Source organism: Arvicola amphibius, chromosome 8 (assembly GCF_903992535.2).
Source record: "Arvicola amphibius chromosome 8, mArvAmp1.2, whole genome shotgun sequence".
NCBI classification, from domain to species: domain Eukaryota; kingdom Metazoa; phylum Chordata; class Mammalia; order Rodentia; family Cricetidae; genus Arvicola; species Arvicola amphibius.
Window position 1 is genome coordinate 128,684,134 of NC_052054.1, and position 144,179 is coordinate 128,828,312.

At 46.8% G+C, this 144,179-nt stretch overlaps 1 protein-coding gene across 6 annotated transcripts; it reads right to left on the bottom strand.

Moving 5' to 3' along the window:
• Nucleotides 1-2,109: 2,109 nt before the first annotated feature.
• Nucleotides 2,110-119,674, bottom strand: Nrp2 (neuropilin 2). Of its 6 annotated transcripts, XM_038339353.1 has the most exons (18): nt 118,807-119,674; nt 104,167-104,344; nt 84,143-84,324; nt 77,652-77,882; nt 76,533-76,688; nt 74,736-74,905; nt 72,383-72,538; nt 60,290-60,434; nt 57,699-58,048; nt 55,115-55,259; nt 51,142-51,258; nt 49,922-49,932; nt 48,275-48,407; nt 37,090-37,352; nt 35,447-35,543; nt 34,327-34,347; nt 8,011-8,061; nt 2,110-5,352 (listed from the first exon to the last, which is right to left on the bottom strand). In XM_038339353.1, exons 1-18 carry the CDS (start codon nt 118,877-118,879, stop codon nt 5,048-5,050), a joined length of 2,784 nt encoding a protein of 927 aa, XP_038195281.1. In that variant the 5' UTR covers nt 118,880-119,674; the 3' UTR covers nt 2,110-5,047. The 6 variants fall into 6 exon arrangements, 5 of the variants coding, with proteins under 5 accessions (XP_038195281.1, XP_038195283.1, XP_038195282.1 ...); XM_038339355.1 differs by lacking the exon at nt 8,011-8,061; XM_038339354.1 differs by lacking the exon at nt 8,011-8,061 and having other exon boundaries at nt 34,312-34,347.
• Nucleotides 119,675-144,179: the final 24,505 nt, after the last annotated feature.

Sequence of the window (144,179 nt, forward strand, 5' to 3'; positions counted from 1 at the left end):
GCCATGGTCCTGGACGGTAGCAGGCCACCCACATCAGCCTGTTCCTCCCTACCCTTGCTTCTTCAGCTCTGCCTCTCTCCACAGCACAGGGACCACTCTGCTGCTTTTTCCCTTCCATTTCTCCACCACACATTTGCTGATCATAATGGTGTCTCCCTGCCTGGAGCTACAGGGCACCAAGCAGGCCTGTAGATGTCCTCATCCATGTAGATGTCCTCATCCATGTAGACATCCTCATCCAGCCTGGACTTGAGGACTCAGGTGGGCCTGTGGCTGTCTTTACCCCTCTTGGACCGTGAGTTTCATTGTATGAATATTTCTATTTATTCAATTGAACATCAGGTTTTTATTAGCTTTTAAAGATTTGTTTTTATTATTTTATGTGTATGGGGATATGTCTCTATATGCTCATACGTGCAGGTGTCTGTGTATGCCCGAAGAGGAAGTGTAAACGCTTCATCAAAGAAACATCGCTTTGTAACTGACGGACACCATTATAGAAAACCACAATCAGAGTTGTTGTAAGTCGGGGGCTGAGAAAACACTCCTGCTCCTAAAGGTCAAGAACACTAAGCAAAAGTTGGCAGGAAGACTGTTCGAGCCAGAGGGGCAAGGGTTTGCTGTGAGACTGGGCTCCTAGTCATGTCAGAAGCTACATCCATAGAGCCTCACCAGCGTGGCTGCCTAAAAATGACCTCAGCCAGGACAACACCAATAGACATGCTAAAGAGGACAGGGTAAAGAATACAAGGCCTAAACTCTACGCAGAGAGCTACAGGCAACCAAGGAATGTTGAGAGCAGAAGAAAAAAATCTTCACCAGGGAAGAGCACACCAACTGGTTATCCAGTACCAAATAGTCAGCACTGAAAACATATATACAAGTCACAGTATACAGACAGGCAATTATATTTGGTAACATATATGTACATACATATACACATATGCATATAACAACAATTAATGAAAAAAGAGACCGTAAATTTGAAAGTGAGCTAGAGGGGTATATGGGAGAGTTTGGGGGGGAGGAAAGGGAAGGAGGAAATGATGTAGCTATAATCTCAAAAATAAAAGAAGCAATTGGAAAGATAAAAAATTAAATGAAAACATAACTGGAATAATGGAAGAAAACATCTGGAAATCACACATCAACTTAGGGACTAATACTGAGACTATAGACTCTGGTGGTTCTTAGAACAGAAAGAACAACAGGATTCTCTCGTGGGTCTTTTTGAAACAGAGAACCCTCTGCCCTGTCCCCAGAGCTTCTGATTTAGTAGATCTGGGATGGAACCCAAAATATGCATCTCCAGCAAGCTCCCAGCCGATGCCAGTGCTCCTGGCCTGGGGCCATGCCTGGAGAGCTCTCCCAGGCCTTGAAGCCCCTGGAGAGGTGGAGAAGCAAGAGTCAGAGAAAAAAGGAAACAGCAAGGAATCTGAAGTGGTAGAGTCAAGAGAGGAGAGACAGTGAGAAGGGTCCCAGCTTCTGAGGATTGTCAGGTAAGGTCTACAGGTAGTCAGGTATTCCACCCAGCCAGATCAGCCATTACCGACTTCAGGATATAAATGCCATAAAATGCCAACAAGTTGTACAGGCTGTTAAATCCATGCGGTCTCAAGAGAATGACAAACCACCTCAGTTGATCAGAATGAAGGGTATTTGGTATCCTCTCCAAATTCATATGTTGAAAGTTTATACCTCTGAGATGGTATAGAGGCCGTGGGGTCTTTGGGCAGTAGCTAGGTTTATGTTAGGTTGCAAGGATTAGGTTAATACTCTCACAGGAAGAGACAGTCAAAGAAACTCACCCAGGAAAGGAGAGACAGTGCATGGAGGGAAAGAAGTTGTCTACAAACTAAAACGTCGTCAAATGTGCTGGTTCCTTGATGTTGGACTTCTCAGCTTCCAGAATGAAGAGCATTAAATGTCGCCTGACCAATGGCATCCTCTTGTAGCAGTCCAAGATGGCTAACGTGGAGTATTTGCCAGGACACACAAGTGTGAGTGGCAAAGTCCGGAAAAGTTCCCAACACACGGAACAATCTGGTTACTCAAATCCCAGTTTTGTTTTTGTTTTTTTTTTTTTTGTCTCCAATAAAGACAATGCAGTTCTGGCATAATGTTTATTTAAATAGTAATCTTAAAAAGGCTTTATACAAATAATATAAACACAGTTTGACATTGTTTTTTACATTGTAGAATCACAGTAAAATCTCTCGAGTTTCCGTGATCTGGCTCAGCCAGCAAATGGTCAAAAACTGCACATCCTGGAAAAAGCTTAACGTCCCCCCCTGCCCGTTTTCTTGTCATTCATACTCATTCCTTGGACCCTCATCCCTGTGAACTCCCCATCCCCACCAAAGAGAGAAAGCAACCCTGTGGTCCCATGGACCGCCTAGCCCGGGAGAGCGTGGAGGTAATGTGTCATTCAGTACAAGGCAAAAAGGACACCAACACTGTGAGTTAGGTTTCCCAAAGGGAACAATTCAAGGAGATGGGCCAGTTAGCCTATCTGCAGATAAAGATAACCAATGCACCAAGGGGTCCCCTGGTCAAGTCAGAATCAGACCCAACCATCTTTCTTTACATCTCACGACAGACCAGCCTCCAGCCTGAGTGAGGTATCTACTTATAGCCCTGAGGACCCTGTTTCTGTTTAGCCCTCAGGGACCACTCAGAGCCTCAAATCAGCCAAAGTGAAACGGATGCGGGACTTGTAGAGGGATGCAGGTTAAGTTGCACATAACTTAGACCTGCAGGCTTTAAACAGGGCCGGTCTTTGGGGAATCAGAGTAAAATGGTCATGAGAGGACCAGGGGTCCCAGAGTGGGCCTGTGAACTTCTCTTCTCCCCACAAGCTCTCAATGTTCTGAATTCTAGCTGCATTGGGGGCAGGCGGGGTAAAGAGGAGAATGAGCTAATACAGACTTTCTTCTACTGTGTGCCCAGCTCAGAGGGCATCTAACACTAAGCCCCCAGGGCTTAAAAGCTTAACTTTTCACCTCTACCACTGTGCCAATGAGTGCCAAGATCAGCAGTGACACTCGGGCTCTGGGTCAAAGTCACAACACCACCACTGAGTTCCACGTGACCATTCACATACACAGTAGATACAGAGAACCCAAAGGCGCGCAAAGACACACACATGTGGATAAATAGCTGTCGCTATGACCGTTCCCTCTCTGCGTACAAAACACTGTGACATCACCATCTGAACTAGCATTTTCATAAGTTAACATTTAAAGGAACCAGCCAGTCCCATTCACCCTACTTCATTTGCCTGGGTTCGAGACAAATGAAATTGTGGGTGACCACAGCAGCAAAAATAGTGAGACAGTTTCCCACTCATATGCAACAGTCTGGGCAGACTGGCAGGGCCTGTAATGTATTTCTAGGGCACAGACACCCTTTAGGCATTTTAACACAAAGTCAAGATTGGGATCTTGAGGACAATCTTCATTCTGTTCTTCATACCTCCCTTTCAGGAGTCATCTAGGGTCTGATTTTCCCCAGGTAGCAGGATTCATCCCGCTGTGGGTCAGCCGTGGGTAGGGGAGCTGGGAATGGAGTCACCGGGGTGAGAGAGAGGAGGAAGGCCTTAACTTGTGAGACAGTCGTCATTCCTACCCAGAGGGAAAATAGGTTTGTCTTCATTGTTTTTCAAGGCACTTAATAAAAAACATATAAACTGCTGTGTGTATGTGTGTGTGTGTGTGTGTGTGTGTGTGGAGTGCGTGCACGTGTGCATGTATGTCTGTATTCATGGCACATCACGTGTACAAATAAGAACTGGTCTTCCCGAGGTTGAAGCAGTGTGGTGACGACTTTGTGCACAGCACTTGTGGACTTGTGGGTAGCAGTGACTCATGATGGAGTCTCCCCACAAGAAATCAGTGTCATCAACCTAGCAAGGAGACCGAGTCGACAAAATGTCTCCGTCCACGTTGCTCAGTCTTCCCAACACAACTGGGGTTCTCGTTCCTTCTCCTTTGCTCTTCTTCCCATCTAGGGGCCAGGAGGAAACACACTGACAGCTTGATTTCCCACCCCGCTCTGAGACCAGAGAATAGAGAAAAATCTCTCTCCTTCTCTCACTCTGTATGTGTGCGTGCGTGCATGTGTGCGTGTGTGTGTGTGTGTGTGCGTGTGTGTGCTGTGTGCATATGTGAATATACGTAATAGGAAAAAGAAAAGGCAAAGCCACCAGCAGAGGCCCCACAAAGGGACACCCCACAGTCACAAACTCTGGGTCTAGATTAAGGAATGGCCCCCAGTCATCAAAGCATTTTAAGGCTTGTCTGTGTCTAACCATAGAGGTGTGTCTATGGATTCTGGCGTGTGAAGTTTCTGTTCTGGTTTATTTTAAATTGTATATAAGAAAGAATTGTTCAGGCTGACCCTAAAATGGCAATCTTCCCCTGGATTAAAAAAAAGCTAAAGGCAATAACATCCTACTTCAATACGCTAGGACTGGAAATGGCAGCTCCTTGGGCGGCTGGCAGAATCTGAACACAGCCCAAGTCTCTTCAACTGTGAGACCATCTGAGGACGAGCTAAGCTGGATGGCTTTTGTTTAAGTTTTCTTTATCCAGATGGGAGGGCTGCAAAGACCTTTCGCTTTTCAAGTGTTGATAGAGAGAGGAGGGGATCCCACCCCTCTCTCCACTTCCCCACTGGATAAGTCATTCGCTTCTGCCTCTTTGAGTTGCTCACAGACCAAAAAGATAAAATGTAACAATGCAATCATAATCATAACGAACCCACAAATGAATAGAACTGTGACTTCACAGAGATACGTTCCTGTCCGTTCCCACAGAGGACGCAGCCCGATTCCTGCATTAACTCGGCCACCACAGTCCCTGGTGGGCGACAGTCTCCCTCCTGGCTGCATCTCACTCTCTCCCTAGACTGTTCTGTCCATACCTTCAGTACTCTGGATCAGTTTGATTGAGATTATGGCATTCAGTTTCCAAAGGGGAAAAACACGTACTCTTCCCTAGCTCCTCTCACCGGGACGAAGCGTCAGACGCAGTTCAGCTGCAGTCCCTCAAGCCTCTGAGCAGCACTTCTGCTGGTTCATCTTGACCTTGTGCTTGAGGCCGTCGTAGAGCTCGAAGTTGTAATTCTCCAGGGTGGTGCAGCTGCGCGAGCTCAGGCCCGAGTAGGAGCAGGTGCAGTACAGGAGGAGCCCCGCGCAGGTGGCCCCTAGCAGGACGCCCAGCGAGCTCATGGCGATGATGGTGATGAGGATGGGATCCAGTGTGTACAGCCAGCTCTTTTCTTTGCCGGATGAAGGGCCACCAGCCCCTGAGGTAGGGGAAGAGGAGTTGTTCCAGTCTCCCTCGTACTCGCCTATGGCACAAAATATACAAGATTATAGGCATGGGGACGTCGTAACTGAGGTTCCCCAACCCCGAGTCTCTTTGGGGCTTAGCAGTAAGCAGCAGGCACTGGGGAAGCTTCTGTGTCCTAGCTGTATCTTTTGGGACCTGGGACCTAGCCTCTTCCCTGGCTCCATTCTCTCATCTATAAAATGGAGACATTAGTAAAACAATCTTCTGGATTGTTAGGAGGATTTAGTGAACCAATAATTGCCAAGTGCTTGCAGCCCGGCGTATGGTAAGTACAGCCTCACCCTATCTGTCTGCCCGCCCGCCCGCCCGCCCGCCCGCCCGCCCGTCCGTCCGTCCGTCCGTCCATCCATCCATCCATCCATCCATCCATCCATCCATCCATCCATCCATCCATCTATCTATCTATCTATCTATCTATCTATCTATCTATCTATCTATCTATCTATCTATCTGTGTGTGTATGTATTTATGTATGTGTGTATCTACATATATGTATTATCTATCTGTCTATGTATATGCATGTATGTATATATGTATCTATCTGTCTATGTGTATGTATGTATGTATGTATGTATGTATCTGTCTATGTGTATGTATGTATCTATCTATCTGTAATTGGTGATAGAGCACTTGCCTCAGATGCCTGAGGTCCTAAATTCAATCCCTAATACTACAGAAGAAAGAAATGGATACATAGTGGATGTTTAAGTAAACTATCTTCCATTACTTAGTTCAGGTTTTGTTGTCTTGTTTGTTTTGCTGGTGACAATCAAACCCAGGGCGCCATGCACACTAGGCAGGTGTGCCACCCCTCTGATGTGTCTCTAGCACTCAGGGTTTAGCAGACTCCTCGGGGGCCAGTGCAGTGCCCATGATGGATCATGTGCTGTGGGCTCATTTCTTTGTGCTGTCTCATGCCTCACTTCCAACTGCCTCAAGTTAAATCAAAGCACAGCCTGAGACTGTTTTTATATCATGAGTTTCTCCACTTAGCATTCCTGGCCATATAAGTAGCACATTTCCTTTCCAGCCCTCAGCCCTCCCTTGACAGCTGTATTAGATTGGTACAGGTTAAACTGGCTCACTGTTCGTGTCTAAGTTCAAACCCTTAGCCCTTTATTAGGGGGCGATCTTACTGGGAGTCAAGGCCTTTGCTGAGGCAACAAGAAGAGGCCATTAGGTTGAGCCCTAACCCAATCTGACTCGTACTTCACAGAAAGGAGGAATGTAGACATGAGCAAATTCAGAAATGGTCATGTGAGAGAGAGAGAGAGAGAGAGAGAGAGAGAGAGAGAGAGAGAGAGAGAGAGAGAGAGAGAGAGAGAGAGAGAGAGAGAGAGAGAGAGATGGGGGCGATGAAGTGGGGAGAGAACCTCACAGCTTTCAGTAAGAACCAGCCTTGTCCATACCTTCACCTAAGACAAGCCTCCAAAGTGGGAAGAAAATAAATTTCTGTGGATGAAATACCCAGTTTGTGGCCTTGCCATCAGCTCAGGAAAAGACATCCTTTTATGTCTAGTGTAGGAACAATGCATGTCTGTATGCAGGACCCAGCTCCTCAGGGTCCTTTAAAAAGGACTACATTTTTGTTAGTAGGTGCTGCAACCGAGGTTTAAAGGACCGGAGTGACCAGGTAACTCACTCCAGTTTGCCACAGAGAAGTTAACCGGCCAGAAGACAGCTCCCTGCACACCCCTCCTCTCGCTTGGCACGTTAGCGCTTCTCCTTGATCTACTGCAGACTCCCATGTTGGCCACTTGTGCTCTTTTGCCCATAAAAGGAGAGTTGGAGAGGTTTGTGCAGGGAGCCCCTGAAGCCAGCTGACAAGGTGCTGTTTGGGCTTGTCACTCCAGTTTCTATAACTACGCTTGACGTTTCTGACTAAGGTCAGGTTAAAAGCAACTGCTCTAGAAGCTTCTAAATGTTTAGTCTTGACCTGAAGTTGTTCTGTGAGTGTAGGGCTCCCAGTCATCAGACTTGGCGCTCACAAAAGTCCCGGAGGACCTCACTACTGAGTTCAAGGTAGAAACTACATCTACGTGTTTGCCTCCCCTTTCCCAGGACTCTTGAATTAGCCTCTAGAAGTGTGTGCATTTGAAATGCCAAAATAGAGCTTGGAATAAGTGTGAAGAAAATGAGGTGACCAGCGTGAACCAAACCCTTAAGTCTTCAATACGCAAGACCTGGCGTCTTGGACAGTGGGACAAAGATTCCCTGTAAGTGGTGGAGAACGCTGCCCATGCTAGCTGGAGGTGGTTCACGGTCAGACAACTCACTCAGGCCTCTCTGTGGAGGATGTCATTGGGGTCAGGCAGTGACAGCAGAGAGCTCACTTTACACCTCTAACGGGTTTATCCAGATTTGAAGTCTACCGATAAAGGGAGTTGCCTGAAATCTGATAAACTTTCTAAACCTGGAGATTTGACCTTGACAAAGTCATTAGTGGTTTCTTTGTTCTCCTCTGGGCTCTTTTTGCTTATATTTCTGACTGATAGTTCTAAATTCTGGTCTTCCAATAGCCAGAACATTATTTTTTGTTGATGTTTCTAATGAAAGTTGAGCTTCATGATTATCTGTTAAATCACAGTGATACCCACCATCAATTTTAACAAAAGTTGAATTTCATGATTATCTGTTAAATCACAGTGATACCCACCATCAATTTCATCTTCATAGCCCTCTCCCCCATGGATTTCTGGAATGTCCACTATTAAAATAAAGACAAAAGGAAAACAAGCACACCAAATTATCAGAAGTTCTGTCATTGCAACCAAAAGGCAAAGACTCAACCATTTTTGAGCCTGGTTCCCCATTGTGGTGGGCTTCTAGAGAATCCCACACTTTTAGGTCATTTAGCATGCACATTGCTAGAGTATTTCTCCTGCAAAAGAGCTTTATTCCTACAATAACGAGAAAAACAAACTAAGAAAGGCCACATCTTCAGTAATAAGTAACCTCTGTCCCTTGTGTTTTCATAACTGTCCTTCATTACTAGTTGAGGTGTGGGTTTCAGTGAGGCCCCTTGACCTCTATGTGTATCCCCAGCCACCATTACAATGACAAATACTTAACGTAGCAAACTAAATCTCCCCATGTGCAGGAATCTCAGTAGACACAAAGTGCTAGAGTCATGGGTTCGGTAACCACAGGGCAGCTGAAGGAGGCCTTGCTTCATCATCAGATGCCTTAATGTGAAAGAATTGGAAAGACTGTCTTGATGTCGTCTTCCCTTCTACCTGTGCTGCTGTTTCTTACCTTCCCCATCCCAGGCTATTTTTATGTTGTGTTTGTTTGTTTACAGCTTAGACTAGATCAAACATGGGCACCCAACCTAACTTGTTCAGGCTTGAGTAGAGCTACTAACTTCATTTACTCTGAAATTTTCCAGTATTATCAATGCCTATCTTTTTCTTTTATATGATAATTTGAGGGTGTTTTATGCTCAACACTGTCCAATTTACAGAAATCTGAACCAAAGAAAATTACCTGTCTAAAATGTTAAACCATTTAAAAAGAGACTCAAATGTGTGATAGTAAACAGAGTTTTCTCATTTCTGCCCATGTCTCAAGCTAATTAGGACACTCAAGACCTCAAACAGCTGAAGTAACAAGGAGAAGAAAGAACTTTAGACCACACACAAAGTCTTGCTCATCAGCATTTGTGTATCGGCGACCATCACCTTGACCACAAATTGAACTGAGAGATCTATCACTGTCATTCTTTTAAAAAAATCTACTCATTTCCAATCACATTAAAAGTCTCCTTCCCTCCTGGCCGAGTGCTAAAGCGTGTCCACATCCCCACAGCCTCTAGAAAAGGCCGCACGGAACAGCCTGCCAAAATCCACTCAAAGGATCACTGCCATGTGGCACTGGTCCTCCACAACTCCAGCCCAGTCCCGGCATGCTTTAGCGTAGCAACTGGCATCTGCAGGCCATGCCAGCTTTCCTACCTCGATGCCCATCTCCTAAATTACCCTCCAGGCCCCCACAAAGCAGGCTGTTTCTTTGAAATGAAGATGTGAACATGATTCTACAAGAGGCAGGTGGTGTCTGTCACAGGGATCACACTGAGCTTGTGAAAGTCAACTCAGACTTTTTTAAAAATAGGATTATATGTATTTTTAAAAATAAGAACCTGCAAAAAGCTTACATTTCTGACAATTAATTAGTTTGATGGGATGCTCAAATGTCTTAGCATCTACAAGGCTAGAAGATACGGGCTACTGTACATTTGTAGTATATGAGTCAGACTAGGGCAAGAACCATGGGCTCTTAACAGTGACCTCTGGGTAAAACCCTGCACTTGCTTTAGGTATTTGGTCTCTATCAAAGACAAGAAAATTTCTCAGAGGCTGGAGTGTTCCCTTGCTCCATCTCACAGCCCAGAGGAGAAGACCGAGGTCACCACTGATCACAGACTAGAGAGGGAAGGCTGTGGCATTGACCTTGAAAGAAAAGGGATAAATGAATGGCAATGACTGTGGGGACATTTTTTTCCTAGGCCTGCTGGCTCTAGAAGCAGTGGACTGGACAAGATGGCTTCCTAAGAATTGGCCCGTTGCTAAGTTTCAGTGGAATTGATTGCTCAGGCCCAGCTGAGGTTCTGCACCTGGACAATCAAAGGCCACTTAAGGTAAGGAACACTTCAGCAGCTCCGGTCCGCTCTTGGAATAAACACTGATCTCAGGAATTTGTGTGAGTGGGAAGGGGTCAAGAAAAGAATAAGTTAATCAACCTTTTCAAAAGCGCATCTGCTCGCCAAGCCTAAAGAGAGAATAGCACACTGGGGAAAACCCAAATAAAAGGAACATTTGTACAAAAAGCAATTCACTTTGATAGCAATTTCTCTAGTCCCTTTGCTCGTGTTCTTAATGTCTGTATTTGATTAAGAGATTTTTCTCTTGGAAGCTCCTTTGCTTTTCACTGGCCTCTTGTGTTTTCAATTGAGCCCACAGATAAACCTAAGGATGCTTTTATTTGTTTGTTTGTTTCTTTCTTTTCAGGATGCAGGCAAGAAGGTGGTTGATACATGGCGGGGGTGTTCTGGAGTTCTGGCAAAGACAAGTAAGAAAGGGAGGGGCAGTTGCCACCACAAAGTCCAGAAGGAGGGGTCCTGGCTCCCACATGAGACAGGAAGAAGGATGATTTGGAGCTGCAGGCAGGAGTGAGGTGGCAGCTGTGTGGGAGGGGGAAATGTCAGCCTGAAGATGCTGTGCCAGCTGGGGAACTGAGGACAGGTTGGAGATGACAAGTATTTAGAATTCACCCACAGCAGGAGCAACACTTGCAGAGGATGACTCAAAATTGTGTTAGTGGTAAGGTGTGTTGTGTGAGCGAGGCTGGGGAGTGAAATGAGCTAACCTCACAGCAGTGCAGGTCAGGAAGAGACCTCAACACCCACAGGACTTCCCCTTGAACCTTTGTGCTCCCATGACCCCGTTTTCTTCTTGGTCCCTGTGTGAATTCAGTCTCAGGCCAGTCTGACTACACAGCCTGATTACTGACCCTTAGGGCCTAATGCAATGGCTCCCCTGCCCCCTTGGTTACTCAGACTGTACTGGACTCAGTCGGCTGCTGAGATTTGTTCACTTTCATTGGGAATGCAGGACACTGTACTGGAGCCACATCTCAATTACACCATCCTTACATGTGTGGTGTATGTATGTGTGATGTGTGTGTGTGTGTGTGTGTGTGTGTGTGAGAGAGAGAGAGAGAGAGAGAAGTGTGTGTGTGTGTGTGTATGTGGTGTGTGTGGTGTGTGTGTGGTGTGCGTAGTGTGTGATGTAGGGTTTGTATGTGTGTGATGTGTGTGGTGTGCGATGTTTGTGGTGTGTGGCGTGTGTGGTGTGTGTGGTGTGTGTGTGGTGTGTGGTGTGTGTGATGTGTGTGTGGTGTGTGTGATGTGTGTGTGGTGTGTGGTGTGTGGTGTGTGGTGTGTGTGATGTGTGTGTGTGGTATGTGATGTGTGTGGTGTGTGTGCATGTGGTGTGTGTGGTGTGTGATGTGTGTGATGTGTGTGTGGTGTGTGTATGTGTGGTATGTGTGTGTGTGTGGTGTGTGTATGTGGTGTGGTGTGTGTGTGTGGTGTTTGGTGAGTGTGTGTTGTGTGATGTGTGTGCATGTGTGTGGTTGTGTGTAGTGTGTGTGTGTGGTGTGATGTGTGTGGTGTGTGGTATGTGTGTGTGTGTATGTGTGTGTGTATGCACAGGGAAGCAAAAGGACAACCTCAAATATTGTCCTCAGATGTTATCTATCCACCTTATTTTTTTTTTTTTTTGTTTCTGTTTTTCCAGACAATTGGCCTAGAACTTGCCAATTCAGCAAGCCTGGCTGGCCAGTGAGCCCTTTGTATGGTTGGCCAGTGAGCCCTACGTATGGTTGGCCAGTGAGCCCTACGTATGGTTGGCCAGTGACCCCAGAGATCTGCCACACCCCATCCAGGTGGCAGGAAGGGCATCCTCTACCATTTGACTGGCTCACTGACTCAGCACTTTGCTGGTAGCTTCTAAAGACTTCTTATTTGTTTTTTTTTTTTAAGATTTATTTATTTATTATGTATACAACATTCTACTTCCATGTATACCCACATACCAGAAGAGGGCACCAGATCTCATTACAGATGGTTGTAAGCCATCATGTGGTTGCTGGGAATTGAACTCATGACCTCTGGAAGAGCAGTCAGTGCTCTTAACCACTGAGCCATCTCTCCAGTCCAAGACTTCTTATTTGTGACCTGAAGTTTGGAGTTACAAGATTTCCCTGGTAGGCATCACCTAGAAAGGGGAGGCTGCATCACATCATGCTTCAAAGCAGTCTTGACTAACCAGTTAAGCAAACATCATTTACAAAAAGGGTGTACTTGGTGTCCAGAGAACAAACTGGAATTTGGGTGATACAGGTGCATAGAATTGGGTGTCTACCATGGAGACTCCTCAGTATAGCTGGGAAACCAAGACTCAGACCCAGAAGAGCATAGGGGAAAATAAAGCATTTATAAAGGGGACTCCACAGTGCAGCGGGAGTCCAGGGAGGGAATTCGGCAAAATATAGCTGGGCAACTGTCAGCAAGGAAGATGCAGGTATAGGAGAGGGGATGCTTGAGCATCCCAGCTACTGCGAGCTGGGCTTGGGGACATTCTATGCTGGGCTTGGGGACATGTTTCTATTCCCCATCTGTTTGACTGTCAGGATCAGCAGCTGAGCCTTTTCTCCATACCCTCATCTCTTGGCTTTTTGGCCTGTATCCCCCGTGATTCACAAATACCCTACTGTGCCTTCCTCTACCAGTGAGGCAGACACCTGCCTGCTATCAGCTTCTGAGCACCAGGGCAGTGAGCGGCTGAGATGAGCTCAGATGCCTCAGATGCCGGAAAGGGGTTAGCCATAGCTCAAACAACCACGCCAGCAGAGTTGCCACCATCCCAAAATGAAAACCAGTAACAAACAAAACCCTGGCCACTTTCATGTGGAAATGGTAACCTGAGGCCCAAGAGTCACCTTGTTCTCTCAGGTGTCCCTTTCTTTTTGCAGGATCAAGAGACAATAGGCACAAGAAGTGTCCCAAGTTGTTGCCTGTCTCCTGCTATGCTGTGTTTTCAGAATGAGAGACACAGAAGCTAGTTATCAAAACATCTCTGGACGTCTCCAAAACTCCCTCACCCTAGAAGCGTCAACATGGTGGTGTCCTGGCCAGCAGATCATAACACTGTAGCACAAACGGTGAGTATCCACACCTACTCACTAGTGGAAAGTGCTTCTCCCCTAAAGGGCCTGGAATACTGCCTGGGACTGTCAGACCACACATGCTAGTCAGGGGAAACACCCCTTGACACGCCAACCTGCAGCTGGGAAGCCCCACCAACCTTGATTTTCAGCTCTCCGGATAGAATGCTTGCTCTTGCTTTCTTCCTATCCCTGGCCCCTCCCCTTTCTGCAGTTTCTGTCAGGAGATTCTCAGCCTTCACTCTCACCACTTGGTATGCTGTGGTCTACTGTGAGTGTGTCGGCCTTGACAGTGTGCTGTGTACTCTCTGCATCGTAAGAGAACTTCACAAGCTTGCCAGGGGAATGGGCAGTCTGCTTCAAACCACTGGCTGCCTTTAAATAATTTAAGACAGCCCATCCCTGGGTCACTTGCGTGTGATCATTTCAGAACATTGATACGCACTGATTTTCTCCGATGAGCCCCTCCCATGACAACACTGAGCAGGGGTGTAAGAGACCAAGCTTGCCACCCAGAGCGTGGGGAAAGACACTCAGAGGAACACTTGGCATAGCGTTGCTCTGATCCTGAGCAGAGGCAGCCCGGGGCATAGAGGAGCGCAGGCCCATGAGCAGGCGTCCACTTCTCAGTTTGGTCCTAGGCGTCGGAGCCCTGCCTGCCCTGGGTCCACTCTGAGCTCCTCTGCTCTGGAATCCATCATTAGCATTTACTGCTCCTTCCTTACAAAACACTGATTCTATTTTGTTCTAAGGTGTGTTTGTGTGAGTGTGCATGTCATGTGTGAGTGCCCACGGAAGCCAGAAGAGGGTGCTAGAGTCCCTGGAGCTGGAGTTACAGGTGGCTGTGAGCTGGTTGTCGTATACAATCTCAACAGCTGAGCTGTCTCTCCATGCTCCACCAATCTGCTCTTCTGATGAGGGCTGACATCATACACAAGGAGACTTCTAAGCACAAGAGCCCTGCCATCCCATAGCACTCAGCGACCATCCCTCACCCTAGCCCTGTCCTGAAGTCAGTAAGAAGAACATGAAAAGCATGGAGCGCTGAGAGTCACAGAGTTCCACTTTTTCAACACCTGCGTGTTTGCCTTAGAAACCAGTGCTGTTGACTATAGACTCGGTGACAAAAAGTCTACTGTGTGGCCCTCGCCTCACAACTTGACTGGAACTGGGCTAATGACATCTCAGAGAAAGCTAGTCTCCACACCTACAGAAACCACTAAAATTTAACTTCCTTTGAAAGAATTCAAGAGCGTATCACAGGGAACCTCTGACCACATTCGTTTCTGCAGGGCCAAGGGTCGTCACTTCTCTTGTGGAGAGGAAGTGGACAGAGGAAGGACGAACGCAGGAAGGCACTGAACAAAACAGCGAGAGACTGAACGCAAGCAACAGATTTTCAGCACCTTGCTCACAGCCTGTGACTTATTTGGGATATGCTCTTGGCTGCTTAGAACCGTTATTGGATTTGGTTCCAAGTGCCTGGAGCCCCCAAGCCAGCTGAATCTGTGGGTCATCCAGGTGGAAGCCGCCTTCTGAAAATTCTCTCAGCCATTCTGTTTTTTATTTTCCCAGCAGGAGACGCGACACTGAGATCTCAATAAACCAGAAATAACGGAGGGCTAAGGAGATATTTCTTGGCACTTCAAAATGTTTAATTTGGTTTAGTGTTTAGTACTGGCTGAGGATTCTTCCTCCCAACCACACTTAATTTCCCTAATTCAGCTTGTTCATCCCCAGTTACAGAGAGGAGCCAGCAGTTCAGATGTTGATATAGACCCTGCCAAATCTGCATTTGAGAGTCAGGCTACTTGAGAGCTGTTCTCCCTTGCTGGGTTTGGCCTGAGTTTAGCAGCCCCCCAGAAGATCCTTTAGCATGGATTTCTACCTTTCAGGGTACAATCAAATGGATGGAGGGTCATGGAAAAAACAATTTTTGGAATTTTTCCATGTGGTTTCCATTAGGAAAAGACAAAGAAGGTTGGTATGAGATTACTGGGGGGAGTCTGATCTTGCATACAGTCATTATTTTCTATTGTTTTTAGTTAAAAACTAGGAAGAACCCCTAAAAGCATTTGGAAATATTAGCGGCAAACAAGAAGGAGGCCGTGAGATGACCTAGGAATACATTCAAGCATGGAGGGAGAGGAGCCGCTGGGGCCAGGAATTCTCCACTGAGCCTCAACTATTGCATGAAAGGAAAAATGCATCCAGAGACATGTTTAGCTACAATATAGATGAGCTTACAAGGCAGGGCAGAAAGTTGTGGAATCTCTCCATCTCCCAAAGTAGGTGTGTCAACAAGCAATTGGCGCTGTGTCCTCTCTGTTGGCTAGTTTTTATTAAGGAATGATGGAGGGGAAGACACAGAGACTCTCAGGGGAAAGGCTCTCTACCGCTCTCCCTGCATTCCCAGAGATGTAAAGAAAAAAAGGAATTCTTCTAAATGTATATGCCAGAGATTCTTCTTTTCCTGGTGGGACTTTTGCCATTTCTTACATCCTAACGTCCCAGTAATCAAGCGGGATGTGCCAGTCAGTTTGTCATCACAGGGACCAAAATGTCTGAGGGGACAAACAAAGCGGGGGGTGTTCGCTTTGCCAGAGGTTTCATAGTCAGCGGTCACATGGTCCCCTTACTGCGGGCTCTCAAGGAGGAAGAGCAAGAAGGGAAGGGCAGAGCAAAACTGTTCCCTTCAAGGTGAGCTTTGGGAAGGAGGGAGAGAAAAGGGGGAGATGACAAGGCGCACCCTCAGTGGCACGCTTTCTCCAGCCACATCCCACATTCTGCTAGCCTGTTTCATATTTATCTATCCATGTCTTGACCCACGGATTAAGCCAGTGCCCTTGGGACACAGTCAGGTCTCCACCAACTCTGGATTAAGTCTTTGGGGGACATTTTATTACCCAAGCCATAAAAGTTACAAGAAACATCACTCCAAAGTGGGATTTGGTACAACCTTGATCAACAAGAGGGAAGACAGACCTGAAGACTCAAACGGACACTAACTTCTAGTGTGAAAGTGGGCATTTTCTAGAAGGCTGACAAACTCCACCACTCTGTTCACATTAATGTCACCAAGAAAATTCACAATACTTAGGAGTGGGCTCTGCTTATACATTCTTATAAGTAAGAACGAGTTTCTAATAATATAATTTTACAGAGGCCAAAATGGTATCATTCTCAATCCATTCACAAGATAAATTTCTCCAGCTCCTTGCTGGTGGTTGGGGATTATAATCCCAACAGGAAGGTTCTGTTAGCTTTATATTTGTCTTCTCACAAGAACTTTCTTTTTGGAGGAAATATCAATTAAGCACTTGAGTGAAGGACCCTTCCCTATGCTTTTTTCCAAGAGAAGGCATTGGCAAAGGATGGTAGAGAGAATGTAAAGACACCAAAAAAGAAAAGGGACTATCAAGAGGGAGAGGGTGGACTCTGAAGGTGAACTGTACCTGACACAGGGTAGAGGTGGTGATTGGGTCTTCCTTGAGTGAGTGCAGGAAGATAGGTGCAGTGGCCCTATCTGGAATCTCAGACCCTGGAAATGATGCTGGGCCCAATGCTTCCCATGAACATTATTGATTGGATACACTTTTGGTCCACATTTGGCTCGGGCTATGGTGACCCCTCTGAGCTCTTAGGATATACCCATGTTTGCTTTGGTCTAGGTCACAATAACTATCTTCTTGTTCTCAATTCCATATGATGAGCTATTCCTAGAGAAGCAATTGAGAGGCACAATAGCCTCTCCAAATCATTATGCTCCTTCTACTAGCCTTTGATAGTGTAAGGAAATACAAAAGACAAAAAGGTTCTTGGGGCTAAAATGTGTTTCCATGGTTAGCAGACACTCAGCAAATAGGACTTTGGTCAGGGACACATGAGTTCAAAGTGCACACTCCTGTCATGACTGGAGCTGGTAGATACCCGCAAGCTGCAGAAGGTACTTAAGTCGGACTGGAGTCTTTGTCTTGGGCAGTGACAGTGCTACTAAACGGGATCAAGTGTGTAACACTGAACAGAGAAGACAAGAGAAGATACTGTGTGCAAGGCTTGGCATGTTGGCATTTGGAACCTGCCAGGTATCACTCCGGGCGAGTCATGTGCACAGTTCGAAGGCCCGAGAGGAAGGGACCCTAGTTCCTCTGCAGATTAAGAGAAAGGCCACAAGGCACACACATGGCCCTAGACACTCTTCCCTGTGCTCACAGCTAATGTGCTAATACTGTGACCCTCTTGTCTCACATACAATGGAACTCGAGGCAGTGTTCTTCTTAGAACTAGTGTATTGGACTCAGGTCTTATTGCTTCTCCGCCTGCCGCCATTCCTTGCTTGAGTTCTGTGGGATAAATAGATTTGCCTACATTTTGAGAAATCCCATCAAACAACAGCCCTCCTGCCAACGTCTTTCCTTTATTGCCAAAGCCCCAAGCCTCCTTGGAAGAAAGATCGGTGCCCCCTCTCAGCCCACAAACAGTGTTCCTCTCCAGGTCCTCCTTTTGGGGGCCTCTAGGATTTCAGACTTCCTCCTGGCGCGTAGGTCTACCTGAAGTTGCTGGAATCCTCTGGTCTGCAGTACAACGCTGTACAATGACCTTAAAGGATTTTTTACATAAATTTTTTAGTAGAAAACATAAATAAATAACAACTAGGCACAGCACAGTCGCTCTTTGCAGAAACCAAGCGGAACTCATTAATCATGGACAACAGGACTCTTTGCTGAACCCAGGGACAGAATCAACCTGGGCCACAGCTGCCACTTTCAGACAGGACTGTATTCTCTACAAACCTGGCAGTTAAAAAATATTTTCAAGTTCTAGAGAAGGACTGCCCAAGTTTTAAATTTTCTAAAACTGTCCAGTCTTCTGTGGCAAGGACTGTGCCTACTTTAGAGAGTGGCACAGAGATTGTTTTCTGCAAATGCATGAAGGGATCCATATCCATGGGGTCCCCTAGTTTCTTCAATTCTCCCACATGAAAACAAGTTCCTTCATGGCAAACCTTTGCTGTTTATTTGCATTGTTTATTAAAAATGCAAAGAGAAGAAGAAGCAAACTTCAACAGTGTTCATTGTAGTATCAACTACAACAGTGGAACAAAACAAAACAAACCACAAAGGAAAACTAGATGTAATCCAAACAGCCACAAATGGGGGGATGATCAATAAACTATGACACAACCACACAATAGGGTCGAAACAGGGGGAGGGGTAAAACCTGACCATGGGTACTGAAGAATCATCAAGATGTCACATGAAAAGAAGTTGATTGTCCAGGCAAGAGAAGAAGTACCATGATATCACAGTGAAAAACGAAATGAACTCCAGCTAAACCAAACTACATAATCTGACATGAACTTGTGTGCTTATAAAAATAGAAAGAGACGGCTTCAAGTCATCTTTGTGGTCACTTCTGGGGAGGAGATGGGGTGGCTCAAGCCAAAAGGAAATAATTGATTTTTCTGTAGTATTGTACTTTTGGAAATGTAATCATATACACTTGCAAACTGAGAGAGAGAGAGAGAGAGAGAGAGAGAGAGAGAGAGAGAGAGAGAGAGAGAGAGAGAGAGAGAGAAAGGTGTTTTCCCACCCAACACCCAGCCCTGCCTCCAGACCTTCTGTTCCTAGTCCGTCTGGAGATGTTTCTCATTTCGCGGTCCAATGCCCATGGGAATTTACATTAGATTATCATTAACTATTTATAATTACTTCTTGTGGCTCTTTAAGGTCATGGCAGGCAATTCCCGAGAGCAATGACATTACCCAGAAGAGAGATATTTGTGGGCCTTTTGTCCATAGGATTTGGGGCACAAATGGCTTCTGCTGGTTATCCCCCCAATCTTGCTAACTAGGGCTCTGCTCTGTGGAGAGTTCTGAAATCTGTAGCATTCCAGTTAGCAGGGCTCCAGGGGTCAGCGCACACATATTCCAGCTGCAGCGATGGCCTATGACTCCTGAGGGAGCAGTTTCTGGTTCCAGTTGACCTCAGCAAACTCCTGTGCACCTGACCTAGGTGAAGCTTAATTAAATCCTCCACCACTTCCAGCTTCTAACTTCTTTGTATAGGACAATCCCCACCCCACCCCCTTTTCCTCCTTTTTCTCTGGCTGGACTTGTTTTGTGTTGTCTTTGGGCCATCACCGAAGTGGATGAAAGGCAAATTACAGCTGCTCGAGAGCCCCAGCGCTCTGCACAATTAAAGAGAGAAACAACAGCAGCAACCAAACCAAGCCCACACCTATGGGTCTGCAGTTTGCCTCAGATGTGCGGCCACAATGCAGACAAATCAAAACTTCAAAATGAGCTTCTTTTCATCACAGATTTCAAAAGACCGCAATGTCTGTGCGGAACAACCACACAGTCGGTGAAGAGCAGGGGGGGAAACAAACTCCATGCCACGCTGGCTTGGCTGGGCAGTGTTGAAGCAAGAATGTGCGCTTAAGCCATAGTGAAGGCCAGGTAGGAGCAAGCACAGAGTGTACTGGGCTTTGACATCTGCACTCTGTGATTCATGGAAACATAATTTCTGTAGCGTTTACACTTGGGTTAAGTCTGAAATACATGCAGGAATGTTTACTGGTCAAAGTGTTGTGAATGGCGGGTAAAATTGATTCCTGATGGCTGTTATCCTCTTGGAGAGAAAGAGTACCCCCTAAATGTCTTGGCCCCCGTGTCAAGGTAGAATATTCCCCAAAAGTGGCCCCAAAACTGTGATCAATGCCAACAAAGCATGTGGTCTGACTAATTCAATTCATCCTGGCGTTTGCGGTTCTAGGTCATGACAAGTGACTGTAGACCGAGACCGGGTCTTTGCTAGAAATAAACACGCTGAGATGCTTCCATTTTGCCCTTTGTTAGCGGGAACAAACAGTTCTAGGCCAGCCAAGTGTTACTTAGACAGAATGGGTAATTGTTCTTGGCACGGGAAAAACAGGCCCTGCTCTAATCATGAACGTTCAACTTTGCGCTCCTGCAGAGGATAGATAATGACATCTGCCCTGAGCCATCTGTACTAACAGTTTCCCGTGTGATCTGAAAAGCCAGGCTCCCTTGTGCAGTGTTAGGAAGCCTTTATATTTGAGAAGTCCTGAATCCTGGGTCTAGGTTTCCATAGTACCTAGGAAAAATCAGGACCCTGGCGGACAAAGGGTCCTCTGGGCAGGTCTCTCTCTGCAAGACCATCTAGGATGAACATTCAGCCTCTTAGAGCGGACTCTGGGGTGATGTGAATCCTCCTGTGACCAATTCTTGCCTCCTGATGAGGGACTCAAAGCCACTAGGAAGTTACCTTTCCTATGTATTTTTTCCCTCGAGAATCACCTCAGATTCAGCTTTCTCCCACAACCATATCACTAACTATTCACAGAGATGGACCAAACCAAACCAAACCATGCAAAAACCACTTGTTGAAGAAGATCAGACTCTCAAGTAAGTCTCTTTCAGCTTACACCATTTATGGACAGCTCCTTTTATGAATGTCCACTCGGACAACCTCAGGTACACAACGTCTATCCCATAATCTTCATTATCTTTCCAAAAATCTTGACCATCTCTGAGCCCTCAACATGCTAGAAGTTCCTGTTTTCCTTGCTCCAGGGAAATCATTCATAAATTGGAGATCAATGTCCCCCAGAAAGTAATAATTTGATAGGCGTGGGACAAGAGGCCATCGTTTCTTTTCCAGAAGAAGGTCTATATATCTTCGGAGCTGAGTGCAGCATGCACAAGAGCTGCACCCACTCCCCTGGGGCAGTTTGAAAGGAGATGCCAGTCTCCATGGATTTGCCATCGAGACAAATTTTGTGGAATTACACTGAGCAATTTAGCACTTAGCAACTTTCACAAAAATCCCACACCAATCATAAAAGTTGGCTCAGCTGCACAAATTGGATAAAACTCCTAACAAGCAGCGATGAAAATTGAAAGAAAGGAGCGCTGGCCTTCAGCTTCAAGGAGAGTACATCTCTCCCTCCCACACGAATGCCCCATAGCTCAGAAGGCGAAGTGTAAACTTTGGAGACATCAATTTTTTTCAAGGCTTAAACTTCAAACTTTGTTCTTACAGGCAAAGGGGGGGGAAAGAAACCCAGATTTTTGTATAAAAATATCATCATTTTATTACATTCCACACAATACATTTTCAAATAGTTTTCAACATCCACAAGTTATTTGACACACAGGCAACTGAGCAATGCAAGGGACATCACAGTTATAGGGAGAGGGGATAAGAACAGGAAGTAAAAATCTTTAGGTTTTCTTGTTTTGTTATTCTTTGGTAATTTTTGACCTTTTAGGTGTTTGCTTGCCTGCTCGTTTTTATTTTAAAGATGGGGTCTTTTAAAAGATGGGATATCAACCTCAAAAATATCACTGGATTGCCTATTCTGGTTTTAATCAAGAGGAGTGGGACAAGGGAAAGGAGGAGTTTATTTTCGGGATCGTGTTTTGTCAATGGCAATGCTACATTTGTTTTGTTTTTCCTTTTCTGCTTTTGCCAGCAGTAGGCATGGTGGCTGCTAGCGTGCTCTCAAGGAAGGATTCTTGTGAGACCTTTCGTAAGGCAAATGTTTTCCAGCCCCAGCTGGCCCTTCACCTCATTTATGCCCTCTTTCACATTTTAACAGTTGGTATCACCACTTTGTCTTCTGGGAAGCAATGCTACACTGGGGTATGCGTTCATCTGTCCAGTCCAGTTTCCTTAGAAGAGAGTGACACTTTCCTCCCTAACCGGATAGGGAATTTTGCTTTTTAAAGCACTGCACGGCATTTTACATGAGCTACCCTTTTAGAAAATACTATCAAAGATGCTGGAGTGGAGGAGCAGGAAAGAGAGAGAGAGAAAGAGTGAGAGAACGAGAAAGCAAAGGAGACAAGAGAGAGAGAGAACACGTAAGCACGAATCACAGCTGACGGGTATCATGGGATTCACCATCTGTAACAGGTACATGAAGATGGTGCTGCCTGCCTAGAGCATTGAATGAGCATAGAGCAAGCTCACAAAGTGTCTGCCATCTTGCTTTTGCTACACCGGATGGATTTTCTAGCTGCGGTTTTCTGATGCCTCCACAGGATACCTGTAGGAATGTCAATCATTTGCAAGGAATGCCTGTCCCTAAGTACTCAGCTAGAGGTGAACAATCTTAAAAAAAAAAAAAAAAAAAAAAAAAAAAAAAACTTTGGTGACTGGCATAATTTTCTTAGCGCCCAGGGCTGCTGCCCACCTCCTGCTCATGCTCCCTTCCCTCTCTATCTTCAGTTGAGGTAGGACAACTCAAAGTAGCCACACTGTAGCCTTTCATCTTTTCTTTTCTTGGCAGGGCTGATGCAGTTGAGACAGAATAGGTCTTTGAAACAAAGTAAGAGTCGGAGACCACATCCTTTAAGGAAGATGAAAGGAACCAGATACAAAAGCTGAGAATCTGCTAGAGGGACCTCTCTGGCTACTCTGGAAGAATGTCTTGTGGCTCTCGCCCAAGCAATTAAAAAAAATCATTAGTATTTTGTTCTTAGAGGGTGTCTGGAGATGTATCTGACCAGTAAAGCATCCTGAGAGAACTTTACACTTCCCAAGAGACTTTCTAGGTGAGGAGCAGAAAACAAACGCCTCCAAACTGAGCCCTGGTATATCCGAAATTTCCACACACTTTCTTACAATGAAGCTGACTTTGTCATTTAATCCATCCTTTGCACAGTATCATTGGGCACAGCTCACTAACATCCCTCCCTGTGCATTGTTGGGGAGGAAGAGCAGGCAGTGATGGGTGTGCCTTTTCCATGCGCCTTCTCTTTGCCCATGCTGTGGCATCTGCAGATGTCAGCCAGTCCACCAGCCTAGATGCCATAAATGCTTTAAGAGGCAGCACACTGGTACATTTCAGCGAATGATTCCTTTCTGTGTTCTCACAGTATCTGAATAAGTCAGGTGGACAGCCTTATGCTTCACACATTAACACCACAAAAAGAAAGCAATAACACCCTCTCCCTCGTTGTTTACAAATGCTGTTACAGTGACCAAAATAACACCAAAGAATACCCTTTTAATCAACCCCATCCCAGGCTAGGCTCAATGCAGTGATGCCCCAGGTTGAGGAGACTTTGCAAAGACAACATTTGAATCCTTCCATCTGCTCCCTCTCTTCCCCTCTCGCTCTCAGTTTAAACAGACGACTGCACTGCCATCACCCCAGGTGTGTTTGTTAGTCTTTAGGACCTAGTCCATGGCTGAACCACCAGAACTAAACATTCAATATAAACTTTCTTCTTCTTCTTTTCCTTTTATAAGGCAACATGAGACACATTTGCTTCAGGACTGGAAGTGAGGATGGCTCCATGGACCCAATGGCTGTTATCTTGTGATTTCAAAGACACAGAAGACATAACAAAAGGGATCACATCTGAGTGCCCCAGAGGAACCATCCTCTTGGGTCAGGTGGGTTGGGGATGGGGGATACTGATGGGTGCAGCCACATTGTATTCCATGTGGCCTCTAGTTTTCTAGGTACCTAGAGATGACAATGACAGCCAACAAAAACCCAGCCAGACAGAGCTAGATAAGGCAACAAAAAAAGCTTCAGTTTCTTCTCCAAGTAAACAAAATGTGTACAGTATATTATTTTCTTGTAAAATGTACCCCAGGAGAAGTAACGCAAGAGTGAAGGGCCCTCTCTACACACACCCACACTCCCCCCCACAGTGAGTCAGTCTCTCCCTCGCACACCCACCACACACACACACACACACACACACACACACACACACACACACCTCTTCACATGGGAGTGTACTGTGTACATACATACAGAACCAGGCTCCCTTCAAGACACCTGGCAGCCTGCCCAGGAGAGGAGGGATGAGATAAGGCAAGGAGAGGGGAAAACAAGAGGGCCTGTCTCTGGAACAAAACCAACTGAGCCTTGGGTTATGGAGTGCTTAGGGGTGATTTCTTCTGGGATTCCAGATGCAGCATTAGAGTTGGGTTTTGTTGGTTTAGAATCATGAAAAAAAGAAAGAACAAAAGAAGGGAGAAGGAAAGAAATAGAGAAGAAAGGAAGGAAGAAAGGAAGAAGGAAGGAAGGTAAGAAAAGAGGGAAGGAAGAAAGGGAAGAAAAGAGGAAAGGAAGAAAGGAAAGAAAAGCGTGAAGATTAAAAGGAAAGAAGAAAAGGAAAAATGATAAGGAAAACAAAAATATCAGAGCAAAGAAACAAGAACCAAGGACCACAGAGAACGGTTGGGGCAGATAAGAGCGCTCAGGGTTGGGGACCCTGGAGGGAGCTGTCTGCGGGTTCACGCAGAGACTAGGCAAGGAGAAAAAAGTGCAAAATCGAGGCAACGTGTTTGCAGTCTTTCTTGTTTGTTTGGGCGCTGTTCCTGCTTCGGCCCTCAGCAGTGTGAGCCCCGCTCTTGCTCTAGCTTAATGGTTAGGGTGGGCTCCACCGCCAGAGGGGCCCCGTTGGAGTAGTGGGAGGTTTTGTAGGTGATGGAGTGATCGGTCTTCTTGGCCGCATAGCGGAACCGGTGGTAGTGGAGCACCAAGGCCAGCACGACGGAGACTAGCACCAGCACTGCGCCCCCGGCTGCCATAACGTAATACCAGTAGGCTGGGATGGGCTGCACGGGCACCGTGTCCACTGTGGGCTCGGTCCCTGGCAGGAGGGTGCCCCCTGGGGGAAAGACACAGAGAGTGTTGCTAGGGCTGAGAGCATGCGGACTCATAAAAAAAAAATCAATTTAAAAAAGAAATAACGAAAAATAAAAGAAAGATATTGAGAAACACACATGCTTTGGAATATACAGCAGGGGACCCGGGGTTCGGTGGTACTCCACCTTCATATATACCAAGCAGTTTATAATGCTGCAGTCTCTCCATCGATCCCTTTATACGTCAGGTACTTTATTTAACCCGTTCTACAGATGAGGAAACCGGCTCAGAGACGGTCAATCAGTAAATAAGCTTCAGCCAAGAGTGTTACCCTTACAAATCTTTCTTTGCTATTTAACCAGAATTATTTTATCATGTGTAAAAGTGTTAATTCTCTCTCTTTCTGTCTCTCTCTCTCTCTCTCTCTCTCTCTCTCTCTCTCTCTCCTCTCTGTCACGCATGTGCATGTGTGCACATACCCACATGCATGCACGTGCGCGTGCGCGCGCGCGCACACACACACACACACACACACACACACACACACACACGGAAAATGGTGCTGCAGTGACTGCTGGGATTTAGCTAGGTGAATTCTCCAAGTGAGTGGAAATGCCATATTTGGTGTGGCTGGCCAGAATTCCCAAACAATGTATTAATTAGGCTGGCTAGACTTGAAGGTAAATTCCACTTAGGTTTGCCAAAGCTTCTGTGCCCATTGAAATCAGCTTGGTCTTGTCTAAACAGGTCAATTACTACTGTCAAGCAATGACTAACCCGTCTCATTTTTTTTTAATTGGATGGAGGATTTTAAAAGCAGGTTGGATGAGTACTTGTAAGAAAAAAATCTGAGTAGAAAACACTAAAGGAATGTGAGAGGGAGGGACGCTGAGCGAGTGAGTGAGGGCAAAACAGGCTCCTTCTTAACCATGGAAAAAAGGAGGGAGGAGAAGCTGGGGGTGGGAGATTTAGAAGGCATCTCAGTTTACTGGCCAGCCTCTGGTTGCCATGGAGACACTGTAGTAGAGTTAAGCTTAGGGTAACTCAGGGGAAAGACTGGCTTGACTCCCACTCCATGCAAAACAGTGCTACAACTTGATTCTCCCAAAAATTTACATCAGATGAGAGTCTGGCCCAGAAAGGGACTAAGGCGCTTTAGAGCTTGCCAAAGGCAGACGTGATCTTTACTTCTGAAAGATGATGTATGCTTAACCTGTGAGAAAAGCTTCCCAGGCTGCTTGTGTCACGTGCTGGTGACCACAAAGAAGCTTCCTTTACTTACAGGGTGGGGGGAGGGGTGCTGCCTATGCCCTGCTTCCGCTCTGCAGCCACACCTCTGCAGCGGCTCAGGCTGGATCTGGCTACCCTTCTTGTTTTCCCCGTGATACTTCAAGCTGCCTGACTCGGTCCCCACCGGAGAGGGTGCAGAGAGGTGTCCCAAATGCCTTAAAAAGCAACTGCTGACCCGACCCCAGTTCTCAGTGTTTGCCAGTTCCCACAGCCTGATCCCCAGAGTGCCCTTTTCCATTTGGGGAATAGCCCAGAGGTGGTTAGACCTTCTTGCATATCCTCAGAAATGAGAGAAAAACTGGAGAATTTTTCTTGGAAAACCTAATGGAGCCTGCCCAAATTGGTAGCTGGGAGTCATTGCTTCCTTCAGTTTGGGGGTCCCCTTCTATCGGGGTGCAGTTTCACAGGTCCTTGTAGACCTCCAGAAGTCTCACAGTGTTGGAAGGGCTTTGACAAAGACAGCCCCTTAGCTTACAGCTTGATGGCTGCATCTATATCCTTGGGGTGAAAATCATCCCAGGACCCCTCAAGGCTGCTTCCTGTATCCTTTCCCACATGACTACCTTTTTTTCCTTTTCCGTAAACTATTCCCATCTCCTTTTGGTTTGTTATCTTGAGACAGGTTTTCACTTTGCTGAAGAGGCTAACCTGAAATTCATCATGTAGCCAAGGCTAGACTTGAGCATCGCCCCCCCCCCATCCCACCTTAGCAAGTGGTCGGATTACAGGTGTGAGCCACCACATCTTTAATACCTTCATTCTTATGACTTGAGAGAAAAATATTTGTCTCCTCCCCCTTTCTCTTTCTCTCTCAGTAGTCGAATTGAGAATTTTGCATAGAAACCAAGATACAAAGAATGCAAAGTACTCAAAGAGGCCAGCTTGCAAGCCACGGCCAGTTGATGTCAGCTCGTGATTGAAGTCCAAGAGCATCTGCTGCTTGGCAACCACTCCGATCCTGGATTTTCATGTGAGCTCACGGCGATGCTGAGAAATGGCTAAGTGTACCGGTGGGCCCAGAGTTCACCACAGCCACCTTTCTTTCTCCTCCCATTCCGTGGCTGCGCCTTAGATTCTGTCTGCTGCATTAGGAGGGCCATCCTCAAATGAGGTTGCAGCTCACCCATCAGAGAAAAGGCAGGTGGCAAATTTAGTGATTAAGCCCTCCCCGAAGTGCCAGAGCACTGTGGCAGCCGTTCCTGTTCCCTCTACCACCTCCTGGCCTCAGTACAGAAGTTCACTGCTCAGGGAGCTAGGAGTGGGGAGGGAGGAAGCCTTAAGGCTACCCTGAAAGTGTTTCTGATGATAACTTGGGGAACAGCAGGAAGATCATTCTTCCTGCCAGAAGAGATTAACTGTAACGTGGGGTTAGTATTCAGTATCTTATATGTGAGCCATTACCTCAGAGTTAGCCTTTGGAAGACAGACTGCACTGTATATTAAAAACTGACCCGTCCCACTAAAGCCCTCCTGGTTGAAATTATCAACATGTAGAACATGTGACAATGTGAGTGACAAGAGTCATTTGGAGACATTGTCTTGACCTCTTAAACATTTTTTCTTGGAAAAATGAGAAAACATACTACATAAATGTATGCATTTAATGATAAAGGAATTAGGAAAAAGAAGATATGACTAACAATACCTTCCTTATGCCCCACCAAGCAATTTAGGGGTGGCTTGTAAGAACCAGAAGTTTCTCAGAACATCTTCCAGCTTGAGGCTTGATTCCAAAGAGCAGTGGTTGTGCAGGTTTGGAATCTACCTCTGCCACAGCCTTGAAGGGCTGTGTGCTCATTAGACTGTGGTTTACAAGGTACAGAAAAGGAAGGCAGTAAATCAGCCAGGGTTAAATCTCTACTCAAAAAGTTTTCCTAGCAAAGCAGAAATCCAATAAATACTAGATGGATGGGTGGATGGGTAGGTGGATGGGTGGATGGACGGATAGATGGATAGATGGATGGGTAGGTGGATGGGTGGGTGGATGGATGGATGGATGGGTAGGTGGATGGATGGATGGATGGGTAGGTGGATGGGTGGATGGATGGATGGATGGATGGATGGGTAGGTGGATGGATGGATGGATGGGTGGATGGATGGATGGGTGGGTGGGTGGGTGGATAGGTGGATAGGTGGGTGAATGGGTAGATGGGTAGGTGAATGGGTAGATGGGTAGGTGAATGGGTGGATGGATGGATGGATGGATGGATGGATGGATTGACAGACAGAAACAATAGAGTGGTAGAGGAATGCATTCTGGATCAATGTTCAGGCTTTCTGGGGAAATGCTGATTTCCCACTGGGCCTCACAGAACTGCTCTGAGAAAGTTACTAGAACCACTTCCCACTCACAATGTTTCTACAGGAAGAGGAAAAGAGCCTTGGAACACAAGCAGCTGGATAACAACCTTATTCAGCATCCTTTTCTGATGGGTGACTGAGCTATTGATTCACAAATAAAATGTCCTGGGCCAGCTACATCAACGTGGGAACGAAACTGGAGGTGAGACATCAGCCTTGCCCAGAGCTGGCGATGTCTGTCCCTATTTCCCTTCGACTATTCTTTTACCACTCAGTCACAGATCTCTTCTCCTTCTCAGTTGGAAAAATGTTTTCAATTCCTCAACCTTTTTTTTTTATTAATTTCTACCCCCAATTCTCCACAAAGTTTTCTCATTGTTCAAGATAATGAGAAACAGATACTTAAAAAGTCAATAACTCCAAAGTGTATTTCCAAGGTTGAGCAGGCTCCCATCTGCAAAAGTTCTGAACTCCCTGGAGAAGAGATATGTGGATGCAAAGAATTCAGATTTCGAGAAACCAGTTCTGAGAAGTCACATATGGGAAAAATGAAAAGAAATTACCTGTTAGGTAGTGAGCCTTCCATTCCTGTTAATAGTGTCACTGATTTAACAAATTAGGTTTTAATGATTTAGGAAGTGTGGCTGTAAGAACAGGGATAGAGTGGCTGTGTTCAGTGTGTTAGCCCTTGATCCGTGGCTTCACCTGAACTGCCTGACATGGGGAATGTGAGGGCCTCAGAGGACGAGCAGTCAGAAGACAAAGCAAGAGGGCAAAGTAGCAAACACATAGGGAAGCCCAAGGGATGGCTCAGCGCTCTGAAGAATTGCTTACTGCTGCTTAGTGATGAAGTCAGACGTGAAACCAGGTATACAGAATTCTCAGCTAACTGCAGCACATTGTCTGTTTAAGTAAAGTTTTATTTGAACACTGACATCCTCATTGTTTACACACTACTTGTGGATGCCTCTTTGGTTCAGCAGCAGGGCAGAGAGCTTTCCAAAAGGCTATGTGTCCTCCAAAGCCTGGGATATTTGTTATCTGGTCTTTCGTAGCACAATTTTGCAGATTTTGCTCTTAAAAAAGTAAGGCAGGAACAGGAAGCAGCCCTCTCTCCCTTCCTCCCTTCCACTCTGTCTGAACCTGTCAGAGAATTGGCATGGCACCGTCTCACCGCGAAAACAGCAAGCATCTTTCACAGTCCCATTTATAAAATGCCACTAGGACCTGGAATGTCTCTCTTTGTACCTAAAGGTTGTTTTAGGTGCTGGCATGGGGCCTTTCTATCCAGCTCAGAATGAGCACGGCTGAAGGGACAATGGAGGTCAATGGTTTGTTTCATCTGCGGGATTAAGCAAACAAAAGAAAAGGCTTGGATCCACTAGAAAAATTTATGGAAGGTAGTGGAAGGATGTGGCCAGGTCTCCTGTGCTGTTTAAAGGCTGCTGAAATCCAAAGCACCCCGAGAATAACTTTCCACTTGTTGGATGAGTAAGTACATAGAGGTAGATTCATCAGAGGTTTTCAGTGAATGGGCAGAAACCTGGGGGACACCCACTCTTCCCCTTTCCCATGTCTATCTGAAGTACCTCTAAATTCAGCCCCTCCTCTGACTGAAGCAGGCATTTCTCATCTCTTTCTGGAGCTTGGGCTACATTATAAAACTGAGGCCTGCCACTTTCTGCTGTTGGAGAGAGGGGCTGGGGAGGAGCATTTTCTCCTGCCCTTTCTCAGGTTGTCCTGGCAGCTAGCTGCCTTAGATGCAGGTGTGGGGAGGGGAATGCATCTAGCTTTTGTGACAGGAGAGGCTGAGTAAGCACATAAACTTTATAATCAACGTCTCAGGGTCCTGTGGACAGAGATGGCAGTGGAGCATCACATGGTCATTTCACACATTTCTCTGCATCCTCTCTGCTTGCAATACCTAGCCTCTACTTGGCAGCTGGAGATGGGGGCGGGGCATCGAGGGGGGTTCTCACAGTACAACTGCCTGTCTGGAGCCTGGCAGGGCTTAGTGTACTTCTCTAAGGATGCGGTGCAAGAACTCGATTTAACCCTCTCTGCTCCTCCAGAAGAGCTCCAAGGAGGCAGCGCTACCGAGGCAAGGAAGTCCAATGAGAAAGGCACTCCGATGGGGCTGTCCTGTGTCATGCCCACGGACTGGGGTGCTGTATTGACAGAGCTTCTGGGTGGGGTGCAGGTCATGGGAGTGAGGGTGGGAATGGAAAAAGAGATGTGGCTATAAATTGGCAGACTGTCCTGTAAGGGCCCAAATAAATTGGCTCCAAATCTGAGGCATGGAGTCAGGTGCCAGTCACCTCAGATTTCACCCTTAAAACGGTTCCCAGCCATGCGCAGGGGACAGCCTTGATCATCATTTTCTCCTGGTTATACCCAGATGGAAATTGTGGGGGGGGGGGAAGCAGGAAGGCAAAAGATGGAGTACGACACCCTTAGAAATGGTTGGAGACACAGTCACAACCATCAGACTCTCAGGACATACATAGACTTCTTTTAGGGTGCTTAGTAAGAAGGCAGTTCAGGGTACCCCAGCTCAAGACCACATTCACAGTGCGACCCGACCCTGCCTGGATCTCCATCTCTAGCCAGGTATAGCCTGCTCCTTCTTGGGTCTCCAGATCTCTCGCCAGGTACAACCTGCTCCTTCTGGGTCTCCATCTCTAGCCAGGTACAGCCTGCTCCTTCCTGGGTCTCCATCTCTAGCCAGGTACAGCCTGCTCCTGCCTGAGTCTCTGTCTCTAGCCAGGTACAGCCTGCTCCTGCCTAGGTCTCCATCTCTAGCCAGGTACAGCCTGCTCCTGCCTAGGTCTCCATCTCTAGCCAGGTACAGCCTGCTCCTTCCTGGGTCTCCAGATCTCTAGCTAGGTACAGCCTGCTCCTTCCTGGGTCTCCATCTCTAGCCAGGTACAGCCTGCTCCTGCCTGGGTCTCTGTCTCTCGCCAGGTACAGCCTGCTCCTTCCTGGGTCTCTGTCTCTCGCCAGGTACAGCCTGCTCCTTCCTGGGTCTCCAGATCTCTCGCCAGGTACAGCCTGCTCCTGCCTGGGTCTCCAGATCTCTCGCCAGGTACAGCCTGCTCCTGCTGCAGGAGCAGCAACAGTTCTCGCCTCCACTACAAGCTGCTCAAAATATCCAGCTGGTCAACAGGCACAGGACTCTGATTATGGGCATTATATATTTTTACTGGCTCCTGGCTTGATTTGTTTTCTCTTATTGAGCATTGATTTTGAGGAAAAAACCCATCACCTTAATTATACCACTTTTCAGTCTCCCCCCTTCCCTTTATACACAGGTTTTCATTTGTTAAAGCTCAAACCTTAAGAACAAAGATACACGACCATACCATGTTTATAGCCACTGCTTATGCAAGCAAGAGAGCACACCCATGTTACATTGTTTAAAATACGACTTGCGTCAACAACAAAAGAATCTTTTTAAGAATGGCATGCCGATACAGTGTTTCCCCTCTCCTTGTTTCTTCTTTCTCTAAACAGTTCATCTTCAACACTAACTCACAGGCAGGTACACAACCCACGTGCAGGTAATGAGGCAGAAAGCACAATGCAATTAGAATAAAAAGACAGAGGTTCGTGGCAAGAAACCAGCTAACAGCAGAAAATAAAAAAACCCTTCAAACTGAGAAAGATCAAGAGCAGCCACCAGCACAGGTCCAAAGACCACTTTTTATTGCACTTCCCTAAAGATCCACCAAGAGCATGCTGATCTCCCTGAATGAATGGGATTACTTCTGCTGCATGGTTAGTTTATAATGGAAAAGAAAACAGCCTAATTCTACAGGCCCAGAAGCAATGCGAATGGCAGCTGTAAGCAGTGTTCCCACATCACCTCTCTGCACTTTGCTTGCCCAAATCCCATTTCATTCTGCTTTTCTGCTTTGAGAAAAATGACTGATTTTCAGTCTTAAGCAAGAGGCCCCTACTTTCCTGCTCAGGAAGAGAACAAAAGGCATGTCTTCCAAATGGAGAGGCATTTATTTGAGTAAAGACAGAGGCCTGAGGGAAGGTCCTAACGCCTGGTTCCAGGTTCATCACATCCAGGAGCATCAAGGAACATGTCAATGTGGTTGGAACTTCCAAGTCCCATTCTGTTCTCGACTCTATGTTCTTAAGCCAAGTCTCGACCCACTAAGACTTGGTGGCCTCTTTGCCATTGTCAACACTTGTAACTTGAGACCTGTCTGCACAGCCCCAAAGTATCATAAGCTACTGGAAAGTCTTACCTTCAAGCCACTGAGCCCTGTGTTTATTTAGCCTAAGTGCACATTTGCCACTCAAACGAGACTTTATTTATATATCTTTGTGCAGGCGAACAGGCCTAGGGTGTGCAGTCTTGTGCTTGCACATGACTTCAAGGAAAGTGCATGTGCTTGGTTTGTTTATTCTCTTACAGAAGTGAAGCCCTCAGCCACTCTACTTGTCAGTCATGACCAGACAGGGTACGTGCACAGCTGTTAGGCAGTTATTGACCAGTCTTGAACTGGCCTTTCTGAGAGCTTTGAGGCTCAACAAGCCACTGAGAGTCAGGAATGGGCTTCCCTTCCCCAGCACAAAAATTACCCTGCATGCTGAAGGTTAGAACCCAACTGTGATCCAAGCTGTTCAGTCTGGACCTCGGTTTTCCTTACAGTGCCTTGCATTTGCAGCCCTGTCCCCAGAGAGCAGTAAGAGGTGCACAAGGATATTCAATACTTTCAAATGCGGGGAACGGGCAGAGAGGGTAAGAAAGAAAACATATACTGGCCCTCTGTTCTACTACTTCCCCCGCGCTGCCCGTCCTAGAGCTAGGGACAAATGGCAAATTAGGCAAGATGACTTGTATTCAGCAAGACTGTCTAGGTGTCAAGTCAAGAATTAATCTCTTTCTAGTCGGGAGCTGGACAGATTAATGGGAGCGAGGATAGCAAGTGGAGACGTGGGGTATGAAGTGGTGACACTTATCTCTAAAATGCTGTCACCTAGAAGGGTATGTCTAGCCAGCACAAACAGGGCATGACAGCCCTCACATGGCTGGCACCAAGCAGGCCCCAGAGACACCACATCAGGTGAGGGTCTGTGAACATGCTGCAGTCGACTGGCTGCAGGGGGGCACTTAGCCTTTGCAGCACCACAGAGTGCTCAGTATTGGAAACCTGGGTGGAAACGTAGGTGGCCGCATTAGCAGCCAGGATGGAGAGAGAGAGAGAGAGTAAACCGGCTGCATCTGAGCAGCACAAGCAGAACCTTTGCTCTGGGAGGGCAGTCCTTTCTTCTTTCCTAGGATGAGACAAGCATCCCAATCTCCCTCTGCTCTGCTTTGTTCTCCACTTGCTTTCTTAGGAAGAAAATGCCCCTTTCTGCTCCCAGCCTTCTAATGCAAGGGCTCTGCTGCCTCTAGTCAGGGAAGACACTCCCTTGTTTCTATTCCTAGCTTCTGAATCCAGCAACACTCCCTACCATCAGAGCTGCCCTCCCTAGAATGCCTGCCTCCACACCTCACTGGGGGATAACTGGCACCTCGGCCTTGCTTCCCTGGAGCAGGAAAAGCACCATCTTCAGCCTAAAACCAAGCATTGACACTTTGTTTCATTTTTAATTTACTATGGATATTTTTTCCCTCACATGGTGTGGTTGTGTGTGTGTGGTGTGTGTGTGGGGGGGGGGTGCTGATCTTCCCACAGCCTCTCCTTTCTCACCACTCCTGAATTTTCAACCTTATTGCTCCTGGTTGGACAATGCAAGGCTCAAAGGTTTATCTGTAACCTATTTGTCTCTATTATAGGTTTCTAAACTTTAATTAAGTGAGAGACATTGACAATCTCAATCCCCCAGTAACTATGGGTGTCGCTGGCGCCACCTAGTGGTGAGAAAGTGGAGCATCCTTTTTCTCCTGCAAGCTTTGTCAAACTGGGCATTGCTCCCTTCACCAAATTCACATCACGTGGAAAGAGAAAAAGCCATGCAAAACGAGCATTTTTTTTTTACCTTTAAAATCCTCACCTGCAAAAGCTGAGATGGGTTCTGAAAGAAAAAGAAACACTGAGTTAGAGAAAGGGAAGATGGCGTCTGCAAGGTCCCTTGGTAACACACTGCAGAAAGTGGCTCACTTCTTGCATGTTTTCTAGACTGTGCCGAATATCACTGGGCAAGGGCGACTAGAGAGGATTCTCAAGTTGCTTTGAATCAAAAAAAGTCCTCACAGAGTAACGGGTCCCGAAGGCATTGTAATCAGTAACTTAGTACTGATTACTTTCTCAGACCTGGGGTTACTTTTAGATACCCAAGCCCTGAGAGTTGCCTGGAGGACTGGGGAAGTCTCGGTTGCTTCTTACATCACTAGGAACAGACACCCAGGACCTAAGGTCCAAGAAAAGCGCTTGGTAATTTACTACAGCAACTCTGCTGGCTGGAGTCAAGCCTTTTCCTTCTCAGGATCCTTTTCTGTTTGGGGAAAAATCCATGGCTCTGATGGGAGGTACCCCTGCTTCAGAATGAAGCCTTGAGCAGAACTATGTGCATTTCAGAAGCGCTGGTTCGTAGGACTTCTGACCAGAAAGCTAGTTAGGGGTGTCCTTTCTAAACTGGTCCTGTGGTATGCCACGCTTAACCCTACAACTCCAGACTCTTGGGCCTTAGAAGTATTAGCTTGAAAACAAAATGTAACATTTTATTTCTTATGCCATAATTTTCCCTGCAGTTCATTCATATGAAAGAACGGCGTGGGTAATTGTGTTATCATTCTTATATAGCATGGGTACCGTTTGTGTCCACCACTGAAGGCTTCCATTAAGTCCATCAACCCTTTCCAGCATGTAATTCTGACTGGCAGGTGCTCTTGGCCTGTGGCGTTTTCTTCGCTAAAAACTGGAGTCTGATGATGGGGTCTTGGCACTCTGAGTTTTCATGTATTTAATGCACATCTATTTCTGATTGGGAGACGGATATAAACCTTCACTTCATATCATACCCCTCCCAGCTCAGCCTGAGACACAACCATGCCCACATGTCACCTCCTCTACAGACAGGCGCAGCCCTGCCTACTACTGTTTTAAGCCCTACCTACTGTGTTTTAAGAAAGCAGTTGCTGCCTTTTGCCACAAAGAGAGAGGTAGTCACATACCCATGCAGTTCTCCAATGGGACATCAGTGCTTATCCGAATGTCATCGATGGCAATCTCTCCCGATCGTCCTTTCCCTATCACTCCCTCGAACACAATCTACAGCCAGAAGGACAAGAGCCATGGTTAGTGTAAAGACTCCCAGTTTCTGCTAACAGCCGTGTGTGTGTGTGTGTGTGTGTGTGGTGTGTGTGTGTGTGTGTATGTGTGTGTGTTTGTGCGTGTGACTCATTGCACCTGGTACACATCTGTGGACCACATGGCTACATCTCTTTGAGATCTTAATTTAAAAAGAGTTGGTTCAAATCAAGTGCATATTTGAGAGGATAAGAAAATATAGCAAGTTGATGGATATTGCTGTCCAGTAACAAGAATATACTGATTAAAAGGACCACAATTGGAGCACACATAACAGGGGGGTGGTGTTAAAATTTCCCTAGTTATTTCTGAGGTTCCTTTCTCATAAATCCTTCAAATTCTCAAACTAGGTTATTTGAAAATTCAGAGACCATGAGCAGGTGAGGGTAAAGAGGAACACGTGGCGCCTAGGTTTGCTTTGCCTTCTAGGTGCCCACTCCCAGCACGCTGACTTAGAGATCCATTAATACAACAACAAGGAAACTGCTTTCTGAGCGTCTGCTATGTTTTAGGCACACAGGTGAGAGAGCAACAAAATCTATTAAGACAAGAGCTCTGCCTGGAGAAGCCCACCCTACAGGGGGTGAGACAAAAACTCCAATAGGGTCTTCTAATCCCAGCACTAACGTTAGCAACTGGGGACCCAGGTTGCAAACCGAGGGTCTCAGGATGCTTCAACCTGCGCACAGAAGCCCCTCAGCTCTGTGGTCTTTAATCATTCCTCATTCTCACCCTCCCCAGGTTCTCTCTGCAAACGAGCACATGTCCTCTGGCAAGCTGAAGGAGCAGTTGGCTGCCTGTCCAGCCATCTGTTGCTGCACTTCATCTGGGGAGGAGCAGGTTAATGCTTTGGCTGCTTCTCAGTCACCTCGTCCACAGTGTGTCTGTCTGCCCCAGCCCAAGATGCAGCTACAGATGTGTGTGCTCATCCGTGCCACAGTCTCCTGTTCCATGGGATAGAGATAACAGAAAGTAATTCCTGGAGCTGAGACAGACAGAGAGTGAGGAAGCCACTTGTTTGGGGCTCTCCCGGGTCCACTGGCTACAGAGTTTAATGTCTATCCATCTGCGGCCCTTCCTGGATTCCTGCTCTCTGGAGCAGGTATGGGGGGGCACGGCCCAGCCTCCCCCATTCTGAGAGCCCCACTGCCTTGGATGTGGAGGGGCTGTTTGTGTTTATTTCCCTGGCCTGTGAGTCCCTTTGTCAGCCCACTTGATAGCAGTCTAAAATAAAATGAAGAGAAGAAACATTTGTCGGAGAAAATTCCAGCAATATAAAAGGCAATAGGAGGAACAAAGAACCAAGTCTGGGTGTCGAGATAGGCTCATTCTGAATAACAAATAAGAGTGTCATTTAGTTACCATAGCAACAAAAGAAACACAATGAAAACAGTGGAGCTTAACCGTGTCCCTTAATGATGAATGGGCAAGGCTCTTTGAAATACTGAAAGAGGAATCACAATGATTCCCTTGCGTCTTGAGCCCCTTTCGCCCCCCCCCCACTCACCTGATACTCCATGTCATAGCTGGGCAGGATAATGCGGCCATGTTTCCACTCACTCCCCTGGTCCTCACGGATGACCCAGAGGAGTTTGCTTTCCTGGCTGGCTTCCCGAACTACCTGCAGTGCCACCCCGTGGCCGCCTGTAGCTTGGTACTGGAACTCCAAGCACACAGGGTTTCTGGGCAAGTGCACTGGTGGGCTGATGAGCCGCCCATACTGGCCCTCTCGCCGGCTGTCACTCTGTAGTCTCAAGAAGTTCTTGTCATCTGGGAAGACAAATCCAAATACAGGTGGTAAGTGCTTGGGTAATACACCACTTTGTAACTGTGGCCCCTCCATCAGAAAGGTCGGGCTGGAGTTGGGGGTGTTTTCGGTGTTTTGAAACGTGTTGGGTCTTGCTATGTAAGTGGACTTGAACTTACAACCTTCCTGCCTTCTGCCTTTTAAGTCTCATACTACAGGTGTGTGTCGCCATGTTGGGCCTGCTGAGCTCTTTTCTAAGGCTCCCTCAGAGTCTGATTCAAATGTTGCATCTCCTTGAAGCTCTTTCTTCCATCTGCAAGTCACAATGGGTCCCTCTTCCCGTCTCTGGATCATTTGGGTCACGTCTCTTTCATGTATAGCCCCTGCCATGGTCAACTTGAAATCTTGCCTGTGTACAAGCTTGTTTCTTCTCTCTAAGAGCTTCATCTCTGGCTTTACCCAAAGGGTCAATGCTGTCTAATGAACTGAATTATAAGGGAACCGTTTATAGGGGTGAAGTGGCTGCTGGATTAGAGGGTGACTCTGGCCAGTGGTTTATGCTTCCAGTCTTTGTTGTCTGGCTGGGCACTGTCCAATGGAGACATTTAAAAACCTTCTGTCCTGCCAGATGATGCCAGGGCTTCAGTAACTGTTCACCCAGACACTCAGGTCAACTTAAAGCAGATCAGGGGTGGGGGGGGGGCTGGACATCCACTTTCTTCCTGGGCTTGGCTTTTCCCAAGCACACACAGCTCCAGCGGTTTAAAAGGTATGGCCATTTTCAATAACAAAGGCTGTGCGTTTAGCAAGAATACACATGTCCTGGGAAATTAAGGGTTCGTGTCCAAATGCTTCAAGAATGGCCTTTGGCAGATTGGCTTTAAACCCATCTGACTTATGCAGAAGGCTGAGCTCTCGTTATGGTTGGCAGCCCCTAGGCCTTACAGACACGGTTTGCTGAGATGGGTAACCTCCAGCCTGCGAGCAGAGAGCAAATGCGCAGAGGAGAGAGGGGAGAGGTCTCACAATCTGCCCTTGGGCCACTGAGACATGGGTCATGGTCTGCTAAACTCCTCTGCCAGGCGGGCAAGGGGGGGCAGGGACATATTTTCAGTATGTATCCAGCTTGGGATGTGAGCGGGGCCAGACACTTCTGGTTCTTAACATGATGCCACGTTAGCCTGAGACACGGGCACAGAGCTTTTCCAGTCAATATGGATGGTGAAACCTTGGGTTTGCAGGGGAAGTACAGGCTCGCATTCCAGAAGCCCTGGGCGAGCACCCTCTCTGGGATGGGGATGTCTGGTTTGCGGCTTGTCAACATCTGTGGGCATCATCTTGCTAGGCGAGGGCTAAGCCTATAGCAGACCTTCCAGCCAGCAGCAGGCCTGTTCCAGGTACAGATAAGGGAGAGGAGGCCGCCTCCAAAGCGCGACGTTAATGATGGGGTCTGTCGAGGGAAGTGTTGCTGATAGCATCACCAGACACTCAGTTGGTCCTCCCAACCCTCTGTTTCCCCATCAGATCTTTCTGCTACCAGTATCAATGATAATAATTACAACTCAAGACTGTACACTGCTTTGCAGGTTACAAAGCACACGAGTGTATATTATCCCATCTCACCGCTCGCTCTATGCTTGCAAGCTAAGACATCTAAATTTTACTTGCACACAGTGGAGAAACCAAGAAAGGTTACAGGACCTGGCCAAGGAGGGAATGACTGTTCAGAACTAGAGCCCGGACTTAACTGAGGGATACCCCGCTTCCTGCAGTAAACTCTATTTCAGCTGTCCTGCAAGGGGTCTTGTCCCAAATCCTTTCAGTCATTCTCTGTTTGAGGAAAAACCCGCTTCCCCCCTAGGTCTGCTGCCTTGCTGTCTCAGCCTGCCTACACCTCTTGGTTCCGTCCTCTTCTCCACATGGCCCAGCTCTTGGCACAGGTAATATTCACCCCCACTTTCTCAGCAACTCAGGTATTTGTTAGCTATACCACTGATCCTGCACCTTTAAAGGAGTCGAGGCCACTTTCCATGGTAACTACCCACCAACTTACTCTTAACTGGGTCATATGTATCTTTTGTAAGATTTTTTTTAAAATATTTTTTATTTACTTGATGTATATGTATGCGCCTATGTTCACACGTGTGCATGTGTTTGTGCATATGAGTGTACCTCAGTGCTGGCTGCGGGAGTTGGTTCCTTCTTTTTACCATGTGGGGTCAGGGACTGGAGTCCAGCATCGGTGTTGGGGCAAGCACATTCGCCTGCTGGGTCACTGCACACTCCACACACACCCGTTTCAGACTGTCTTGTGCATATAAGGTTTAATACTGCGTGCTTCTCCTTTGCTTCATGCATGTATATCACACTACTCAGGGAAATTTGATTTCATGAATGAATAACATAATGAATGACAAACACACAGAGGAAGAAAGAATGAGGACAGAGGGAGAATCTGCTAGACTCTGCCAAGCCTTCAGATTCACGCAGTCCTTTTGCCATTGCCTCTGTTTTCTTGAGCCAACAGCCCCCTTTTAAAGGTGAGGCAACCTCACACCAGGGTAACCTGCGGAGGGGCCCAGTAGACTGGCAGGCCAGTGAGGGTCCCCCATCCTCTGTGCTCCAGCAACTTCTAAGACCTTCCCTTTCCTACCCCATCTACAGAGGAAAGCACGTTTGAGAGACTTCTTATTCAGCCCTCTCCCTTCATAGTTTCACAAATAAGACCCGCTTGCTGCCTGAGGATTGCTTGGCGGAAATTCTGTCGCTTGTGTGAATTTGCATTCTTAAGTAAAGGAATCATCTCAGAATGCTTACAACTGGGGAAGCCAAAAGCGTGCGGGGTGTGAAATGGCTGGCTGCAAGGATTTTATCCGGGTCTATCTTAGCTAGCCACCCTGTCATTAGAACTGAGCCAGGCCAAAGGCTTCCATCCCAGTCAGCTGGTCCGGAGCCTCCAAGCCCCCTCCTTTCTTCTCCCCCCTCCCCTCACAGTAGGCTGATAATCAGTATGCGTGATTTACGGGACCACAGCAAGAACCGAGTTAATGCTAGTGGCGTGCTAAGCACAAGCAGCCGAAGGATCATAATTCAGCGCTGACGTCTGAGCTAATCCATGCGTTTGCAGAGTCTCCAGACAAGCAGGCCTCTGGATTTCACTCGGTTAAATCATTTGTGCCCCACTTGTCTGTTAAGTGCTATGAGCTCCGGGGAAGAAAGACGATATGTAAATTTAAGGAATTAACAGGCGACATCAGTCAGAGGGACGCTGAGCTGCAAAACATCTCTGCCCATCACGAAGAGAGGCCTGATTAGAACCAGGGACATCGTGAAGGGAGAGGCTCCGACCAGGAAAAGCTCAAGGAACGGGAGAGGAAAAGGTCGAGGCTGGGGATGATGGACTGAATAGATATTGTGTGAGACTGGAGTTTCTCCTTTAGGTTCCATCCCCACAACAGAAGCCAGTATGCCCAGCTCCTGCTGGGGTCCTGCAAAGCAGCTCGGGCTGGCTCCGGACTCCAGATCCTCCCACCTGCTCCTCCCAAACGCTGGCATTGGAAACGTGCCTCACTCCACAGCAAGCTTATCTCCTCCATTTCTAGGAGGAAACTGAGGCTCAGAGGTGTGAGGTCGTATTTCCAGGACTGACTGATGAAAGCAGGAACTGAACTGAGAAGGGCCTGAGGAAACTCACCAGCTCATTGTCAGCTGGGGTGGAATCCTTGCCTGAGGCTCTAAACCTTTGTCTTCCCATCTGTATAATGGATATAATAGTGGCATTGCTGCACAGGGTTGAAAGAATGGAGCCCGTAAATCACTTGAATGGTAACAGGGCTGTAGCAAGAGATTAGCGGAGCTACTGATGCCTCTTCATACACTGTTGCCCGCAGGCCAAAAACCAGCAACCTGGGGAAGCCAGTGCAAGATGCAAAGGTATGGGTTATCTCAATGAGGGTTTTGACTTTCTTCTTCCTTCCTTCCTTCCTTCCTTCCTTCCTTCCTTCCTTCCTTCCTTCCTTTCCTTCTTTCTTTCTTTTTGGTTTTTTGAGACAGGGTTTCTCTGCAGCTTTAGAGCCTGTCGTGGAGCTAGCTCTTGTAGACCAGGCTGGTCTCGAACTCACAGAGATCCGCCTGTCTCTGCCTTTCAAGTGCTGGGATTAAAGGCGTGCGCCACCACCGCCCGCTTGTCTTTCTTTGAAATAAGATGATTTCCCAGACCCGTCTCAACTATAGGAACCAGCCAGCTCCCTCCTGTGAGCATCTATAGAAGATGAGACAAAATGTGATAGTGTCTTAGATCTTGGGTGGGACACACACACACACACACACACACACACACACACACACACGACTACTAGCATAGGCCACAGGAAGCATGCAGGGACATCCTGACACCACACCATCCATCCTTCCCTTCAGAAAGGTCTTTCCAGGCCATAGCCCCAACTGTCAGGAACATCTCAAATTCAGTTTTACACTTCCTGCTGTCCTGTGGACACATTTCCTCCATCCAGTGGAGGATGCAGCCAGTTTCTCTTTTCTGACTTAGAAATAGTTTCACTCATAAAGTATTAAGAAGTCCAGGGGACTGGGAATGTGGCTAAGTAAATAAGGTGTTTGCCTCACAAGCTCGATGGAACCACATCCACGTGCCCAGAACTGAGGCAAAATCACAAGTCTGTAAACCTCTCTATAATGTACCTCTACGTGGAAATGGGCGGAAGATATAGGGAAAGCAATGGAAGTTTCTGGGCTAGCCTGAGGTATACAAGTGAACAAACACACACTGTTCAGACAAGACGCAAGATAAAGACTGACACCAGAGGACACACACACACAAACACTCGTGGGGGAAGGGGAAGAGAGGGAGGGAGAGAGAGAATTAAGACCTTTAGTCTGTGCTTCTCCAGGAAATACAACCCTAAGCCCCTTTTAACGTCCCCTCTCTGGGTCTTCATGGGTCTCCACTGACCCCTCTTTGGAGTTAAATGCTTCATCTCTCATTCAATTCTGACACTCATGCATTCTCAAAGTGAAGACCGTTCTGAAATATTCCAATTTTGTGGCCTACCACTGCTAGATACTAAGAAAGTTCCCAGAGGCTGGCAGTTACCTGGTAGAAAGAAGGGTTGGCATGGCACGGGGACAGGGGACAGGTTGCTTTGTGACTTGCCTTGGTCATTAGGGAGAAACCCTTTGAACTGTCAAGAATTTGCTCTAATATGAAAAGTGGCTAACTAAGACTCAACCCTGCCTGCCGGAAGTTCCCTTCTTGCTCTGTGTTTGATGGTTAGGAAACTGGCAATGGATAGCATCCAACAAAAAGACAATGGAAAGGAAGTACACTCAGTTATTAAAAGAGAAGGAAGAAATCATGTCCCCACCATACAGTTCCTGTCCTCCTGAAGGACATATTTGGGAGGCATTTGCTGCATTCTTGACTCAGTTGTCACTAATGATACAGAGCAAGCGACCACATGGGAATGAACAACACAAGTTCCAAAGGGCAGCGAGAAAGGGCAGAGGTCAGTCATTCAGGCATCTCTCCCGATGCTGTCTCAAGAAGGGTCACTTGATATTTCACCTGGCGATTTATGACCCCATCTGGCTTCAGCCGCTCAAGTGTGCTATGGCCATGTGACTGAGGCTGCGCCAATCGCAATGAATTCAATTGTGTCTACTCCCCTTTAACAAACCCCGGAATAAATCACCAGCCTGATCCTCCTGGCTACTGCAAAGCCAAACACGCCATCTGTCCCTCACACACATCTCCTGGCTAGCATCTTGCCCTCCTACTAGAACAGCCATCTGAAAGAATATTTGGCGAAGCAGGAGATGGAGCCTCTTAGTATAGGTCATACTTAAAACATGAGTCAGCCCCTCAGCTGGCCTCCCAAGGTCAGTCTATCTCTGCTAAGGTCCTCAAATTAACAAGCAGTTAAGGGAAACATTGACTTTGGATGACCTCGGCAGGATGTTTTCAAGGTTTACATAGAACACTCCATGCACATTTAAGTCTTCAGCCTGGCCAGTCCTTGCAGGCAGCTACCTGGAGATACTTGTTGGATGTGTCAGCTCCCACAGAAAGTTCTGCCGTGTAGATAGCTCTGTTCTCATTCTGACGCTTGCTTATCAACTCAGTCCTTCGTGATTTTCAGGAGACAGGGATAGCAGCGTCTCTCTCTTGTCATCTTTTCCACACAGGGGATGTTTTTCTCCCATCTTACAAGAGGCCTCTATTCTTTCCTTGTCTAGCTGAAATTATCCCTTGACTAGTGTTTATTTTTAGCTCATTTCTCCCTGTCCTTTTGTAATCTATCATGGGTCCACAGCCCCAGTTTTCTGTCCTCCAGCAACCCCCTTTGAAGGTGATTCAATCGGACGTAGTGGTTCTCAACTTGTGGATCTTGACCTGTTTGTGTGTTGGGGGGGGGGGGGTCGAATGATCCTTTCACAGGGTGGCAAATCAGACATTTACATTGCGATTCACAACAGAAGCAAAATTACAGTTATGAAGTAACAACGAAATAATTTTATGATTGGGGCTCATCACAACATGAGAAACTGTATCAAAGGGTCACAGCTTTGGAAGGTTGAGAACCACTGTACTGAGGCCATTCAAGTGTCTGGATTGCCAGCTGATACCTGATTTTTTTGAGCTCAGAGAGAGATTTTTAGATTCAGAATTTCAAATGCATGGCTAGCTTACTGTCAAAACTCAAGCTTACTATGAGCTCATCTTTTCCGCTCTTTCCTTTGATTTCTGCATGAACTTGTACCAGCCATACTCAGGCACAGTTCCCTTTATCCTTTCCTTTGCACACACATGGTGCATCAGAGCTCTGGTTCCCCACTCTGCTGGAGTTTATCAGCAACCAAATCTGCATCCAAACAACCCCAGTGAGAAATCAACAGGGTCTACTACTGATATTTGAAGGGACAGCCAACATGTGTAAACCCAAATGTTGGATTCTTGGTTTACTCTCACTTGAGCTTCCTTTGAACCCAAGTAAAGACACAGTTGTCTCAGCTCCTTCCCTGAGCTGGGCACAGCTTCATAATGGTGTCCTAGTCCAAGCAGGCTTTGCCTGTTTTCTTTAGATGCTTTCACGGCTCTTGGTCAGTGAAGCAAAGTAACATTGTAATCGCACTTCACAAGGTCAAACAATGTTTAAAAGAGCATACATTGCAGATCCCAGTGGATCACCCAGGAAGCTGTGGGGGAGAATTCTGTAATCTATGGTCTGACCTCCTCCTCTCTCGCTCCCCTTCCCCCCCAGTGGAGCTGGGAATCGAACCCAGGCATTCCCAGACACGAGGCAAACACTCTGGCCACTGAGCTACAACCTCAATTCTCCTTTTTCTTCTCCTTTTCAGACAGGGTCTTGCAAAACTGCCTAAGCTGGTTTTGAACTCTGCAGCCCAGGCAGACCTTCAACTTTCAAGTCCCCCTGCCTCAGTTCCTTCAAGTAGCTGAGATTACATGAAAACACGTCTTACCTCATTCTTGACAGTAATAATGATCATAGAAACAACTATCAATGCTATTGGTATTACTGTTTACTTAGGGTACTATTTCTGTGTGACCCCCCAAATAGTGCTTAATGCTATGTCCCTTGGTTATTTCCCATGGATGTGGAGGGAGACAGGAGTAGCATACATAGGAAGATCAGAATAGTGGCCACCATGTACAACACTTTGAGAACCAGCTCAGGCAAATTCATCCCCCTACTCATTGCTTCTTGGTTTTCACTAAACCCAACTTATAGAAGCAACATCAAGGATGGGAGCTTGTTCCCCTGCTAATGCCCAAGGTGCTATAGCAGTACTGTTTAATACAGTATTGATGATGACGTGGTCCACGTATGGACAGTGTGGCCCCAGCATCCCTGAAAAAGGACCAGTGCCACGGCAGAACTGAAGAGTCAGCTGAAACCATTTTAAAATTATGAAACTCTTTAAAATTATGATAGAATAGCCACAAGCAGTCGGGGACGCCTTAACCCAAACACTGGAGAACTGGATACCAGGCCCAACCCTATCACCTCAAGGAGTGGTTTGTATCCTTTCTTAGAGACCCACCTCTCATCATTCTCGGAACTGTTTTATATCAAAGCGTCAGAGCATGTCTGTAGAGAATACGTCTGTTCTACTAATCACACGCTGCTGCTGTTGTAGCTTCAGAGGGAAGGCAAGTGACTTGTCAGAGAGGTTGGATAGGCTCCTCGGCTACCACCAGGGGGTCACTGAGTTTGGAAACACATCCCCCCCCCCCAGCGGGAGGGGCATTGGAGATGAACACTCTAGGCAGCTCAGCCACAAGAGCTAAAAAAAGAAATTCTGAGTGGCTTGAAAGACTGATGTTGGAAAACAAAAACAGTGGAATGAAACCCGTGAGTGTCTTGTCAGCCTGGAGCAACCGTTACCACCAGGCAAAGGGACGGAGCTAACTGCGGACTTAAAAGGGAGCAGAAAAAGGAAAGAGAGCGAGAAAACAACTCAATCAGAAAACATCTAAGCAATGAATGTAAGTAGTTTCCATGGACACTTGTGTTGTGTTTCAACATGGCCACCTCGCCCCGCCCCGTTTCCCTTCATCCTTCCTTCTCTCGGCCGTCGGCTGTGATGCTTCCTTTCTAAAATGTAATGGCGTCTGTTTACCTACTCATGAAGAGGTGAAGTGTGTTGTGCGCTTCCACAGAACAATGGCTCTGGCCTCTCTTTGTGGAAGAGCACGGGTCGGGGTGACACACTGGCTCTCAGGTTTGGGGACAGGCGCCAGGCCTTCTGCGCCCATCAGCGTGGTCCCCGCCCTGAGCCCAGCACAGCTGTTTCCTTTCTCACTGCTAGAAAGGGTTCTATCGTCTGCTTACAGTGTGATTTGGAGTTTTGTAAGCAGGACAGTCGGAAACGGAGAAGATGGGTTGTTCTAATCTATCCTAGGATAAAGGGGAAGGATTCCCAAAACAAAATTGTGACTTTGTTCCCTGGGGTCAGGTCACCGGTTGCTCTCCTAAACTCCAGTGGCTCCTCTGGAACAGGAGAACAAGCGTTTTTTTCCCTCTTAGCATTAGATCCAGCACTTCCGTATGACCCTACTTTTCTTTCTGTCCCCATCTATCCTATCCTATCCTATTCATCAAAGGTTGGAACTGTGCCCATTCCTTAGCCTGCTCCCAGAAGCCCTGTCTAACTGCAGTGTGGAATGAATAAGCTGAAACGAAGACAAAGACTACAATTTCCCAACCAGTAGCGAAGCAAGGGTCAAGGGACCAGGTATTGAGGTGAGGGTGGGGTCTGAAAAAAGTGGGTAGAGGCGCAGGGCAACAGGCTAGGGCAGAGGGAGGCGAAGAGAGAAAGAATGCTGCCTGCTTGCTGGCGTCCTCGTAGTCTAGGGCTAGCCTCAGGCACCCCCAGAGGAAACCTTTTTAGAAGTATGGGGGGGGGCAGAGGATTAGCAAGGACTAAAAGCAGGTCATAAGAAATGATCACTCCTCCTACCACACAGAGTCCATGTGTACAACCTTATTCAGAGTGCCCCAGCCAAGCTGCACCTTAGAAACCCTCCCCTCCTCAATCCCTATCTCGCCTTCAGACAAAATATAACATATGCACACATATACCTCATTCACCTTCCTTACATTCAGATAAAGATGGGAGCTGGGAAAAAAAACCACCAATTAATTGGACCCAGTCTCAAAGGAGAGGAAATGAAACGAAAAATCCTGGCTGGGTTATAAAATAAGTATTTTTCTTCCCGACGTGCAGGGAGGCCTCATTATATTAATTAAACATTATTGCAGAGAGCAGGACCGGGAGGGGATTAGAGCTGGGACTGGGGTAAGTGCTCTCTTCTCCTGTGCCTGAGGCTGTGGTGATCCTCAGATACAATCTCTCTGAGCCAGCACTCAAAGGCTGAAGAGATAAACACTTGAAATATGAAAATGTTTTCTTCAGAGCAGATGCTGTGGACCCTCTGGGAAAGCAACTGTGGGCTATGGTGGAAGACCGGCCCCAAGTCTTCTTCTAAGCCTTCCTCCCTCCTTGAACTCCTAGGGACTGGGGGGGGGGGTGGTACCAGAAGCCAGGAAGAGGAGAGCCCCTCCCCTTCTCATTTTCTTGTCTTTTCCCAGTGCAGCTCATCAACATTTAGCCTGCTAAGTTTCCAGAATTAACCCTCTTTTCTCCCAAAGGCTTGTTTATGGGCATCTGAGAGCCAGGCAGGAGGTGGATGGAAATTGAAAGCTAATCAGAGTGTTTTGGACCAATGCATACTGGCTTGTGAACGCCACTTGTTAAATTTTCTGAAACTTTACTAGCCGATTAAATATAATCCTTATTAAAAATTACATAAGCTATATTAAATTATATTAAAAAGGAGAATAATAAATACCCTCAACTCCAACATCTCCCGATCATTTTCAGTATATTCGTCTCTGGAGGTAACTTGGGTAGAGTAAAAATACCACTCCCTGAGTCCCGCCATTGCATGTCCCAGCCCACCCCTGTGTTTGTGACCCACTGAACTGTGGGGAGAGTATTTTTACCACTGAATGTGTGTGCACCTTATGATACAAGTTTGGGGGTTTTATTTCAATCCCTGGAAAGCTTATTGTTAAAAACATTTCCAGAAGGCACCTGTTAATGAGACAGAAGTAGCCGAGCTGGCTGAGGGGAACAAGAAGACGCCCTACCATCTCCTAAGGACCTCCCAAGGCTTCTCTTTCTCAATTATCCTGGTTCCTCTTTCTCCCTAGCAACTTCAGGCTGGCCTGAAATCCTGAGTAGGCTAGGAGCCACCGACCAGCCAGGCTGTGTGCAGATGGATGTCTGTGGCAGAAAACTGCCCTGTGGTAGGAAGCTAAGAAGCTTGCAAGGGAGTCAGGATGAAAAACCACGTGCAGGCTGGCCTTCCCATCTTCCATAGGATGTCTCAGCTGCCTACCTGGAAATGTTCGGTCATTGGGGCTGGCACTTCCGATTCCAGGGTGCTTCTGAGCCACTTGGCAATGATCGTACATCCAACCACAGGGCTCCTCGGGGAAATCAAAGTTGCAGTTGAATCCGGAAGGGAGTTGCTAAATCTTTGTCTAAAAGAGAAGAAAGGTAACCAAAAGGCTAGCAAGCAAAAGGGGCCCAGCCTGCAGCTGCAAGCCACAGCGGAAGCCCTTCAATAGCTGGCAAGGCCTGAGCACGAAGCACACAAAGAAGGGATTCCCTTTGCTCATTTATTTCACCCGTCTTGGCGATTGCTGACTTTTGGGTCAGGCTTTGGTCTCATCCTTCCCAGCATGAAAAACCAAGTCGGCCCAGTGGTTCCCATAGTAAGCAATATAAGAGACCCCCAAAAGGCTTCAGGTCTAATCAGCCCCCTCTGTCTATCTCACACAGCAGACAAGTGGAAAATTGCCTACTCCCTACGATGCCAGAGAGAGAACGTCTTCCTTCAGTGGACTGCTGACTGCTGGAGAGGATCATCTCAAGTCCTGCCAGTCTGGCTCTCAGAGTGATGGGGAGACCTCAATGCAGGGGAACTTCTGGCTGGAGACAAGACAGTGACCTCAGAAGCAAGGGATGGCTTGTGTGCCATCCCTTACACTCGGTGACACGGCCCTTATCCCGGAGGGATGGCATAGTTTGGCATTGTCAGGAAGGACATCTAACATGTTAAGAGTGATAACGAGGGGCTGGGCACCCTTGGAGCTGCAAGAACGTGTTCTCTGCAGCTCTACAAAGTGACCACAGTGGCTCACCCTGGCTGCTTTAGAGAGTTACCTAGTTGAGTCCAAAGGCAGAACCAAGTGGGTTTTCTCTGGGGTTCCACCCAGATCTAAAAACCCAGTATGAGTTAATGCTAGTCTTGGAATTAATAAGGGGTGGTACAAACGTGGGGAAAGAGAAAATGGGAACCCAAACCTGGATACTTGCCAGGACAGAGGAAAAGAGTTAGCAATGCTAGTAGCTCAGGGGACGTGGGGTCTTTGGCCTTCTCACTTCCCTTCCCAAGTTCCCAAAGAAGAATTTCCACAGGGAAGGTTAAGAACAGTCTAAAGGCGACAGCAGCCCACCGTGGGGTGGAGGATGCTTAGCATTAGAGGCAAGGGTACTGCTGATCTCAGCAGCAGGACGCAGATTGCCGGCAGGCCCTACTGTGTCCCGCCTGCCCACGAGGGAACATTTAATGTTGGCCCACCCTTAGCCAAAGTCAGCTGGAGTGGAAAGGAAACACATGGAACCCATCACAGAAACATCAACCTGTGGCTTGGGAAAGTCGGGCTCTAGCCCTTACCACTCCTTCTCTCCAAACTTCTCCACATGTCTATTTTTCCATTCAAAAATACAGGGTAATTCAATATACCATAATTCCTCTGCAATGTTTATATGCATACTATATCTCAGGAACTAAATTCCACAAAAAGATCTTTTACTAAAAAGAAGGGAGGGACCATCAAAGAAACCTCAAATCAAACAAACCACTGTAAACGGTAAAATTATATTAAAAATAAACTTCTGAAATTTTGCAGCAGACCCTTAAATTTTTCCTTTGGATTGCCGTTCAGCTAGACTCCCCATTCCCATGCTCCTGACACGCTAACTCTGAATCTAATACCATGCATTAACTGTGTGTGTTTCTTTTTCAGCTCTCTGTCTTGGACATGTCTTGGAAGAGTCTCCATTTCTCATTATGAAACTAAAACAAGTTCATTAAAATGTCAAGGTTTTGTATTCAACTAACCCTGACCAACAGTGTCCCCTACCAACACAATATACCAGAGTACACTCCCTAAAACACATGCATTCGATTCTCATTTTTCAGCTCCACAGTTTCAGCATTAATTTTTGGCTTTCACACCACTCTTCTTACTGAATAATTTCTGGAGCCCTCCATGCCATCCGGGTAGATTCCCATGCTGCCCTCTGGCTGGGAGCAGGTTCCCTGGCTCCATCAGCTAACGACATCTTTAAGTCCCTTCGCAAGGTTCTTTGCTAATCTTTCCCTCATTTTGTTTAATGAACATTTAATAATAATCAGCAATTTAATGTAAACTGAGTTTGTCAAACTTAAAAGTCCAACCCCAAATGCCAGGTGCTATAATAAGCTGTGACTTATTAGGAATGCCCTAATACTTGGTGAGGTCACCACCATGTTTATTCCTGAACAGCAGGAATAAAAACAGCACTTGGTTTTCAGATCTTCCAATCACTGGCTTTATCTACCTTGGATGTTTTTCAAAGACAAAGGCAAAAAGGGGAATAAAGATTTCCCATGTGAAGAGCTGATCCAAACACTAGCACCTTGGGTTTTTGAGAACTGGCTGAGGGTCTCTCACATCCTGCCTTTGTCCCAGGCCTGTGAGATGTGACACACAGTCTGGCAGAATCACCCGCTACAGTTTCGTAAATCAAGGCTATCGCAAGACACAGGGAAGTGCATTGGTTCTGCTTAATTGGTGGACTAACTTGGCTATCACAGACAATGACCCTCCGCCTACGAAGGACACCAGGTCCTCATATGGCTGAGACACCAGGAGACGCTCTTCCTGCTCTTAATTCTTGGGCTGGGGCTGCTTTTACTTTAACTAATCAAGGCAGCGAGGACGCGAGCCTACCCCTTAGCAGCGGGTTTGTATCTATAGTGCTATATTAGTTGGTACAATATCTGAGTATTCCTAGCAGCCATGGCCTCAGGCCTCTGAGTATTTGCCCCTCCCTGAACCCTCCTGTGAGTTCCTCTCGCCCGATCCCGGGCCATCTGCCTGATCCATACCCAGGCCACCCCAGGTGAACTATGAGGAGCATCCCCGTGCTTACCGTCCTCAAAGCTGCAGTTCTCCCCACACTCTGTGACATCCTCGTCCATGGGATATGGGGTGGTAGTCTCTTCAGTCTTAATGGTGGGGCCCAGTGTCTCCACCGTGGGCTTTGAGTCTGTGCGAAGGGGAAGGGAGAAAAGAAAAATGCTTCAGCAGGATGTTCTGTGACCCGGTAGGGGAAGAAGCCAAAAACTAAAATCTGCTTTCTAGGTGTGAACTTGTGAGCAGGAAAGGGAAGACACACAGAAGTGCACAACAACCTGAGCTCACCCTTGGGAACTGTCAGTGGAGCCATGACGGTCACTGCAGTTGATAACAGTCCAGAACTCCCGGAGAGAAGCTACAACAGGCATGGGCACAAAGCCGTGCTCCTGACCCCACCCTGGAGGCTCTAAGGGTGGCACAATAGTAGCAGCCATGGGGGCGGATGACACTGACCCCAAAGTGGCGTAGGGCACACGATCAAAATGCTGCCCACTAAAATGGATTGGAAAATCTCCATGCTTATTGAGATTACATAGGAAATGGGCCCCAAGCACTCTGCTGTTTCATGACTGCTGGTGGGCCTCGCTGCTTGGCCCTGCTTTCTCAAAAAACACATTTTCGCTATGCTAGGCAGGATTTATTTGGACTCAAAACTAACTCCATAAAACAATTTGGCCCTGTGGGGCCCACCTACAATAAATAATCAGAAGCACTGTCACCAAAGTTGTAAGCTAAATAGCAGCTTAGGAAGCCCCAAATCCAGACTCTGTTGGTGTTCCGTGGCCATGGGACAGATGGGAAAATAGATTTAAAGAGACTCGGGCTAGGTGAAGTAATTTGGCTACACACTTCTAGTCAAGGTTATGGCAAGTTAAAACACCCCACTGGATACAGTAACTGTTCTGCAGGGGAGCTGACTGGGGTGGGAAGAGTCGGGTGTGGTGCAGAGAGTGGCCGCAGGCCAAGGGACAGTGAGGCACCACAACTTGATTCAAAAACAGAGGCCCAAAGAAGAGATAACCAAGTCTTGCTAGTTCTTCTAAAATCCCCCACCCCCAACCGCCAGAGAAGCCTACCCATCCCTTAGTACAAACTCCAGGCTCCCAAATGTTGGCAACTTATAACAAATGTTATAATAAGGAGCACACAAAAACCTGACTAGGTCCAAGCTCGCTGTAGGCCCCCGGTTTTCACCTGGGCCAGAGGTGACTCCCACACCCATTGTTCACTGTTTATCTGCTCACCCGGTCGCTCATTCATCAACTATTGGGGAATGAATGAGGTTGTGAGTCAGGTCCTGGGTGGGGTGGGAGGGTCTGGAAAACCTGTGTGTTGTGCCGCGGTGGTGAGTATACCTGAGAGTTCCTCCAAGAAGTGAGGCAATGTTCCTCCTGCCTTTTGTACAAGCTCCTTAGTGCTCGTGCGTGTGACTAGGTGCCTTAGTGGGGTACCCTTCAGGGTTACTATTTAATAAAGTCAGGAGCTGAGGGAATGGGTAAAATGCTGAACAGACTTTCACGGTCGACTTCCCACCTTTTCTGCTATTAATATACTACGCACATAACCTTTCGTGTTTCCACTACCGTGTCTGCCTTTTGCTCAAGTAAATAGCAAATAACCTCGAAGCGTCCTAATTCGTGAGTTCAAAATTTGTCACCGTGTCACCGATCTCAGACTCCAATTGTAAAGCAAACTATGGGTGGCAGGGCGAGACGTGATCATTGGAAACCCAACGCTCTGGCTAACAGGTGAAGCAGCCCTGTCAGATCTTTACCAAACCCGCTTCAGCCAAGCCCTTCAGTTTTTCTGTTTTCCTTTGGGGCGATAAAAGAAAACAAGAAATGAGCCAAGGGCGAGTTGCAGGCAGCGATGGAAATGTTAAAAACAAGAAGAATATGTATTAAGAACTATTTTCAGGAGAAACGGGTCAGCTGGTGGGGAGAGATAGAGTGGAACCCAGGGGCGGTGAGGGGCCGGTGAGGTGACCAGAGGGCAGCGTGTGAGAGAGAAAAAGTGAAGAAACGGGACAGCTTCTGTGCCCACTGTCTGTACTGGGTGCTCTGAGGTAACTGCCCACCAAACAGCAGCGTTCCTCCGAAATTAAAACCAGATGTCAGAGACTTCAAAGCCTGGGCAGAAGCTAACACGCCTCGACTCTGATCTGCCGAGAGCAGGGCTGGACTTTGAAATGGGAAACCTGTGGTTGTCACCAGGGCAATATGGGGCAGGTTGGGGCTGAAGGGACAATGAGGTGAAGAGGACATTAGCAAATGTCCAGCTGGCCATAAAGCAAGGCCAGTCTGGGAGGGGCATGGGACAGAAGAGAAAAGGCAGAGAGAAGTGCGACTTAGTTCCCAATAGCTGGGTGACCTTCCTGGACTGTTTCCCAGTTCTGAAAGGGCGGGGTTAGGTCACGGAATGGGTTTAATGGGTCAACAACGCCTTTAAGAAGTCTGAGCTGTAATCTATCAGGGTGTCTCGCCTGGTAAGGTTGAGTACTGCCTGCTGGTGTGAGAGAAACTCCTTCCGTTACGTTTGCCAGTGTTGGGCAGCAATCTAAATGCTCCATGCCACCCTCGCGACAGCTATGGGGCTTCGAGACAGACTGGTGCTATCCCTGCTTTCCAGGCAAGAGAGGAAGTTAATTTGTCCTAGGTTCTGCCCCTACTGCCAGGGAAGAAGTTGAGCTTAGTAATCTCGTTCCTGGCATCCAAGAACTTCCCATGTGTGCACATGTATGTGCGTGCTTGCCAATGAAGTGGCTTTTCAGTGGAAAATTCAGCTTAACTTGAGGCACTTGGTCAAGCATGTTTGGAAGCTACGAGCCTAGACGTTTCTGGATCCTCTGTAGCTTTAATCCTGGAGTCTCAGCTGGGTAAAGGAAACTAGTTTGTGTCTGAGGTAGGTTTTTAGTATCTATGAGGCAAAGGTGATAAGCATTCATGCTTTGGGGGGCCTAGCCTTACCCTTACAAGTCGTGTGTGTGTATGCGGTGTTGGGGGACGGTGACTCTTCCTACTAGTACGGATTTCACGGGACTGTCTTCACCTCCAAGCCTAGAGGTGAACTGGGGCCCCACTCCTGGCTTGTGCATCTGCACAGGATTCCTCTGTCTGCTTTGCAGCCTGCACACAGGCAGCACTTTTCTCCCTGGGAGCCCAAAAGCACTTCCCTGACATGCCCTTATTAATCCTTCATGCCTTCCTGTTGCCTGAGCCAGTGACAGGTACAGCAGACAGGAAAATGGGAATACCTGGGGGCCCTGGTGAGGAGAAGCAGGAGAGCCATGCCTGCTAGGAGTTCCTGCTGGTACTGGGTGGGGCCCTGAGCTCCAGGTGGCTCCCCAAAAGCTCATTTTGCCAGGCTGTGCCAGCTCTGTGCCCGAGGCAGGGTAGGGCCTGACTCAGAAGGGTAGGTAGGGTCTTCCATCCTTCAGCAACGAGCAGGGCTAAGGGTGAGCTCTGGGGCCTCACCCTCACAGGGAGAATTCATGGAGGCATTTGCCCCAGACTGTGCTACCTAGTAGGGTTACATACTGGGAAGATGCACCCTGTACCAGTGTCCCTCCTGAGCAAACAAATGTCTTTTACAGATGTAGCTTCGAAAGGAAAATACAGTCTGAGTCTCTGACATCTGGAGGCCAGATTCAGACATAAACCGATTACTTTATTGTTATGAGAGGGTTTTTCTTTCCTAAATCAACAGCCACTGTCCCTGTCCTGAAGAGCTGGGGTCTAATTGAATTTGGGTAGGCGGTGGGTAGTTAAGACTTGTCTTTCTAGAGACTTTTGTTGAGGAACTGAAGTGATCCTTGACAAAGGGCAAAACGCTTCCCTTGAGGGATTTCTCTAAACTCAGAGGTGGCCCGAGAATGCAGCAGGGACCAGACAGTAGGTATGCAGAGAAGACTGACTGCCCTGTGCCCTGCCAGGATGCCAAGACCACAAGACCAAGTGAGCAAGATATGAAGAAGAAATCCCCCTTACCTGTCCAGTCACAGCCCAGGACTTCCAGCCTCATCCCAATGCCTGCTGGCGACCATCTCTCTGGGTACACCCGCACATACTGTGCCGGAACTGGATCGAACCTTCGGATGTCGGGAGTGTCATAGTGCATGTTCCCTTCAAACAGCTGTAGGGAGACAGGTTGCTCAGCCCTCCTCCTGTGGGTTTCCTCTCCACTCACCTCTCCCCACCACCACAGCTAACCCAGAAGTCAGCTTTGTGGCTGATTCATGGAGCATTACCATGTGACTTATTTCAAACCAAGGTCTTGTTCATTTGGAAAGTCCAGGAGGGACCTTGCAATATGGAAATTGGGGAGCATTAGAGTGGCCATAGTCAGGGGAGGTCTAAGCTCCAAATGTGATTTAAGCTGACCTTGGCCAGGAAGAACAGAAGGCAGGGATGGCTGTGTCTAACAGTCCAGATTCCTTGCCTTATTTTTAAAAGAAGTATTTTATTTTTCTAATGCTTTGATGAATGAGATGGGAATATAGCTGTACATGGAGACTGAGCTTTTGTTTCCCCACTGGCCCAGACCCAAATAATCACACAGAAACTATATTAATGACAACACTATTTGGCCTATTAGCTCAGGCTTATTAGTAACGAGCTCTTACAATTGAAATTAAACCATAATTTTTAATCTATGCTTAGCCATGTGGCTTGGTACCTTTCCCCAGTAAGGCATTCTCATCTTGCTTCCTCTGTTTCTGGCTGGTGACTATGTCTTTCCTCTTCCCAGAATTCTCCTAGTCTGGTTGCCCTGCCTATACTTCCTGCCTGGCTATTGGCCAATCAGTGTTTTATTAAACCAGTACAAGTGACAAATCTATCCCAAAACACGACTCTGAATCTAATCTCCTTTGTTTAGCTTTTTCTTCTGACCATTGTCCATATCAACTTGTAACCACTGAACAAAGACAACATCCATAATCCACTTTTTGGGATTGTGTACATATTTTTCTAGGCTACTTCCTGATGATTTGGGGGCAATGATAATCTTATGGGGACCCAAAGAAAATTTAGGATTATAGTCAAGTCCTGACTGGAATATTCTGTGAGGCTGGATCATCTCAGCCAGCAGTCTTGAGGCTGTTCTGGATGTAGAACTCAGAGGAAACTCTAACATGTAGCTCAACTGCTGGTGTGCTTGCCTGCATGAATGAGACCCTACAGGTTATTTAATCCCCAGAAGCATGGGGACAAAAGGATCCCAGTGACCAGTAGTTCCCAACTCACTGATAGTCTGAAAGATAAATGACCATTGCCTCTTTAGGGTAATAGCACCATCCTCTTGGTTACAAATTGATGGCCCAAGATTGTCTTCTAGACCTTGGTTTATCAAAAGCAGTTTTACCAAAAGAAACCCCTCCTAGATTGCCAATGCATAAAATTGCTGGTAGAAGTTGCAACTGTGTGGGAACTCCACCCAGAACCACCCCAGAGTCCTTCACATAGGAAGAGCACAGGTGTTGAGGTGGCTATGTCCAGGAATGCCTGGGGTACCAGCCGTCTGCAGGTACTCAGGATGCATCGTCTGCCTTAGGCAGGACGTGCTCTGAAACTGGACCAAATCATTTCTTTCCCCCAAACAGCCACAATTAGCTGTCACCAGGGAACTTGGGGTCCAGTTCCTGCTCTATTGGTTGAAGGTTCTGGTTTCCAAACCCCTAAGTCTTTCCAAGTCCCTGGAATTGAGAGCTGGAAGTACACATCAGTACTGTAAAACCTCCAACCAAGCCCTGGCCTCCGCATTCAGAAGGCAAAGCCTTGCTTATCACAGGGACGACTCCTTCCCTTGTTAAAGATACTGTACTTCTACAGAAATGAGGACCAGATAGCCTGGCCTACCAGGAGATGAATCTGAAAAGGGAAGAAACAGGAAGTGCTCTTCCTTCTGGGACTCCTAGTATGCTAAGGTGAAGGCCACCCTTCCCTTCTCTCATGGCAGGGGTGGGCTGCACTGGCCTGGTTCTTCTGGCCCAGCATCATTCTCTTCCTTTCTTTTATACTCAGGGTGAGCGGCACGAAAGATCTGAGCAATCAAGACTAAGGAAATTCAAAGGAGTGTAACATTCAGAAAAAAAAAAAACAGTTATTTTTGGAAGTAACTCCCAGTTTCTATAGCTTGGCCTCCAAGAACCACATCCCCTTGGGACGTCTGGCCCATTTCAAAGAAACTCTATGCCGAAGAGGTTGAGAAGGGGCACCAGACTTCATAAGCAGGCAGTGTTGAGCACTGGTTAAGTGTCTGGGTTTTGAAGTCTGACTTTTTGGGTTCAGTCACTCGTAAACAGTATGGACCTGGATATAACATAAGCCTCGGTTCTGTCATCTCCAAAATGCGAATGACCAAATAATAAACTCTGTAGAAAGACTGTGGCTACTAAGAAGGAGTTCAACTTAAGGACCAGGTCTGGCACAACATAGTCTCTTGGTTGATGCTTGTTTTATTGGGCTGATGGGGTTTGATGATGACTGCTAGATAGGAAATCAGCCCCTAACTCCCTGCACCCTACTTAACCTCCCTTTAGAATGGCATTAGAGGTCTCTGAGAATGGCCTACCTTTGGCTGCTGAGTCCTGGGATCCTGGATGTACTCCCAATCCTTGCCATTTAGACTATAGGAGACTTTGAACTTTCGAACAAATGCCCTGGCTTCCATGGCAGAGATGCTGTCCCCTCCACGGGCTCCCTGGATGATGACGCCTTTCACTGTCTTGGGTGTCCCCAAGTCCACCTGAAGCCACTCTTCACCTGGCTGGGCTTGAGGGTTCCGCGGGAACCAGCCAGAACGGCTGCTAACCAGGCGGGCAGCACCGGAAGTCCAGAGGTACTCTCGGGTGGAGGAGGCAGAGATCTGGGTATCAGCGATGAGGCCCGAGAGCATCCCCAGCATGTTGGAGCAGGGTGCGTCTAGGAGAGACAAGGAAAAATCCCACAAGTCATGGCTGAGGCCCACTCATTAAGCACATCATCAGATCTTCAGGTCACTTGCTTACTGTTTTATTTTGCATTCTGAGGCTGTACAGCATTGTGACTCAGAGTCTGAACTTGGACCCATTAATGCCTGGTTTTGTATTCACTCTGCTTGCTTACTTAGCTAGGTGACTTTGGTCACGTGATTTAATTGCTCCATGCATCAAGTTCCCCAAGTCTAAATGGGCTCCCTCAACAGTGTCTACCTCTTGAGGGCTGTGGTGGGGACTCTGTTAGTCGCCTCAGAGCAGGTCTAAGGACTCTGTGACTGTTAGCCGTTTGCACTCACAGCTCTGACCAGGGCTTCTGAGAATGTATGTCGCCACACCCGTCTGTGACACCGGTTTCCACCGACCCTCAATGAGGGCAGTGGCGCTTAGGAAGCAAGAATCGAATTATTACCTGGAAGATAATTTTGCCTACAAGATGGGAACCTTCCTGGGCTCAGAACCAAGTCCTCCACGTGTGTGACCAGAGCTTTCTACTGCCTTGGATCCTCCCTAAACCCTCTCCATCACCTGATGCGTTCTTACTATTCACTACCAGAGTAACCTCTGCTCACCTGGGATATAAGGCCCACATTCAGCTCTGGCCAAACTTTCATTCCACTCCTCAGAGCACCCATATGCTAGCTCGTAACTATGCCTTCTTATATTGATTTGCTATCTATCTTGGCCACTAGCTTGAAAGTTCTTTGACACCTGAGACCTCATCCTCTTCTCTATCTCAAGTCTCAGTGCGGGGGTCTTTGTGGAGTGACTGAGGGAACAGGCAATGAATGGACCACAGTGCTAAGCAAATCCTTGCTCATTATCCCCTGCTGGGTAGGCCAGCAGCACAGAAGGCACAGAAGACTGTCCTTTTGGGATAACATGTCTCCACAAGGAGAAAGTCAGGTCCTTGTCTGAACATGACAAGGGATTTGTACTGAGGAACAATGGATACAGATCCTGACTCTGTTGCCCCAGGAATGGATGATGGTCTGGGTCAAACTGTTGCCTTTCTAACTTCTTCATCAGCATCATCTTAGGCGTTATGAAGATCTGCCGGTCCTTCCTAACTGTCGGTAAATTACAGGGCAGAGTTGTCAGAGATGCAGAGAAAGTGCAGCCACGGGGTGCATGAACCAGAAACCATAAGCGGGATTACACCATGGTGCATTCCTAGGCAGAGATGGGATGGCAAGTGGGCAGGAAGGAGATGGGTAATGAAGGCCCCTGCAGGTCTAAGGAGCAACTTGCCTTTCTAGATGGAGTACAAAGAGTGGACATGATGGGCCTATCACAGTCATACTGTCGCTAGTCCAACTGCCATGGTGCCAGACCATGGTACCAGCCTACAAAGGCTCCACCTCCCACTCTGGTGATCGCCAACACACAGTCCTTGGGTTAAAACCGTTCGAACACCATTTTTCCTTCAGATACTATCCTCAAACACTGTTCCCAGTTCTCTTGCTACAATGACAACAAACCAGCAGGGATTTGCTTTCCAATCTTTCTTCAGGAAGTAGTGTCTCGTTTGCCTCTGACCTCAGTCACCCATCCTCAAGGAAGTCTTTCTTGACCTGCCAGGCAAGTACACTGTAGAACACTTTGAGGACCACGAGGCCCTGTCCCCAGATAGTCTTCATTTTTTGAATTTATATTTATTTATCATCTTGCTTGTTATTAATTTGTCCATCCAACTTTTCAATAAGGCCACACAGGACTAGGTCTGTCACGCTCCCATTGTGTCTACAGTACCATGTCTAGACCTTGGTCTCCACGTGAGGGCACTATTTGAGACGCAAGTTATCTAGGTTCAAACCCTGGTGCCATCACCTACTGGGATTTATTTCCTTAACTCTGGTTTCCTATTGTGTAAAGTGAGGAAAATGACAACATTTACACCACTGGGTTCTACTAAGAATAATAAAAGATAGCACACTTATAGTAGGACTAGAGTCGGGTATCAAATTATCCTTCAGTCCATTTTATTAAGCAGAAATAGCACTAGCATAATAAAAACATATTAGATGAATGGAGGGTTGAATAAATGAATGAAAGGATTAAGTCTGATAGGAGTTGACCCTTTAAGCCATTCCTTTTGGGAAGGTCACACGGTACAATCTTATCGATTCAGAAAGAGGGGAGAAGCCTAGAATGGTATCTCCTGTCTCACCAGAACCCCTCAGCTCACCTGTGACCCGGCAGCCAAAGAGTTCTAGTCGGAGGGCGATGCCCAAGTGCCACGTCTGTGGGCGGATCCTGACGAACCTCGTCAGCAGGGGCGTGTGCAGCTTGTTTAGAACCACCTCAGTTGCGTCATTGTTAGCTTGAAACACCTGCAAGGAAAGACGCAGAGCAGCGTCAGTGAAACTCCTGTTTCTGAGGACCACGCTTGAGCAGTCAGAGAGGGCCACCAGCCTGGAAAACACCAGGGGCTTTGTCATGTTGAGCTTTTTAGAATAACTGTGAAAAAAAAAAAAAGGTCAATTTCTCATTCTGTTCCAACTTAAAAACAAAAAAAAAAAAAAAAAAGCAAACTTTGCAAAAAGTTTTGGAAGGAAGGAATATTTTGCTTCTGGGCTGAGAGCAAACAGAGGAAGGAGCTTTCAAAAAGAAAACACTTCAGAAGCTAAGAAAGAGAAAAAAAAAAGCGCATTCACTACAAAGGAGGTAGACTTGTCATCTGTCAGGGCCAGCAGACCTCACACTCCAGCCTGAACTTGACACTCCCTCTTCCTCACGTCGCGGGCACATGGGGGTGGGGGCTTGCAGGGCCTTTTCTAACTGCACACCATTTCACTGTTGTTTGTGTTAACTCCTTAGACACTTCCCCATTCTGAGTGGGCGAGGGGTGAGGGGTGCCGTCTACCCTGTACCTTCTGTCAGTCAACACTTTTCTGGGTTCTCTCTCCTCTTTGTTGCAGGCAGCCTCTTAAAGAGTCATGCTCCAGCTTCCTCTTAGTGTAGCCCGCAGTCTGTAATGAAATCCATCCCTGTCCCCAGCTGACCGGGGGCCTCTCTTATGGGAGGAAAGGCTTTTGGGAGTGGCTTGTGACCTAACATGGTAGGCACAAGCCCCAGCTTACCAGATGGTCCACATCAACAGTGGCCATATGGACCTTATGTATTTGTGTGTTTCCCCTTAAAAATAAGTAACTCGAGCGAGAATATGGGGGTTTCTTTCCTTTCCCTGGATAATAGTGGATGGAAGAAACAAGCAGCCAACTGTCGTTTCTAATTCATGCCTGTCATACATATAGCAACCACAGGACCTTGTAGATTTGCTCATGGCCAGTCTTCCTGGTCCAGCATTCTTTCCTGCACAGGGAAACTATGCTCTCTAGTTCTTAACACTCAGTACCCTCCAGGTGTTTAGGGCACAGACAGATAGAGGGACAAGAGAAATAAAAACCTAGTGGATTTAAACACCTATGAAGCCAGCCACTGTCAACATGTCTGAATGCCACACTCACAACCTTTACTTTACTGATGGGAAAACTGAGGCTCACACATCCCTGTGTGGACCCATGACATTCAAGTCTGTATTTTCCTTTGTGAACTCTTATCTCTTCTGATGAATTTACAGCAGTCTAGCTGGCAGCTAGGAGTCCTATCGCGGGCTAAAGAGAAGTAAAGTCACAGTAGTGATGTGATCCATGGGGAGTTTACAGTCCCACTACAGAATGGTTTTGGGAACAGTGGAGAGGGGGGCAAGCTTACAGGCAGCCAACAATGCAGCCTTTTCTTCTCCATAAACTGTGAGCCCTGCCATTTGGCAAACCCAGACCCTCCATATTTTCCATTTGCTGAGGCCAAAAGATAGAGGCAGTTAATAACACTCCACAGAGGACAGGAGAGAGGGCAAGAGGCTTCACACCTTGTGCAACCAAATGAAGTGGGGGAAGAAGCTTGTTCCACATGGGGCAAAGGAAACAAATGTCGTCAGTCCGCTGAGCTTAACCCACAGAACGAAACCCTGTCTGAGAGAACCCTACTCAACCATCCTGCTCGCTGGTCTCTCTACCCCTTAGGTAGTTCTCCCATGCAGGATCCTAATGCAACCGGGGTCCTCTCTGCAGCTTTGTGACCCAGGGACAGAAGAAGAAGAACTCCTCTTGCCCAGGCTGCAGACGGGGGACAAGAAGAGCAGGCTAGCTAAGGGAGAGCAAGGATCAACGCAAGGAGAGGCCTGTGAGGAGAGCTGCCTGACCCCTTGATATTCTAATCTTTGAGAGGAGCATGGGGTCCAGGGAAGATCCTGGGTCTGACAATGACTCTACAGAGCTGGGGAAAGGACTGGAGGAATGGAATCCATGTTCAAACCATGAGTCAGTCCTAGGGTTCAGCATGCAACAGAGGCGTTTTTGGGTTTGTTTTGTTTTGTTTTGTTTTGGCAAGGGAGCAGCAAATGACACAATTTGTTGATTTCGGACGGGTGCTGTGAGCAGTGGAGACCACCTCTGGATCTTCCCTGTGGATTGTGATGGTGACTGTGTGTGTCCTCCATCAGGAGACACCAAGCAGTTCCTACTGGAGGTGGTTTCCGTTGGCCCATAAATACGTAATTGGAGAGCTGAAAGGATTTGAACTCACACACAGCTGTTAATCCACAACACATACACCATGCTGGTATCATTTAGGAACACAGCATGCTCTATGTGTTTTTAATATCCAATTTTATCCTATTTGACCCCCTTCATTTCTCAGCTTTGGCAGACAATCCTAGGAAGCCTTTTCTCTCCTCCTCCTTCTCCCTCTGCCTTTTTTGGTGCAGGGTCTTACTTTGTAGCCCAAGTTGGCCCGGAACTCATGATGCAGTTTAGTCTGGCTTTGAACTTGAGATCCTCCTGCCTTAGCTTCATGAGTGCTGGGATCACAGGTACATACTACTCCCAAATACCACCATGCCTGACTCTTGACCCTCCCTTCTTAAAAAAATGATTGTGTAGCTGGATTATCCTCGGGAATGGGCAGCACAGGAGTAAGTGTGCCGCATGTGGGCACTGGGGTGAACATGTCCAGATGCACCCCATGAATGCACGTGACCACGAACTTTGGGTGGAGGCCCTCATGCTCCGCCTATAGTAACCTCAGAGAGGATGGGAGACAAGCAAACAATCTCCCATGGAATTCTATTCTGCTGCTCAGTTTTGCTCATTCTTCTCCAATCTCAGGGAGCAAACAATGCCTCATTTGAACTTAGGTTCAAATTATTCTCCATGTTTCCAAGTTTAGGTCCTTACTGCTTATATTTTGGCTTTTGACTGTGTATCTGTGTTTGCCCCATTTCCAGACTCTCTGCAGAAAAAAAAAAGCAGCACCTTTTTGGAACTTTCTGCATGCTTCTCACTCTGAGTGCAGCAGAGAGAACAAAACTGATCCCACCACTTCGTCAGGATCCTGGAGCCATACTCTGCTGCCATTGGAGCACAAGATTGGCAAATGTCTTTGTCTCCCTCAGGCCACATTGTCCTTCACTGTGAGGGAGGGCTCTGCAGAAGTTGACTTGCTGGTTCCCTCTCTGGCCAGCAGACTAAGCTTTCTCCACAAGAGTCTTCACAGTTTGAGCTCCTCTAAGAACATCCACTTTGTAAAAGGGCACTCAAATGACCCATTGTTCCTTATAATCGAAGTGCTGTTGTGGGCAATTGCTGCGGCTATTTAATTCACTTCAGATAGTGCCCAGAACACACGGTGAGTGCTCCATTCACAGGCAGGATATACCTTGTTGATGTGTTGGTTCAATAACAGTTCAAATTATTAATAACCAAGAGTAATGAATAACAACACCCTAGGTTTTATCTACTGTCTTTTGTCCAAAGATGTCAAAGTGCAATTTATGAAAATCCATTTTAATGAAATATTAAGCAGTTTCTATTTCTCCTGACCCAATAGATTTACAAGGTCTCTATTTTTCTCCCTGCATCTCCCATCTCTCCTATTTATAGCTGGTAAATGCTATCATATATTATACATCTTTATGACTTTCTCAATGCTCTGTGGTTTTAGAATCACCTGTCATTCGTTCTCTGATCAAATTCCCTAAGATGGATTTTTGGCTTGCAGTCCAGGCATCACAAGGCAGTATGCCTGGGAAATGATGCCAGGAAATTGGTTTTATTCCCCATTCTCTGCCGACTCACTAAATCACAATAGGCTGATCAATAAACCTTAGATACTTTAATTTCTTCTTTAGGAAGATAAAGTCATTGTAAGCTTGTGGGTAGACACCGGACTCTAGCAGTCCTTGTGACCTACTCCACCAGTGCCTGAGACCTGACCTGCTCCTAGGCCAGATGTCGGAGTGGAAACTAAGTTCCAAGTCATCGCTGGGCCTTTGGGTGATCAGGAGAGTTCCAGTTTGGAAAGCCATCCACTTCTAGGTTCTGCTGTGGTTAAAAACCATCAAGCTGAACCTTGGCAGTGAGGTGTCCGAAATGGTTGGGAAAATCAATAGATTGCTTATACGTCTTATGCCAAGATGGTAACATACCAAACACAGTGACAGAATTTTCACAATTGCATTAAAAGCTAGATGTCGAAGAGGATATACATCTTATTATTTTTAAAAGAAAAATATGATACAGCTACTTTACTACCCAAAGGAAGGCCAGGAGTGTGTTCAAGCTGACCCTAGCTTTCTGGGGGTCATTGATTAAATATGTTTATGTATATTATATTTTAAAAAGCCACGATGAACAAAGAGCTTTCTTTGAGCGCATCTGTGCAAATTAGGTTCAAAAACCAATTCAGGGCTCAAAGTGACTTGGTAATCCATTTGGTGCCTTGCTGAATTCTGAACATAATCCAACATTTTCCCATTGATTCTCGAGGCCTTTGCTTTATTTTCAGTAGGACAGACTCGGAAACCCAGCAGCATGGAATGGATTTCTGATTCACACCTCTGGGGGAGGGGGAAGTACCTGCCATGTGAGTCAGCTGCTATCCAGCACCTCAGCTCCTTGTCATCTAACACCCTCAGGTAAAAAAAAAAGTCTGCACAGGTTCACCAGGCCCATGACCCCCAGGCTTGGGTTTTATGGACTATATAATATATTGCAGAAGAAAAAAAAATCCATCCATCTAGCAAGATGAGATCATTGATGACTTTTTAAGCTCCTTTCCCTGTTTCTTGCGCATTCCTAGTCTTGGCCACCTTACCTTTGCTGGCCTTCCTTATGTATTTTTTAAAGTACAGCTACGAGCTTTGGCCTGGCTTAGAATGATACACTCTTCCAGGCCCCTACAAGAGAGATGTGCTGCCTACTCTAAGACCCTATCCTATGCCCTGTTCATCTGCTGCTACATCCATATGTCTGGGATAACGTAGATGCTATAGGTCACTATGCCTGCTTCAAGGACCAAGGAAAAGATTCTGGAAAAGTTGTTCTGAGAGCAGAGACCTTTTCAGGCCTCGTAGCTGTGTGAGCTTCCTAGGTGATGAAAGCCCTTCGATAGGCAAGCTGTTCGTCACATGAGTGTGGTATCCAGGGAGAGAAGAATTCAACATCTACCTGTCTCTTTTCTACATATGGTTAGAGTCTGCTGTTTACTTCTAGTGGCTGTAAACATTTGAACTCTATCAGCTCCAGGGATTGCAAAGAAAGCAGAAGCAAGTTTCAAAGATGATTCTATGCTCGAATCTGAGGTAGAATTTATACAGAGGGCTTCTTTCTTAAAAATGATTTCTCCCCACTAATAAATGTTTCATTGCATCCAAAGTTCTCCTTTTCACTGTTTGGTGCAGATCTAAGAGAAGAGCAGAGCAGGCCAGGAAAGAAGGGTGGGGGAACTGGGAAGCCACTGCCACCTCAGGGAGCGCAGCAACTTATCCTGATGTGGGGCCAGGAGCCTTCTTTCTCCCCTGTCCTGTTGTCTCACATTTTCTCCTAAACCACCCATCACATCTGCACATAAAACTAAATGGTTAATCAATGAATGGCATCCCATTTAATTAATTTGCTGTACCAAACAGGCAAGGTGGAAGGAGGGGCCGTGACACAGAGGGAAGTAATAGTAAGGCATTGTTGTTTCCTTTTCTGTTTGCAGATCACAGTCTTGACATTTCTCTCTTAAGACTCCTCCTTAAAGACCATAACCAAAGTTTTAAAACAAGCTGCTTTCATTCCAGTGAATGTGGGAACTTAGCCAGATGCAGTCAAAAGGGATGTGTTTGTGTGTGTATGTGTGTGTGCGCACGTGCATGTATGTGCAGACATTTTCTGTCTATTTATCTATCACCTATCATCTATCTATCTTTCTATCTATCTATCTATCTATCTATCATCATCTATCTATCTATCTATCATCTATCTATCTATCTATCTATCTATCTATCATCTATCTATCTATCTATCTATCATCTATCTATCTATCTATCATCTATCTATCTATTCCATCTAAGGGAGGGCTGGGAGGGCTGGGAGGGCTGGGAGGTGGGAGGGTAAAGGAGCCCTTTAATAACCAAATGTTCATTTGTGACTGTGATGACCTCTGCTCTCCTCCTCCCCTACTGTAAGGCTGTTTTTGTCATCAGACTGCTTTCTTCTGGGGGTGAGTGGAGGTGGGTGGGTTGTGCACATCCCCATCTGTGTGTGCCTTGTGGGGCCTCTGCATTTAATGCAAGATCATGTTACTCCCACGGAGACGCTGAGCCCTGGAACACAGCCTACTAACAGGATTAAGGTTTCAGGATTTGAGACAGGAAAGCATCAGAGAAAAGAGGACAGGAGAGGAGAGGAGGACACTTGGGGGGACCCAGGCTGGAGGAATGGTTTGAGGAACAGGCTGGAAAAGAATCATATACCATTATAAAAGACGCAGGGAGGGACGAAGGCAGACACTTCATCAGTGGTGAAGTCCCTCAACATCTGAGAACGTCCTGATACCACCAGTCATTGTGGCCATTCTTTTTGTAAAGTGGGCAGGAGAAAGTCACAGACACACACACACACACACACACACACACACACACACACACAGAGAGAGAGAGAGAGAGAGAGAGAGAGAGAGAGATCCAAAAACAAAAAGAAAACAAAACAAAAACAAAGCAAAATAAACAAACAAACAAAACCCCACCAGGGACTGAGGTCAAACAGCACCCACTACCCACATGCCTCTTCCAGGACCTGTTTCTACAACCACAGATCAGTAAACGAAGGGCGAAGAATCCACCAGATGAAGCCTTCCCCTTCCTGCTAATCTGGGTTCACTAGAAATGGCCAACGGCAGCGAGTCCCACATCCCAGGCACTTCTTTCCCAGAACCTCTGTGCACATTCTTGGCCTAGGAGTACAAGGAACCCAGCAGCAAGGATGGCAGCGCCCGGGAGGCGGCCTCAGCTCTGAGACAGTTCAGCACCCAGGGGACCTGGATGAAGTTGGCTAGCAGCAGCCTGACAGAGAACCGTTCAAGCGCATATATAATGAAATTTTCCCTTGAGCTTCCTAAGTAGAGAGGCTAAAGGTCTGAGCTCATCCCCCGACAAATGGATAAAGGACAAACTGAATTACCAAGCACACTGGACTCCTCTCAGTCGTAATGGAAGGGGATGCACAAACTGGGGACCTGAACTCAGAGAGGGCACCTGCCTCTTCAGAGCACATACCACCTACCATGTTTAGATCATACACTCATACCCACAGTTTCTGGAGGCTGATGTTCTTAGCTTGAGATTTGAGTCACACTCTTGTCTTTATATAAGAACAACATCAAGAAGACAAACCACAAAAGGAATAAAGACAAGTATTCATGAAAAGGCTTTAAAAAATCCTCAGAATTATTAATTGGAGGAAATAATTGCACTCCCGATAAAGAATGAAGCTGGGAGGATATATTTATTTGAGACAGCAAGGCCTGGATGACTTCTCGCAGCCCTTCCGGTCTGTGTTTTAAAAGAGGCAGATATATATCCCACGGGAATCTGTTACATTTTAAACTGACAGCTTGCTCAAGGGAGCTCTGTCTTCTGACCCATTGATTGCATCTGCGGCGCACCTTCCCTCCGCAGATGGCCAGGTGCTCTGCTGGCAGGAGCTGCGATGTCGGTGCCGCTGCCACTGCATGGGGCAGCTGTGACCACTAAGACAGAGCAGGGAAGAGGATAGCCAAGGCCCCACCGCCCACCACCTCAGAGATCCACGGCAGATGCCCTGAGCTTGGGATGTGACCTTCGAACACTCCCCTTTCCAAGTCTCTGATTTACAAAATGATTTGTTTTCATTGAGAAAATAATACAGGACAGAAGAGTTTAGAAGCAGGAGCACTTGTTTTGAAGGGAAGTGGCCAAATCAAATAAATAGCAACTTCTTTAAAGTCCATCTTCAGGATCCTGTGACGGAGCCCCAATTCCCCACACAATGCTTAGCTTTGAATCCTGAACGGCATGGACCACTTTTAGACTCTGTTAGTCAACAGGGACTCCAGGCTGCCAGGAACAGATGGAAGGCAAGGACAAGGCCTGGGACAGAGCATCTGCTTCCATGCCGGAGCCTGGTGACCAGGACTGCCTTTCCTGGGGACTCCAAGATCCTCCTGTCCCTGGGGCAAGTTGCTTAGACTTAGCTACAACTTCACCTGTGAAACGTCATGAACTTCTGAGCAACTAAGTCGGTGCCTGAGGGCTTGCAGAACCTTCTAGTATTTGTCCTTGCATTAATGTGAGTTTGGCGCGTCTCTGCGACTTATTACTGTGTAATTCTGCAGAACCGCAGGCCCAAGGCTTATTCTACCTTATCTTTTCTATCTTCAAACTTGGACATCAGGGATTAGAACATCTCTTTTGTGTTGCTTCCCCACCTCCAAATAGAAAAACGCTGCCAAGCATATGTAAGGGAACACCGTACATAAGGGGACGGTAACCAAAACCATACCAATATGAGCTGCCTACACTGGCAAAATAAAGGGCAAGTAAAGGTGCATTGGTCTTTGTCCCAGTGTCCCAAGGACAGTCACGACCCCATCCCTTCCATAGGCTTAGCTTTCTAGTAAATTTGTGGGTTCAGAGGCCTAGCGGAGGGAAGGACGATGACCAAACATCGGTGCCTTTGAGCTGTTCCCGTTGTTCTCCATGCACCTTTCTTGGTGCGTATGCATGAAACTGCGCCTGTAATTATACGCACGTGCGCACGGACACATGACACTTCTCACCACTGTATTGACATCTCTGTGCCTGTATCTGGGATGCGACTCACACAACTGGGAAAACCAAAGGCAGTGGTTTCTGCTGTGGTTTCTGAAGGGACGTATGTGAAGTAATTTGTATAATCTGAAGGAGCACATGGGTTGGGTTATGGGCTCTCTGCTTTGTGGTTGCTCCCTAAATATGCATAAGGAGGGCCTGCCTATATAAAAGTCATGGGTTCCATACTTATGGCATGTGGAGCAGGGTGAGGACCGGGGGGTGTGTTATGTATTTGGTCTGCGTAAGCAGGCTGCATTTTGCCAGCAACGTGGACCAGACATTTCATGGGGAGCCTCGTGAATACCTGTTGAACATAAAGAGACAGAAAAGAGGCTGCTCGCCGACTAGGAAGGCTGGGAAAGGGTTCTTTAGTCTTCTGCACCTCCCGGCAGGAAGAAGAAAGGCACTCACAGGTTTAGACCCTGCCTTGCTCGGGCAGGGTGAAAATCACAGTGACATAGCACAGCCTTCCGCCACCAGCTTGAGTGCTCATTAATCTTGTTTTTCTCTGCTTTCTCCAGTTCCCTGGTCTTTGATATGTTGCATTGGTGTTGACAGTGGTCAGGGAACTGAAACTGAGCTTCCAAATTTGTGCCCTCTCTACTTCCTATGCACAGAGAAGGGAGGTGTTTTCCAACCTTCGCTCGGCACTCTCAAGCCCAGCTCGCTGCAGCCTCCTTCCCTGTTCTGCTTTTCCGTTAAGTCCTGCTGTCTGAATTGTACTTTCAAGCCCACCACAGAACACCAGAGAGCTTGGCACAGTGCCCAGCATCCAGAAACCACAAAGAGAAACTCGGTGGTAATACCAGCAGTGGATGAACTCCTCCCTGCAGCCTCACTGCTCTCCGGGCCCCTCCTTCCTCCTGCCTCCCTGTCATGGCATCAAATCAAACTACGGCAGACTTGACAAATCTATTTGGCATGGTTCACTCCACTATTTCAACCCTAGCAGCCCAGGGAACTACACAGTAAACACAGCAATTTGGGGGAGACCTGCTAACGCAGAGGCTGCTGAGAGCATCCTTGCCAGGGAAGAAGAGGGGAAGGCCTCCTGGCCTCCCACCACAGGCACAATGGGGTGAGCCTAATTGGCAGGCTTTCCGTTTCCTTCCTCATTTTAAGTACCAGGAGAATGTGTTTCTAATGGAAAGAGAAAGGGCTTTTCCTCTGCCCCAGCTCCTTTTATGTGGGCAGAACTGATCCTCTAACACAAAACCAAAAACAAGACCCTCAAGTTACCCACTGCCTACTGGGGAGAGACATTTTGCCAAAGATGGGAGGAGGATGCAGAAGATAGTTGAGAATGTATTCAACCTGGAAACATTGAAAAGGATGAGTCTGAAGAACTAGAAAGCTCAATTCAGGCTCAGGAATATCTTCCCTGCAAAATTGAATAGCCGGGATAAAGCCAGGAGGATGGTGTGCTATCAAAATGTGCAGTGCTAAGGTATTTCCAAAAGCAGATTTCCTACAAACAGTGTTTTAAATAGCATCGCGGTCCATCTGTGTGCTTTTAAAATCAGCTTATGCTATAGCTTCCCTCTGGCCAGGACTGCTTAGTCACTGAACCTGGCCAAGGAGGCTGTCAGGGAGCCTCGTGCCTCTCCCCTAGACCCACTCCTACCTGGCTGCTGGCCCTCACCTGCTAGCTGAATCCCCAGGCCCTAGCATTCTCTTATTGAAAGTGTGGGTGGAGAGAGAGAAAGTGGGAGGAAAGGAATGGGGTGAGATGAGGACTCAGCTCTGGGCTCCTGTGGCCTCCAGTGCTGACTCAGTCCCCTCTGACTGGTACCCAGCCCCTGCAAGCTACAGACATAGCTCAGAGGTGAGGAGAGAGTGTCTTTCCAGTGCTAAATGTTTCACTTTCTTTACTAGTCACATGAAGTATGAGGTCACATGTAGTCTGTATGTAAGAGAGATAGCTGGAAATGTCTAGAAACCATGCTTTCATATGAATGGTGCCATGTTACTATGGCGATTTTTCATGTTAAAAAAAGCCAACAAAAACTACTCCTTTTAAAAACTCGCATTTCCTATGTGAGGCATCGCAACATCATAGGGCCGAATTTTCTGGGTCCAAGGATTCTAGTTGTATGTGTAAGTTGGAGAGCTTGATGCTTTGGGACAGTGACAGGGACCAAAGAGATGTCCTTTTGGTCACAGATGCCTTATTTTGATATTTTATACCTTTGCAGACCTGCGCCTGGTGGGACTGCAGCAAAGGCTGAGAAACAGACCTGTGTTTTCTGATTCCCTTCCGTGGCAGGGTCGGCCTGCTCTGGGAGTTCCCAGTATGTCTCCCCCACCTGCCTGATGTGAGACTCAACCAGCCTGTAGGGATCACCTGAGCTCACTTCCAGTACAGAGGCTCCTGTCCCCATTTAGGTGAAGACAGAGTGTTTCCACTGAGCCCTCCATATGCCAATGTAGCTCATTTGCCAGCTGCAGACACAGAACGCCACGTGTTTTCAGAGTGCCGAGTGCCAGACACTCATCCCCGCATACAACAAAAGCCTCATCTTGGTCACATGGACCACATGCCTGGGAGCCGCAGACACTGAAGGCACCAGCAGGGAGGGTTCAATGCTTCCCCAATAATCACAATTGCCAGTTCAGATCCAAACCCCAACAAATAGGATTTCTTCTCATTATTTATTGTCCTGGTTCTTCTCAGGGACACGGGGACCCCCTCTTAGGGCTTTGCGTCCTTTCATTTCCAGACCTCAGTAACTCCTGAACTGCAGGTTCATGCAGTTTTGTGATTGTTAGCCCAGCGTGTAGAAGAGATTCAGGCCATAAATGCTCACCGAGTCCTGTGCAGTGTGGGGAAGCTTGAATGGGGGAGGCGTTTTCTCCTTCATTTGCAGTTAGATAACATTCTATAGGGCCCCCTCCTCTCACCCTCTCTGCTGTGCAAAATGCAACAGCAGCCAGGCTGCTGGAGAAATGGAGTTTTCCAATTACTTTAACGCAGAAAAGGAAAATCTCAGGAACAGTGTATCCTTTGCCTCCATGACTTCTCTGAGCCTCACTAAGCCAAGGCTCCTTGTGAGGTCAGCCCTGAAACTCCTTGGAGACCCACTCTTGGGGAAGCCCACCTACCTTGTGGTTTTTGCCATGCCGGTAGACCATCCAGTCCTCCCCATTTGTGCTGACCTCCAGCTTGTATGATTTGACATAGTAGCCTCTCTGGGTCTCTCTGGAAATAGCTCCCTGTGTTGCAATGGCCGTGAGCATGGTTAGGAAGCGCAGGTCCACCTGGAAAGAGAAGTCAGATGGTGAGGGGTCCACTACTCCCAAAAACATTTGGCTTTTCCTGCAAAGGACGTGGTTGTCGTGCTAAGCTCACAAACCGGTCTGTATTTGGAACCGTCATTATGTACTTCCACGGGACAATTAAAGTCAATTGACTCTTAACAGGGTAGACATTTTTCCTTGAAAAATAGCACTTGATTTTTTTTTCACTTGCAAAACTGAATGGATAATATTCAGTTTCTTCTAACTAGTGGACACTTAGACTTATGACCCCTTCATTAACTAACCGACAGTCTGTTTCAGACCATGAAGGCAAAAGAGTCCTATAGGAACCTTGAATGGCAGAAAACTACCCTACTCCTGTTGACAGATGTTTCTGTCCCTCCAGGACCCACAGCCATTTAGTCCCAAAAAACCACACAGAGGTCTACATTAATTATAAACTGATTGGATCAGTAGCTCAGGCTTCTTATTAATTAATTCTTATAACTTATATTAGGTCATAACTCTTGTCTGTGTTAGCCATGTGGTTTGGTACCTTTTTTTCATGAGTCAGTCACATCTTGTGTCCTCTGTGGCTGCATCACTACTGCAGATTTAAACGTTCCTCTTCCCAGAATTCTCATTGACCCGCCTCTACTTCCTGCCTGGTCGTCTTGCCTATACTTCCTACCTAGCTACTGGCCAATCAATGTTTTATTTAGAATAATACAAATGACAGGATAAAAGACCATTGTCCCACAGCACTCCAAAGCAATCGACTGTAATTCTCTAGAAGTGACAACCCATAGCAGTCTTCTCTCCCTTTATTCCCACACTCTGTTGTATCTATAATCACTCAGGTCACCAAGGGGTCAAAGGGCATGCAGAGTCTGCCCAACTAATTAGGCTTATGCACCAAGTCTTGACCTTTTACCCTATGAGGAGGTAGTTCCCCTCTGACAATGCCAAAACCACTTGGAAATTACTGGATGTTGTCGGTACGGTCTTTGGCCTTTCTTAATGGCAGTCTCTATGTGCGTGCGTTAGTGTTTATGAACTGATGAAAGCCGATTTAGTAAGCACTCATTGGCTGCTCAATGTGTGCATGGCGTCATGAAACATTCAAGAGACATGCACAGGAACTTCTTGGTACCCAAGAAAAGGTAGATTGCTATAATGAAAAACTAGACGATTAAAGGGGTGAAAACAGGAGTATAGTATATAGACCGTAACAACAAAGAACTTGCTAGAAGCGTTGCAAGATGAAAGGATTTTTCGAGAGGCAGAGGGAGAGACAGTGACAAATGACCTGAGAGTTGTGTTGTTAGAGCCCCGTGGCCTCCCGGAGCTTCTAAGTGCTCTTTCTCCCTTCCCTGCTGTCTGCACTGCAGTGTCTGTCTTAGAGCAGAGGTTACCGAGTCACATCAGAGCTGGGACAGGCTTGTCCCTGGGTCACAAGGCTGTCTCTGTGTGTCATAAATGCAGACGTTGCTCTGGTATAGAACTGGCAGTTTGTTCTCCCCCTGTTTACTTCTTCCCAGGGGATCAGAGCTGAACCCGTGTGCAGGGCAGGAAGATTACTCAACATGAGCTGCAAGACTTTCTCAGGAAGACAGCAAACAATAGTCTGAAAAGACGCTGCCGAGCATCTGGGGAGCGAGTTCTCATTCTCCATAGTGACATTTTCCCATGTGTTCCCTGATAGCTATGTGTAAAACCTCCCTGGCAGGCTCCCTCCAGACAGCAAAGATCAGAAGAAGTTGCCATATTCAGCTAGCGCCCAACAAACCTGCCTTTAGGAAAATGCTCTTCCCACATCTCTGATGCCTTCCTGTGCCAAGAATGAGGAAGATCTGGAACTATTTCTGAAACATTCCTTTGATACTGATAGGGTAAGCAGTATCATGGCCAAACAACTCTCCTTGGGCCCACTAATCCACACAGGGCAAGTGCAGTGGTCCTCTCACACTTATCCCAGCACACGGCACAAAGCTTGGCGTAGCTCAGGGCCTTTGGGACAGGTGAATGGACAGATGGATGGAGGCCATTCTCATGCATTCTGTGTTGATTTTTTAGCACCCTCTTTTGACTCTAGCTGAGGGGGCCACACCATCGTCCCATCACACACACATCACATTCTCTCTCACCCCCAACACACACACACACACACACACACACACACACACACACACACACACACCAGTATCTCGGTAAGCACCTGGAGATACTCCTTGTTGGAATCCAAGTTGGGTGTCCAGCCATTGTCATCACCATGGAGCCGGCTCTGTTGAGGAGTCCACCTTCCATCGGAGAAAGTGGATGAGGCACTGATTTGTTCATTAGCAATCCGTCCAGACTCCATTCCCAGAGGAACATTGCACTGAAAGTCTGGGGAGTGGAGATTGGTCAAGGGCAGAGTTAGGTATCTTAACCTCAGATGCTGCCTCTCCCCCCGCCCCCCCCCACACTCTGCTCCCCCCACCCTGTCTCCTTCTAGGGACAAGTCCTTGCAGGCACTCCCTCATCCTGAATCTAATTACATGCTCACATTTGAAAAACAGCTACACTAAGTCACAGAGTTAACAACCCCTCTGGGTCTTCAAGGAACTAAATTGGACCTAAAAGAAATTAGGCGATAGATAAATAAGAATCATCATATAAATTAAAAATACCATCTCAAACGCAAGTGCTGCAGGCTATGGAAGCTCTCAGGTGCCAGATGCACCAGCCATGGGGTACAGGTGAACATGACAATTTGGGTGGGCTCAGCCATCGTGGGAAGCCTGCACACACCCAGAGGCACTTTTGCACGTGTCTCTCTTTCACCCAAGTGTTTTCTGATTTCTGGCATAGAGGACAGACACTGCAAAGTATAAACACCCATCTTTAGGAAACTTCTCTATGAGAACATACAAGCCCCATTGTGTTCCTCTACAGCACCCGTCTGGGCTGACAGACCTAGGAGACTCTGATTCTGGTCTTGTGCCATCAGCAAAATTGCCGTCCTTCACCTGGATGCCGTGGACACTGATCAATGCTTGCCCAGACATGGGTTCGATAAACACTGGACACTTTTCTGAGGTATCAGATTTTTCTGAGACTGCACTGGCCATTTGCCGAACCTGCTACAGCTTGCTGCACTCTTTCTCGTGCAGGCCTTTGGACCTCTGAAGAAACAAAGACTAGGGCAGAGCAGAGCCCGCTCATTTTCAGGCAGGCCAGGCTGCTGCATCTGCAGTTAACATAGGCTGTAAGCTGTCCATAGCAGAGACACAGGTTTCTCAGTCTCAGCATCTCAGAGTGCTTCCCTTTGTCCTCCGGGAGACCATTTGGATCTCTAAGCAGCCCTGACAGTGCAGCTTAAGCATAGGGCCAAGAAGTAGATAGCTTGAAAACGGGCCTCAGGATGGGAGACCAGTGGTTTAGGTGGCAGGTTCCAAACAGCTAGGCCCTCCGCAGAATTTTATAATGCTATGCACAGTGCCCAGCACTCAGGAAAAGTTCCTCCAAGCTGTATTTCTTGCTTTGTGTGAAGTGGGAGTCCCAGGGACTGCGTTGTCTAGCCGGGGAATCTCTACTGAGAGCTACAGGACTTTGTCAAGATACAAATGGCTGTTTCGCCACAGTGGTCTTGATGCTTTTGAGGTCTGGAGATGAAAAGACTGGTGTAGGTCTGAGGAGGGCTAGCCCCGACAAACATCATTCCACCCACATCCCTTTCCCATCTATAGATGGGCGGATGGAGGCTTGAGATGGTCCACAGTTTTCTTGGGAACAGCACATACTCGTTTATTTGTTTGTTTTTCCTAAGGAAAAGAGCACCAGATGGACACTGGTCCTTCCTCATTTCCCAGAGATGTCTGCTGGGAAAGAAGGCATGGCTCTTGAACTCAGAAGCCACCACAAAGTCTGAAGACTCTCTGTCTACTGTTTTTACAGAGGTCAGCCCTTCACCTGGACCCTCTCATGTCCCTAGTGAGAAGACAGGACAGGGAATCCCAAATGGCCAACTCACTCTCAGGAGGCTCTTGGTGGACCAAGTAGTAGCGCGCGGAGAAGCCATCCTTAGCCACTGCCATGTCCGTGTGAAAGGTCAGGGAGAGGACCCCTGTGGACGAGCGGAGTTTGGAGGGGGTTTTGGTCCCGCAGTACTTGCCAATCAGAGGGCCAACTAGATACGGAGGAGAAAAAGTGGACAGAGGAAGTGAAAATCTAAAACTGGTTTTCAATGCTTTCTATCTTCTCACAATTGCAAACCTCACTGCCAATACATTGACATAAAAACCAAAGGAGTGCTTCGAGAATAACATCTGATATTTTCCCTGAACATTAAAAACTGCTTTCCCTGAGCTGGCTCCATTCTCCCATCCCCGAGTTATGAACCAGGTTGCATCATTACAGTTTCTGCTCTACAGAGGAAAAAAATGAGTTTCAGGGTGTCAGGAGTCCCAGTTCAGGGTTCCGGTTCACACTGCTAGGAAATAGCAGAGCTGGCACCCAGACCCTACTTGCCTGCCCAAGTCTTATGCTTTTCCCAAGATGAAATTGCTCCTGCAGAGCTACCAAGTATCCTTTATATTAGAAAACACTTAGAACAACCACAAAGATGAACAATACTGATTACACACCTAAGCTCTGTGTGGTCTTCACCCAATCTATATCGACTCTTCTTGGCTGTGATTGGCTGCCTTTCCAACATCTATGACTATATTAATAGTGACGGAACAATGGAACTCATGATACTAGTGATGACAGATCATTTCAAAGCCAAGATACTGAGAGGCTGAATAACTCACCAGGATTGCACAACAGAGACATCCAAGTAGTCAGCCTGGCTTTAAGTCCTTTTATGTGGTCCCAGCATTTGACTAGTGATTCACTTTTATCCCAATAACTTGGTTGGAATGGGACGACACCTAGAGTTCTGTCACCTCTGAGGGTTAATGTCAATCATCAAGTTGATGAAATCTGGAATCACCTGGGAGACAGCCTTCTGTGTTTATCTGTGGGTGATTACCTCGGTCAGTTAACTGAAGTGGGAAGACCCGCCCACTTTGGGTACTACCGTTCCCTGGACTAGGATCCTGAACTTTTTAAAAAGGAGAAAGTGAGCTGAGCAGAAGCACTCACTCACCGTGCGGAATGCCGTCCCAAATGTCCAGCCAGTCATATTTGCAGTCTCCTTCTCCCACTTGTAGAGGGTCATGCTCCAGGTCAAAGGTCAGGAACTGCAGGATGATCTCCATCCTGGGTTTGGCCAGGATGGTGAAGGTGCAGTCCAGATTGTGTGGATACTTCTCTGGAAAGCCAGGAGATTCAATGGTCCCATTGGGGCTTGTGAAGTTCTTGGAACAATCTTCAGAGCCTATGTACCAGAAAGAGAATTAGGGAGGGAGTGGAGAGGGAATGGGGAGGGAAAGCGTTAGAGAACAGCTTCTCTCTGCTGCCTCCTCTGCCTCTGGGTTATTTAAATGTTTAGGTCCATATTCCTCTACTCACAAGGTTTTTGTTTCTGCTCAAGTGGCCCTTGGAGCAACACACCCGTCCCATCTATGTTTCAAACCCTGAAGCTCGCCTCCCTTTTAAAGAGAAATTAGGGAGCTGAGTCTGATTGCTTTGTATATCAGAATGAGACCAGCCATTGAGGGACTGGAGGCTAAGAGATAGAGGGAGAGAGAAAGTGAAAGAGAGAGAAAGAACAGAGTCTTCTTTCAATTACTCAGCTGCTCACTCCAGAAATGTAAGTTATTTCAATCCTTAAGGAAGGCTTGCTGGTTGCCATCAGGGAAAACAATGTTATCCCTTATTTATTGCTGACCTCAACACTAGCCTCTATTGTACCCCAGCCAGCTAAGTGCCCCTTTTCCCTCAGAGATCCAAGGTGCCTCAGGGGAGGGGCAAAGGGGAGCCCAAGCCTCATTCATGTCCTGACTGTATTAAAACGGGCTGCTCTGTAGTGGCGGGACAATTAACAATTGAGGTTTTTAGCCGGTGGATCACAGTGGGGCGTTGAGGATGTTAAAGGCCGCTTGGACGGCAAGTTTGGAAAAATGCAGCAGTGTATTGACATTTGGAAGGCTTCTGGGGCCTTTGTGGTGGGGATGGCCTTGTGTTTCTCTCCTTGGCTCTTGGGTTTGCTTTCTGGGGATGTGTCCTGATGAACCATGACACACATTCACAGCCTGCTGCAAGCTGGGACAGCAGCAGAAGCACTAAGAGGATTACAGCCCCAGTCTCCTGACGCCCTAGGTAGCGTCCTCTCAGAAGAGCCCTGGTGCTTTAACCCAGCCACTGCTCCTCTGGGCAGAGCCAGGAAAGAAGCCTGGAAGCATAGAGACCCCGCATATACAGAGAAAACTACAAGTCAATGACAGGGACGTAAATGCTGGTAATTACAATAGATTTCCCTCACCGCATTTGGATTCTAAAATAAGAAAAGGAAGCAGGATTTATGAAGGGGATAATAGACACTCTTAAGCATGAAGAAAAACACCACCACCAACACAGAAATCCTCAATAAACCAGGTGTTTACTGGCAAGAAGTGTCCTCTGGGGATCACACTGATATATAACTATGGGATGTCAATATGCCGATCTGAGCCTGCAGCGATAGTTTTATCTGCGGCTCTCATAGCAGGGCCCTCTCCAAGTCTCCCAGTTGATAGCTGCAAATGTGACTTGGAAAAGGTACTATGCAAAAGAGTATGCGTGCATTTGGGATAGGCTTGTAACTTTCTGTAGCTCGGGCAGCAAAGAAAATTCCAGAATCTCCACCTATCCACCGGATATCTTCTCTCTGCTGGCAGTGCTGCCCCTTGGGGACCAGAAGCAAGAGCAAATTTCCCTGCCTTATTTGGAGGTCTGGGTACCACATCTCAGAGGCGTTGCACTTCACTCCCTGATGCAGCTGCAGCAGGGCAGGGCGGAGCTGCCAGTGGGCAACAGGGTTGGTCGAGATGAGCTGGGGTGGCCTCCCCTCCCCCCTCAGCTGTGTTTACCATCAGGCCTCCAACTCCTGAGGGCTTCCTCAGTGGCCTGGGGTGATGCAATTTGGGAAAGCCAGGCCAGCTGGCCCGCTGTCTTCAGGGGGCCAAGAAGAATTTTGAAAAGGTTAGAGTTTAAAGATGCTAAGCAGGCTTCTTCACGGGGTTCTTAGGGCGCTGGCTGGAAATTAATTCTCTATTCACAACGGACTTGGGAGTCAGCCGAGGCCTCTTGAGAGTCCCTTCCTAGAGTGGACACTATTGTCAGTCTAGAAGGGACTCCGCACCACCCCGGGAGTGGGGAATTATGGGAGCATCTTTGATCCTTCTCATCCATGGGGGACATGTGTTTCAACAATGGACATTTAGAGCCCAAGATGGGCCCCAGAGAACGTGAGATCCTAAACCATTCAGTTTCAGGATCCCCAGGTCTTCTGTGTAACCGAAAGGAATTTTTCAGCTTCAAGTACTTACAGCCAAACAAGCAAACAAAGAAACAAAACATGTATGTCTGATAAATGGTTAAAAACGAGTACATTCTCTGGCTTATTTCGAGGGAGGTGAGAAAACATTATTGTTTTATCCTTTGCAAGCAGAAAAATCTGGTACTTATTAAAATGATGATTTTGTCTCCTCTACTGCCATGGTCCCAGCACCAGAATGACGACTGAATAAAGGGGCGCTGGAAACAGACACAGAATTTGCGTCGTCTACAATTCGACTAATCCACAACCCATTTCTGCATCAAGTTAAAAGGAGAAAAAAAATTTAAAATACCAGCTGACAAATATTCCTGTCAATTCACTATTGAGATTACTCATACAAGTTAGAGGTTTGGAAGTGGTTTATACCTGTCATCAACCACTGTAACCCTAGGAGACTGAGGCAGGAGGACTACCAGGAGTTCCAGACAAGCCTGAGTTACATATTGAATTCTAGGACAACTTGGGCTACAGGATGACTCTGTCTCATAAAACAGCAAAACAACACAAAACTGAAATGGGGGGACAGGGTTGTAGAAAGCAATTCCATTCTCTAGGACTTGGGCACACAGGATGCCCACCCCAGGTGCTCAGACTTTGGCACGCAGGATGTCAACTCCATGTCTCTGTGCGGTCTAGTCTACAACCTGCAAGTTGAAGAGGACCCTACACACGCGAAGATACGAAATACAATGGCCTTATCTGAAGTCAAGTTTGACTTGACCACAGGCGAGGGAATCAGGCCTTTATTTAGGGGCTCAGAGTTTCCTCTACCTGTGAACAAGCCCTACTACAGTTTTTACTATCAGAAATGCCACTGAGTAATTGACACGGGGGGGGGGGGGAATGTGGACCTTGAATTTTCTGCTAAAAGAACATCAGAAAAAAAAGAAGAAAAACAAACATTTCCTGCTGATTCTGCTTCCCTTGTCCCTTTTCACATTTTAAAGTTTTCCTTCCCCTAATCTGCTCTGGATTTGGTGACTCTGGGTTGCTTAGGTTTGCAATCTTTTTCTGCCTTTTCCAGGTGAGACAGTCTGGTGATGTCAACAATATTTTGTCCTTCCTTTAGGGCAGCCATGACCTTCCACTCCAGCTGTGAGCTCCATTTGCCCCAGCCCTGTGTGAGTGTGCCCCTCAGTGTAACTCTGTGTGAGTGTGCCCCTCAGTGTAACTCTGTGGGAGTGTGCCCCTCAGTTTAACTCTGTGTGAGTGTGCCCCTCGGTGTAACTGCGGGAGTGTGCCCCTCAGTGTAACTCTGTGTGAGTGTGCCCCTCGGTGTAACTCTTCAAGAGTGTGCTCCTCAGTGTAACTCTTCAAGAGTGTGCCCCTCAGTGTAACTCTGCGTGAGTGTGTGCCCCTCGGTGTAACTGCGGGAGTGTGCCCCTCGGTGTAACTGTGGGAGTGTGCCCCTCAGTGTAACTCTGTGGGAGTGTGCTCCTTGGTGTAACTCTGCGTGAGTGTGCCCCTCGGTGTAACTCTTCGAGAGTGTGCCCCTCAGTGTAACTCTTTTTTAAAAAAAATATTTATTTATTTATTATTATACAATATTCTGTCTGTGTGTACAACTGAAGGCCAGAGGAGGGCACCAGACCTCATTACGGATGGTTGTGAGCCACCATGTGGTTGCTGGGAATTGAACTCAGGACCTTTGGAAGAGCAGGCAATGCTCTTAACCGCTGAGCCATCTCTCCAGCCCTCAGTGTAACTCTTTGAGAGTGTGCCCCACAGTGTAACTCTGTGGCAGATCCTGGGGAAAGCCAAGCTTCCAGGGCCTTCTGTGTGGCTGTTGCGTATCTGTGTTTACAGTTTCCCTCTTTCTTTTTAAGAATCTGACTGGCAAACATGGCTGTGTTTATTTGGATTTCTTCAGCATGTCCACCAGTTTCTTTCATGTTCTGTGGATGATGTAAACTGTGTATTTTCTCCCAGGGCTGCAGCTCTGGAAACTGGGACACGAGACAAGGCGCCTACCTGGAAGAACGTCTACCGTCCTAAGCATCTCACTTCTGACTCTTTGCTCCCTTGTGCATTCCTGTGTTTTATTTTTATTTTTATTTTTACTGGACTGACCTTCATACCAATAGCCAGCCTTCCTGATGGACCAGATGGCCCTGAGGAGGATCCTGGACTCTCTCCTTTTATGACTCTCAGCCATGTGGTTTTTGGCAGGGCTGTCACTCACTAGAGCATCTCTTCCGGTGGTGATCCTAATCCTGAAAACGGGCTGCCCCACTACTCCATGGTCAAGCCACCTACTTTTCTTGATGGGCACAATTGTTTAAGGCTCTTCACAGATTTGCTGCCTTATTTAAAATTCTCCTTCTGCATGCCACCATAACAGCAGGCTGAATCATGATACCCTCATGTGTTTTATCTCTTAACGCTCTCCTTTTACATTTGTATGATGGATGGAGTGAACATTCTCCATTTCTGTCACTTTCTGGAGAGTGTGGCATCATGCTTTGGGAAACACTGTGGTAAGAGCCATGAGGCCAGAGATGAGTTTAAGGGCCTTGGTCACTCTTGCTCTGACTCCCTTGGCCATCTCCCTGGATGGTCTTGCAGGAGCTGATTTCCTTCTGAGGTGGAGGCAGTGGAACTGAGTAATGGGTTCAGCACTTGGGGCTGTATTTTGTTAGGTTACATTTCCAGAACAGTAACAAGTGACATGTGTCTTCACATAACATTTGGTCATAGTACAATCTTCTTTTCAATATCTCCAATAATACTGATGGTGCACCTGTGTGATGAGGATTTGTCTGCCTGCCTTTCCCACAAGCCAAGGACAAGGAAAGCTGCCTCATTTCTTCTTTCTAGAACACTCGGCAGAGAATGCTCACTGGAGTTGGTGCATTGGTCTGCATCTTGCACTGAGACTCAAAGAGCTGTGGATCCAGCTATGCAGGGGGCTCACACCAGCCCCAGGCCAGGACACACAGATCAGTTCCTGAGTCCTCACTGTGGCCAGAAACATGAAAATGCACAGCGGATGGGCCATCATAGACCATCGCTTAGGGCCCCCACCCTGGCACAATACAGGTCTGCTTACCACACCCCTTCATTTGATTCTTCCTCCAAAGGCAGACAAGCCCATCAAATATTTAGACAGAGTGGATATAAAAAGTACATTCAACAGCCACCACTTCCTTCCAATAACTATTTAACGAAAAAAGAAAAAAAAATACAGATGAATGACTCCCTTTGCCCTGAACTTAACAGGTGCCAGACTTGGGTTTCTCAATGACAGGGTGACAACATCACCTGTAATCAGACTCCACGTAGGAGTTATAAAACTTGGACTCCTAAAGAAAAAAAACACGCAAAGATGGGGGTAGAGCTTCTGAGGTAAGGAGTGGGCAGGAAAGGAGGACATTCCTTCCTCAGACACGGTGGGAACCGACACAAGACAGAAGGACGTGCCACTGGGAGAGGGGAAGTGGGCCTAATGTGGCACCTTCAGGTGAGAGCGGTCCTAGTGACCTGCAGAAATTAGGACTGCCCATAAAGGCCTTGAGACTGATGGGGTCTAGCAGTCAACCCCAAGCAGTGTTATGTTTTCTGCCCTGTATCTTTCATTTCCAGTATCTTTCATTAGTTCTTCAGACCATCTGACTCCCTGGCATATGGAAAAATAGGAGTTCAGTGTATGGGGTGGAAAAATGGATGGCCAAGGAGAATGTCTTGGAATCATAATTTAATTTAAAAGCAATGACTGACCCCATTCTAGGGGTCATGGTGAGATCCTTAGAAACCCTAAACAGTGAAAAGATTATGTCCTCCAGTACCATGTAACTCCAAATAAAGACAGTATTAAACCATGAAGGAGTTGGAATAAAGTTCAACCAAGTTCAGCCGTGAAGAACAGCCTGATTTTAAAAACACAAAAATCCAATTCTTTCAAGAGATGTTCTTGTATTTACCCCTCCTCCCTCCAGTACCCTCTGGATTGGTGCCTCATCTCTCCCCTCAAGTTGGAAGTAGGTTCTCCTCAGACCTTCCTAGGTTCACCTTAGACATCTCTTCACCTGCCACCACAGTGAAGCCAGATGTCTGAAGCCCTCCCATGTGATGGCGTCAGTCCGCAGACCAGGTCTCCCGGCTATGTCCCACCTTCCCGATGATGCCCATCTCTGACCTCTACTCCCGACCCCACTGACCTGTTTTGAAGATCTCGTAGCGGAGGGAGAAACCTGCCCCCTGCCGGGCGTAGTCTGACGTGAACTTGATATATAACATGGAGCCAGAGGAGATGATGGTGGGTGGGGCAATGTTCCCACAATGTTTGCCTAGGAGGTCAGCTGACTCACTGTCCCCATCCCGAATCTCAATGAAGTCATACCTAGGTGGGGACAGCAAAAAGGACACAGATGAACAAAAAGATCATTTGAAGATCTGGGAAGGACCATTATCCCCATTCTTTCAGACACTCCGGTGTTGCAGTGATCCACAAAGGGCACGTTGCTTGCTTTGGTACACAGGCAAACACAGACGCGGGAAGTTGCTTTCAAGCTACACCGAGTGAGTGTGCGGGTGGGAGGCCTTGTCTCTTGTTCACGGAAGAGCATTGCCTCATTCTCTCAGGATCTCAGAGCAAGCATTGTTTGTCCTTGGGTGGCAGCAGCACATACTTTTATTTCCATCGTGACCTCTCTAAATCTTTGTCTCTCCTCAACTCTGTCATTGCCTTGAACATGAGAATCGACGAATGCTGCTCCAGCGTGCGCGCGAGAAGATGGGATGGAAACTTCAAGTCAGGACTGGCACGCTGGGGATGCTTCAGCGGTGCTTTCTCTCCTGCCCCCTGCCCTGATTTCGTGTTTTCCTGGGCCATTGCCTCCTGTTCTTATTTGGCAGTATCCCCATCTTCAGGCTACCTCCTTCCCTGAGATATCCTACAAAGGTCCCGTCAACACTATTGGAGCTAACTCAGATAAGGCAGTAAAACTTCCCCCAAAGCCTGGCGACTCGCTAGAGACTGTGGCTGGGCACCCACAATGGCTGGCTGGTCTCCCCCAAGCAGTGGCCTGTGTTTCTTTCAGACTGAGTCAAATGGGTCTGGCATGGACATAGGTGCCTCGCAGGCTTTCCTGGTCAGGTTCATAGACTGGTGCACACCTTTTTTTGTTTGTTTGTTTGTTTGTTTGTTTTTGTTTTTTCGAGACAGGGTTTTTCTGTGGCTTTGGAGCCTGTCCTGGTACTAGCTCTTGTAGACCAGGCTGGCCTCGAACTCACAGAGATCCGTCTGTCTCTGCCTCCCGAGTGCTGGGATTAAAGGCATGTGCCACCACCGCCCGGCTGACTGGTGCACATCTTGACAGGCACATTTTTCCAGCTGGGGTGCATGCCCAGCAAAGATCTCCCAGCTTCTCCGCACTTGTATGTTTCCAGTTACTACTGAACTCCCACAGCCCAAGTGGGACTCTTCTTCAAAACTCCCCCTCTTTCCTCTCCCCGATTTGTTTTGCATCAGCCTGTAAAAACAACATGTAAGAAATTTCCTCCCTGTGGGTAAGGAAAGGGAATGACAATGTAGCCCTCCTGGGGTGTGGCCTACAGCTCCTGTCACACAGGTCTGTGGGAGCTGGTGGCCTGCACAAGGGGTTGGAACCTCAGCTTCCAGGGGCCGTATTGCTCAGCCATTTCTGAATAAATAGGGCTGTAAAGGAGGAAGAAGGAGTCTGTTACCAGGGCCAGTTTCTCCTGAGGCCCTGGAGGGATGGACTCCTGCAACCACAATGGCTGGTGTTGGGTTCCTCCAGAGAGGTGGAGCTGGGGAGATAGGGGCTTCCACCAGAGCTCTGGTGAGATAGCTGGATAGCCAGATTCCAAAGGCCCCAGGGCGGGGTGGAGTGGAGGAGCTACTCAAATCTGGGATTTTTCAATGTGGGAGATAGTACTGATTTTGAAAGTAAGCTTCCTCAATTCCAAAACAAAAGCGAAAGACACTTGTTTGTTCTTAGGGGAAATTCCCAACCCCTTCTGGAAAACCCCTCCTTGCTGTTCCTCTCCGAGTTAAGCTGCCTAGCAGAGGTGTCAGCTGAGCCGTGGCGCACCAAGCAGTGTGAACACAAGACAAGCAGCCCTTACTCACTCTTCACGAACTCCCTCTCTGGGTGCCAGATTCCAGACCTGGGGGTCAGACTTGGAAGGGAATGGGGGGGTTGCATCCCATTTCTTAGCCCAAATTACAGTTCTTTAATAAGCCATTTATTTGTAAAATAAAGCTACATCCACCAAAATCTTCTTTTTCAAAGCAGAAGAACTGAGAAAAATTAAGTTTTGAATCTTTCCGAGTCTCAAAAAAATAGGGGGAATAGGGCTGAGGAGACGGCTTGGAGGGAAAAGTGCTTGTGGTCCAAGCTTGAGGACCTGACCAGGAGCCTCTTAAACCAGGTACGTCTGGATACAGTGGAGCCCAAGATTGCCCTCTGGCTTCACACGGAACCCTTGCTCTGGCACACGCACTGAGCAGATACTTTTCAGATGAAGGATGCGACCGTGAAAGAGAGCTATTAGGAGCCATCACCTTCAGTTGTGAGCTTTGCCTGACCGAACCTAATCTGCATGAAGAACGGCTATGTGGTCGAGCACTCTGGTTAAGAAAGCTAACCAGTTTGTTGAATTCTCACACTGATTTCCCGGGAGCAGAGGTTGAGGCCTGCACATAGACAACGCCTGTCTGAAGAGAAAGAGTTCTTGGGGATATTGGCACAGTGAAGATGGAGATGTAAATAGCTTTAAACATCTGGAAGGCACTTTTGGGGCAAATATGATGAAAGTTACTATATTTGTAGCCTTTAAACCAGAATCCTTAGGACATTCTTCCACCAAGAAAACAATCAAAGGGTCACATACGGATGTATATGCATTGTTGTAAATTTTTAAAAGTATATTATAAATGAGAAGATGCTTCCTTTATAGATAAGATTATGTTGAAAAATCCAACCAGACAAGGAGAATAAATTAATTCTGCTATATTTATAAGGTGAGATATTCAGTTGCTACAGAAAATAGTACGGCAGAACTGGGCTATTTTTTATACAAAGATTGCACTATATACTATTAATGCAAAAAGAACAGATTTTTAAAGTCCATTTTAAAATGTACACATTATTTTCTTGCATAAAAATTCAGAAAGCATTTGAAAAACTACATCTAAAATACTGGCAGAGACACGTCATTGACAGGCTGATTGTGCCTTCTTTGTTTCCTTCTGTTATCTGAATTATTACAAGTTCACATTTCTTTAATAAGACAAGACTCATAAAAATAAAGCTACATTCCTCAAGTTTTCAAAGCAGAAACGTTGAGAAAAACAAGCCCTTAGGATTTAGCAGGGATGAGCATAATGGAACTTGCCAAAAATCTCGGCACTTGGGGGCTGAAGCAAGAGGATCGGAGTTCAAGGTCAATGTGGGCCACATAGTAGTCTGTCTCAAAGACCCAACAAGTGGAAAACAAAGTTATCAGACACAGGTGTGGATTCTTTCCCACTATCACCTTATTACCCTTCTCTCCGAGCTGGAGTGTGAAGAATGAGGGCCTCGTGAGACACGGCATGTCCAAAAACCCAGGAATAGAATTTCAAATAACGTACTCAGTAATTAATATTTAAAAATAGAATAAAAAAACAAAAACAAAAATCTGGTTTTGTGTTGGTGATTTTTCTACAAAGGTCAGAGAGGCTCTGCCACCATACTGGCTAGTCCTTAGAAGTGGGTGGGGTCATTTAGAGGATTGACAGAATCAGCCAGGAGGCAGGGCTACCAACAACTGCCCTTGCTCAGAGCTTGCCTCAATTTACTTAGTGACCAGGCCGCCCCCAGGCTTTGTGTGTGTGTGTGTGTGTGTGTGTGTGTGTGTGTGTGTGTGTGTGTGAAAGAGAGAGAGAGACTTGGCCAGCAACAACTCCATGTTTACACACACACACACACACACACACACACACACACACACACAAACAATACCTACCTACAGTGAAGGCCATACAATTTGAACAAAGGTTCCTCTAAGCCAGTAACTAATTCTCTCTCTCTCTCTCTGTGCTTGTGAGTTAAAGGGAACCCCTCCATCTACCCTCCCACCTCCTCCGTGAGTCTCTTTGTGAAGCAAATAACCTTGAACTTGAACTTCTTAGAAACTGGATTTTTCTATCAAGTACACATGAGAGAGTCAGGAGTTACAAGTCGGCAGGCAAGTTCCTTCTCCCTCCAGGGTCCTGGCTGCACCCTGTGGACAAGTCCACTTAACCGTGTGACCTTCTGGCTGGTCTTGTGCTGTAAAGGGCACACTTCAAGTGGCACGCTGACTTCATCGAGAATGTCTCATTTACCTCCCATGTGACAGACTCATTTGGGGGAATTTTTTATTATTGGGGATTTGCTGCAGCTGCAGCAAATCTCAGAAATTTCCATGTTGTCAGGTTCATCCGTGAAGGGCTCTGAGGAGGCTCAGGAAGTTTGTGGCTTTGGAATAAATACAAGCTTTGTGCGCAGCCTTGAAGCTCCAGTGTTTGTTTGAGCAAGAAATCTGGGGTACAGACTTGAGCTTCACCCCAAGGACAGTGAAACGGGCCGACTTGAAAGCTACCCTCTCACCTAGCCCATGACTGCCTCCCAGAAGCCAACACGAGCAGCTAACAGACATATTAACTACAGTGTTTGTATTTCTTTCATTATCCATAATCTTTCATTATCCATAATCTCTCTCAAATGAAAAAATTCCTTCCGAAGCTTTAACACTACCTCTTATTATTTTGGTTATTTATTTCTTCCCCCCTGAGCCAAGGTAGCCACCTCTACCTCACTCTTGATCTTTCTCTATGGTCCTCGGGTACTTTCTTGTTCTGTACAGCTGCTGATATCTGCGCGGGTGGGGCTTGTCTAGAGAATGCCTCCTCTACTTTCTCCTTTAGCCTCGAAGTCTTCATTGTTTCTCCTCAAATCCACCACATGGGTGGGGGATGGCATGGAAATCTAGACAATTGAATTAATTTTCTGAGTGAAGGGGAGAGAGTGAAGTGGGGCAGCAGCTTCATCTCTCCCTCCCATCCCTGGCAAACGTGGAAACAGGTTCTCTGGCATCCATCTCTCATTCTCCCAGGTTGTCACCGGGAACGGCTGACTACTGCTGAGCGTGTGGAAGATCTCCCTGGCTAAGGCCCTTGTTCAGAGCAGTTTAAGGTCTAGCCTGGGTCTTGTCTGCCTTTCTGGGTACACACATGTCTGTGGGGGAAGGGAGTATACCAAAGGCAGAATTCTTAGGTCCTATAAGGGTGTCACACCAAACTTCGGGATTTGGATCTAAACACAGGGATGCCTGCACCCAGAGAAATTGGATTCTTTGTCAGGCAGGCCCTACCTCCCTTCATGCTGCTGATGTTTATGACACAGATGGAGCATGTTCCCAATCTTTGGGCCCTTGCCCCTTTCTTTCTGGTGTCTGCCATATTCATTAGCTCTGCCTGTGGCCTGTTCCCTTCTTTCAGGCCTGTCCTGCCCTTCTCTTTCAGGTGGCAGACCCTTAGTCTGCTCATCTTCTTATGGAAAGGTTCACCTGCATCCTGTCTATTTCTTTAACTCTGTCTCTTGCACAAGGGAAGAAGCAGGGGGAGGCTACAGTTGGATATTTTTGGGTCCGCGACACAAACAGGGATCCCGCATATTGAGGGACTAAATGAAGAAGGGATTTGCAGTTGGTGCAGTATCAGAATATGCTTTCTCCTGGCGTGGTGGGTCTGCCCCTGGTGTATCTTCTGACTTTGTACCCCAGCGCATCTCCTGAGCTATTCTGGTGCTATGTGAAAACCTAAATGCTGCTTCGTGCCACAAAGACACGAAATATAACATTTTGTGGAGAAGAAACATCTCAAATCCTGCTGACAGCATTTTCACTATTAGCGGCAAACAAATCAACTATAATTAAAATGCTGTCAAAGTGATTGGAGATTTTTCTCACACTTTCAAAGTTCCATATTTCATGAGTGGATTATCCAGGCCAGAGAATTTGCCACCTCCCGGAGTGCCTTTCTTCCAGAAAGCTCAAAGACAGCTACAAACACCGTCTTATTAATCCTTACATTAAAACCTGCAGGGAAAATCGGAGGAAATGCCATCACAGCCATTTGCAGCGCCTAAAAACTCCCAACAAAGAAGCCGCCCGAGACACATGGAGCTGCCGTGTGGGTCCGCACAGTGCCGAGGTCTCTGGCCAACACAGGCCCAGAGCCAGGCCACCTGCTTCTTAGGTCCAGCCTGGAGAAATTGCCTTGCTGTCGGACTAGCTCTTTATAAAGAAGTACATTTCATTTCCTTGAATTTCTGCCTTCCATTGTTCCTCATTTAGTAAGCACATCAATGGAATGTCACCATATTTTGCTGAGTAGTTACTATGGGACCAGACCCACCAGTTTAAATATTATTTCATTTAATCCTAACTTAATACAGACTGGTCATGGTTACCACTCATCTACAGAAGCAAAAATGGAGACTCAGGATGACAACCCAAACTCACAATGAGGAAGGGTCAGAGGTGAGATTTGAACCCTTGGCACACAGACCTCACCTCCTTTCCTTTGCTTCATTGACTGGACACATCAGATCACTGCAGCACAAAGGCATGAGAGGGACCAGGTGGAAGAAGCCTTCTATGCTTAGGTGTCTATAAAGTGGGCAGAAGTAGAAAGCAACTTCACAGAACCTTGCTCTTTTTACTTAGCCACCCTGATTAAACAAAGCCTACAGGATGTGCCAAAATTAACAGACAGATCACCAGTGAGAACAGTGAGCAGATTTGAAATGCATGGCTTTAAGATTTGCCCAGTGGAAATGCAGCTCCTAAGTGTTCAGATGGAATAACATATTAATTTCTGTAAGTGCAGTATTTTTATAAGCGTGTGTACACTCGAATGAGAACATATGGCCCATTGAGTGAGAAAATAGGACCCAGTGTATTTAGAAGAGCTTCAAGTGCCATCCACATATTCTAAGTCCACAGATCTCCAATATGGTCCATGCGAGAATTTCAATGGGCTGGGGAGCCCCTACAATCACACTCTGAAGCTTTGTGTCTTCCCATGCAGGTATAATATTTAAATATTTTCTAGGGACGGGATCTGTGAAGACCAAGCTGAAATAACTATTACACAGATCCATGTCTAAGAAGCCGTGATGTACTCTGGGGAAAAGGCACAAGAAGTGGACTTTGTGAACAGAGCCAGTTTGTCTGTGGCATTAGCCACTAGCGAAGCTGAAGATAAGCTACCTACCTTCACCCAGTCTCAATTGTTCATCTACATAACAACAGCCCCACCTCTGGAAAGGAACTGGAAAAGTACACCCGGGTCCAGCAAAGACCCCCATGCCTAAGAGAGGTTATTTTTATTACAGCCACCATGTTAACAAGACACGGTGGTAAGGGGTGGGTGAGAGATGAGCTGCATTTGTGCACACACACACACACACACACACACACACACACACAGAGAGAGAGAGAGAGAGAGAGAGAGACAGAGAGAGAGAGAGAGAGAGAGAGAGAGAGCATCCTGGAGATAGAAAAGATGCCATGAACAACCCTAGCTACAGCATAGCTACAGTCCAGCGCTGCCAACCTTGGGGGTGGATTTCCACAAATCTACCTCTTGCACAAATCCATGTACTTGAGTTTTGGAGATTTATTTCAGTCTTGAAGTTCTGAGCCTGGGATCTGGGTCCAGGCTGCCAGGGATGGGCTCAAAGATACTCATCTTCCTTTTGCTGGGTTTTGTTTGTTTTTAAACAGGATTGCAGGTAGCTTAGGTTGAATGCTCTTTGTTATTGAGAATGGCCTTGAACTCCTGCAGACTCTCTTTTACCTCCTAAGTGTGTGTGTGTGTGTGGGGGGGGTGAGGGGAATGGGGATTGGGGCAGTGGAGGGCGGGTATAGAGGTGTGTACCATGTCTACTTTACGTAGCACTGGGAAATGAACCCAGGGATTTGTGTATTCTGGGCAAACATTCTGTCAACTGGACTACATTTCCAATAGATAGATTCTTTAATCTATCTATCTATCTATCATCTATCTATCTATCTATCTATCTATCTATCTATCTATCTATCTATCTATCTACCTACCTACCTACCTACCTATCTATCTATCTATCTATCTATCTATCTATCTATCTATCTATCTATCTATGTATCTATCTCTAAATGGTGTTGGGTTGAACCTAGGGCCTGTATGCTAGGACACCCCACTGCCACTGGTTCATACCTCCAGTCTCCTTTGCTGTGTTTTGAGCAGTGGGGCACCCATTCTGCCCTTAGTTAACTGAGCTGAGGCACACGAGTAGCCCAGTATCCCAGCTGACATATAGTCCATCCTCACTGAGTAGGAGTGGCCACCGCTGCTAGTACCATCATTATTATTCATGTACCTCTAAAACGTCTGCGTTTCCAACACTCTAAGATTGTTTGCGTGTTTGCATCAGGACCCAGTGCTGTTTCCACAGCAGCTGTTTGCGGTTGCATTCTCTTCCTTCATTTCTTCAAAGCACAAATCTATGATGTTTGCAGTTTTTCGTTTGCAGTCCTCTCCCAGCCAGGGTCACCATGCTTGTTAGAAAAGAGGAAATCTGACCACCCAGCAAAGGAAGTATGCACAGAGAATAACCCAAAACAAACTGGAGAAATTATTCTAAAAAACCTTGAAGGCAAGAGAGTGGAAACTGCAAATACCATCTATTTATAATTGCTGCTTGTTTTTCCGCAGAGGCCCTGGGATGATGTAGAGGCTGCAGAATCTCATTGTTCCTCAGGTTGCAGGCTGCCAAGAATGCTCTCAACGTGAGGAAGCAGGCTGCCCCAGACGCAGCTCTGATAAAGTCTTGCTGTGGATAACTTTCAGAAAGTGAAGGGCGCACAACAAAGCCTCCAACACTTCTGTCCTGACCCCGTAGGTGCACAGTATTTCCCCTCTGCTCTGGCTTCCCAGCAAGGTGCATTCCTGAGGCCACAAAGCCACTGATCTGTTGGACTTCTGCACTCAGGAGGCTGCTGGAATGGGACACTTATGTAAGGGATGGCTTTTAGGCAACTGGTGAATGAAGGATGGAGGCTGACTCTTTGGGGCACGATTATCAGACTTCCTTTAGTCTGTTCTGTGACTATAGAATCTCTGTCCTCTGGGGCCAACTTCATGTACCGGCAAATGTACCGGCAAGTACCGGCAGTACCGGCGGTTGTAGGGGTTAGGGAATAACCACGATAGTCCTTTTATAATAAATCAGTTTTAATACAAGGGGAAATAAGGGAACTTACAGAACCAAGGGTCCAGCGGAGCAGAAGGTACACGGGGAGAGCAAACGGGGTTCCTTCTGGCGCCCCGATCCTATTTAAGGGTATCCTACTTCCCTGGGGCAGCCACGCCCCTGAACGCAGGGATTGGGCCAGCTGCCCCAACAACTTCAAGAATCCCTTGCTAGCATTTTGTAATGATGCCAGAGTACTAAGAAGGTAAGAAGAGCCCCCACGGTTTACATTCACTGCTTTCTTCTCAGAGGCAGCAGCTACAACTCATGACCTGATGTTGAGAGTGGTACCCGACAGAGCCGAGACTTGTGGAGTTGTCTCATGCTAGACCGGGTCTATTGTGTTGTTCTGCCTTGGTATGCCTCACCTCATAAATGGGCACAGGGCTCGTGCCTCATCACCTCTTGGGACCGACTAGGGGCGTAAGGCAACTGGTAGTCATTGAGGGGAAATGAGAGCACGTCATCCTGGGGCCCTGGTGTGCTGGCAGCATCCCTTCACTTGGCTGAGAGAAGGGCTCCCTCTGGGTAAGGAGTTCACTAACTCTGCCTCCCGGAGGAGCCAATTGTAAGAGAGAAATCATAACCTCCCATCTGTCCGAAAAATGGAAGCCTGCTGGGAACAAGGGAGCTAGGCACCAGGGAACCAATCACTGTGTCAGAGTTCATTTGCATTTTCGGGGATGGGTTTCCAGTCTCTTTAAAAATCCCCCTAGGCTCGGTATAACAAAACTTGTCTGAAAAATGTGCTCTGAAGAATTCCAGGACAGGGGCATTCTGGCCTATGGGAGCAGGTGGCAGGTGTGACAGCTTGGTTTGGGATCCTGTTCTCTTGGCGCTTCCGGTGACAGAGGTGTGGAAATGACAGTCACACACTAATGTCCAGGAGGAAGGGGCTGTTGCCACGCCAGGGTGGAGATTCTGAATGTAGTCCTTGGTGGTCAGTCACCTGGAACTACTTCCTCCTCTCTAAAGAGCCACTTGGACACTGCGCCCTGATATGTGTCCTGAAGCAGTCTGGTCAGGAATGCATGACACAGCCCTGGCCTTGCTGCACCACAGAAAGGCTCCTCTGGGTTGAAATCCAGGGTTTGTTCGACATGGGAGTAGCACCCTCCAGACTGTGGGTGCTGTTAGACGGTCTTACTGAACCATGAAGAAATGTGTCTAGAAAGTACACAGCTTCTATCTACAAGAGAAGCAGGTTGCCGGAAGTCTCCGAGATGGATAGAAAGAAACAGTATGGGTTGGACTTAATGGACTTGTATTTATCCCGAAGCTATAAACAGGCCGTTTGTTTTGTGTATGGATCTGCTGGCTGTCTGGGCACCATATTGGAGTGACCAGTGGGAATCCCATGGCAAAGGGAAGGCGTTACTGTGAGGGATGACTTGGAGGAGCCACGTGTGGATAAGGGGCCTGCTAGGAGGGTGCCTTAGTGGAGCCCCCAGAAGAGAAATCCGTTCCCCAGCATTTAACCCAGCTGCTGTTCTGAGGTTGGGCAGGGCCTTCTATCTGACAGGATCTCAGTTTCCTGAGGAGACCCCCCCCAAATAATAATAATAATGATAGTAATAGTAATAATAGCAACGATAATAATAATACTTTCTCACCCTCCTTCAATTCTCAGAGGCTGAGGCACAGATAAATCACTTTGAACTTTCAGATGAAAGGTGCTCGTAAACCAGAGGGCTCATCAACTGTAATTGTTACGGTAATTATTTTAATGATGATAATGGGAGAATGGGGGTGGGGCAGGAAGGAAACCTCCCACCTTGAGACAAAGAAAACCTCTTGCGTTCAAACCTCGGCCACGCTTTGCCCCCCTATACTTCTTCATCCCTCCTGAACGCCAATCCCTGGGTTGAAATATTATTTACTGCTTTCTTTCCCAATAAAACAATTTTGTGTTCCAGGGTTCCCCTCCCACTCACTCTCCACTGTGTCTGGCTTGGCCCTGACAGCTCAGCCATGAACTGTTTACACGTCTCTCTCACCCGCCCAGAACCTGGTTCAGCTCCATTGACACTAAAGTCAGGAGCGTTCTCTGTGTGTGAGGAATCAATTACTTCCGCTGACACTCCATTACTGGCCTTCACATCTTCAGATTCCAGAAGGAAAGAAAAGGTGGTGGTGATGGTGGAGACCCAAAGAGGGTGGTGAGCATGTGTGCTTGTGCGTGGGGGGTGGGTTTATGGTGTGTGGTGTATATGGTCTATGTGTGCTGTGTGTGTGTTGTATGTGTGCATGTGAGTATGTATGTGTGGTGTGTGTGTATGTGCATAGTGTGTGTGTGTGTGAGAGAGAAAGGGCATATATATATATATATATATATATATAGAGAGAGAGAGAGAGAGAGAGAGAGAGCATGTGTGTGCCTGTGTGAGGTGTGTGTATGGTGTATGTATGTGTATGTGGTATGGGTATGGTATGGGTATGGTATGTGTATGTGTGAGAGAGAAAGCAAATGTATGCCTATATGGGGTGTGTGTATGGTGTATGTATGTGTATGTAGTATGGGTATGGTGTGTATATGTGTGGTGTGTGTGCCTGTGTGGCATATGTGTATGGTGTGTGTATATTGTGTACAGGTGTGTGGTGCGTATGGTGCATGGTGTGTGTATGTGTGTGTGGTATGGGTATGGTGTGTGTGTGTGGTATGGGTAAGGTGTGTATATGTGTGTTGTGTGTGTCTATATGGTATGCATGTGTGTGTGTGTGGTGTGTGTGTGTGGTATGGGTAAGGTGTGTATATGTGTGGTGTGTGTGTCTATGTGGTATGCATGTGTGTGTGTGGTGTGTGTGTGTGGTATGGGTAAGGTGTGTATATGTGTGTTGTGTGTGTCTATATGGTATGCATGTGTGTGTGTGTGGTGTGTGTGTGTGGTATGGATAAGGTGTGTATATGTGTGGTGTGTGTGTCTATGTGGTATGCATGTGTGTGTGTGGTGTGTGTGTGTGGTATGGGTAAGGTGTGTATATGTGTGGTGTGTGTGTCTATGTGGTATGCATGTGTGTGTGTGTGTATTTGTGTGTGTAGGAGTTCAGGGGAGTAGGAGGCAGATGGAGACTATTGACTGAATCTGGTTTCCAGCTTGTCCTTTAAGACCTAGAAAGACTTCTTTTTCTTCGAGGGCCTTGCGGCATCCACAAGTGACCAAGCAGCAGGAAGAGGCTAAGCAAGGCTACGAAAAGAGGACAGTAGGACAGTGTCTAAGGAGTCAGGCCAGCGTTCCCGGGTGCTGGACAGCAGGTGATGCCTTCAGCACATTGACATAGGCACACAGAAGCAGCGTAAGCAGCGTAGGGCCACCTGGCTTCCAATCAGCCCCCTGTGGTACAGGTTGTGCTCTCTCAAGGCCTCAGTATTTCTTTCTGGTCAGTGGGACTAATATCAGTCTGGGTGCAGAGCTTGCTCTGGGAGGTCAATGTGGACAATATCTGGTGTCTCTGGGAACTCCATCAGTGTTTGCTATTGTCTTACTGATCATCTTCCCCCACGGCCGTATGTCTGGGCCTCTAACATACAGAGCTGAAAGAGTCAGACAAGTGCCAAGACGCTTCAGTACAAAGCCACGAAGACAGGGCATTAAGGAATCGTGTGCTTTTTCTTTTAACATGGGATCCATCCTCAAACCTAAGTCAAACCTGGATCTATTTCTTTCTCTTTTTTTCTTAGTTTCTTAAAATTTAATTTTGACCCAGCTAACTTTTTTTTTTCATGAATTTTTCCTTCTAGGAAAAAATTTTGATTATGTAAATTGAATGCAGCCATCTATTCTGCAATCAACTGGGGTGGGTTATGAGCCAAAAGGTCTCATAATGAAGGGCGATTATGAAGTTCTTTTTCTCCTCTAAAAGACAAGGGCTGCGAGTGATTTATCTAGGCAGGAATAGAAAGATGGAATTAAGTTATCTCTTGAGGGTCTCCGATCAAGGTCCAGTTCCTTACTTCTAAAACAAACAAAAAGAGCAGTCCCCCCCCCCCCCATGGGACTCATGGCCACAGGAAAACACAAATCCCTCTGTAGAGAAGTCTAAGGTCTTGATGTGTTATCTTCCTTCCCTGCCTTACTGCTTCCACACCTTTATCTGCTCCCTGTCCTTCTGAATTTCTTGAGACAGCCTGCGCTGTAATTAGATGGGAGAATTACACAGAGTTACATGGGGCGAGGTGCTGTTCCTCTGGGATCTCCAGCTTTCAAGAAAGTGCCAGGGTTGAGAGGCAGAGCAAGGGGGATCGTGTATGACAAAATCTCAAGTGATTTTCTCAGTCAGAAGATAAAACACATTGTTAAGAAAGACAGCCATAGTGAAGATCGCTTGCATGGAGAGAGTTACGATTGCAACATCGAATATTTAAAAACAAACAGCCAAAAATAACTGTTGTCCCAACTGCCCTTTAACCTTGGTGAGAGAAGAACAATCTGTGTGTTGCTGTTTTCCCCTTCTTGGGTGAGCTGAAGTTGCCGGGCAGAGGGAGTCCTTGGTCAAGCTTGTGGCGGACGGACGGGTCAGCTGGTAGCTGGGCCCTGGCTAACGGGGTTAGTCCCATTATTGCACCATGCTCCCAGAGGTGGGTCTGTTTCTGTCATTAGGAGGGTTGTTGCAATATAGAAAAATATTAATGCTCACTGGAGCCTCAGAGAATGGGGACATTTCTGTGGTGGCTAGGCAGTAAATCTGTCACAATGTCATGAGTAATCAACCCAAGGGTCTCTCCTGAGCCAGCATGTGGCATGCTCTTGTACCACAGAGACTAGCTCTGTTCTGACTTCAGGCAACCCCCACTGAAGCCACATCTCCAAATTTGGTTTCTCTCTCAAAGAAAAGAAAAGAGATTGAAAGTCTGTGTAAGACCAAGTTGATGAGGCCTTGATCCAGCTTGTTACCTGGACTTTCCCAGAGCAAAGCACACTCTCAGAATTACACTAAGGACATCTGGACAGAGGGAACATAGTCTGAAGAGACACTACAATAGCAGGGAGGGTGGGGGCGCAGAGGCCCCTAATCTCAGCCTTTCCTGCTTCCTGCCCTAGGTCTCTCTCCTGAGGAGGTGGTGGAAGTGGCCTGGCCAGGAAATAGAGTTAAGTAACATCATCGGGCACCTTTTGCCAGGAAGAGGGTTTATAGCAAAAAGTCACAAGGGCAGCCTTCTTTTGCTCCTGCCCTTACAGCCTTCATAGTGAAGGAAATGGGGGTCAGCAATGTTGATGATTGTGCTTCCCAGAGCGCCCGCCCACCCCCTCTTTAGGTCGTTCAGTGTGACACCCTCTGTTGGGACCATTATACCCACACACCCCCATCCTTGCCTAGAAGACTGCTCTAGGGTCAGTATAGGAAAAACACCTCTTCCAGGGAGCCTCCCTGCGTCTTCCAGCCTAGGCTGGATCTGGGCACCGTGGACTCATATACCAGGTTCCCATCATGCCACAGTCATAACACGTAGCATTGGGGAGGGAAGGCAGACACCCTAAGAGTAAAGAATGCAGACTGAAAAGTAGGGTTCAAATCCCTCCCCAGCTCTTTCAGAGGGCCCGGTCTAAGGCCACTTGCTTGAGCCCTGCAAGGCTATGTTTCTTCACTGTAAGCAGGAAAGAAGGTAGCCACTTCATGTGCTTTCCTGTCACTATTAATTGGGACAGAGATTGTGAAGTGCCAGGCTCAGAAGTTCTATGCCAGCTGGGGCAGCATGACCTCATCACCTCCTACTCTGGAACCCCAAGGTCTACCAGGTCAAAGGGTATGGTATACTAACCTCTATATTTCCAAAATGGGTCCTCAAGCTTGGTACTAAGTAGGCACTTGTTAAGAACTTCCTGGGCATAGACTGAATGGCCTGGGTCATTTTGTTGGTGACAGACACAAGTTAGAGAAGTTAGCAACATTTATAGCCTAGATTTTATGATCTTTTTGTAATCTCTGATGGGAGAATGGGAAAAACAGCCCTGCCTGCCTACCAACACGGTTCATACTACACTTATCTATGCCCTGGTGCAATCAATGGGAAAATATCAACAAATCAAGCATTGGCACACAAGCACTCGGACCCCTCTAGGGCTAGCTGCTGCAGTTCAGAGATGAAGTATGAGGCCTCTGCCATTGAAGAGCTTGCCCACTCAGACCAAGAGCTAAGGTGGCTTGGAGTTGGGGCCAATAAAGACAAGAAGATGGAGTGAGGAGCCCAGGGGAAGAGTGGGCAGGGAAGGAGGGACAGTGTGTGCAGTCAGAGCTCAGGCGTCCTCAGAGACGGAAGGCTGTGTTGGGTTCCTGGAGGTGTTGGTTGTTTGCCGGGTACAGGGAAACACTAATTGTTCAGCGGGGAGGGACCAGATTATTGAGATCTGGTTTCTTTCCTCTGTTTAGCATATTGTTAATTTATTAGCCCAGGAGTCTGCTATTTGTTTTAAAATATAGTCTCCTACTGTGAGAGGGACAGACACATGTTCTAAGACTTGGAGCACGGACCCCTCTGCAGGTAAGTAAACACAGGAGCACCTTGTTTAGCTAGGATGCTTGACCAGAGGTCAAATACCCACATCCAGAATGTAGCAGACTGGGGAGAGCAGAAGCCTGGAGATCTATGGGTGCTGTCTGATGCTCGGTCAGGGTGGGGTCAACTTTCAGGCAGGCCTTACTCTGATGTGACCTTGGCCGAACGAAGCAAATGAGAAATGTTGATCTTGAATCTGCACTGGCTTAGGGCTGAAATCTTGAACACCAGGACCTAATTTTTAGCACAGACAGCAAAGATTTTCTATAGCAAATTTGATACATAGGAAAAATAAAAACAAAAAGTCAGAAGAGGGAGGTTGTAGGAGAAACGCTCCTCATAACAAGAAGTGATGGCAAGTGTACCAGGAGAAGGGGCTGAGAGATGACTCAGCAGTTCAGAGCTGCTCTTCCAGAGGTCCTGAGTTCAGTTCCCAGCACCTACATGGTTGCTCACAACCATCTATAATAGCATCTGATGCCCTCTTCTGTCCTGTGGGTACATATATAGAACTTCTCATACATAAAATATAAACAAGTAAAAAAGTTTAAAAAGAAAAATAACGGGAGAAAATAGTTTCAAGTTTCCCACGACACAGTGCAAAGGCATTTAAGATGCTTGTTAACTTACTGTGATAACATCAACAAGAGACAACAAAGCAGTTGTTGTCATGGTTTTGAGAAAGGGGTAAACTGATGACTTAAAGTCTAAAAGCTCGACAAGAACCCCAATGTGGACTGAAGAGGTGGCTCAGGGTTTAAGGGCGCACATGAGCTCTGCTCACAGCACCAACATCAGGGAGTTCATGATGGGGGTCTTGCGCCCTCTCCTGGCCGCTGCCAGTACTGCATCCAAGTGCTCACATCCCTAAGTGTGAGTCACATCCAAAGAGGACATTACTTGGACTCCAGTGCTCAGGAAGAAGTGAGCAATTACTATTTTGAATTATCAAGAATGAAAAATCACTTTTCTTAACTGTTGGCTCTAAGAAAACAGGGAAGTGTGGCATGTAATTTAAGACATTCTGGGACATTTCACCAAGGAACTCCACCCAGAAAACCACCGTTCCTCAATAGTGCTCATTTTGATATGAATGAGGTCACTTTGTTTTGAGTCTATGTAGACTTACATGTGAGGCTGCTGGCCTAAGAAACATACTTTCATGGCTTCCTAGTGGCTTTTGAACTTCCTAAAAATATTTTCAAGATACCTATTTGGTAAGTACTTGTTCTTTCAAAGAACTAGCTTTTGATTTTAGTTACCTCTGGTTGGGCCTCTACAATGGTGTGTGTGTCTGTGTGTGTGTGTGTACACATGTGCACGCCTGCTTGAAGACTGATGTTTGTAGGATGGCATGTTGGTAAGTGCTTTAAAAAATACATACAGTTCAAACTTTAGAAATGGAAAAATACTCAGCCTTGTGTGTGTGTTTCTAAAACCATAACATTGAACCCTCTGGCTGATGACTCAAGCAATTGGCCTCTCTGTCTGCCGAGGCAGCAGCCTCCTGGTATCTTCTGCTCCCAGGAGGGATGAATTGGATTCTCTCTTGTTTGCCCAGACAGCCCTGAGTCCTGTCTTTTTGTCCCTTGACACAGGCAGCTGACAATGCCACAGCAGCCTTTGCTTCTGCCTGTGGCTGTTACCAGGTCCCCAGGACAGCATGCTGGTGCTCAGGGTTTGGCTCTCTGTGGATAGCCTGAGGGAGGAGGCAGGCAAAGCTAACAGAGAGGGTGGTTTTGGATTGCACTGGCACAGAACGGCTGACGCTCGTGAACGAAATTTTCCGAGCAGACAGCAAGCTTAGGTGGAGCAAAATGAACAAGCAGTGGTCAGGAAAAGATCTGTCTGGGGTTTGCTCAGTAACAGTCTTGACCTTTGGGGTAGAGACTTCAAGTTACAGAAAGACAAAGGTTTAGGTACCACACACCAGAATAATCCTTCCTGTCAGGGCCCTGGTCTTTGGTCAAAGGGCAATTTCTGTAGTTAATTGCATGAAAGGAAGGCAGAAGAAAAAACATGGGCAGGCACGAAGGCCTTTGTTTCCCCTTTCTGCAAAGAGCTTTTGCCCAGCCGCAGAAGGGCGACTGAGTCAGTTTTCTGTTGGGTGAGGGATCTACTGCTTCAATTTTGAGGTAGACAATTGAACATGTGCTCAAGATGTTCTTTAACAGTAGGTTGATATCTTCTGATAGCATTCGCTATCAGGAAAAAAAATGCAGTGTTGGGGGAGGAGTCAAGGAGTGTGAAGCCGAATAACACTGAGGGATTTAGTGAAGTGATGTGCTCTTACCCAGGAGAGCAGAGGAAGGCGTTGGGAGGGGCAAGCCCCTTATTCTGCATGCAAATGACCATGACTAAAACACGGAGACCAGATATGACCTTCTAAATATAAGAACTAATGAGAGAGACAGACAATGGGAAGTGGAGAAGTGGTGGGGGACCGAGAGCAAGACTAAGTGGAAGAAGCTTAACCTTAGAGGAGCCTTGCAGACAATTTGGCACTGGGGGAAAGAGATTCCAGAAAGGGCTTTTTTTTCTGACCTCTTCACCTTTTAGGTTGAAGCCAGCAACACGGATGGGGAGTGCAGAGGAAAACAGGAAGCTGCTTAGGAAGGCGGAGAAGCTGGGAGATAGCCTGAAACTTGCCTGTTTCCTCCCTTCAGGCTCCACACCAGGCTCTCCCCACCCTGGGGGATGGTCCTGGGGCCTGAGTGTGCTTCCTTAGTCTTTCAGGCTTCCCAATGTATTGGAGCTTTGCTCCTTGACATCTGGGCCCAACGGTCTAAAAAGCCAGGGCTTTCCCCTCTGTCATCGTGAATATCCATAAAATAGTCTCTTAGCAATTCCCCCTAGAGATTCCGCTGGTGTCAGCAGGACCGAATTTGGCCCTCCATCCAGAGAGATGCTTAGTCAAATTTCTCGGATCTCCTTCTCAGGCACCCTGTACGCTATGCTTCAGCTGGTGCCAACCTTCTGTAGCCTAGTCAAAGGTTCTGGGACCCAAAATACCTTTTCCAGAAACTGTACTAACTCCGAGTCTTTGTAAAGTCCTCTGTTAGGGAAGTGGGAACCCAGGGATGCTGAGTCAATGTGTCCTGCGTGTCTGTGTAACACAGACAAAGGGGAATTCACATGCTGTGTCATCCAGGCAGCCAGCCTGGCCCTGGAATTAGAAACCCCATCCCATCCTGTGACTCCTGATCCCATGCAGCCTCCATCCGGGAAACTTTTTGGTTTTCAGCAGGGACTACCTCCTGTGAGAAGGAAACCATTCTGCAGGTGCAAAGTGGTCCTGGGAGGGTAATAAGGACCACAGTTCACCAGGCCTAGAGTTTAGCGCTAGTTACAGACAGGCCTCGTTTCCTAAGGAGGAAGTGTTGGTCTGTACTGAAGCCTGCTCTGCAATGGAGGCCAGGAGTGTCGGTCGCCTGCTCTCTTATACCTGCCCCACAAGTTGTCCCTTTATCGATTATTCAGGACTCAGAAGTTCTTGGTCATAGTAATGCTTAGAATGCTTATCCAAAACGTAAACACAGAACACTTACTGGGGCTTATGGTACAAAGACCAAAACTGTCACTGGTATCTTCTCTCACCTTAGGGCGGAGCTTTGATGACAGCTCCGTCATCTCTGCTGTCTGCAAGACTACCCTGCTTGCTCCCTGCCCCCCGCCCCGCTGCACAGCATCTCCAAAGATGATATCCTGTGATAAGATCATCTGAGTCGCCCTGAGTGGCTGACTTAACCGCTCTTCTGTTTTAGTGCGTTGCTGTTAAAACAGAGATTGTGATGACACCAACTTCCCAGGGCCACAGTGAGGACTGAGTGGCTTAGTTATTTGTAAAGCAATGGGAACTGTGTTTGTAGAACAAATCCATACCCGCATCTCTGATAGTAACCTGGGCAGCGCAGACATCAAGAATCAATTGGAGTCTCAAACCTGCCTCCATCAAGTCAGTATTTCTTACTCTTTTTACGTAACGAGCAGCCCCTTCAGAAGCCAATCCCCAATGCTGGATATATTGAGGGCCAGCTACTATTTTATTTGGGAAGCTGGCAGGGCTCCCTAATAAGGCAACGGTTGGAATGGAGGAGCTCTCCAAGGAAGCGTAAATCATAGAGCCAAGTAAGTAGGATTTTGTAGCCCACTTCCCGCCCCCATGGAAACTCTCTCCACTGCCAACTTCTCCTTGCAGGGCACCACTCTTTTCTGTACCTTATTCCACACAAAGTTCTCACAATACCATAGAATCAGCTCCACCCTGTTTCTCCTAAAAGGTAATGTCATCTTTATGTGTCCCATTGCGGCTGGGATCCACTGTTGTTCTTCATGGACAAAAAGACAACAGATAAGGCTAGTGGCCGACGTATACGTCCCCAGACGGAAGGGCTGTACTCACTTGCAGTCATGCTTCTCGATTTCAAAGTGAGGGTTGAAGTTGAGGACAATCTTCTGGTTGGGTTCGGGGGCGTACACAACCCACTCACAGTTCTGGTGAGAGGGGTAGTCCTGGGGGTAACCTGGGGAGGTGATGTAGCCAGCATCCTTGGAATTCAGTCGACCTCCGCAGGGTGGGTCTGGAAGAGAGAGCAACACCACCAATGAACTTGAGATAAGCTCCAGCAGCCTCCCTCCCGGTGAACATCACTGCTATTTTACGAGCCTTTTATGGCAGCCCAGGAAAGACTAACCTATTTATTCATTCAGTGGGAGAGATTAGTTCAACTCTTCACTCCTTGTAGACACACACACACACACACACACACACACACACACGCATAATCCAGAAAATGGTCATAAATATTACAATTACAAGGCTGGAGATTATTAAAACACGAGTGTGCTCTTAAGAACTCTCCCTGCCTTTTCCTGTCTCCCTTTCTTGGCTATCTTCCTTTCTCCCTTCAAGCCTTCATCATCAATCCTTCACTTAATTCGGTGTCTCCTAGCCCAGCACAGTCAGCCAACAGCCCGGCTCCAGGAACTGACGGTGGTGGTTTTGTGGTACCAACCCACAAGCAAGCCTGGCAACAATTACAAGAGGTGCAGGGCGGCACTTTCAGCTTTGGGCCAAAACAGGCTCTGGAGAGTGATTAAAGCTTATTTTAAAGACCTCCCCAAACACTGAATTCCACACACCCCACAGATTTGATTTATTATTTCAATATACACCCAGTGGAAGAATCTCTATCGGAGAATCTGCTGGCTCTAATCTCAGCATTTCCACAACTGTGCTTTGTGTTGGGCAGACCAGACGCCTTAGCTTCTCTGTGTTTTCTGCCCACTGTCCCTCTGGCTCCGTGGCCACCAGAGTGTGCTGGTGCTTCTGGAAAGGCAGAAGCAGGGGTAGAACTGGCTCCCCCTCTCCTCAGTGCCTGGCTGGCAGTAAACAGTGGGTCAGAAGGGAAGGGACAACCTTCAAAGGCAGAAAAGGTAGGTGATGACATTTCAAGATTCTCATCTATCCAGGAGGGAACTTCTGCACTCCCTAGCAGGGGTTCTTGGGAAATAGTGGGGTTTGCTTAATACCACGGCTAGAGCAGAGGGGCACAAGAGACGCAGAAATATTCCGAAGCCTCTTGGAGCCCTTCGTGAACGTTGTTTGTCTCTGAGCATCAATCACGATTTAATGCCGCCATCTGCATGGAGCAGCATGGGCCCGTGAATTATGTATTACATCTCAGCAGACACCGGCCAGGACAGGGGTCTCTCTCCTGTGTTCCCTCAAAGAGCGAATGGGTCATGCATTTTTAACTCTACAGGTGCACTTTACCAACCCCCGTGTCTGTTGGCATTACCGTCTCCCAGCCCTCTGCTGCACACTGCCAGCCTGACAGGCTTTAAACGCGTAAATGATAGGCGTGCTGCACAATGGTGGTGGGGCACAAATCCACACAAGTAGCCTTTTTGGCATCTAGTTTCCAAGGGCTCAAACTGTGCCGGGTTGAGCCGGGTTGAACTGCCCAGAATCTAATGGATTCAGGTCCATTTCCTACTGGGTGCAAAACAAAAGTGAGGCGTTTCCTCAGGCTAACAGCTACAGAATCATCCTCTACCTAATGACCCTGCATCCTCCCCAGGCCTGAAGGACAATGGGGTCCATCCCTCCCACCCAGATGTAGCCAGCTCCCCTCCCTTGCCTCTGCAGCCCCTGCCTGCAGGCTTTCCAGGAGCCCCAAAGCACTCCGCCAACACGGGCACCAGTATATTCCAGCTGGTCATACGGAGGCCCATTAGTCTTGGGTTCCGTGGGGGGAAGGGGCTGGTAGAAGCCCTCTGAAGAGGCAGACAAGCAGGTACTTAGATTGCTAGCTCTTTTGCCAAAGGAGCAGAAGAAAGAATGTTTTACTGGGCTAGCCCCCTGCCAGTTATTTTTGCAAAAAACTGACGGGCCTCACCCTCAAACCACGCCTTGTGTCTTGGAACTAACGGGGGCGGGGGGGGCGGGACCTGAGCAGAGCGCCTGTTTAGTAACCTTATGGTTTCCCCAATTATGGAAGCCCCGCCCCTGCTTCTGTCAGTTACTCTTAAAAGAAGACTTTCTCCCCTCAGTTTCCGAAGCCCAGGGTTGAGCTTTCAGTAATTGGACCATACACACAGATCGGCAACGGAGCCGGAGCAAAACTTCCCTGCAGAAAGGTTTCATCTCCTATCTGTACTCAGTATAACTACTGCCCCACGAAAGGGATTTTTTGTAACTCCACCATGCTCTGTAGCCAGTATTCTGCACTCCTGCTGTTGAAATTTATTAACTGAAAGAAGAAAGGAAAACCCTACTGCTTTCCTCTGTCTCCCCACTCCCCACATCATTTCTTTATCAGAAGAAAATCGAGACACTTAATGAAATATCCGTGGACTTGTTAGCCTCTGCCTCATTGTGTGTGGGTGACCTTTCCAATACATTTATAAATGGGCATTCTTGCTGAGACTGCACCCACACGCAGAAACACACGTAGATACTCCCATCAACTACATATACATGTCAGTTATTCACACTTCAGTCCTGTACACATGTTTGCACCCTCCCATAAAATATCACACATCACTGGCACAGACATAGATCCACAAAGATAAATACTAGAATTTCTGTCTCTATTTTTCTTGGAGAGAACGGAATTCTTGAAAGACAGCAGTAAAAACTGTAAAGAAAACACACTAAATCCTTCTACATCTCTTCTTGATAATTGATCTTTTTATTTTTAGTTGGGGGGGGGGCTTGCATGTCCCAATAAGAATTAGCTAGAGTTTCTTGTGAAGAGCTAGATCATCCATTACTTTGTAGGCCTTTATTGTGCTCTGAAAGAGCTTCATAAATGCTTTCTGTCTTGCTTCAGAGGCATCAAACCAAGTGGAGAGAAAGTTGAACTCAGGGGCAAACCCCTTGAGGCCAGTCTCACACACAGAGGGACCCTCAGGGGCAAACCCCTTGAGGCCAGTCTCACACACAGAGGGTCCCGGACCACAATGAAGACTGAGCCACTGAGCCTGTTTGGTGAGATGACAAGATATTTCATTTTGCAACTATTTTGTGCACACCTCACCTAGGGCAAATTCATTTCCCAAAGAAAAGGACCAAGATCCATGTGGGTGAGAAGCCTGAGGGGTGATCCGGGCAGGTGTGGGGGTCAGTGTGTGAGAGAGCCCGATGAGACATCTCTACACCACACAACTTCTAGGGAAGAGAAAGCTAATGCGGAATTTAGACTTTTCCCTCATAGTAAATACTTAAGTACTTTTATTTGAAAAGTAAAATGTCAAATATATTTTTTTCTAAATTTGTACGTTCCTGCTCAAATCACCATCTGATTCTGCCAATGGGTTTTCTGTCACCACTCCCACCCCCTACCTCCTGTGCCCTCCACCTCTCCCTACCTCCTCCCCTCAACCTCCCCCCACCCCTCTACAACCTCAGTCCTCTCTACCACTGAAGATGAAAGAATTTCCTACCCCTTCACTCAGGCCCTCCTAGAGAGCCTGAATTAGACAGAGCTCCTTGGTAGTAGTTGATCTCTAGGAGATACCAGAAAATGGCAGAAGGAGAACCCTACAAATTAGTTTTCCATCCATGAAATTTAATTGGAGCTGTTTTAAAGGGAAAAGGGTATTGCTTGAATTTGATGAAAAGACCTAGAACAGGCTGTGGGGAGAATTTTGTCTTTTTTTAGATTTATTTATTTTACATGTGTTATATGTGTGAGAGCTTTGCCTATATGTATGCAGACTCACTCTCTCTCTCATATATCTATATCTATATCATCTATCTATCTATCTATATATCTATATATCTATATCTATCTATCTACATATATATATATATATATATATATATATATATATATATATCTGGGGTCCCCGGGAACTCTCCTGGAACTATAGATGGTTGTGAGCGACTATGTGGGTGCTGGGAACAGAACCTGAACCCTCTCTGTAAGAGCACTGAGTCTTCTTAACTAGCCATCTCTCCAGGCCCCTGCGGTGAGGACTTTTAAATAATCAGAATTCTGATTGTTTTCTTCAGCAGCTGGAGCCCTGTGACCACAGGTGAAGACCATATAGACCTCCAGGTTAGTTGAACTGAAAGAAAGCATGAGCAGGAACACTTGGTAGCTGAACGACTCTGGGAGTAGTGAGGTGTGCGTGCTGATGCGTGCAAGTGTGTACATGTGTGTGCATATGTGTGCTTACCATAAAAAGTGGAGGTGGGCACTTGACATTGGCCAAACAAGGGGAGAAGCTTACTTTTTACGTGAGTGGAGCCTTTCGAGGTCTCACCTTTATACATTTAATTCAAGGTGTGGACTGTATTAGGTGTGTAGTTGTCATGTTCTTTCCCTTTGGATAAAAACTCTGCCCAGAATACCAAAGAACAACAGAGGTAAAAAAGAAACTCACCTTGGTTGTTCCAAGGAAAGGAATCAGAAAGCTAAGGAAGTCACTTTGGCTTCTAGGCTCTACCCTCATTTCTCATGGGGTTCTCTGGGACCTCCTGGATTTTCTGCTTGAAACCCACTGAGCTTGGATCTCTGTGATTTTAACATGGCAAGGAGACAAGAGGGCAGATTGGAGACATCTATTTCTCATGTGGGTAACCCCCACTTCTCTGTGGTTTAAGTTACCTGTGGTCAAAGACACCCATACCTTGATAATCCTCCTTCTGACACATGGTTAGGAGGTCAACAGCAACCTAACACTGCTGTCCAGACATTCTGAATTATTCGCTTCATTGTGTGATAGCATACAGCATCATCAATAGGAGAATGCATTCGCTACAGATAGATAATAGGTATGTAGGTAGATAGATAGATAGATAATAGGTAGATAGGCTACATCCACATAACTTTTATGGTGGCATGCAATTGTAATTGCTATACTTTATTATTAGCTATTGTTAATATTTTACTGTGCTTCATTTTTAAGTTAAACTTTGTCACAAGTACATAAGCATAGCACAAGGTGAAGTCCATTAGGTTGGACACCACTCATGGTTTCAAGCATGTGCTGGGAGTGCGTGCAGAACTATTCCTTGCAGGCACGTAGGGGCTGCTATCTACCTGAGGGCCACTGTATCCACTTCCCTTGGAAACTTTTTACCACTCAGTCTTTACTCACAACATAATTCCATCCTGCCCCGAATCCCACAACATTGTTTCCACCTAATTACTCATAGCAAGGCAAAGAAGATGCTCTTCTTCCCCTCCTTAAACAGGAGGTTGCGACCTTCTCATATCACTTGCTGTTTCGGGGCTGTTATGGCGCTGGGTGAGGATAAAGAGCCTCGAAATCAAATCTAATTTCACCACTCTCAAGCTGTGGGGCCTTGGGTAAGTGAGCGCACCGTGCTCAGACTCTCCTCTGAAAGGTTATTTCTAGTTCTAAAATTCAAAGGCTGTGCCATGAGTTGGGGGAAAGTTCTTATAACCTGTAGAGCGACCTTAAATTCTAAGGAGTTACGTCCTTCCAAGACAACAAGTCACGTGTTCGAGGTGTTACAAGGTTACCCTTGGCTTCATTTACTTGGTAAAGCTGAAACAAACGCCAGGAGCATGGCTGTGCTGCATGATGGAGAGCTGAATGTCTCTCTTCATTCATTAACTGTGTCAATCGGAGCTTTCTCACTGGCTCTCTGGCTGCTTGTTTATAAATATTATGGAGACACAGTTCCTTGTGTGAGCATGTTAACAACAGGGATGCACGAAAACTAAGACCAAGAGCAGCAGCATCAAATCCTTCGTCTAGAACATCTACGTCTTTGCTTGGGCTTTTAGCCAAACTCTGCTCACTGACTCAGGATAAGCTTTGTCGAGATGCTGCTTTATTCAAAGTGACTTCAGCCTGTCACAAAACAGTCTCATAAAATCCATGTCTTGGCTTAAGCCGGGAAGAAATGAGCCAATCCATCAGCCCAGGAATGTGGCCAGCCGTTTGACCACTTCCTCAGGCAACTGGGGGGGTGAGGTGTGTGTGCAATCTACTCAATTTATGGGGCGGTGGCAGTGAGCAATGCACTCCTGAAGGTACAGTAAATGAGAATCCCCTGGAACCTTTGTCATGATAAAGTTCACAATCTGAATAAAAGAACCATCTGGGAAGGGAGGGAGACGCGAAGCTGGAAGCAGGAGAGAGGAAGCAAGCCTGTGTGTATGGAAGGCAGGGAGAAACAGAGCAAACCCTCTTGTTCCATACCCTCAGCTTGCCTAGAACACAATTGGGAGATGGGCTGAAGCAGGGCCTTTGGCACGCCTCTTCCCCTTTAATCTGGATGCTAAAAATGACCAGGCACTTAGTCGGGAAAATGTGGGTTTGACGTGATTGCCTCCCCTGACCTCGAATCATGCCACCTATGGTAACCTTGTTATATGTCACCTTATATCATAGACAAATGCAATTCCAATAGGGCAGCAGATTTAACGTCATTACCTTGTCTTTATGTCTGCTCTCTTCCAGACCTCATTGCAAATGCAGGTTTGATGCCATTGATGAGAGATCTGGGATTACAAATCCTGACCATTTTAACAGACGTTTGGGAAGGGAAACAGAAGAAGAATAATTTTGAGGTATCTCCAATAACCAAAGGAAGGGAGGGGGAGCTCATAAAAAATATATTTTTTCAGTTATTTGGATGAACTAAAGCTTAGGTTGAAATGTCAATTGCTCCCCCTTGGTTAGCACATGAAACTTGAACTCCTGGCCTTGCAAATTGGGTCTTGAATGAAGCCCAAGCCACCATTTCTAACTTTATTGGCAACCATTTCTAACCATATATTCTAAGCTACAACTTCCCTAAACAAACCCAATGAGCATGTCTCTGCTGCCACTTGCCCTTTCCCATGAATGCTTTCTTGGCTAGAAATCTCACCTGTCTTGGACCCTTCTTCACTTCCACACCAGGAGTGCCAGGGACTGCCCCTCCCTGCTCAACCTCAAAAGCCAAAGTCATGAGCATCTTCTAATGAACTTAAAAGTTCATTAGATGACCTCATCCACTTCGCTGTACCACCAGCTACCCAAAGCCAAGAATCCTTCCCCACCCATCCTTGGCAAGCCCTATGTGATCAAATCCACAGTTTTTCCCAACAGTCAGATTCAATGAACTTTTGCCAATTAAGGGATTAAGATGGAAGTAGAACTATATTTTATCACAATAGGGCATCACCAGATATCAAAAATTCATTTTACTACAAATTATAAAACACCAGCCACTACCATTCCTTTTCTATCATCAACTGCTATTAAATACAGATTTTAAAATGGCAGATTAATCATCTGGGATAATAGCACACAGGCATAGATCAAGGAGGACTTGATGTGAACTAGATCTCCAAGGACACCCTAACCTTAGGTAATGAGGAAGTTCAGTGGCGACGCACATTATGTCTGGCAATAGCAAACATAATATTTCCCTTGAAGCTTTTTGTCGATTGTTTATCATTAGTTGTCCCTTCTCATTTGAAAAGGTAACTTCCAAATATTTGTTTATCAGTAGTATCGGCAAGATGCAAAACCACAACGTCATCAGTGAGCCCCTGCGGGTAGTCTCCTTTCGTGTCTTCAACTGGCCTCTCGCCACTAAATCTGGCCTGTGCCTTTATCTCTGGCTCCTACTATGCCTTCAGGGTACATCTGCTTTATTTTCCCTCCATTTATTCTCACAATTATTATTATCGTTTGGGCCAGTAATTTGCAATTCCTTTTATCTTCTTCGAGGACTAGCTCTCTCCAGAACCCAACGCTACTTATCATACTTATCAGAACATCTTTGGGGGGTGGGAGCAGGGTACCAGAGACACACTCTTCTCTCTCTCTCTCTCTCTCTCTCTCTCTCTCTCTCTCTCTCTCTCTCTCATCCCCCTTTTGCTCTGGATTAGATCTCGCCTCTTTTATAAAGACCCAGAGGGAAATGGGATTATTAAGGGTCTTGCTGGGTAAAAGCTATTTTGTTTTTCTGATGACTTTTTTTTTAAAAAACTTCAGTTATTAAAGGGACTTAAAGCCCCGAGAAGAAGTTATTACAAATTCGAAACAGTGCCTTAAACACAGCATTCCCTGCTGAGCACACTTCCAGTCAGGAAGGATGGAAGGGGTGGGGATGGGGGACAGAAAGAAAAAAAAAAGACAGATTTGAAGGAGTAGGAGTGAAAGCAAGACCATGGAAAATAGAATACGGGAGAAAAAGAATGCAAAGAGAAGATGACCCTTTGTGGAGATGAAATCCAGCAGGAGCTACTGGCCTGTGAACAACTTTGTGAATGAGATAAACTGGTGCTTACAACACACACACACACACACACACAAGGGTTAGTGAGGGAGCAGCCGAGAATGAATAAATCTCATAAAATTGAAATAACCCCCCCAGCGTTGTTGGAGAGTGCTGTGTGAGCATGAGATGGCTCACCACCCCACTGTAGCTGTCTCCAAGACTGAGTGACAGCAGAAATGGCTCATCAAGCATCCGTTCTATGCGATGTCATGTGGCAAAGCATCCTGGGTAGGCACTGTTATCAAACACACCCCTCACAGATAAGGAAACTGAGGCAAAAACCAATTAAGTGCTCTAGTGGCTGGCACAGAGTACTTAAAATACAGCGATGGCTAAGCTGGACAACCCAGCTCCCAAGTATGGAAAAGCTAAGCGATCCAATACCAGTGCTCTCAAACTCCAGCGACACTTATTGGTGGCATTTAGGGAAAGATAAATGTTTTGCCCCGTTCGGTACCCCTTTTCTCTGCCCATGCCAGTAACCGGCCAGTGTGAACAATGAGGGATGTGTTCAAGACTGGGTGTGAGCAGGCTGGAAGCACTTAGCACCTTCTCCATTGCTTGCATACGCACAGGCCCCTGGCTCCCTGTTTGGCCAGGGCTCTTTCCTGTATTGTGGAAGTCCTCCCACGGGAGAGGGTGGTAGGACGCCCAGGTCTGGTAGTTTCATAGCATCACAGGCTTCTTTTTTTGTCAACTCCCCTTTCTTCTCCAGCCTGCGCGTCTCTGTCCCAACTGCCACGTGGTTATTGTTCCACTGGAGAGAAACAGCATTTTCAGAAATGGGGGATTTATTTTTATAGCACAGCTGGTCTGCCAAAGGTCACATAATTTGGCAACATTCCCAGTGGTTAAAAATTAATTTCTCCTTATTAATACAACCAAGGTCCCATAGGATAAGGGCTCAGTCTTATCTAAACTTGACAGCTTCCTAAACCTTTAGAAGCTTTCTCCTGGGCCAGCCACAGGACAAGGCCAGTGTGTCCTGGAATCCAAATCCACTACACCTTGCTTGGGAATGAAACCGTTAAATGCTGGGCCCTTTCTCTACAGGGCACATAGTCTTGAGAAACGCAGTAGGAACTCAGAGTTGGGGGAGAAAGAGGGCGTGGAACACACACAACTTTCGTAGTGTCTTCCAGAAATGGGTTAGTTATCTTTTTCAAAAGCTATCAGTAAGCAAGTCCTCTTTCCTGGAAGGAACAGGACAATGGCTAACTCCTGGGGCTCAGAAAACACATCTGCCACTCAAGGTGGATACTTCATCTGGCAAAGGATAGCCCAAGGAGAAAAATACCTCGAATATGTGCATGCCACTACGAACTCCTGCCCCGAGGTCACTTTTTAGTGCTCCTTTGTTCAATGAATTTCAAATGTGTCATGCTTGTCAAAAGACAAAATAACAGTAAATTTGATTCTGGGTAAACTGGCTTTTCTGTTTGATTCACAATCTTGCGATTTGTCTTTCTATAGAAGGAGCAAGGCTCCTATCAGAAAAGGGGGTGGGGTGTTTTATAGAAGAGGCCCCAGGAAACAATAATTGGCCTTACCTGCTTGAGGCAAAGGGGACTCAGATTCAACTGTTCAGATAACAGAGCCACCTTCTCCTTGGTGGCTGTGACTGGGCCCCATCCATTTAACTTCACAGGCTTTGTGCTTTCGGCACAGCGAACTCCCACCTCTGTTTCCAGGCTGGATCTTTGGGGAACATGTTCTGAAAACCATCACTAAGCCTGGCTCTGGAATCGTCCCTCACTTGGTCGGTTCACTCTTTTAATTGCTTTAATGAAGAGTTGAAAGAGATGAAAAACATCTGGGACCCCGCTTTCTCCCCCCCACTACCTCCCCCTCCCCAGTAACTGCTGCTTGCCTTCATGCCTCATTGCCTAGGAATTGGTCTTTGCACTCTTTCCCCAGACCTCGAAGGTAGAAGCAGAAGAGTACCCACTATCCGCTGAACAGCAGGGGGCTGGAGCCGTTTGGTAGACAACAGGGGCCCTTTCCGGAGAGCCCAGTCCCCAGTCCGGGCAGCTTTCCAATCTCACACTTTGCCATGAATGCTTTGAGGGCTCCATGGGCTGACATAAAACCTCACACTGGAGGTGCTGCTGGGCCCTCACTATTCTACCTGGTGCATCCTGGACAAGTAAGGGCCTGCCTTGAAGCCCCGAGGGGCGCTCTCCTCTGTTGTATACCGTGTACTCAGTTGGCAACTGGTTACAGCCTCACCACCTCCAGTACTTGCTTCCGGGGAAAAGGTGACTGGGCACTTACTCAATGAGGGCAGGAGACCGTCCCCAGAGCTCGGAGTAGGCTGTCTGTTCGTAATCTGGGAGTTTACTGTTTATTTGTAAATGATTATACCCATCCGTGGCCATGGAACATTCTGGGGGAGACAGTCTAAAACACTCATCAAACCCCGCATCAAGGCCGTGGACTACCACTGCTTCTCTTGGTGGATTTATTTGAACTCGGACCTGTCTCCCACAGCCAATTTACACCTCTTATCTGATCACTCAGCTCAGACTGAAGGTTGAATTGACCGAGTCAGCCCGTGTCCATGGCAATGGTGTTAAAGGGCCATCACAGATCAAAGCTCTCCTGGACTAAGAAGGAAGGGGGAGATAGTTATGGGGTCTGGCTTCTTTTGGTCCCAAGCCACGGGTCTCACGGGGCTGGGGGAGGAGGGGGGCGTAGACTTTAAGTCCGGGAGTTGCCACCTTCTGAAGAACCCAAAGCAGAGACCGAGCCATTTCCTGGTAGAATTAAAGCCCCAGCGGATCCATTCAACCACAGCAATTTCGTGGCCGGGCGCTGCTGGGGAATGGCTAGCGCCAGGGGGCTCTCCTCTCTGTTAGAAATTGAAGAGAAGGGAGGCAGAGGGAGCGAGCCAAGCTGGCAGTCCACGCCAATAAACCCTGCGTCCACTTCCTTCCCTTCCAGAAGAAATTTAGCCAGAGCCGCAGAAGCTGCGGCAAGGGTGGGAGGATCGGTTAAGCGATCTGGAAAGAGGATCCCAGTGCCCCGAGCCCCGGAGATTCCCCGACTGTCGCCTAATCCTCCGCCTCCTCACACACGCAACGCCCACCTTAGGACAGTGTGTCGACTTGCATCCTCCACTCTGAAGCTGCCTGGGGTTTGGTGGGACGTACTAGGGACGCAGTCAGTCCGAGGCGAAGGGTGGGGGCAGCCGTTTAATCATAACGCGTCTCGCCTCCATTAACTTGTGTCGATATTAAAAAGAAATCAATCAGGGAAACTAAAGCATCGGTCGTGAACACCGTTTTTTTTTTCCACGTGTACACGGGCAGCCAGGAGCGCGGCGGGGGGGGGGGGAGGGCAATTCACCAGCAGGCGACTGCAGTGCCTGCTCTGGAGGACAGCCGCAGCCACGACCTAACTTTCTGGCACTGGGCAGCATCAGGGAAATGCCGCAGGCTCCTACCCGGGGGTGTCCTTAGTCTGGAGGAGAAGGGGACCGGCCTGGAGGCTGTAGTCTTGGTTCTGCTTTTGCTGGAAATAGAATGTTTATGGATTATTCAGCTTTGTTTCTGCTGCGTAGCCCAAACAAATCGATGCGGCTGTAGGGACGGCTCTGGGGGATGGGGGTGTGTGTGGGAGCGCTGGGGGGCGCCCACGTCTCGGCCACGTGGATGCCCGCGCCGCGTGCTCTTCACCTGTTCGTGCGTTCAGGCGGGCGCTAGCCTCACTGTGCTCCCGCAGGCTGCGCGAGTTGCGCGCATTCCTGCGGCTTAGGCTGCCTGGCTGCTTCCCGCTCTCTCCGCCCTCGGTGCTGCAATCCCACCCCGGCTTCCGGCCGCCCCGCCTGGCTAGCGCGGGGATCTTTCGGCCTCAGACCCCCAGCTTTTACAAGCCAGTTCTCCAGGGGCTGCGGCAAGCTTGCAGCGCCTAGTGCAGCGTGGGGGGCAGGAGGGGGCGCACCGAACCGGCCCAGCCCAGCTACCCAGAGTTCGCCAGCCCCGGGCTGGAGGCTATGCGTCTGGGAGCCGGGTGCACGGTGCCCACATCGCCTTCCAGCTGCCAGGGACTGCCCGGGTATTTGCTCAGTTGTCCCCACGTGTGCCCGCCACCTTCTTTCCTGACTTCCTTCTCGGAATAGGTTCCCGCTGCCGCCGTAGTGTCGGGACCAACCCACCTCCTGGCGGGCGCACATAGGGTGAGTCAGAGGTCTAGTTTGGCCTCGCCCTTGGCCACCCGGGCTAGGTCTCCGGGTACCAGTCAGTTGCTAGGTTGATACTGTGACCGGAGATCGATCACCTTTTCGGGGAGCGGGATAATATCTACTCTGGGCGGATCCCATCCCGGGTCCGAGGCTGCCCTCAGTCTTTTAGTGGGTGACCTGCTTCGCACTCGTCGCTTTAGAGCTTCTCTGGAAGTGACGCAGCGAGACCAGGGATTGGGATGGGAGGGGGCTCTGCAGAGAGCGCGGGAGGCAGGTGGCAGAGCAGGAGTGGGTCCGACCTGGTATTGTACACTCACACATACGCACACGTACACATGCTCCATGCTGCGCTCAGGGACAGATGTGCGAACATCTGGGACAGGAGATGGTCCCCGAGTCCTCACAACCCATTTCGCTCTGCACATTACAGGGAACCCGAAGTTGTTGGTGTGGTGTGTGTGCCAGTGTGCTCCCACTCGCACACCCGGGCCTACCGGAGTCCGCTTCTGAATACATAATATACCTTGGGTATTCTCAAGGAGCGCGCCCGTGCGTGCGTTCGTGTGTGTGTGTGTGTGTGCGCGCGCGCGTACTCACACACACACACATACACAGCAAACCACACACATACATAATTTACGCAGCATTCAGGTCCGTGGGAGATAATTTAATTTCAATTCAAGCTGGGAATTCAGAATTAAGGCAAGACCTAATGCGAGGCCCAGAAAATTTCCCCAGGACGGACCTGCACCCATCCCTTAGCTCATGCCTGTAGAACCAATTACCGCAGGGAAGAAACTGCAAAGGCTTGGATTTGAGTCTCAAAGGCACCACCCCCCAAAACAAACAAACAAATCCAAAAGATAGCAAAAATAAAACCCACATATCTCCCACACAAGTGGTTGTAGGTGTGTGTTGGGGAAGAGACAAGCAGCCTGGCAAGCATTTAGCTTTCTCCTCAGGACAGGCTAAGCACGGGATGCCAGGGTGGCTGTGGGGAGTGAGTCCCGTCACTGCGGCTGGTTGTCACAGCCCAAGCGCCTCGAGGAAAAAACACTTCTCCAAGTGTCTTTGCCTTTTATCCTTCCTCCTCTTATCATTTCCCTGTAGATGGAATCCCATCCACAGTCACCTGTAGCCACGATTGCTAAGAGTTTTGTCAGTTAGTTCCTGATACTACCTCAGAGTAGAGAAAGGCATCCCCCACCCCACCCCCGGAGTAATTTCAGGGAGGAAGAACCGCATTCCCTGAGACCAGAGACCTGTTTTCAGGGAGGTATCCCTTGTCGCACTCCACAAAAGCCGGCCCTGGACTCTCCTAGGCCCACTGTGCTTATCTCTGCAGCCTGTGTCCACACACCCTTTTTGGCAGTGCTTGGGAACAAATTCCACTCAAAAGTTTCTAACCACTTCACAAGAAGGAGAGACCTTCCAGGGGTGTGCAGTTTCTCTCATCTTTTAGTATTTTTTTTTTATAAAAGAACATGATTTGCTTTCCCGAAAAACACATGGATTCCAGAGAGAGTGGGGAACACCAACTGCCCACAGGAAAGCCCCATCTCAGCTGTAAGCTAACTTCAGTCCTCTGATTCCGAGAGGTACCCACCCATCCTGAAAAGAATCCACACATCTGAAAACCAAAGCTAGATCCCGCTTTCCCTCCAAGCCCTTCAGCCAACATTGCTCAATGTACCGAAGTGGAGGGAATGCAAATGATTTATATTTCACTGTCTAGGTTGAGGAAACTCAAGGGAGATGTGTTCTGCTTCAAGACAGGAAAAAAAATCCCCAAAACTGTAATGCAAGGGCTTTGTAGTATTTTTAAACCTTTGATTCAGTCCATATGTGACATCTGAACACCGCCAAATTCTGTTACAACACACACACACACACACACACACACACACACACACACACACTCCTAGCAAGAGAGAAAAGTTGGGCTTCGCAGCCCTGGTGGTGTAAAGATCTCTCTTTAAATTATTGAGCATTGAGGGAGCCTCCTCCAGAGCGGTTTTGCGTGGCTTCTCTGCATTACCAGTCGCCTTTAAAGGGGAACCACATAAAAATATAGAAAAAAAAAACTTTGAAGGGCTTACCTGGTTGACTTCTCACTTTGTGTCCTGCAAAGTACAGAGCTAGGAAAACCCAGGTAAGAGGGAGCATATCCATTTTTTGAAAGAGAGGCTTTCTCCGGGGCCAGGTTTGTGGAATCTCGTATAATTGTGTCTTTGTGTTTTTTCTCTCTCTAATTTTCTTCCTTGTGGCGTCTTCTGCAAAGGTCTCTAATGATCAGCGTTTCCCTCCTTGGTCCTGGTGGCCAGTCTGTCTTCACCTTTAATTCTTGCTGGAATCCCCACTTCACTGGGTGATAGCTCCCGAAATCAGCAAAGAGGGAGCAAGCTGGGGGAAGCGGGGACCGGTTTCCTCTTCAAACCCAGAAGCTGTATGTTCTCTCCAGTTCCTCAAAGTGTCATTTCCTTTATCCTACAACATCACGAGGGTTTCCCGAAAGCCAAGCGTAAGATAGTAATAATAATAAAAATGAAAGCCAAGACTTGCCCTGTGCATTACACGGCCCCTAGGCAGCTGTGTGATCTCAGTGGCGCAAACTGACACAGGTCCCCCAGCACCCGGGACACACACGCGGGCAGAGACACCGACCGCTGGACAGGCGGAGTGGGAGGCAGCTAGTCTCCCGGCTCTTGTCCTCGCCCGGTTCCCTTAGCGGGAGCCACCCCAGGCAGCTACACCCGCTTGCCCAGTCTCTCGAGGGGAGTGCGAGGCAGGAAGCGGCGGCGGCCGGTGCTGCTGGTGCTGCTGCGGGTGAGGCGGCGGCAGGGATCGCCCGCGAGTGTGCGCGCGGCTCTCCGAGTTCGCTGGCGCCCGCCCTCACCTCCACCTCGCCCAGTGGCCGGCCGAGTGTCTGCTCTTCTGAGGATGTGCCGGGGGCGGGCTACGGGCTGATGCCTCGCTCGCCTCCTCTGCCTCCCCTCCCGCTCCCCCCCTCGCCTTTTCAGGCCGAGCAGCATGTGGATGTCAGAGCCGCGGCAGAGCGATCCGATTACGCGCCGGCTCAGGGCCCGCCCCTTCTGTGTTCCTGATTAAAGAGGCAGCGGCGGAGGCGCGCGGCGCAGAGCCGAGGGCCGCGGCACCCAGCTCGGGCGGGGCGGTGGTGGCTCACAACCCCGCGGCCGCGCGATCAAAGTTAAGGTGCCTCGCACACCGCCGCACCTCTCCCACCCCGCACCTTCTTCCCGCCCCGCGCACCTCTGTGCAGGGCTGCGGGTGTGTCACACCCCGAGGAAGGAGCGCCCTCCCTTCAGGGCGCGCTACCCCTGCCGGGTGGGAAACTCCGCAGAGCCCAGGAAATGCTTGTTCCTCCTAAATTCCTAAACTCTGATGCCACACACGCAGAATTCAACACAATGCCACCTGCAATGGCGTTACAGGAGGAGTTTGGGTGGCGGACTGTGTGTTTGGGGTATGGAACCAGTTTGCGGCTCAGCCATGAGGTCCCAGAGGCAGCAGTGCGTGGCAGCGACACACACTGTCAGCCTTAGCTGAAGCAAATCCCAAACACTCCCGTGTTTACTGCTTAGATCCTTTGTTGTGTCCCAAACAGACTCCTCTGCTACCTGGGTAAGGGTTTACTTACCTCTGCGCCCTTAACTTGTAGTTATCTTAAGACGAGGAACGATTTTATTCAATAAAAAATGTCTCCAGGCAATAAAATTGTTCCCCCCAACACACCTCCAAGCTTCAGCACGTAGTACAGGTAGATGGAGGCCTCTGGAAATGCCACTGTAACTGCTTCTACTCATGTTTCCCCAAGGAAATGTGGTCACAGCGTTGACAGAAAGAAAATAGCATTATGGTAACTATTTTTAAGAGGAGGCATGAAAACTGTCTAAACGTGTGCTTGTAAGCTAACCGTTGGGGAAACACTTGCATCTTATTTCTAAGGGTGGTTTGGTGATCCTCAACTGTCACCCTCACCCCACATCATTGCTTTACCGTGATCAGGACTCAATAGAACACACCTGGCTAACATTGCCATCCCTTCCCTAGAAGCCTGCAGATTAAGAAATATAAAGCCTGGGTGTCAAGGAACACACCCATCCAACTATACCATTTTCTCCTTGGTTTGCACTTGAGGATTTTTCTGGGTGGTTTCTTTCCTTATCAGGACCTGCCACTAGCTTTGTTGATCACATCCAGGTAACTCTCACTTCACTCTTATTTACATGGAGATAAACCCAAACAAAATCGAATCAGAAGCCATTCGCAACTAGTTGAGTGATGCCACAGAGGGGATTTTACAGTGGGAGTCCAGAGGCTGAGGAGTGTCACAGGGCAGTAATCTTAGATACCTGAAGACAAAGGCAGGTGTCAGAGGCCCCCTGAGTTCTGCCAGAAAGCAACACACACACACACACACACACACACACGCATACACACACACACACACACACACCTTTTGATTCCCCTCCTTCTCCCTTTCCCTGTTTGCTCTTCTAGGTTTACGAGAAAAATCCGTATCACTAAAAGCTCCGGATTTACTTTCCTGGTTTAAAGTCCAATTGTAAAGGACGACTCCTAGTCCCAATTATTTGTTGAAGGGAGAGGGAAGCCTGGATTTTGGACCTCAAACACAGATCCCAGTTTGAGCTGCTGCCAAAATTCTAATCTAAGGAACAAATAACGCTATCTGCACTCAGAGGGCCTGCAAGGAAAGAGTTACTTAGTGTCACCGCCGGCACTGCTCTCCAGGCAAACCAAACCAGTCCAGCCCCGACTGGGTTTCTGAGAACACTACAAAAAGGGTTTAGGTAAGGGGCATGGACAAGACGGGAAAGAAAGAAAACCAAAGTACATTGGGAAACCGTCAGGACGACAGCCCTGGACTGCTGGTCTTGGGACCTCAGGCTTGAGGACCCCCATCTGGCTACTTCCAGGGTTCTCCAGGCTTCTGGGAAAAGTCAGAGTAATTTTAAGTGCTCCATTCCTGGATCATGTTTCCGTCATTAAGAAGCTTCGTTTTTTTCAGAGGTGTCCTAAAGGGGGCGCTAACTTGCTTTCTGGGAGCCTCCATGTGTCTTCAAGTAAGACCTCACTGCAGCCCTCTGGAATGAAGGCCTCATTTTCTGCAGATGGCCTCAGGGAGAAAGCCTTGGTTCCCCGCCCTGGGGACTCCAAGTGGCCAGGTCTTTTCCAATCCTCTAGGCGGCAGCACTGAATAAATAATGCCCATGCCACAAAGGCCTCTACACGTGGTGATGAGCTCCTGTCTTTTCAAAGGGCTTCGGCAGCGCAGGGAAAGTTCAAGAATCAGGCTGCTCTCCTCTGGCCCACTCTGAGCAACATCTCATTGGTCTGGGGACGGCTTAGAACTGCTTTCACTTAGGATTCCAGAGCAGAACCCATGTGGCTCTGCCTGTCTACACTGCTTTTATCTAGGGTGGAGTCTCTGCTGCCCTGGGTATGGCTTTAATCAGAGGTGGTTGAAGAACCAGGTTCCAGAGTCCTCTGTGTGCGTCCACATCCCCGATTCTAGATTATGAAAAGGCCTGGACAGTTTTGTGAACAGAAACACAGAACTGGCCCCAAACAGCTAATAGTGAAGCCGGATTCCTGACCACGTCTCTCACTCACCTGGGATGCTCATATGATTTTCCTTAATTGTGGAATAATAATAGAGAGTCATACCATATATTTCTTTGGTGGAGAGGGTGGGTTGGGGGAACACAAAGAAAATTTCAAGATGATGCTAAAGAAAGCTGCCATGGGGCCGTCCCCTGCGGGACATTAGGATATTCCCAGCCATACAGTCCCAAACTGGTGGGCATCAGACTCACAGAAGGCAGGTGTTAAAAATTCAGGTCCTTGGACATCAGCTTACTGCAGCTGGGATTCCCTTAGTCTGGAAGGATTTCTGGGCATCCGGAATTTTTCCCCACACACATTTTAGGTGATTCTGTTGCCAAGACCCATAGGCCAACTGAGCAATGATTCTGATGTATGACATTTACTGAACAGCCTTCAATATATCCTCTATTGAAGGATATTTGGAGAATTATTCCCTTCACACTTCCTCTTTGAATACTTTTCAGATGGGGTCTGATGTTTCGGATTTCTCGAGAGCCCCACTAAGAACATATCCACTAAAGTGCCGGAATGGCAGAGGGGTCCTGGCTTTCCTTGTGACTTTGAGAAGCCGTGGGTCTAGACTACTTGGAAACCACCTGAAAGTTGACCTGGAGTAGAGGAGGGCCCATCAGTGGGGTCTGTGGCTCTGGATTCAGCTCTTTCACCACACAGCCCTTGGTTGCTGCTAGCTGCCTCTCAGGTCCGGTTTTTGGTTTGTGTTCATCAGATCGTATTAACTGTTCAGAGATGTGTGACTATGCAGGGGGCATGAAACCAGACAGGCATGGAGTTCTGCCTCCTGGGAACGCAGCATTTAAAGGCTCCAGAAGTTTCGTGTTTCCACAATAGACAGCACCTGTCACACGGTGCTCCCTTATTGGAGCCCTCGTATCGACAAGCTCTCACCCTGAAAGGGGGAGATAGGAGGCATAATTGCATCTTAATCTGTAATTTACTGCTCTGTCCCAGTTAATGCTTAGCTGCAGCTGTCCCAGAAGCAAACCTTTGGTTAAAATGTAATAGATGCTCATTTTGTATTCTCTCTCTTGTTTAATGTTGAACTCTGGGTTCGATCAATAGGCGCCCCCCGCACCATGCTCAACACACTTACTTGGAAAACAATCATTTGTATTTCCTAACATTCTTGAGCACCATCAAGTTGTTTCTTTTTTGATACTGTATTTGGTGAGTTCCCGGAATCCTTGAAGGTTTTGATGAAGTATTGAAATCTTCTCTATTCCTAATTGTTGTGTTTATGTATCTTGGGTCTTCTTCAGTCGTAGACCTAAATCTGATAGGAGGGAACTTTGTAAATGAAAACAAGAACAAGAAAGCAACAACAAAATGCAAAATATACCCCAATATCCCTTGGCAAGCTGAGTTCTTGAAGCCAGTCTGCTTCCTCCATCTCCTTACTTCCTCAAAATGCAAGGTTCCCTCTGCTATGATAATTTATGTACATTTGAAGCTTTGGAACATCACAAAGACCCAGCCCACCAACCCTTTCCTTTAAAGGAGGATTTTTCCAAAGCAACTCCTCACCATAATGGAGAACCTGTGCTTTTCATCTGTGTTGTGTAATGGTTCCCTCTGAGATCAAAACACGCTGGTGGGGAAGTTCTTTAAACCAGAAGGGAACAACTTGAAACCACTTCCGGAAGGCCCTGAAACTGACCAGATTTGCTAGGACTCTCCCTGCCAGAGTAAACAAAAGAACCCTGAGAGAGGCCTTCTAAGAGTGCAGGAAGCTGAGCTGCAGTGAAGACTCCGAAATCAGACAGTGCTGCTGGAAGAGGTTTCGGCCAGAGCAGCTTGGAAAGGACCCTCGCCGACCTGTTGAACAGCCCGCAGGCTGTGCAGGGAGCTCCTGGTTCCCAGCTCTGGGAGCTGTCCCACGCTGGAGTGAGCTTTGATGCTACAGCTGTGTTTGAGTCATTTCTGGTCCTGTAAGTAACCCCTCACCAGTACTCCCGTAAGAAAACCTGCTAAAACTCATTGGTTCACCAAGATGAACTTGGTTGGTATCCTTACTTTATATCCTTATCTATTGTGGGGTCCCTGTCTGGGGTGAATATACCTGTGTGTTGTCTCTTCCCAGAACAAGTTTTGTTACACACTAGTCGGCTCTTCTGTATATGAACCGTAGCTAGCATGACCAAGGGACTAGGTCAATCGTAGGTTGTATTTCATCCTGCTAATCTACATTTGATTTGTGTTTACCACCTACCGTGTGGACAGAGCAGCCTTTGATGGGGAGCTGGGCATTTGCCATGGGGAATCTCAGCACTTGTGGAAGTTCTGGCTGCCAAGGCATGGTTTGAAAATGCAGGGAGGGGTCTGTTTGACCAGAGAAGGCCCAGCTCATATTATCTAATAAGTGCCTTTGTTCAGCTTTCTCAGATGAGTTTTCCAGAACATTCATGGGAAATCAAGGTTATCCCAGTACTCTGTGACCTCCTCCCTGGAACTCCAGCCCATGAAGACACTGTAAGGGAGCAGGTAGGGCAGCAGAATCCTGGGGTAACTCCATAAATTACTATTTGTCCCTAATACTGAAATGTATGAATGGGGGTATTATGCAAGCATTACAAAGTTGAATGTGCTTGCAATTTCACAGTGTGTGTGATTGGAAATGTTAGGGTTACAATCTTAAATACATACATGCATAGTTACATACATACATATACACATATGTTTCATACACACATATATACATGTACAATATATACATGCACTATATATAAATAAATATATATTTTATATATAATAAATATAAATATAAATATTATATATAAATATAATATATTTATATATATTATATTTATTAATATATATATATTTCAGAAACTTTGTTCGGAGTTGAAAGTTCTCATTCTCCTATTAAATCTGTGGGCTAGTTTTCTCTGGGAGTTTGACTCCCGCCTCCCTGAGAGCGCTTTGCCTTTCTCTCGCTGGCGTGCAGGCACACCCTATGGATCCCCCACAGAATTGTAAAGGAGTTTGCTGTTGTTGTCGTTTAGTATTGCTGTTTTCGAATTTGTAACCCGTGACTTCCAGTGCCTTAATTAGGCATCTACACGTTCCATTACGGTGGCAAGAGCTGCTAATTTGAGCATGAGAGTCGTGATGGAAAGGCAGGAGCCAGGGAGCTGACCTTTTGCTACTGAGGGTGCTCCAGGGTGGGTTATTCTCACTCTCCTCCTTCATATCGACTCCTACACAGTTTACTGAACTGCCAATCAACCCTTAGTATTGGGTGAGCGCACTGACCGGGGAGGGGCTTGGAACAGGCTGGCTTTCTGCAAGAATCAGGGAAGCATAGACAGAGGCAACCTCCTTTTCAGTTCTCTATTCTATACTACGATTCTATTTTGTTTCTAAATTTGCAAAGAAAGAATACATTTTTACATACACATTCTCAAATTCAAATAGCATGAAAAGATAATTAATAAAAACGTCACCCCCCCCCCATTTTGTCCATTGCTGTAAGTTGCTGGAACCATTCCATATATTGAGAGTGTATTACAAGTGGAAAGTAAAGGCATTGCCGATGTTTTCCCCCAGCTTCTCCCCTCCACACAGCAGTAATGGGCTTGAATACCATTAGGGGGCAGCTGTGACCAAAAAAGAAAACCTCAAGGAAAAGGGACGCGCTAAAGTCTTTAGGGTGCAAAAGAAAAGGGAAAAAATGCTAAGGAGAGAAATCAGCCACAGAGGAAAGGAAAAAAGGAGAAAATTAACGGAAGCATCACAAAATCAAAGGAAACGGGAGATGAGGTAATAGCATTAAAAAGCTAAAGGAAGTGTGTGCACGTGAGTGTGTGTTGTGTGTACATATGTATGGTGTGTGCATGATGGGTGTGTGTGGTGTGTGTGTGTGGTGTGCATGATGAGTGTGTGCAATATGTGTGAATGTGTGGTGTGCATGATGGGTGTGTGCGGTGTGTGTATGTGTGTGTGTGGTGTGCCTGATGGGTGTGTGCGGTGTGTGTATGTGTGTGTGTGTGGTGTGCATGATGGGTGTGTGGTGTGTGTGTGTGGTGTGCATGATGGGTGTGTGGTGTGTGGTGTGTGCGGTGTGTGTATGTGTGTGTGGTGTGCATGATGGGTGTGTGGTGTGTGTGTGTGGTGTCCATGATGGGTGTGTGTTGTGTGTGCATGATGAATGTGTGTGGTGTGCATGATGGGTGTGTGCGGTGTGTGTGTGTAGTGTGCATGATATGTGTGTGTGTGTGTGTGTGTGTGTGTATGTGTGTGGTGTTTAAAACCAATCTGTGTAACCTGAATCAGTTTACTGTTAGCAGAAAGCAGGGCCTCATCTCTTTCTGAACCCGAAGGCATTTGCTAAGACCTTACATTCTTAGAACTTCTAAGCATTTTCTGTCCTTTTGGGTTTGTGATGGGGGGGGGGAGAAGCATCCCCCTCCCTTACTTCTCTATGCTTTCAGCCCTCAGCAAGACCGTGGAATTAGCCTGAATCTGAAGGTGTAATTCTGTTTCTCAGTGCAGCCGAGCTCAGACACCGGGAACGGTTTCTTTTGAAGCCGATGCCATAATCAAAGTGCTTTCAGGTGCACTTTGGGCAAACCTCCCTGGCTTTGCCAGGTTAACTTCATTAACGCTCCTAGCTTGTGCTTTAATGTTCCGGAGCCCCCCCACCCCCACCTCCGGGTACATTAAACAGAAACAAACCCTCATGGGAGTTCTGTTCCCTGATGTTTTGCATTGTGGAGTGGAATGCAGGGGCAACAGTTAATTCCAGTGACAGTAAATGGAGACTTGCTTCTAGAGCTTCTAGAGCCCAATGAATTCTATCACTTTAGTTAATGTTTTTGTGTCTTTAATCCAAATGTCCCGACCCCAACTTTAAAAGAGACAAGAACTCTAGGAATCTCCTGTCTAGAATACCCAGATAAACCAGCAATGCTTGGGCAGCCTCTGCCTATGTTTTGCTACACAAGATTCAGAAGGGTCATGGCTCCCACGCTAGGCTGAGTTTTCCACTGAGCGCTGCTCTTCACAACCAGAACAAACGCCCCCACTAGGCACAGTCTTGGTTCTCAACCACCTCAACATGGTGGGACTCAGCTTTTGGAAACTGGTCGTTTTGCAGAATTCTGAGCTTCCCCTGGAACTTGGGATAAGAAATTCACTCCAACCTTTCTGTAGATCCCCTTATTTGGTGTCACACACATTCTTGAGAGTTTAATTCCTAAGAAATTTTCTAATTCATAGTTGGCCAAACAACAATAACAAAAAACCCCTCTTAAACAAGATCCCCACTTAATTACAAGTTGACTTAATTTTTGTGTCTCTCTGTTCGACTCTGGCGAGGATGCTGGTTGCAAACATGGAACATATTTGATTTCCCATTCATTTCATCATAATGCAGAGGAAGTCAGTGCTATTTTGTCTTTGCAGTACAACTGGAAGTATGTTTCCCTTTGGCTGTGGCTGATGGAGATGGAGTATCTTGGCGGAAATAACGTGGCCTCTGCCACATGGGAGCCCCAGCCCCCAGAAAATAGGGCCAGTGATATTTAAAGGAAAGGAGTATATTCTAGATGCCCCTGCCTAGTCACGTTATATTTAGGTTAACACCATGAAAACATAGATCATGGGGCACCCAGAACCCAATCACCTAGTGTGATGGAGGAGAGTTATCTGTCTATGTTTCTTTCATTGGTTAATTAATAAAGAAAACTGCCTTGGCCCTTTAAGAGACAGAAAATTAGGTAGGTGGAGTAGACAGAACAGAATTGTGGGAACAAGGAAGTAGAGTGGGGGAGATGCTTCAGGCAGTCGCCTGGAGAGTCTCCATGCTGCTCCTCTCCGAGATGGACGCAGGTTAAGATCTCTCCTGGTAAGCCACACCTCGTGGTGCTACCCAGATTACTAAATATGTGTTAAAGGAAGATGTGAGAATTAACCAATAAGAGGCTGAAACTATGGGCCAGGCAGTGTTTTAAAAGAATACAGTTTCCGTGTAATTATTTGGGGTGTAAAGCTAGCCGGTGGCTGGGTGGCGGGATGCAGCCCCACCGCTTCCCACTACACCTAGTGTCTGCTTCTGGCTTCGTGGTAACTTGGGTCAAATCCTTTTTTAGAATTCTGTCTTCTCATCCTAAAAGACATTCTTCAACAATGGCTCCCCATCACCCCTTAACTGAATCTACACTCAGTGGAAGCAGGGTCCAGTTTAGAGCTTTCCACCCATTAAAAACATACATTTATTGAGCATGTATTATATGCCAAACTCTGCAGGGGTAGAGAAACATCTGGGAGTAGCCTAGAGACAGTGTTGTCAGGGACATTATTTCCTAGCAGAGGGGCCAATAAGAATCTGGGCAGAAACCTGGATTAGCACAGCTGGAGAGAGTAAATTCTAAGAAGAAAATAACACAAGAGAATGTGCCAGAGACTGGTAAACCATCAGGCAGGAAGCCTGCTTGGGCCTTTCTTTTCACCAAGGCTGTAAAACAAGTAAGGAACCTCTATCTTTACGATTAGGATTTCTGACGTAATCCTGTTTGTCAAGGTTTAAACTGAGACCCATCAGTAGGTTATAAAGTCAGTTTAATGGAACATGATCCACGTTTAAAAACCACAGTTAATCAGAAGGGTATTGATTTTTGAGCTAATTTCCACACATACACATATGTAGAAACTCACGTGTGTATTTTATAAACACATAAACACCCATGAGGTTATGTAGAAGATGTGTCCCTCCTCATGGGTTGTCATGGTTTATATGGCCTTTGTGAAAGTAAGCTTTTTTTCCCTGATTCTATTCATTTTTATAGCAAAAGTCAAATATAGTATCATTTTTGTTTGATTTTACTATCATTAAATAAATAGTATTGCCCACCAGAGAATCCAACTGTTGAACTTAGTTTCAGGCACTATGACTGACGACTCTTGATAAAAGTTTCTAAAATTAATGAGAATTAGATTTACATACTAGACTTTTTAATAAATCCAGCAACCTAATGTGAATCATTAAAAACCTTATGAGTTGACATAACAAAGTAATTTATTTTATTTTTTTCCAAATGCCAGCCACATGAAGCAAACTCAAAATTACAGTGGCCTACCATCTCATGACACTAGAAACTATCTTTTCTTGGAATTTTCAGAAATGGTATTAATATTAGAAGAGGAGACTTCAAATGTTTTACCCCAAATAGATCAAACTACCATCTTATAACTGTAGCCCCCCCAAACCCTTTGGATTGTCTCAAAAAGAAAAGAATTACTACGGTGTTTTTTCTTCCTTTCTTCTGTTTCTTGTCCTTCGGGACCCAAGTAACTCTGCCTTCTGAAAATTCTTCTGATCTCCTGAACTATAATTTCTTAAATCATCTTTCTCAGAGAAGTTGTAATCTTTTCCTCACCCCCCCAACCCCTGTTCTAGCTCTTTCATCTTAGGATCATTTTCCTAAATTACACATTTGATTAGAAATAGATGACCCAGGCTTTCCATCTCTCCTCTTGGGAACCCTTGTTGACTCCATTGGGAAGGAAGAACTGGACCGTGCAGATCCTATTGAAGAACCAATGATACATTATCCTCAAGAAAGACAAGAGGCAATGGACCCCGCTGAGAGCCCAACCAACATCTCTGTGAGTTAATTTTCAAGTCCATTTCCTTAATTGCCTCAAAATCCATGACCAGGCAAATTGTCTCAGAGTTAGGATTGCTGCACCCAATAACCACGTTTTCCTGCCGTTTCCGAAGAAGGGCAGAGATACCCATGCCATGAGGAGGCATCAGCCAGCCAACTGCACAACATCTTCTCACCCAGTATACGCCAATGACAGGGGTCCTGTTTCCAATACAGCCCACCTTGTTTCTCAAATAAACATGCTCATACTCAGAATTTAATATGGGAGATCATATTCACGTAAATCAAAGTATATTTGAATTGGAAGCCTATAATTTAAAGTGAATATGGAGTCTACAGTTGATCTACCTTCTGAGTTTAGATTGACATAAAATGAAATAAAGTGTATTTTCTCAGAATTGGTTCTAAAGCCACTGTTTAGATCAAACTTGCAGAGCAGTGAAAGACTCTTGCGTTGGTCTATGGTGTTGTCTATATTGCTATTGTTACTGTTATTTCTGTTAACAAGGCAAATTTGCTCAGGTCAGGGGAATTCAATACAGTCATATTTTATTTTTTATTTTATTTTAGTACATTACCCACAGAAAGGCATGTGAAATGAAAACTCATCCCGGGTCCTTCCCTAAGTCATTCCAGCTTTTGGAGAGTGTGTTTTTCATCTCAGAATCTTGTAGAGAACCGAGTTATCAGTCACGTTCTGGTGAAATATGCTACAACCTGAGGGGAGCTAAAGCTGACTGTCCTCGCTCACTCCCAGCAGGTCACTCGACAGCTTGCAGGCCAGCGAATTCCCGGGAAGCCGTACTCAGGCTTCTTTACAACAGCATGACAGTGTTTGCTAGCATGAAATGGAAAAGTCTTAGGATGACCTTAAAAGGCAGTGGTGGCGGGTTTGTTTAAAGGCTTTGTACAGTCAGTGGAATGAGTGTCAAGTCTGGAATCCCAACTAAAGGCTCCAGACAAGACCCTTTACCTTTTGTTAATTGCAAAATAAACAGATCTCCCCTGTTCTGGAGTAGTTTAGACAATCTGTCTGCCACAGGTACAGGGACGTCAGTTTATTTACCACATGAGGAGCTGCTGGCTGAGCAGGAAATATAACTCTAAACGTCTGACACCAAGTTCTGTGCTCTCACCACAGGACAGTGTTCCGATCCCAGCTCTGTCTCTCCCCACATTTTTTCTGCATGTCTGTTTACATACAAACCAATAGAAGAACTTGGTAATAGATTTGAAAAGAAATCTTGTAACACAACCACAAATTATCATCAACTGATCAAGCTGGGATCTGTCGCCAGAATGTTGATTCAAAAAGGAAAGAAAAAAGAAGAGAAGTTATCAACGCCATAATACAAATATGTCACCTGACAGTAAGCTCCCATATGTTCCACAGATAGCATATGTATATCATAAACATCTGTAGACACAGCAACTGTAGACACAGCAGGGGGCAAGTGTCAGATAGTCTGTCCATGGTTAGCCTCTGGAGTTGTAGCATGTCTACTGGAGGATCTCATCCAAAAATCACACAGATAGGTTGTGCTTGGTCATAGAGAGAAGCACTGATTGCTATCTCTGCTAGTTCCTGTAGGAGCTAAGTGAAGTAAACGCATAACAGTGGGGAAAGTTCCCATTGTTTATCATTCAGAATTAAGATAGTATTTTCTTATGGATTGCTGTTTCCTCAGTTTTTAATTTTTTAATTTTATTTTTTTTCTGTGCTTAGCTATAAAGGGGCTTGGCAATTAGAAAGATTATCATTCATTCACCTGTTTTAGTTTAGACTTGAAATGTCCTCCAAAGGGTCACATGCTAAGGGCTTGGTGGCCAGCCTGCTACTGGCAGGTGGGGTCCAGAGGAGACATGTAGAACCACCGGGGCAATGCCTGTGGAGATGTGGGACCCTGGAAATTCTACTATTTCTCTTTATCTTCTGAATGTTCCCTCTGCACTTTGCTCCTACCGTGAGAACCGCTATCTCCACAGGCCCGAAGAGATGAGGCCGAGCAACTGGGGACTGAAGCATAGTACACCCTCCTTTTGGATGGACTTGCTCAGGTAACTTGTCACAGTCGTTGGAAGGCAACCGCATACTTTGCGTAAGTCTTTGGGTTTCTGTTTCTATGAAATGGGGGGCATGGGTTGGTCTTCTTGGACGACTGCTGTTTTCACTTCACACTTCTCCAGATGTTCTGGACCTCCGGATCAATAGGCTTCTCTCGGGGCATGCTTTTTCATTGTTCAAAGTGCTTGGCTTTGTCTATCTTTTGGAAGAAAGAGCCTGGCAATTTGTAGGTGAGCATCTTTTATCCCAAAGATGCAGGATTAGGCACAAGGATAGGCACGCACACATCATAAGAGTTAAAAGGTCACAACATTTTTGGGTGGAAACCAAGACAACTGCATACCTGAGCTTATGTAGGTTCTTGAGCTGGGCCAATGGCAACATTCCTTATTACTCTAGTACTCTGTGAGTCATATGGTCTGGGGGCTTCTAAGAGAGGGTGGGTTGAGAGGAGTCCACACTGGATTTCTTTATGTGACTAGAGGAAGACCGTTAGTACACAGGAGCAAGTCCTGGAACATGTAAGTTTTTATTGTGACTGATCTAGGGGTGTCGTTGTATGACAATAACTCCAGGCTAATCCTCTGAAATACATGGCCTCATGGGACTTGGGGTTGGGGTACACAGTGATCTGAAATAATCAGTCAATGCTTGTAGTAGGAGCTGCAGGCAGGTCTGCTTTTCGTCCTGCCTGGCTTCAGCACGGCTAGCTTTAAATCCAAAATAACAACACACAAACTGTATTCATGTAAACACTGCCTGGCCCATTAGTTTCAGCCTCTTATTAGCTAATTCTCACATCTTGCTTTAACCCATTTCTAATAATCTGTGTAGCACCACGAGGTGGTGTCTTACCAGGAAAGATTCGGCATGTCTGACCTGGTACCTGGCTCCATGGCGTCTGTCTCACTGAGGAGAGGCACGGCAATTGACTAACTTCCTTTCTTCCCAGCATTCTGTTCTGTCTACTCCACCTATCTAAATCCTGCCCTATCAAAAAGCCAAGGCAATTTCTTTATTAACCAATGAAAGTCCTTCATCATTTCCCCTTTTTCTGTTTAAACAAAAAAGAAAGGCTTTAACTTTAACATAGTAAAATTTCATATAACAAAACAGTTATCAAGCAAGAATTACAGTTACAATATTTATATCTATTTTATCTTTTATCATATCTAAGGAAAACCGTAACTATCTATCTATTCTTCAGCTCCATCAAAGACTCCAGAAGGATTTAATATTACCTAAGTAAATGAGAAGTAAGCAACTTACAAAACTCTAGAAATCACAGAGACATCTCGCTGCCTGGATAGTCACCCAAAGTTCCTCTGTACCGTTGGGGCATCCATCTTCAGCCTATAGGCCCACAGTATCCATCAGGCTTCCATGAAGCAGGAAATTTCAAAGACAGTTTGGTCACTTTCTGCTGTGTCCTGCAGAATGTCTCGCAGACTATTTTATGAATCAGGAACCCTGAAAGACCATCTCACCTTTAGGAAAGTTCAGCAGTCCTCTCTCTGTGGGTTCTTTGTGTCCAGTTTATGCAACAGTCCAGACAAGAGCAGTTTCTTGCCCAGTTGGCTGTCAAACTCCATAAGGATCCTCTTTGATGCCCATCTTCCTCTTGAAGTAGATTGGTGCTGTCAGGAGCAGATGTGTCTCACTGTCATGAAAAGCCCTAAGTTATTAAAACATTAAATGCCATATTCTGTAGTCTTTGAAAGATGTGAAGAATGCATATTTAACTAAAATATATCTCTATATATCTAGAAAATCTAAGATGACTACAAGCTTGACTATTATCAATGATTATCCATTAACAACCTATATTTCCTGATTATACATTACATTTTTAAATGAACTACACAATCACAACACCTTAATCAATATCAGAAATACATATAACAAGATTAACCTTAAATTAGTATCAGTAAACCAAGATTCATATCAATACAAATTATTTATATCTATATTATTTCCCCTTTTAAATGTAAAAGAACATTTATAAACAATATTTGGGAATATGGACGTAGTTATTTCTCTCCAAACTACTTCATATTGAATGGGGGCGCTGTTATTTAGGTCTTTCATGGTGTAACCTGTGTGCTAGATAAATCTCAGTTGGCAGTTGAGCAAAGTAATTTTTTGAAGGTGTTCACAGCAATCTTTCAGGAGGGTGTGGTCTATCATACCATATTGGGATAGATGCAATCCACAGGGTCTCATCCTCTGTGAAAACAAAAGAACTTTTCCAAAGCATCATAACCTTAGATCCAAATTTTGAACTCAAGGTATTTTCAAAATATCTATCTTGGATTAGTTCAGCAGCATTTATAAATAAATATCTTTTAGCAGCTGTTGCTCCTTCCTCAGCATTCAAACAATTCAAAGAGAGCATAATAGCATACAGTATCAAGATTCTCTGTGTATTTTCCATCTTTGTGCAGCTTTATTTTAACCTCTATTTCATTTATTTTTACTTTTATTTTTTGAGACAGGTTCTCTGTATATCTTTGTCCTGGAATAACTCTGTAGACCAGGCTGTCCTTGAACTCTGTATATCTTTGTCCTGGAATAACTCTGTAGACCAGGCTGTCCCAGAGATCCGTCTGTCTCTGCCTCCCAGGTATAGGGATTGAAGGTGTGTGTTACAACACCTTGAACTCACAGAGATCTATCTGTCTCTGCCTCCCAGGCATTGGGATTAAAGGTGTGTACCAGCACACCCAACTTCTCTCTTTCTTTTTTCTCTTTTTTTTTACTTTTAAGAACTTTAACCTTTAGCCTGCATATATTTTTAATACACTGTATACCATTTAGACATTTTCTTTGACTTTGAATCTTTCTTTTACTGTATATCTCTCTTTTTGTGACCACATGAGTCTTTAATTTACCAAACAATATAGGTAGGACTAAAGCCGTGACTTTGGCGGCTGGATCCAGCCCATTCCTTAGCATTCCAGCCTCATGGCAGAGGTACTGGCTGTAGCCATTTTTATTGCCACAACTCTATGGCATTTCAAGGTACTTGCTAGCAAGCAAGCTGCAGCATTCTGCTCACAGACCACAGTCAGTTGGACCACCTGCCTGAAAGAGTCAGAGTTTGCCCTGGCAGGACGGCCCAGAAAGTCAGCATTTTAAAATGGCACAGCTTTTTTCCTGCTATGGCTGAAAACCGAAAAACATGCGTTCAGCTTTTCATCAAGACTGTTTAAGTGTTTTCTGGCAGGACCTCTTAAAAGAGCTGCAGGGTTTTGCAGCTAAAGCTGAGTAAGGAAGCCTCTCTTAGATGAGAGCGCTTGCTTGCCTCTAGTAAGCAGAGCAGACCCAAGAAATTGCTGCTACAAAGAAAACATGCTTTACTCTCTTCTTTCCCAAGCTTTCTCAGGCTTTCTGTGGATTCAGTTATCCACGGGGGCACCATTCTGTAGAATGAGCAGTGGGTGGCATTCCTGCTGCCCCGCTCCCAGCCGCCTGGCTAGCTTATTCCCCGAAATAACAACACACAAACTGTATTCATTTAAACACTGCCTGGCCCATTAGTTTCAGCCTCTTATTAGCTGATTCTCACATCTTGCTTTAACCCATATTTAGTAATGTGTGTAGCACCACAAGGTGGTGTCTTACCGGGAAATATTCAGCACGTCTGACCTGGTGGCTGGCTCCATGGCGTCTGTCTCACTGAGGAGAGGCATGGCATCTGACTAACTTCCCTTCTTCCCAGCATTCTGTTCTGTCTACTCCACCTATCTAAATCCTGCCCTATCAAAAAGACAAGGCAATTTATTAACCAGTGAGAGTCCTCCATCAAATGCTAAGGAAGAATGCAATGCTGGGAGTAGTATCTAAGAGTGTTTCTCTCAACCAGGCTTCTCCTAGAAGAAGGATGGGCCTAAGCATTATACTGAAGTAGTGGTACTTTAGGGATTGAGGGGAAAATGTGGAGGAGAAATAGGGAAGGTGGGATGAGTCGGTCAGCTCAGTGGGTTTGAATGGTATCCTTCTGAGGATGGCAAGGGATCATGTGTGGAAACTAGCTGCCCTACCCACTGAGGTCAAAGCAAAGACAAGTACAGAACACACACACACACACACACACACAGAGAGAGAGAGAGAGAGAGAGAGAGAGAGAGAGAGAGAGAGAGAGAGAGAGAAAGAACAAAAGTAAAGTTCTCCCTGAAGTCTAGACCATTCGGTCTTTCTTTGTTTTCCCTTTCACCAAGTGGCTTTGAAGCTTCCCTAGCAGAGAACACGCAAGCTGGCAAGCTCGTGAGAATATCACCACTTCTTCCTTTTGGCATTAGAGGAAGCCTTTGAGGGCCAGCAGGTAGCACACACAGGACAACCTGACAATGAGGGCTCGGGTGCTGAGAAATGCAGGGCTGGGGAGGCAGAAGGGGGATGGTATGGCATGAAGAAGAAGAAATGGAGGTAAGTCAGCGTTCCACCAATTTAGTCAGAGAAACCCAATAGCTTATGTATACTTGGTATAAACAAGTTAGGTCCTCAGTGGCAGCCCTAAAGCTGGAAGGTCACCAATGGAAATGGATTGTCTTATTGCTGTATGTGCTCCACATACAGCCCTTCTCCCAGGAGCAGTGTTAATGTCAACACCTTTGACATCAGAAGTGGGATGTGAGTGGAGGTAGCATTGCCGACATCAGTGGATACCAGGAAAGCATCATGGAGTCTGGTTATTGCTCTGTGCTGTCTCCACAAGAATGGCACATGCCAGGCCAAGGGCCTGGCTGTAGGTGAGCCATGCAAGACCTCTGTGGTAAGAGCCTCTGGGATTCAGGAGTCAGTCATCTTGAGTGAGCAAATCACACCCCTCCAGTTTCGCGTTCTATGGGGCCGGGGATGAAGTGACAGGTGCCATTCGCTAGAAGTCTGAAGCAGACCAGCAGCAGAAGGTGCTCTTGACCTCACCTCACCTACATGGTGTCTAGGGAGAGATCAGAGGTGTCTGGCTCAGGATGTCAGCTAAGCTAATCTGCTAGCCAAATGTCCTGGACCACATCTTCGCCCTTCTCAAAGGACAACGATAGTCAATGCCTAGGGACCCAAGAGAAGGTTTTCTATGGCATTATTCTCTTAAAAAGCAGAAATAAGTAGAAATAGATGACAACAAAGGAAGTTTGAGGGCTGGAGATCCTGTGGACTGGCTCCAGATTCCACTGATTCAGAGAGTGAGTGATAAAGAATGAGAAGCTTTCATCTGGAGGTGGGGAAGTGGTATCAGGTTGGGGTCCAAAGAGCAAACTCCTGCTGCTGCCGCATGCACAGACAAGCTGAAAGAGAAGCTGGAAATGCCTCAGGTCTTGGGGAAATAAATTTCTCTTTTCTGTTAGCAGTAGGTGAGTGTCTTCCCAGTGACGTGAACTTCACCTACTGAGAAACTCAATGGCTTTGTTTTCAGTGAGGACATCTCATGGGCCAGTCCACAAAGGAAGCTCTATGCAGCCTCTCAGGAAGTCATTTCAGAGCCAGTACAGGAATGGCTGTTTCCAGGAATGGGGATGGTAGGAGCCGAACTGGGTGTGACATAGACGTCATGACCTCTCATGACATAGACACTCCTCCATCACTCTCGGACTCTTCCAAAAAAAAAAATCAATTGAAATTTAGTATTTAGTGTTTAGGGCTCATGATATTAAAATGTCAAAATTGACTGAATTAGGTCAAATAAATAGGCTTAGGCTTAAAATGCATGGAAAAATGAAACCCAAATGTCCCATTTTCGCCTGTCAGCCACATCACATTATCTCTGAAATGAAGTGGGGTAGAAGTGAGTGAGTGAGTGCCAAGTCATGCTCCAGACGAAAGCCATCCTTGGTCAATATGGGTGAGCAATGGCAAGCCTTGTGAGGTGTAAGAACACAGACCTGGGACTCCCACTTATTAGGAAGTCCTACAAGAGATGAGGGGGATGGAAGGTGCTGGTAAGGTCCATGAGTCCTGACATTTCTTCTCCACGCTACAAATGACTGAGGTGAGAGGTCAAGTCTGTGCTCCCAACTGGCTCCAGCGTTTTCCAAGGAGAGAATGCCAATGTGATAGCTTTTTCTTAATTTCCTCTCATCCAAAATGTTCATTTTTTAAAAATCTCCTGTGAGGATTCTTCCCTCCAGTGTGACAAATTTTCCAATTTTGTAATGGAAGCCAAGAGAAAATGGAATTCTCTTTTATAGAAATCCATTTTGTAGCCAACTTTCTTGAGATGCATCTATCCCCTGAAAGCAATTTCCTTCCTCTGGGTGGATGCGACTGAGGTGTTTAGAGCCTGCTAAGTGGATGGCTGACAATTTGCTCTTTCAGTTTGTGGAGATTAACAGCAAGGCCTTAGGGGGAAATGGGGCAAGGGTTCCTCTTCAGCTCTTCTCAAGCTGTGCTGAGCTCTGTTCTTGGAGCAGTGTTTTTACTGGAATAGGCATGGTGTAGGGGTTGGGATAGGTCTGGACACCTCAGGGCAACAATGTCAATTATCCTTCACATATCCTTCCCAATATGCTTGGGAAGCTGCCTCGCCAGACAATTAGACAGAAGATGAGCCATCTGACAAGAGAGTCCTCACAGCATGGCCCTGTCCCAGGTCTGAAAGGCCACTGAGGATTTGTAGGAACATGGTAGGCCCTGTTCCATAAGAGGACTAGAACTCACGTCTGGCTGGCTGCTTTCCCTGGCTTACATTCTAATGGCTCCTCTTTGGGGCACATTTATGATTATGTAATGGCAAAACAAAGGTGCTTGTTAGTAAATGAAATCAGTTTTATACTATGTGGGTGACTTGTCGGCGGTGTGTACCGCCAGGCATTGACACATTCCAACGTGGGAAATGTACTTGAAGCGCAACAACTGGCTCTCCTCCATCTGTTCATGTTCCCCATTTGACTCATCTCTGCTCTGTAAATATTCTCCGACTTGTTAGCAAGCTGAACAAATTTCAAAGCTCTAGGAATAGAGTGCATGTAGGTCAGAAGGCACCTTGAGGGAGACCCCCAAGGACACATAAACTCGCCTTACTAGGAGAAACCTTTCATCCATTAGACACTCACATCAAACTATGTTTCTCATGCAGGCAAAAGGGCTGTGGGAAAAGATTAAATGAATGCTGGTGGAGAAGGCAACTGGGTGAAGGGGAAAAGTGTGTACCCAAAAATGGAGACCTCAAATCAGGCATGGGAGCGTGGTAAGGAAAAGCAAATGTTCACAAAATAGCAAGCCAGAGGGGATTATTGGCAAACACACACACACACACACACACACACACACACACACACAGAGAGAGAGAGAGAGAGAGAGAGAGAGAGAGAGAGAGGGAAGAAGAAGAAAAGAGCACTGTGATTCTTGATGGGAGCTTAATGAGCAGTGCCAATTTCATCTTGAGGGCTCCATTCAGTGTGCACCTCAGGGTGCCACTATGACTTGCCGTTGGTGGTCAGACAAAATGATCACCTTACATGAGCATGCCACTTGCTGCCCAACTCCATAGGACAGTGGTTCAGTGTGTAGAAACAGTATCTGAATTTCTTGGACAAACAATAAAGAAAAAATATGAAGTGTATCTTGAGTGGTAGAGAATTGCTGATTGATTCATGTATATCCTTACAGCTGAAAGTGTTCTGAAGGCTGGATGTCATTCATAATAACACCAGCTTACATCAATTGAGAATTTGCTACAGTCCAGGCACTGTTCCAATACTCTACTAGAGCAGTCTATTTAATTTTCACACTAATGATGTTGGAGTTTTAGTTTTGCCTTCCCCTTTACAGATAAGAAGAGTCAAGCACACAGAGCTATTACTTAGCCCAAAGTCATGCAGTTTGCTAGTATTAAAATCCAAGCCATTGGGCATGGACAGGGCATAGCCATGTACTCTTGTATATACATATCCCAATCCAGTCAAGAAAAATCTGTGAGTGAACACACACAAACACACACACACACACACACACACACACACACACGAGAGAGAGAGAGAGAGAGAGAGACTTTTGTGCTTAGCTTTCCCTTCAATATAGTAAGTAACGTAGTAAGTAACGTGTCACAGCCAATGACAGTTTAACACATGCACGACTCCCACAATGGATCAGGTTTTCCTTGGATACAAGATGTCCGCCAAGGCTCATCTGTTGAAGGCTCCACCTGCAGCTGGTGACAATGGGAGGCAATTGGGTTGCAGGGGTATTAGCATCGCTGGTGAATTAATCCTTAATTAAGTTCATGGCTAAATAGGGGCTTAGGAGGTAGAACTGATTAAGAAAAGTGAGTCACTGAGGCTGTCTTGAGGGTGCTCTCTCTTTTTTTGTTTGTTTTTTAAAAATATTTATTTATTTTTTATGTATACAATATTCTGTCTGTGTGTATGCCTGAAGGCCAGAAGAGGGCACCAGACCTCATTGCAGATGGCTGTGAGCCACCATGTGGTTGCCGGGAATTGAACTCAGGGCCTTTGGAAGAGCAGGCAATGCTCTTAACCGCTGAGCCATCTCTCCAGCACCCTTGAGGGTGCTCTCTTATGCCAAAAATGGTTCATCTCTATCCACTTTCTGACTTCCAGAAGGCGAGCAGCTTCCCTCCACCCTGCCCTTCTGCCGTCACATGCACTCACGGTTGCCAACTGACAGTGCATCGGCACATCTGAAACTATAGACCCCCATCCAAAGGAAAACCCTTTGGTCGTTTTTCTCAGGTGTTTCAGCACAGCAACAAGCTGGCACAACCAAGTAGGGGACTAAGTATTCGGGATTTCTGACCTTGTATTTAAAGAGTTTCTATTCTGCAGATAGAACAGTACTGAATCCTATTCAGAATCCTGATAGAAGAGGCAGAACAACGGGGTGTGAAGAGACTCTGATGGGGCGGGAGCAGAAGAGAGCACCCAAATGAAAGCACTCATATCAGAAGGGTTAGTAGTTGGCAATAGGGGTTAAGTAGAAGAAGCAGACTGGAAAAACGCATCTCAGGCTTGTGTGTGTGTGTGTGTGTGTGTGTGTGTGTGTGTGTTTGTTTCTGACAGGGTCTCACTGTGAAGCCTTGGTTGAACTGGAACTTGCTATGTAGATCAGGTTACCCTTGAACTCACAGAGATCTGTCTGCCTCTACCGCTCTAGTGCTGGGATTAAAAGTGTTTACCATCATATCCCGCCAATCTCCAGCTTCTACTGAAACTCCAGCATATGAGGAGGTCTACTATATTATAGCCTTTGAAGAACAGGCTGATTTCAAATCGCCTTTTCTTTCTGCTTCACAGGAATTGTGAAGCCATTCAGAAAGTTGTCTCCTCCAGTCAGAGGCTGGGGTTCTATGGCTTGCTTTCTCCCTCAAGCAAACTGGTGAGTCTTATCTGTTGTTCACTGATTTGTGACAGTGTTAGTTAAGCCTTTCACGACTGGGAGAAGTAGATATTCAACTGAAGTCACCTTAAGTAGAGGGGAATTCATTGATTCTTATGAGAAGTAGGAGTTAAAGCACAGCTTATCCAGGAACATAAATGATGTCAAAGCACTGAATTCGTGTCCCAGAGCACATGTGTGTTCTAAATGACTGTCTCCTTCCTTGGCGTGTCTTTGCTTGGTGGCATTCTGTAGGTTTGTTTTGTTCTTTTCTCTTGGGGGGGGGTTCCATCATCCAGCTTCCAAATAATCATCCACACTGAGGCTTAGCTTGTCTTATTTCTAGACAGCTTTTCTTACATTATTCTGTCTGCCTTTTTCCTCTGGCCTTTCTTTTCCTTCTGTCTCCATGACTTGCTGTGTAGCCCGTTGGCTGCCCCTGGAATCCTCCTCTCCGTCTTTTTCACTCCCAGATCTTCTCTTCCCAGATCTCTCCTCCTATTTATTCTCTCTGCCTGCCAGTCCCACCCTAGCTGTTGGTTTTTCTTCTACCTGGCTATTGGCCGTTCAGCTCTTCATTAGACCTATCCGATGTTTTATGATGCAAAGTAAGACAGCTTCAGAGTTAAATAAATGCGACATTAAGAATGTGACCCATCTCTGCATCATTAAACAAATATTCCACAGCATAAATGAATGTAACACATCTCAAAACAATATTCCACAACAGCATTCCCAAGCAGGTTTTGTTCAAGTGACAAGCCACTCACACCCTCTCAGTTTAGCAATATCTTGAAAACTGGACTTCTTTCTACTCACACTTATACATAAATCATCGGAAAAAAATCTAAATGGCTATGCCAGGGTTAATACCCAGCCCTTAGACCAAAGGACAGAATAATCTGATTGGCTCACCTGGGTCTCCTACTCACTTTGTTTGCAGGAGTAGGTGAGATACCATGTATGGAAGCCCAACCAAATTATACGGTGCAAGGGGAGGATTCCTGAACAGAATTAGGAGACCAGATAGGGTGGGGTGGGGGAAGTTAGACCAATAAAACCAGCAACTCAGGTTTTCAGTCTTGATTTTCCTTCTCAGTGCTGGCCGGTGCACATGATAAGCACAGCTTATGAGGTTAGCTGCTTCAGTGTGAGGTAGAGTGGTGACCCCACAGCTTATGAGGTTAGCTGCTTCAGTGTGAGGTAGAGTGGTGACCCAGGGGCCGAACAGTGACATGACAGCAGCTGTCGTCAGCTACTTACACCTGGAGAGCTTCCACGCTGGACAGAAGGCTCCTACACAAAAATGACTGCATTCCATTTACATAGCAACATGGAAAGGCATAGGGCTGCCGCCATCATTCCCGTTCCCAGGATCTGGACTAGAAGAAGGTGGAGCCTCAAGGACCTTAGGAGATGGTGCTGATACCATGCGGCGGCTCCACCACTAAGATAGGAGTGGGGTTGGAAACTGTGATTTTCTTTCTTCTTCTTCTTCTTCTTCTTCTTCTTCTTCATCATCATCATCATCATCATTATTATTTTATTACTTAAAATACCAATCCAAATTCCTACTCCCTCCCCTCCTCCCATTCCCCTCTCATCCCCTCCACAGACCCTCCCACCCCCCCTCCAATCTTAAGAGAGGGCCATGCACCCCACCCTGTGGAAAGTCCAAGGCCCTCCCTACTACATCCAGGTTGAGCAAGGCTTACAGCTGAAGAGAATAGGATCCCAAGAAGCCAGTACATGCCGTAGAGACAAATCCCAGTGTCACTATCAACGGCCCCCCAGTCTGCCCCAATTGTCCACCCCCTTCAGAGTTGGCTTCCAGTCCAGTTGGAGTTGGTGAGTTCAAGCAAACTGTCTCAGTGGATGAACCCCTCATGGTCTTGGATTCCTTGCTCATACTCGCACTCCCTCCACTCTTCAACTGGATTTTGGGAGCTCAGTCCAGTGCTCTGATGTGGGTCGTTGCCTCTGTTCCTATCTGTTGTTGGACGAAGGTTCACCTATGTCCCCCAAGTTCCCCAAGTTTGGGTGCAGGATGTATGGCAGGGTTCCATGGAGCTCTCAGGGAACCGGAAACTGTGATTTTATTCCTGAGTTTTCAAGACTAGCTAGTCAGCTTCCCAAGGAGATTCCTACCCAGGAATCTCCTGTCAAGAAACAATGTCGAAAGGTTGTTTCGAAATGCATTTTGTAAAGACTGTGGAGCAGAGTTGTCTCAAGCACAACTGCACCCTGGAATGCTACACACGCTCACTTGATTTTTGGGCTCCATTTAAAGGAGTCAACACAAGGGATTTGTGTTTATGAATTACTGCACTTGCCTTGATAAGAGAATTACTATACCTACTTGAGTTGCTCCCATGTGAGGCAGACATGCTTGTCCCAGATTGCAAACACATACCCAAACGTTCATTCTGTTCATGAGGCCATAAAAATCTTGGGAAAGGTAAGTTAACTCCTTTGGAGGGGTATGAATAGTGAGGGAAGGGATGAAATATATGCCTGGAGTTTCAGATGCTAAAGAAAGGGATTAGAAGGTGTCGTTAGTACAATATAACTGGTTATATTGGTTAATTGGGCTCTCATTCAACAAACACCTTATTGCTTTACAGGGAGGGAGAAAAATGAAACAAGTCGTCCAGACAATTAAAGATTAAACAAAATGAAACAAGTTCTTAGGGCCATGGTATTTACCTTGCATTGTTAGTGAGAGTGCAGTGCAGTGCGTTATGAAGCTCTTAGGGGTGGTTGCTAATGGAGCCTCACTCCCTCCTGGAGAGTGACTTGA

What these genes read in the sequence shown, in the direction of transcription:
- Nrp2 (XM_038339353.1), bottom strand. Translation starts at nt 118,879, where the DNA reads ATGGATATGCTCCCTCTTACCTGGGTTTTCCTAGCTCTGTACTTTGCA. An exon ending in GCTATGACATGGAGTATCAG is followed by an intron (nt 35,544 to 37,089) that starts GTGAGTGGGGGG and finishes TTCTGGCTGTAG; the next exon opens with ATTGTGTTCGAGGGAGTGAT. An exon ending in CCCATTGGAGAACTGCATGG is followed by an intron (nt 34,348 to 35,446) that starts GTATGTGACTAC and finishes TTTTTCTTTCAG; the next exon opens with AACCCATCTCAGCTTTTGCA.